Source organism: Mus caroli, unplaced genomic scaffold, assembly GCF_978045245.1.
Source record: "Mus caroli unplaced genomic scaffold, Mus_caroli_1 scaffold_17, whole genome shotgun sequence".
In the NCBI taxonomy this organism is placed as follows: Eukaryota; Metazoa; Chordata; class Mammalia; order Rodentia; family Muridae; genus Mus; species Mus caroli.
In genome coordinates this window covers 90,484,166-90,615,125 of record NW_028227272.1, presented here as the reverse complement: position 1 = coordinate 90,615,125, position 130,960 = coordinate 90,484,166, and the positions used below count along the sequence as shown (strand labels likewise).

Below are 130,960 nucleotides of genomic sequence, written 5' to 3'. Positions count from 1 at the left end.
GTGTGTGCATGTGAGTGTATGTGTGCGTGTGTGCATGAGGGTGTGTGTGTGTGTAAAGAGAGGGATTATAGAGTACAGAAGAGTCATCACATCCTTAGAAGCTGGAGTTACAGGTTCTTGTGAGACAATTGATACAGGTGCTAGGGACAGAACTCATGTCCTCTGCCATTTCAGCACCCACGGGACTGCGGAGGTGTCTTACCTGCCCCTCAGTCCCCTCTGACACCGTTGTTTCTTTTGAACAAGGATGTCAAAGAGGGTGGTGCCTTGTTCCCAACTACTTGGTTGTTTATAGCTCTGGCCAGTGTTGATTTCTATCTTTAATCAGTGGCCAGAGAACACCCCAAGGAAGACCCAGACACTTTTAGATCACTGTTGGAGTATGTGTGCCCATAAACATTTAGTGGGAAAAACAGAATGCATGTTTGAGAGAATGGGGGGAGATGGAGGAACTGGACCTGCTTTTATTGTAGTGGAAGGGAAGAAGATAGCTGTTTGTGTAGTTGTAGGAAGACTTGGTAACCTTTTGATATGATATATATATATATATATATATATACATATATTTGCTTTTTTGTTTATTGTTACATCGTTTATATGAACATTTTTCTCTTAACGTGAGTATTTTTCTGCATGTGTGTATGTTCACCACTTTTGTGAAGTGCCTGCATTGCTAGCCAGGGTGTTGGAAACCATGGAACTAGAGATCTCTGTGTGTGTGTGTGTGTGTGTGTATGGTCTATGTGTGTGTGTTTATGTCTCTGTGTGTGTGTGTTTATGTCTGTGTGTGTGTGTGTGTATGGTCTATGTGTGTGTGTGTGTGTGTGTGTGTAAGTCTGTTTGTGTATATGTCTGCTTGTATTCATGTGCACCATGCATAAGCCTACAAAGTTCAAAGGAAAGATGAAGTCTTCAGTCAGAGAGACTGCTTTAGGAAATCTGAGGAAGTGACTTCATGAGGTAGTTAGCACTAGAGAGCAGGCCAATTAGGACTCAAAGTGTCCACTCCCACAAACCTCCTCCTGGTCTCCCTGGGCATGATGGCTCCTCATCAAGCTCCTTCAAGAGTGGTGACTGTTTTCCAGGAAGATCTCAGCACTGCACTTTGGCCGCATGCACAGTGCTTACAACTTGTGAATTGTAAGGTCTGACAGACACATAAATGCTGGGATTTAAGTGAGTCCCCTACACCATGGATGCACTGGATTTCGTCTGTGTTCATCCTTTAACTCAGTGTGCCTTTTCCATGTAACCTTGAACCTTTAATCTTTATTTTTGGACTCACATCTGTCTCAATCCTTCTTATAATACAAATAATCATACATGTGTTTAATAGAAGCTTAATCTTTTTTTAAAAGATTTATTTATTTATTTTATGTATGTGAGTACACTGTAGCTGTACAGATGGTTGTGAGCCTTCATGTGGTTGTTGGGAATTGAATTTTTAGGACCTCTGCATGCCCTGGTCGGCCCCGCTTGCTCAGTCCCTGCTTGTTCTGGCCCAAAGATTCATTTATTATTATACATAAGTACACTGTAGCTGACTTCAGATGCACCAGAAGAGGGCATCGGATCTCATTAGGGGTGGTTGTGAGCCACCATGTGGTTGCTGGGATTTGAACTCAGGACCTTCAAAAGAGCAGTCAATGCTCTTACCTGCTGAGCCATCTTGCCAGCTCAGAAGCTTAATCTTGTATCCGTGACAGTCATACTTTTACCCTTTTCTAAAACTCTTTTTTTTAGCACTGTGTTATATATAATGTTAAAACATTATTTTAGCATCTTTGGCCTAAGAAACAGACCATAATAAATATTGAAAAATTATACTCCCAGATGCCATGATTAATCAACGATTTTGACCTGGAGTGCATTCTTTAAAACCTCTGCAATGCTAGCTGGTATTAAGATATTGTCATGGTTTGTATATTCTTGGACCAGGGAGTGGCACCATTTGGAGGTGTGGCCTTGTTGGAATAGGTGTGACCTGGTTGGAGTAGGTGTGTCACAGTGGGTGTGGGCTTAAGACCCTCACCCTAGTTGCCTGGAAGTCAGTCTTCCACTAGCAACCTTTTGGTGAAGACATAGACCTCTCAGCTCTGCCTGTGCCATGCCTGCCTGGATACTGCCATGCTCTCACCTTGATAATAATGGACTGAACCTCTGAGACTGTAAGCCAGCTCCAATTAATGTTTTTTTTTTTTTGTTTTTTTTTTTTTGTTTTTTTTGTTTTTTTTTTTTTTTATAAGATGTGCCTTGGTCATGGTGTCTGTTCACAGCAGTAAAATCCTAACTAAGACAGAAGTTGGTACCAGGGACTGGGTATTGCTGTGATAGGCCTGACCATGCTTTTATTTGAAAGAATGTGGATTTTGGGACTTTGGATTTGGAAAGCAGTGGAATGCTTTAAATGGGGCTTAATGGGTCATCCTAGTAGCACTATGGAAGACTTTGTTGCTGGGAGTAATTTGAACTGTGTTGACCTGGCCCAAGAGATTTCAAAGGAGAAGAATTTCAGAATGTGGCATAAAGACTGTTTTTGTCATATTTTGGTGACTAATGTGGCTACTTTTTGCCCTGGTCTGAAAAGTCTGCCTGAGGCTAAGGTGAAGAGACTCAGATTAATTGCATTGACAAAGGAAGTTTCAAAAAAGCTCAGCAGAGACTTTATTCTCTGGTTAAGTCTTATGAAGAGAAGTTTGAACAAGCATAGCAAGCTTAGAAATATATGGTTATATGAATATAAAATATATGGTTCGTGTATTAAAGGGGTACCAGGAAGTGAAATGGAGCAAAATCCTGTGTTCTAGGAGATAACAGATTAAGGGAGTGGGACCTTGGGGCAAGATCCTACCCAGCTAAATCTAGATCCAGGCATGGTGGTACACACCTTTAATCCCAGGAGACTGGCACGCTGACCTCTGCATTCAAGGTCAATCTACAGAGCAAGACCCAGGATAGCCAAGCTTAGGCAGTGAAGGATTTGGAAAACAGCAAGCCAGTGACGATGTAATAGTACAAGCAGGTCATGTTCTAATTCCTGCAAGCAGCAGAACTCTGTAGCTTCAGCCATGTGGCTCTGGCTCTAGAGTCAAGAATGGAAGGAACTACTGGGACAATTGATGCTGGTTATCTGGAGCTAAGAATTTAGCAGTGATTAAGGAGAGACAGCATCACTGAGGTAAAATCTCCTGGGTAGTGTTTTCTAGGAGCACAAAGAAGCTGTGTTCCAGAGATAGCCAAGATTGTACCTCATGCTGTGGCTGGACTTGGTAATGTGTAAGAGTCACCCAGGTGGTACTGGTTTTGAAGGCATGAAGGTGTCATGAAGAACAGCTGAGTCATGGCACTGTGAGAAGTCATGGAAGGCCATTGGAGAAGGTATAGCCTCAGCTGTAGTTGATGGCCCAGGACTGAAGGGATCATGCAAAGGATTTGATGCTTGGCACCATGAAGAGAGCCTATGAGAGGCTATTGGTGAAGCCTACTTGGAGCGGAACACCCCGGTGTATTGGAGATGTCAGTACCATGGGATGATCACCAAGAACAGCAGCAGTAGTGGAGTGGATCAACCTGAGCTTAGCGTGCTACAGAGGGCAGAGCTGGAAAAGTGACACCAGCCCTTAGGAGGAGCTCAAAAGATCAAGTGGAATCCCAGACACTGAAACAAGAAGCTGTAACATTGAAATTGCCTTGGAGACTCAAAGATGTTAAAGATGTCAGAGCCATGGGATACATGTTGAGAAAAGTTGCTAACAGGGATGGAACCAGCCCAGAAGAAAGCAGTTGTTGCAGTCAACCAAGATGAGAAAGGAGTGGAGATCTGAAGACCGCTTTGACATCAGTCATGGAGATGCAGAGTTTGGAGCTTGCCCAGCTGGTTTCCTGTCTTTTTTGGGGATTACAGTTAAGTGATTGGATGAATCTCAGAAGAGATCTTGAACTTTGGACTTTTAATATTGTTGAGACTGCTATAGACTATGAGGACTTTGTTTGCACTTTTTATTATGCTGTGTTTAAATATGAGCCTATAGACTCATGTTTTTGAACAAGTCTATGGGGGCCAGGGAGTGGAATGTCATGGTTTATGTATTCTTGGACCAGGGAGTGGCACCATTTGGAGGTGTGGCCTTGTTGGAATAGGTGTGACCTGGTTGGAATGGGTGTGTCACTGTGGGTGTGGGCTTAAGACCCTCACCCTAGTTGCCTGGAAGTCAGTCTTCTACTATCAGCCTTTGGATGAAGACATAGAACTCAGCTCTGCCTGTGCCATGCCTGCCTGGGTAGTGCCATGCTTTCACCTTGAAGATAATGGACTGAACCTCCTAGACTGTAAGCCAGCCCCAATTAAATGTTCTTTGTTTTTTTTTTTTTTTTTTTTTTAATAAGACGTGCCTTGGTCATGGTGTCTGTTCACAGCAGTAAAATCCTAACTAAGACAAGTATTAAGGACAAATGTCTCTGGATTGGAGTATACATTTTCACACTATCACTTGGAACTCTGTGGCTGTGATATTTGATCTTGATGTTCTGGAGTTTGTTCACAAAAATACAAAATAAGCAAGAGGAAGTGAACAGCCCGGTTGGGAGAGGAGCCTTGTGCAGCGAATGCCTATGAAAGGCCTTGCTTTGTGTTCAGGGGTGACTATCCCTCTTCAACCTGGGAATCACTGGTCCACAGTGAGACTGTCAGAGGCCTTGAGGAATGTGCAGGGTCCTGACAGAGGGCAGCTTCTGGGTAGTTCTTGATGCTCACTGAAGCTTCCTTGGGTCATAGTAAATATGTGCTTTCCTTAATTCTGGGGATTGTGTCATCCCCAATGGCAGTGTGGCATGACAGCATATCCTATGCATGTCCACACACCTGGTGAGGTTTGCACACCTAAATGGCAACATGTATCCTGATGTTATCTCCCTGACTTGATAGTCAATATGATAAAGGCACAGTGACACTTAGCCATCCTGTGTCAGCTCATCCATGAAGTAGGTAAAGCCGAGAATATCTTCCTTCCCATCCTTGTTCTGAGGATCCAAACCCAGGGCCTCAGGTGAGCTGGCATACATTCTGTGGCTAAGCAGGATCCTAGTCTTTGGCCATGGTTGGAAATCTTTCAACAGATAAAAAGGTGAACAAAAAAATTATCTTGGGTATTCTAAGTTCCTGGGCTAATATCCACTTATCAATGAATGTATATCATGTGAGTTCTTTTGTGATTGGGTTACCTCACTAAGGATGATATCCTCCAGATCCATCCATTTGTCCAAGAATTTCATAAATTCATTGTTTTTAATAGCTGAGTAGTACTCCATTGTGTAAATGTACCACATTTTCTGTATCCATTCTTCTGTTGAGGGACACCTGGGTTCTTTCCAGCTTCTGGCTATTATAAATAAGGCTTCTGTGTGAATACTTCATTCCTCCTTAGAATAGGGAACAAAATACCCATGGAAGTAGTTACAGAGACAAAGTTTGGAGCTGAGATGAAAGGATGGACCATCCAGAGACTGCCCCACCTGGGGATCCATTCCATAATCAGCCACCAAACACAGACACTATGGCATATGCCAGCATGATTTTGCTGAAAGGACCCTGATATAGCCGTCTCTTCTGAGGCTAGGCCAGTGCCTGGCAAATACAGAAGTGGATGCTCACATTCATCTATTGGATGGAACACAGGGCCCTCAATTGAGGAGCTAGAGAAAGTACCCAAGGAGCTGAAGGTGTCTGCAACCTTCTAGGTGGAACAATAGTATGAACTAACCAGTACCCCCAGAGCTCGTGTCTCTAGCTGCATATGTAGCAGAAGTCGGCCATCATTGGGAAGAGAGGCCCCTTGGTCTTGCAAACTTTATATGCCCCAGTACAGCGGAATGCCAAGGCCAAGAAGTGGGAGTGGGTGGATTGGGGAGCAGGGCAGGGGGAGATGAGAGGGGAGTTTTGGGATAGCATTTGAAATGTAGATGAAGGAACTATCTAATAAAAAAATTGAAAAAAAGAAGAAAAAATTAGTAAGTACCTCCTAGCCTCTCCCATGGTTAGAGAGATTTCAGCAGATTTAAAAGTGAAAGAAAAAAATAGTCTAGAAGTCATCGTGCGGGCTGAGGTGTGAGTTAGGTCAGCCAGGGAAGTGCTTGCCTTACAATCTTGAGTCAGAGCCCAGGACCCATGGCATAGACTTTATCCCCCACACTAAGCAGGCAGAGACAGCAGATCCCTGGAGCTGGTTGGCCTGCTAGTCTAGCAAGTAACTTAACTTTGAAATGAAATGAAGAACCAAAATGGATCAGAGCAGGGTCAAGCACCTAAGGAATGACCCCTGAGGCTGTCATGTATGTGTGTATGAAAGCACACATACACATCACGTATGTGGACATGAAAACACATACACATCATGTATGTGCCCATGAAAAAAACACGTAGACATCTGTATGTGCACATGACAGCACACATACACAGCACACAAAAGAAGAAAGTTCCCACACTCTTTGTTTGCTTCCTGTACATGCTCACTTACTTTACAATCTTTGTGTGACTGTTCTTTGTGAACACAAACTCTTGAAAAAAAGCTGTGTCTGGCTGTGAACCAGACTCCTGGAAGGAGTTCTGTGCCTGAAGAGACTGAAGGACAGATTGCTATGGAGAGACTATGTTCATTACAATTTCTTAAATATTTTTATAATTTGATGTTCAATTCCATCTTGTATTCTAAATGATAAAAGAAATGCTAGTCTTGGTTTTGATGAAGTTACAGATGAACACAGAGTGCACTTTCATTGGCCCTGCCTCTTTGTTATGACGATTTGCTTCAAACTAATGCTTGAAAGATTCAAGTTTTTTACATTGTCTTTACAAACACGTACATATATTTCACTATTCAATATAATTTGAGTAAAACAAAGTTTTTAAGTTACACTTTAACTCTATGGGAAGCCTATTGTTGGTAGTTAACTTGACTGCATCCGGAATCAAGTAAAACCCTCAAATGGATAGGCACACCTGTGAGAGGATTCTACTTGAATCATCTGAAGTGAGATGATCCATGTCTAGTCCAGGTCCTTGTGGTGGGAAGACCACCTCTAGCCTGGGCCAAGCTTTCTGAGGCTGGAGGCCTTCATAAAGACATGGAAGAAGAAGAGGGAAGAGGGAGGTTCCCTCTGCTGCTTGCTTCCTCCCAACTTCATGAGGAAGTGCATTTCTTTACTGGCATTTTAGCCTCCTTCCTTGGGATTCCAGAATATATATATACTGAAGGTCAGCTGGGAGACTAGCCTCATGGACTGAACAGCTACTGGATTCTTGGAACATTGGAACACACACAGGCACATACACATAGAGGCAGACACACACACAAACATTCTATAAATTCTGTTATTTAGAGAACCCTGACTAAACTACTCCATTTACTCTGAGATACCCCAAAATTATGGTTAATTCTTAGTAACTAAATTACACAAAAGACATCAGTGTCTGATAACAACATCTTTGCATTGTTGACATTTTATACTTCAAATACTGATGTTTTTGCTTTAATTACTGTTTAAAATGTTCTAAAGTACAATTAACTGGAATTAAAAAAAAAATCAATGAACCAATACTTTGGCGGAAAAAGGTCAACATTAGAGTAACTGCATTGACAGTTCCATTTCTAACCATTTAAAAAATGAGTAAAATTCATCAACCATAAACAACTGTAAGCCGGGCGTGGTGGTGCACGCCTTTAATCCCAGCACTAGGGAGGCAGAGGCAGGCAAGTTTCTGAGTTCGAGGCCAGCCTGGTCTACAAAGTGAGTTCCAGGACAGCCGGAGCTATACAGAGAAATCCTGTCTCGAAAAACCAAAAAACAAAAAACCGAAAACCAAAAAAACAAACAAACAAAAAAACAACCAACTGTAAACATGGGGGATATGTAATGGACCTCATAAACTTTGCTTATTTTAGACATCTATTTCTTCTGTAATTTTCACTCCATTAGGACAAGTTGTGTTCTTGGTTATTTAATTTTTGTAACTATGTCCTATATAAATGTAATGTTAGATACAGAGTGTAAATGTAATATGTCAGATGTGGTTCACAATGGCCTTTATCAGTATTTCTCTCCTGAAGTCTCCTGTCCTGTGCACTACTCAAGCCTCCTCAGCATCAGATCCTAGGAATGAGTCCTAACTATGAGACTGTGGCCTCTGCCTGCACAGATTGTGACGCTTGCCCAACAGGGAAAAGCGTGAATGAAAATTCCTGAAGAGCAGCTGTGTCTGGCTGTCTATAAGACTCCTGGAAGGAGTTCTGTGCCTGAAGAGACTGAAGGACAGGTTGCTGTGGAGAGACTGGGATCCTGCAGGGTCAGAGGTTAAGTATCTTGGACTAGGTTTAGCTTCTGGAACAACTTCCCCTTGCCAAATCTGAGCCAACATCTCATGATAAAAATAAAAACCTCTTAGATGCTACTGACCTGGTGGAACACTAGCTTCCAGCAATCCGAGAGCTAAGAATGTCCTGCGGTAGCATCTTGGGCCTACAGAACAGCTCCATCTCACTGTCCCTGCCTCTCTGCTGTGCCATCCATGGACTTCAAAGTTGTCTTCATTGATAATGTCCTCTAGGAAACGATAAAACCCTCGGGAAAGTGCTTCTGAGCTGGAACATAAATTGGGGGTCCTAATTCTGTGTTCCCAGGCCGTGGTCACTCACAATGCAGGATAAATGATCTCCTTTTGAGTGCTTTGTTTTTTGTTTTTGTTTTTAAAAGGATTTATTTATTTGTTTGTTTGTTTATTATGTACACAGCAGTCTCCTGCATGTGTGCCTGAAGACCAGGAGAGGGCACCAGAGTTCACTAAACCACATGGTTATGAGCTACCATGTGGTTGCTGGGAATTGAACTCAAGACCTCTGGAAGAGCAGCCAGTGCTCTTATCCTCTGAACCATCTCTCCAGCCCCTGAGTGCTTTGTTTTGTGTCTGAATTGTCATGACTCAGGATTTCCACACACAGTGTCTATCAAGGACACCCCAAGCTGAGAGCACAGATCATAGGGACCGTAATCATCTGCAATCTGACGTGGTGTTTTAGATATTCACTGACTGATGTAATCCTGTGCCTTCCTTTGGCCCGAATTTTGCTATAATTAAACTACTAGGTGAAGTCAATGTTGCATAAAAGGCATCTGTAGAAATGAGGACTGAAGACATGGCTCAGCAGGGAAGCTCCCTTGCTGCTCTTGTAGAGGCCAGGGTTCCCTTTCCAGCACACATGAGAGGGTTACAACCAACTTTATCTCCAAGAGACTCTATGGGTGTATCACCCTTCCAGACATGTATGAAAGACACTCAGATGCACAAAATTAAGGAAAGTTTTAGAAAAATGTGCAAAAATCTGAGTGCTTAAGGAGTTAATCATGTTTATTTTTCAGAAGCGTTATTAGATTATAAATGCCCTTGGCCTTCAGCAAGTCAGAATACAAGAAGGTGGGAGGGGAGAATTGGGTTCACCATGGTTCAACTGTTTTATCTTGAACAAACTGCCTGTGAGGCCCCTCTGCATCTGGAGGCAAAAGGGCCAAGTATACAGGAGTCTCTGCTCCTTCTTCTGGGCTTTTGGTGGCTTGTGGTCCTGTCATGTCAGTTCTGACCCACCCAGGGCAGCAGGCATTCAGAAGGATCTTGTCCCCTCTCCTCTGCTCATTGAGTTTCCTGGCAAGGATTCTGGACAGGACTGTCACTCCAATCTTGGTGACCCCATATGTACTATTAGGCCAGCCTTCTTTCGCATGGACTCCTTTCTTCGTATCCTCCACAAACTTGTTCATGAGCCCCATCAGCTCCTCCTCTGTGATGGTCTCGCTTTGAAACTTCTGCTGCAGCTCCGGGCTGCAGTCTTTCAGGGCACTGAGACTCACCATGCTGGACACATTCACCACTCTGCCTAAAAACACATCACCATGTAGAGATGCACATACAAGAGCAGGAATTTACATCTGGTGAGACATTGGATCAGAAAGATTTCATGTGAGACAGGGACGCACAGAACAGCATTTAAGTAGCATAGAAAATGTTTTTTTTTTTTTTTTTTTTTTTTGCCTTTCAGGTTTGTTTGAGCAAAGAGCAAAGAAGCCAGATAACCATGAGGTCTGGTCTAGAGAGGAAGACACAAGAGAGGACAAGAGTTCTGAGAGAGCCATACTTAGTCAACTCTATACCAGAGACTCACATTTCCAAAGCGGCTCCCTCATCATTACTGGTGTGTATTTAATGACTGGTTATTCACCTGCTATCCAACGACTTGGGGTATGAGAGCAGTTCATGAGAAATGTAATGTGATGGTTTGTTTTGCAGAAAGGTGACGCATGTTGATAAGGAGCTAACATCAGCCAGGAGGAAGGAAGGGTCAGATCACAGTGTTCTGTGAGCCAATCTAAAGGTTTGTTCTCCTTCCTGAAGGATTTTTGGGAGGGGAGGTTTCTATAGAGAGGCATAGAAGCCCTGGAAAGATCCTGTTCCAGAAAGGAGGCCTCCTCAGAGGGTTTGCCGGGTACATCTTGACAGCTGAGACCTGCTGTGGAGCTGGGCTGAGGGTGGTACTTGGGTACAATCTGAGGACTTGTGGGGACAGGACATTGTGATCAGTGGAATGTCAGTGTGTGTGCAAAATGTTTCAGACATTATTGGAATCCTAAAATCCCTTAATGAGTGAGGACGTGGAAGAAATGGATCCTGGAATTTTATTTGGAGATTAAAGAAGAGTTGGATAGGCAAAGAGAGAGTCAATGGCCACAAAAGATTGACATCAAAGAGCAGAGCCAGGCCTCCAAGTGGCAGAGAGGCTATGCTGAGAGGGAGAGGAACTGAGCCTGGAAGTCACCTGGCAGACTCACCTTGGGGTTTTATTAGAGGGAGCAGCTCCTTGCAGACATCTTGGGTACCAAAAAAGTTCGTTTTCATTGTCACCTCTCCTTTAATGTGGAAGGGGGTGGGGTCATCAACTTTCAGGGTGAAAGAAACCGAGTTAGCTGAGTGAAAATGTCAAGACCTAAGCCAGAGCTTTCGAGACCCACTTCCAAGTACAGTCGTGTTTACATTCAGCTCTGCGTCACTGTCCATCTGACAATGTTCTGTTGTTTTTGGAAGACTCCAACCCTGGGTGAGGCTGGGGAAATTTGTATATATCAGGATCTTAATGCAACACCTTTCCCCTGGTCTCTTTTCTCCTCTAAACCTCTTCTTTATGTCATTATCAGATAAGTATCTGTAAGCCAGAGTAGTCAAGCACTGCTTGAGGCAAACCTGGAAGAGATGGCAACTAGAACTATTTAGGTAAACACATTGAGGCTCTTCTTTCCTGTATCCCTGCAGCCTGAACCTGTCCTGTTTCTCCCAGAGGATCTGTTTCAGAGTCCCACCACATAGTTGCGCTGGTCCTAGAAATGCTGCCAGAGAAGCACAGCCCACCATTGTACCAGGCTTGGAGAAGCCACCTTCCTTCTCTACATCCCATGTCTTACCCTTGAAGGCTATACCCGCATTGTTGACCAGCACATTAAGTCCCCTGTACTCCTTGAGCAGAAAGTCGAGCAGCTCGCGGATGCTCTGAGGATCATTAATGTCCATCTGGTGGAAGCGTGGGTTCAGGCCCTCAGCCTGCATCTTCTGCACTGCTGAGTGGCCCCGTGCCCCGACCCATGCAGTGAGCACTACGTCCCCGGAGAATTTCTGACACAGGTCAGGAGTGATCTCAAAGCCGATGCCCTTGTTACCTCCAGTTACTAGGGCCACTTGGCTGCAGGGCGACATGGCTGCCTGTGCCTAGGGAGGCAGACAAAGAGCAATGAACTTGGGGCAAACTGTCAAGCTGGAAGCAGCTGTATAGTCTCTCTAGAAGTGCTTTTCTGGGCGTCTGGAGGTGGGCAGGGGTATGGGTGGGGGAAACTGTGGGCCCAGCAATCATGTGCAATCTAAGCCAAGCCAACATGTGGGCCAGTTGCCACTCACTGGCGACTGTCCTTGCAAGCTATTCTGAAAATTGGTGTGAATTTACCGGGGGGTACCTCACTCCACCAACAGGGAGGCCCCACAGAACTCAGGCTGTTTGGATAAAAGTTTGCTATGAAAAGAAAGGTGTCAGGTTGTCTGTTAACTCAGGGTATTCAGGGTGATGTTGGGGGTTAAAAACCAGCCAGGAAAAGGACGAGGTCAATGACTGGCATCTTGGACTTTTTCCTTAAGGAGTTTTGTGTTTAGAAGAAGGCTGGCAGGAAGGTGCTCAGCTGTCTATCTGGCAGTCATGCATTCAGCTTGCCCATGCATCTCGGTCTTCTTCTGCCTTTCTATACATTTTTCGTTGTTTACCCAGTCGTACATGTTGTTTTTGGTGTTCATATAAAATAACGTTGCCCCTTAACTCGTAGGAACTTGAATTGTAGGAGGACCTGGCAGAAAGTGAGGAGGAATTGAAACTTGGGTTGAATTTCCCACTTAGGACACTAACACAACTTCATCGGATAATCCTTGGGCAGGGAAGTTCTTTGCTAGGATAGAGCATCCCTTTGGATACTTCTAACAGCTTTGCTCAGTCCCAGGTCATCAAGCCAGCTCCCTTCCATCTCACCGACTTCCTACTGAGAACTCTTGACACTCTGAATTTGAAGTCGCATGGGTAATGGAGCCAGATGTTATTTCTAAAACAGGGAAGATATTTTCGTGTAAGATCTGTCAATTCTCTCTCCATCCCTCCTTCCCCAATTCTCTTGGCATGCTTTCTTTTCCTTTGTTCTTCTGTTTCTCTCTTCTCTGGTTCAGGACTCAAAAGCCCTGAGCTCTAACCCCTGGCATCTTTTGGGAACACAGAGTACTGCTGTGTTCTTGGGTTGGGGTGAGGGCTCTCCTGGCTTTCCTACCCCACTGCTGTCCAGGAGGTGGCAGAGCTAGGCTTTGCTCTGATCTGGGATCTCTCTCTTTCCTCCCCTAAGTTCTGTAATCCCTGAGGAGATTTAAATCTCATTCCTCTTGGCAATGCAAGTGTTCAGAATAGGGTCTGACACACAATTTGTATTTGATACATATTTACTGATGGACATATCATAGAGCATTTATGGAAAAAAGAGCTTGGACAATGGTTAAACAATCCTACCTTGGGAGACAGACAGACAGACAGACAGCCTTTCCTGGAGTGGTTTGTACAGGAGAGTGTATTTGCAGGGTAGGTTACTGGGTAGGACTCCTTTGGAGAGCAGAAAAACATTCATTGGTCACCTGGTATTGAAGCCCATTGAGGGTATGCAATGAAGGGGACACAGTTAGAATCTGGGCCTCTGCTGCCACACCTGCCTCTGCATGGAATGGCATCTTGGGAATATGGAGGCTTCCATGTTAGCTCACAGGATGCTGAGAGGTGAGCCTCAGGCAGCCTTGCTGTTTCATCTGTGGTTGAGGTCATCCCTTGCTCCTCTCCGTGTGTGTGTGCGTGTGTGTGTGTGTGTGTGTGTGTGTGTGTGTGTGTCTGTCTGTCTGTCTGTCTGTCACCAGTGTTTCTTTGTATAGTACCTATTATCCTGGAACTTATTCAGACCAGGTTTGTCTCCAAGTCAGAGCTCTGCCTGCCTCTGCCTCTGCCTCTGCCTCTGCCTCTGCCTCTGCCTCTGCCTCTGCCTCTGCCTCTGCCTCTGCCTCTGCCTCTGCCTCTGCCTCTGCCTCTGCCTCTGCCTCTGCCTCTGCCTCTGCCTCTGCCTCTGCCTCTGCCTCTGCCTCTGCCTCTGCCTCTGCCTCTGCCTCTGCCTCGAGTGCTGTGATTACAAGCATGCACCCCCACCACCGAAGTCATCTAATACTCCTATAAAGAGATGGGTTTACCCCAGTATAAGGTTGGAGAGCCAGCCCAGCATTAGCTGAGAGGGTCTGTGGTTGAGGCTGGTGAACAATGCCAGGCATGTTTAGGGCAATAGTGGGCAGCAGGACACTGTTGGCTCTCACTGGGCTCATGTCTATTGGTGCTTCTGTGCATCAGGAGGAAAAACAGTGGCTGTGTAGACTTCTGCAAGAAGAGTATAAACACAGTTGGCATAGGACACAAGGGCCTTGAACTAAGAACGTGTTTTTGTTATTGTTCCTTTTAGAGGTTTTATTTATTATTTATTTTATATAGGAGTGCTCAATCTGCATATATGTCTGCATGTCAAAAATCCCATTACACATGGTTGTGCACCACCATGTTGTTGCGGGGAACTGAACTCAGGACTTCTTTAAGAGCAAACTGTGCTCTTAAAAATGGAGCCATCCTCTCTGAAGAAAGAAGTCAAAGAAGATCTCAGAAGATGGAAAGATCTCCCATGCTCATGGATTGGCAGGATTAACATAGTCAAAATGGCTATCTTGCCAAAAGCAATCTACAGATTCAATGTAATCCCCATCAAAATTCCAATTCAATTCTTCCCTGAGTTATGAAGGGCAATTTGCAAATTCCTCTGGAATAACAAAAAACCTAGGATAGCAAAAAGTATTCTCAACAATAAAAGAACATCTGGTGAAATCACCATGCCTGACCTCAAGCTGTAATACAGAGCAATTGTGATTAAAAAAACTGCATGGTACTGGTACATTGACAGACAGGTAGATCAATGGAATAGAATTGAAGACCCAGAAATAAACTGACACACCTATGGTCACTTGATCTTTGACAAGGGAGCTAAAACCATCCAGTGGAAAAAAGGACAGCCTTTTCAACAAATGGTGCTGGCACAACTGGTGGTTATCATGTAGAAGAATGCGAATTGATCCATTCTTATCTCCTTGTACAAAGCTCAAGTCTAAATGGATCAAGGAGCTCCACATAAACCAGAGACACTGAAATGTATAGAGGAGAAATTGGAGAAAAGCCTAGAAGAAATGGGCACAGGGGAAAAAATTCCTGAACAGAATAGCAATGGCTTGTGCTGTAAGATCAAGAATCGACAAATGGGACCTCATAAAACTGCAAAGCTTCTGTAAGGCAAAAGACACTGTCAATAAGATAAAAAGGCCACCAACAGATTGGGACAGGACCTTTACCAATCCTAAATCAGATAGGAGAGTAGTATCCAATATATATAACGAACTCAAGAAGATGGACTTCAGAAAATAAAATAACCCTATTAAAAAATGGGGCTCAGAGCTGAACAAAGAATTCTCACCTGAGGAATACCGAATGGCTGAGAAGCACCTGAAAAAATGTTCAACATCCTTAATCATCAGCAAAATGCAAATCAAAACAACCCTGAGATTCCACCTCACACCAGCCAGAATGGCTAAGATCAAAAATTCAGGTGACAGCAGTTGCTAGCCGGGATGTGGAGAAAGAGGAACACTCCTCCATTGTTGGTGGGATTGCAAGCTTGTACAACCACTCTGGATATCAGTCTGGCTGTTCCTCAGAAAATTGGACATAGTACTACCAGAAAATCCAGCAATACCTCTCCTGGGCATATACCTAGAAGATGCTCCAACTTGTAATAAGGACACATGCTCCACTATGTTCATAGTAGCCCTATTTATAATAGCAGAGGGTGGAAAGAACCCAGATGTCCTTCAACAGAGGAATGGATACAGAAAATGTGGTACATTTACACAATGGAGTACTTACTACTCAGCAAATAAAACAATGAATTTATGAAATTCTTAGGCAAATGAATGGATCTGGAGGATATCATCCTGAATGAGGTAACCCAATCACAAAAGATCACACATGATATATACTCTCTGATAAGTGGATATTAGCCCAGAAACTTAGAATACCCAAGATACAATTTGCAAAACACATGAAATCGAGAGAAATGATCCTATCTATTGTTCTTTCAGTCTTCATTAGGTAATCTCTGCTGAAGTAAGCTTTTATTTAATGCTATTGTTGCTTTTGTGTTTGTATTGTTCTTGTCTTTGTAGGGTCTCATGGCACACCATTAGGTTATTCATTTGACATCTTTCGAAATTTAGTGTATATATATATCTCCTCTTAGATCTCCCTTAGCTGTTTGTAAAGGCGTTCACACGTTCTGATTTCATTTTTCTTTGATTCTGTGAATTTAAAGATTTCCTCTGTCATTTATTCTAAGACTCATTGTTGTTCAGTTACCATACAATTTGGTGTTTCGCTAGTTTTTCTTTAAAAGCTTATATATATATATAATATATAATATAATATATATATAATATATTATACACACACACACACACACACATGTTTGTATTTTATCTGCATTTATGTAAGTGTTCCTTCCACGTGTGTTTCTGGTACCTAGGAGACCAGAAGAGGGGTTGGATCCCCTGGAATTAGTGTTAGAGTTGCTGGCTGGGCAGGCAATGGTGGCACACACCTTTAGAGACAGGGATTTCTCTGAGGGTTTGAGGCTTTCCATCGAGTTTCTGAATAGCCAGAGCTACCAGAGAGACGGGGTCTCAAAAGTTAGATAAGAAGGATTTATGTCACATCCAGCTTGTCTTCTCTCTCACTCTCTCTCTCCTCTTTTTTTCCTTGAAGTGTATCTTTCTTCCTCCCCACCTCAAATCTGATCTCCCTCTTTAGCGCTCTCTTCTTTGTAAAAATAAAAAACAAAAAAACTATAGAATTACATTTGGTTCTGAGACACCATGGGGGTGCTGGGTACTGAACCTGGGTCCTCTGCAAGAGCTGACATTGCTAATGGCCTCTAAGACTGCACAGTGAGCTGACTGGACACAGGAAAATATTTAATTTAGCTTTTGTTAGTATTACTTTATGGTCCCACGTGTAGTTTGGTTCTGTTTGTTTGTTTTCTTTGTTTTAACATGTATGAGTGTTTGCTTGCATGGAATATCTGTGCACAATGACCCTGCCTGGAACCAACAGAGTCCAAAAGAAGGAGTCATCTCTCACAGCATGAGGACCTGAACTGAGTTCTTATGCAAGAGCAGCCAGTGCTCTTAGCTCCTGAACCATCTCTCCAGTCCTGGTGGGTGGGTTTCGAGAGGTTCCATTCATGATGAGAGGAGTATACTCCTTTGGGTTGGCATATTCCTTTTATAAAATATTTTACACCTTTTTTTTCCTTTGAGAATTTTATACTCATGCATCCCCGTGCCTCTCTCTACGTTATCCCAATTTCCAGCCCTCTAATCTCCCTCCTAGTATCAAGGTCTTGTTTTTCTTCTTCCCCCTCCTTTCTCTCTTTCCCTTCCTCCCTTATCATTGAGTTAGTAATCCCCATATAGGCATGTATATGGCGCCATACACTGGAGCATGATCAACCTATCAGGGTCATCAGAACTCTAAAGAATCCCGACTCCCCTCCCTTAGCAGTTCTCACCCCTCAGCAGCTCCTTGGCTAGGGGTAGGGTTTCTGTCTCTGGATGGCAGATTTTACATATCTGTGAAGTCCCTTTGATCAGTCCTATAGTTTAACTCTGTAGTCTTTTGGTTGATTTTTAGTTTAGATGTCCTATATAGAGTGTGGGCTTTAATCTTATCTTCTGTGATGGGATCAGGACCTGACTACCCTGTATGTGCACTAGTTTTGTTTCATTAAATTTGGAGACCCAACACGTTATGCACATATGTTTCTAATCATTATATTATCTCGATGAAGAGCTTCCTTGATCAATATGTAGTGGTCTGTATCTCCTCTGACTAGTTTGGTTTGAAGTCTAGGTCATTAGATGAAAAGATAGCTGAAGCCATTTACATTAAAGGATGTTATTGAGTGCTGTTCATTCAACAGGTAGAAGTGTTTGCTACCAAGGCTGAAGAGCGGAGTTTCCTTCCGTAGAACCACATGGTAGAAGGAGAAAACCAACTCTTGCAAGTAGACCTCTGATTTCTCTTTGCAGGGCATACATGTGCATATGCAGACACAATAAAGTAAATGTCATTTAGAAACTGTTTATAAGAAACAATAGGAAAGATTCCCAGCTGAAAAAAATTAACAAAATTAGAAGCGGAATAACAAGTAAAAATGTAAAAAAAAAAAAACACTAGAGTTAAAAAATATTGCCAAGAACAAAATAAGGTAGATGTAAATGGAAAAAAAAAGAGACTTGAAGGCAAAAAAATAAGTAAGTAAATTTAAAAAAAAAGGCCTTGGAGCAATGTGTGCACAGACAGGGTCAGGTAGAGTGCTTTAGGACTCCTATTGGTGAGTCTGTTTCCTTCCTTCCCAGCACCCTCTGCTGGCCACCCTTAGCATTGTATCTGTGCCTGGCCAGGTTCTCTCCCCCTTCTGAGGAGAGTTGCAGCCCTCTCCCCCTTGAGTAGCTGATGGTTCATGTCACCCAGAAGCACTGAGAGTGGGGAAGCGACCTCCACTCTGGGATCTGCAGAATCAAACAGTGTTTCTACAAGTTAGGCTACAGTGCATGAGCAGGACAGAGTTCTTGGGCTGATTGCCAGCCTGCCTCTCCCTGGAGAGTGTGTTACCAAGTTTTATCTGTGTTAAGGCATTCACTGGACTGTGGTGGACATTTGTGTTTGCCCAAGTTCACTTAATAAGTTATATATGGAGTTCTCCAATGCATTGTGTGCCTACCAATCAAATCTGTACTGGATGAGACCTCCCAAAGATGTGTCCAGGAGTCCATGTGCAATTTGACACCTCCTCCCACTCTGAGGTATAAGCCACGTGTGTGTCCAAGGATAAGTTCGATCTCACGGTGACTCAGGCTTTTCCAAGCAGAACTTGGCCACCTGCCTCTGCTTCTGTTATCCTGTAAAATCAAGTCAAAGGTGAGATAAAGAAGGCAGGCATAGGTGTGAGCCTGCTTTATGTCCTGGCCAATATTCTTGGTTTTGTACTTAGAGATCATTTGAAGCTTATATTTAAAATTTATTATTTTTGAGAATGTCATATATGAGTACTGTGTTTGCATCATTTCTGCTTCTCCCCCTCCCTAATTCCACCTGCTGCCCCTTTCTCTCTCGAGTTTATCATCCCTCCTTCTGTAATTATCATGTTATACATACACTCAAACAGACCACACACACAGACATCACATGCAGAGATACATACACACAGACATTACAAACACAGACACACCACACTCACACACACACACACATACACACACACACACACACACAGAGGTTTCAAGTCATCAGTGTTGTGTATGTGCACACAAGTTTAGGGCTGACCACTTTGGATTGCATCATCTCTCATGGGCTTGGCTCTAAAGAAGACTAGCCTGTATCTCTTCATTGACTGGCTGTAGCTCTTTATCTAGACGTTGGACCTCATGGAATTTCCTCATCCATGTTGACTTGACAACTGGTGCTTACCTTAGGCAGGTGTTATGTAGGCAAGCCTACTGCTGAGATTTCACAGGTTCTGTATCTGTGTCCTGGTCTAGATGTTACCATGTAGCATCAGGCAGTGTGGACCTCTCACTTGAACCGTCTTTCTCCCAAGCCCTAGGAGTAGAGATGGTGCTGTAGGTTTATTAGTTGGGGCTGGCGCCACATGGCCACCTACTCTTTGCAATGTGACCATCTGTGGCTCCCTGGGTCACTTTGATTCAGTGGAGGAGGAGGAGGAGGAGGAGGAGGAAGAAGAAGAAGAAGAAGAAGAAGAAGAAGAAGAAGAAGAAGAAGAAGAAGAAGAAGAAGAAGAAGAAGAAGAAGAAGAGAGGAGGAGAAGGAGGAGGAGGAGGAGGAGGAGAAGGAGGAGGAGGACCTAAGGTAAGCACCAGTTGTCGAGTCTACATGGATGAGGAAATTTTACGAGGTCCAATGTCTAGATAAAGAGCTACAGGCAGCAGCAGCAGCTTTATTTTACAGGAGAATCCTTATGCTTCTAACTTTTCTTGAGTGTTGTTCAGACTTTTGGATGTTTCCCTTAGTTGCTTGTTCTGTGATGTGAAGTTGCTCACACCATGACTCCCTTGTTCTCCATGAGTTGTAGAGCTGACATTGAGAATCACTGCCTTTCCTGTATTTCCTGACAAAATGGCTGCAGGTCACGGATGTGTTTGCAGTGGATTGGGTCTTGGTGTCATAGGTGGTCTCTCTGTGCTCTCCCGTGGGTCTTTTGGGTTCTTCTCTGGGCATGGTGATGCCCTTTCTCCTGTGTGTCTTCTCTCCTGTTCTTACATTCTGAGAGCTCACCTGGATTTGAGACTGTTCTCTTTCCTCATAAAGGCATTGGGTGGGGTAAGTTTGCAATGACTTCTGCAGTGGCATCCTTGATTTTCTGTGAAATGATGTAATTAAAAAAATACTTCACTTTGCCTTGCTTATTATAGATTTATTTCAAGAGGTGTGTCTGTGCGCCTGTGTGTATGAGGGTGTGTGTGTGTGTGCATGTGAGTGTATATGTGCGTGTGTGCATGAGGGTGTGTGTGTGTGTAAAGAGAGGGATTATAGAGTACAGAAGAGTCATCACATCCTTAGAAGCTGGAGTTACAGGTTCTTGTGAGACAATTGATACAGGTACTAGGGACAGAACTCATGTCCTCTGCCATTTCAGCACCCACGGGACTGCGGAGGTGTCTTACCTGCCCCTCAGTCCCCTCTGACACCGTTGTTTCTTTTGAACAAGGATGTCAAAGAGGGTGGTGCCTTGTTCCCAACTACTTGGTTGTTTATAGCTCTGGCCAGTGTTGATTTCTATCTTTAATCAGTGGCCAGAGAACACCCCAAGGAAGACCCAGACACTTTTAGATCACTGTTGGAGTATGTGTGCCCATAAACATTTAGTGGGAAAAACAGAATGCATGTTTGAGAGAATGGGGGGAGATGGAGGAACTGGACCTGCTTTTATTGTAGTGGAAGGGAAGAAGATAGCTGTTTGTGTAGTTGTAGGAAAACTTGGTAACCTTTTGATATGATATATATATATATGTATATATATATATATACATATATTTGCTTTTTTGTTTATTGTTACATCGTTTATATGAACATTTTTCTCTTAACATGAGTATTTTTCTGCATGTGTGTATGTTCACCACTTTTGTGAAGTGCCTGCATTGCTAGCCAGGGTGTTGGAAACCATGGAACTAGAGATCTCTCTGTGTGTGTGTGTATGGTCTATGTGTGTGTGTTTATGTCTCTGTGTGTGTGTGTTTATGTCTGTGTGTGTGTGTGTATGGTCTATGTGTGTGTGTGTGTGTGTGTGTGTGTGAGTCTGTTTGTGTATATGTCTGCTTGTATTCATGTGCACCATGCATAAGCCTACAAAGTTCAAAGGAAAGATGAAGTCTTCAGTCAGAGAGACTGCTTTAGGAAATCTGAGGAAGTGACTTCATGAGGTAGTTAGCACTAGAGAGCAGGCCAATTAGGACTCAAATTGTCCACTCCCACAAACCTCCTCCTGGTCTCCCTGGGCATGATGGCTCCTCATCAAGCTCCTTCAAGAGTGGTGACTGTTTTCCAGGAAGATCTCAGCACTGCACTTTGGCCGCATGCACAGTGCTTACAACTTGTGAATTGTAAGGCCTGACAGACACTTAAATGCTGGGATTTAAGTGAGTCCCCTACACCATGGATGCACTGGATTTCGTCTGTGTTCATCCTTTAACTCAGTGTGCCTTTTCCATGTAACCTTGAACCTTTAATCTTTATTTTTGGACTCACATCTGTCTCAATCCTTCTTATAATACAAATAATCATACATGTGTTTAATAGAAGCTTAATCTTTTTAAAAAAGATTTATTTATTTATTTTATGTATGTGAGTACACTGTAGCTGTACAGATGGTTGTGAGCCTTCATGTGGTTGTTGGGAATTGAATTTTTAGGACCTCTGCATGCCCTGGTCGGCCCCGCTTGCTCAGTCCCTGCTTGTTCTGGCCCAAAGATTCATTTATTATTATACATAAGTACACTGTAGCTGACTTCAGATGCACCAGAAGAGGGCATCGGATCTCATTAGGGGTGGTTGTGAGCCACCATGTGGTTGCTGGGATTTGAACTCAGGACCTTCAAAAGAGCAGTCAATGCTCTTACCTGCTGAGCCATCTTGCCAGCTCAGAAGCTTAATCTTGTATCCGTGACAGTCATACTTTTACCCTTTTCTAAAACTCTTTTTTTTAGCACTGTGTTATATATAATGTTAAAACATTATTTTAGCATCTTTGGCCTAAGAAACAGACCATAATAAATATTGAAAAATTATACTCCCAGATGCCATGATTAATCAACGATTTTGACCTGGAGTGCATTCTTTAAAACCTCTGCAATGCTAGCTGGTATTAAGATATTGTCATGGTTTGTATATTCTTGGACCAGGGAGTGGCACCATTTGGAGGTGTGGCCTTGTTGGAATAGGTGTGACCTGGTTGGAGTAGGTGTGTCACAGTGGGTGTGGGCTTAAGACCCTCACCCTAGTTGCCTGGAAGTCAGTCTTCCACTAGCAACCTTTTGGTGAAGACATAGACCTCTCAGCTCTGCCTGTGCCATGCCTGCCTGGATACTGCCATGCTCTCACCTTGATAATAATGGACTGAACCTCTGAGACTGTAAGCCAGCTCCAATTAATGTTTTTTTTGTTTTGTTTTGTTTTTTTTATAAGATGTGCCTTGGTCATGGTGTCTGTTCACAGCAGTAAAATCCTAACTAAGACAGAAGTTGGTACCAGGGACTGGGTATTGCTGTGATAGGCCTGACCATGCTTTTATTTGAAAGAATGTGGATTTTGGGACTTTGGATTTGGAAAGCAGTGGAATGCTTTAAATGGGGCTTAATGGGTCATCCTAGTAGCACTATGGAAGACTTTGTTGCTGGGAGTAATTTGAACTGTGTTGACCTGGCCCAAGAGATTTCAAAGGAGAAGAATTTCAGAATGTGGCATAAAGACTGTTTTTGTCATATTTTGGTGAATAATGTGGCTACTTTTTGCCCTGGTCTGAAAAGTCTGCCTGAGGCTAAGGTGAAGAGACTCAGATTAATTGCATTGACAAAGGAAGTTTCAAAAAAGCTCAGCAGAGACTTTATTCTCTGGTTAAGTCTTATGAAGAGAAGTTTGAACAAGCGTAGCAAGCTTAGAAATATATGGTTATATGAATATAAAATATATGGTTCGTGTATTAAAGGGGTACCAGGAAGTGAAATGGAGCAAAATCCTGTGTTCTAGGAGATAACAGATTAAGGGAGTGGGACCTTGGGGCAAGATCCTACCCAGCTAACTCTAGATCCAGGCATGGTGGTACACACCTTTAATCCCAGGAGACTGGCACGCTGACCTCTGCATTCAAGGTCAATCTACAGAGCAAGACCCAGGATAGCCAAGCTTAGGCAGTGAAGGATTTGGAAAACAGCAAGCCAGTGACGATGTAATAGTACAAGCAGGTCATGTTCTAATTCCTGCAAGCAGCAGAACTCTGTAGCTTCAGCCATGTGGCTCTGGCTCTAGAGTCAAGAATGGAAGGAACTACTGGGACAATTGATGCTGGTTATCTGGAGCTAAGAATTTAGCAGTGATTAAGAAGAGACAGCATCACTGAGGTAAAATCTCCTGGGTAGTGTTTTCTGGGAGCACAAAGAAGCTGTGTTCCAGAGATAGCCAAGATTGTACCTCATGCTGTGGCTGGACTTGGTAATGTGTAAGAGTCACCCAGGTGGTACTGGTTTTGAAGGCAAGAAGGTGTCATGAAGAACAGCTGAGTCATGGCACTGTGAGAAGTCATGGAAGGCCATTGGAGAAGGTATAGCCTCAGCTGTAGTTGATGGCCCAGGACTGAAGGGATCATGCAAAGGATTTGATGCTTGGCACCATGAAGAGAGCCTATGAGAGGCTATTGGTGAAGCCTACTTGGAGCGGAACACCCCGGTGTATTGGAGATGTCAGTACCATGGGATGATCACCAAGAACAGCAGCAGTAGTGGAGTGGATCAACCTGAGCTTAGCGTGCTACAGAGGGCAGAGCTGGAAAAGTGACACCAGCCCTTAGGAGGAGCTCAAAAGATCAAGTGGAATCCCAGACACTGAAACAAGAAGCTGTAACATTGAAATTGCCTTGGAGACTCAAAGATGTTAAAGATGTCAGAGCCATGGGATACATGTTGAGAAAAGTTGCTAACAGGGATGGAACCAGCCCAGAAGAAAGCAGTTGTTGCAGTCAACCAAGATGAGAAAGGAGTGGAGATCTGAAGACCGCTTTGACATCAGTCATGGAGATGCAGAGTTTGGAGCTTGCCCAGCTGGTTTCCTGTCTTTTTTGGGGATTACAGTTAAGTGATTGGATGAATCTCAGAAGAGATCTTGAACTTTGGACTTTTAACATTGTTGAGACTGCTATAGACTATGAGGACTTTGTTTGCACTTTTTATTATGCTGTGTTTAAATATGAGCCTATAGACTCATGTTTTTGAACAAGTCTATGGGGGCCAGGGAGTGGAATGTCATGGTTTATGTATTCTTGGACCAGGGAGTGGCACCATTTGGAGGTGTGGCCTTGTTGGAATAGGTGTGACCTGGTTGGAATGGGTGTGTCACTGTGGGTGTGGGCTTAAGACCCTCACCCTAGTTGCCTGGAAGTCAGTCTTCTACTATCAGCCTTTGGATGAAGACATAGAACTCAGCTCTGCCTGTGCCATGCCTGCCTGGGTAGTGCCATGCTTTCACCTTGAAGATAATGGACTGAACCTCCTAGACTGTAAGCCAGCCCCAATTAAATGTTCTTTGTTTTTTTTTTTTTTTTTTTTTTTTTTTAATAAGACGTGCCTTGGTCATGGTGTCTGTTCACAGCAGTAAAATCCTAACTAAGACAAGTATTAAGGACAAATGTCTCTGGATTGGAGTATACATTTTCACACTATCACTTGGAACTCTGTGGCTGTGATATTTGATCTTGATGTTCTGGAGTTTGTTCACAAAAATACAAAATAAGCAAGAGGAAGTGAACAGCCCTGTTGGGAGAGGAGCCTTGTGCAGCGAATGCCTATGAAAGGCCTTGCTTTGTGTTCAGGGGTGACTATCCCTCTCCAACCTGGAATCACTGGTCCACAGTGAGACTGTCAGAGGCCTTGAGGAATGTGCAGGGTCCTGACAGAGGGCAGCTTCTGGGTAGTTCTTGACGCTCACTGAAGCTTCCTTGGGTGATAGTAAATATGTGCTTTCCTTAATTCACATGGCTGTGAGCCACCATGTGGTTGTTGGGAAGCAAACTCAGTACCTCTGGGAAGAGCAAACAGTGCTCTTAAAAATTGAGCCAGCTCTGCAGACCTGTGTTGTTGTTGTTTTTGTTTTTGTTTTCTTTTTCTTTTTGGAAGGCATATCTTCAAATAGAACTTCTGGCTGAGATTACATGGGGAAGTGGTTTTGTTTTTCTCCACACACTCAAAAAACTTGTGTAAGAATTCCCATGTGGGTGAATTTAAATGGACTTAGTTACACAACATCAGCCTGCAGAATTTCCTCAAGCAAAATTGTAAAGCAAAACAGAGCCACCTATGGCCTCCTGAAAATAAGCTTGAGCTGGGCAGAGCCAACTGGAGTGCCAGCACTCTGTCCAGGGGATGGAAGGTTTAAGGGCAGCTTTGATGATATGGTCAGTTTAAGGTTGACCTCACCTGTATAGTGAGACCTTCTTGAAAAACAAAAAAGACACTGTTTTGTGACCCCCTAGTTAGAGAATTTCCTTAACTTTTTAATATTAATGGGAATGTGAGAGTCAACCTTGAAAGGTGCCTCTGCTCAACGCAGCCCTATGCTCACACCAGTTGTGTGCTCACACCAGCCCTGTGCTCACACCAGCCCTGTGCTCACACCAGCCCTGTGCTCACACCAGCCCTGTGCCTGTGGATGTGTGTTCTCATGCTAGTCCATGTCTACCATGTAGTTAGGTGGGATGGCACTGGGCTATTGCAGGCTAGACCATCCTCTAGCAGAACCTGTCAGCACAAATCATGGTCTAGGTCAGGGGTGGTGGGCTAGACAAGACTGAGAACTCACCCTTCTACAGTTTCATTTTTGGATAAAATCAGATTTTATATTGGGCAGCAAGACTGTGAGGCCACATCAGCTGTGGTAGCTGGATTTTGTTTCTTTTTTTCATTTTTATGTTTGTTTTTGAGTTGTCCAGGATGATCAGAGACATCCTTGTTCATTTTTACCCTAATCTTTGTGGTTTCTCGAATGGTTTGGAGAATTCAGCTTTGAATCCATGTGGTCTTGGGCCTTGCCTTGTTGGAGGTATTTGTAAAAAGTTAATTCCTTTTCTTGTCAATGGTTTAAACTGCTTCAATCATTTTGACTCAACGTTGGCAGGTCTTGGGTGTGAACGCCCAGGTAACTCTTACTTGGTTAGCCTGCCATTATAAAGAAGATTTCTCACAGGTTTCTGCTGTCAGGAGGAACCTTACTAATGCCAGGATTGATTACATATTCTGTTCTGTCTGTGCCCATGGGAACCAATCACGACAGAATCAGTGGGACTGCTCTGCATAGTTACCCACAACAAGACTGGACCAGAAGCCACCACCACCAGCACTTCCTGTACCTGTGTACAAGATTTCATGATACAAACTGCCCCTGGGACAGACCCCAACATCAGAGAGACACAAACCATTTGGAATAAGACTTCCATTTTGAGTAGTGCTCTTGTAAAGATTAGGTTCCCAAGACCTTCCTGGGAACTGACACCTACTTGGCAGAAAGAGACATGTGTGTGTGTAACTGACATCCTAGTTGGCAAGTTAAGACATGAATGTTAGACAAGTCCTGTTCAGTTAGATAAGTGAGGACAAGAATGTTATTAGAGAAGGTAAGTCCCCTGCCTCCTTTGAATACTCCCACCAATGGGAGCAGGACAAGTATCCAACAAAGACATATTCCTATGGAAATCCCCTACCCCTAAATCCTTATTGGTGGAATAACTTGTCACAGATGTTTGTGGATTTGGGACTTAAAACTTTTATAGAATCTTAACTCAGGATCATGGCTCAGATTCTGCATCTGGACCATGGCCATGGCTCAATAAACTCTCCCTGTCTCATTGAGATCAGCGTCCATGTGGTTTGTGAATCAACTCCCGAACCCTAATAATGGGTCTTGGAGCTGGGCGTGGTGGCACATGCCTTTAATCCCAGCACTCGGGAGGCAGAGGCAGGCAGATTTCTGAGTTCGAGGCCAGCCTGGTCTACCAAGTGAGTTCCAGGACAGCCAGGGCTATACAGAGAAACCCTGACTCAAAAAGAAAAATAAATAAAAATAATGGGTCTTGGAATTTACCTATTTCACCAGGATTTTCTCGTGTTTGTAGTAGGACTTGTTATAGCATTTCATAATAAGTCTCTGTATTTAATTGGAATCTATAAGAGCTCCTCTTCTTTCATCTATAATCTTTAAAAAGTTGTTTGAGATTAACTTATTTATGTGTGGGTGTTTTGCCTACATGCATGTCTGTGCATCATGTGCCTGCCATGCCCAACTGCTGTGAGCCATCATGTGGTGCAGGGGACAGAACCCAGGTCCTCTGGAAGGCACTCAGTGCTCTTGTCTCCTGAGCTCTCTCCAGCCCCTCACCTCTAATCTTACTGTGTCATCTCTCCTTCTTGGCTAGTTGGCTTGAGTTTTCTCAATTGTTTATTTTCTTCATGAACCAAACCTTTTATTGATCCTATCTATTGTTCATTTAGTCTTCATTAATTACTGCTGAAGCAAGTTTTTATTTATTGCTATTGCTGCTTTGGGTTTATATTGTCCTTGTCTTTGTAGAGTCCTGTGGCACACCAATAGGTTATTCACTTGACATCTGTCTAATTTTAAAGTAAAGAATTATAACTATATGTATTTCTTTTAAACCGCCCATAGCTGTATTTCAAAGGTTTTTTTCTTTACAAGTTGTGATTTCATTTTCACTTGATTCTGTAAATTTAAAAATTCCCTCCCTCTTTCTTCCTTCTCTTCATCCTCTTCCTCTTCTCCTTCCTTCCTTTCTTTCTCTTCCTCTTTCTTCCTTACTGTCTTTATTGATGAGTTTGTACTGCCCATATGGACAGGAATATGGCACCATACACTGGAGCATGATCAACCTATCAGGGTCAACTCTCTAAAGAACCCTGACTCCTCTTTCTTAGCAGCTCTCACCTGTCAGCAGCTCCTTGGCTAGGGGTACGGTTTCTGTCTCTGGATGGCAGATTCTTACATATCTGTGAAGTCAATTTGATCAGTGCTATAGTTTAACTCTGCAGGCTTTTGGTTGGTTTTTAGTTTAGATGTCTTATGTAGAGTATGGGCTTTATTCTTATCTTCTGTGATGGGATCAGGACCTCTCTGTCCTTGTATGTGCACTAGTTTTGTTTCATTAAATTGGGAACCCCAACATGGTATGCACATATGTTTCTAATCATTATATTATCTCGATGAAGAGTTTCCTTGATCAATATGTAGTGGTCTATATCTCTTCTGACTAGTTTGGTTTGAAGTCTAGGTTATTCAATGGAAAGATAGCTATGGTGTCTTGTTCTTAGCTTCCAGTTACAGGTCCCTTGTTCTCCATTCTTTGACTCTCGGTTTGTGTCTTTCACAGGGATGTGTACTTCTTGGAGTCAATGCACAGTTAAGCCTTGTGTGTTTTGTTTGTTTGTTTTGTTTTTCTATCGTATCATTCAGTCTGCATCCTTTTATCGATGAGCTGAAGCCGTTTACATTAAGGGCTGTTGGTGAGTGATGTTCACTCAATTGGCTGAAGTGCTTGCTACTAAGACTAAGGAGCTGAGTCTCATTCCTGGGACCCACATGATGGAAGGAGAAAACCAATACATGCACGTGTGCACATGCAGACAAAATAAAGTAAATGTCACTGAGAAACTTTGTGAAGAAAGAAAAGGAAAGAATCCCAGCTGAAAAAATTCTCACAAAAGTAGAAGTGGAACAAAATAAAAAGTGCAAAAAAAAACCATACTAAAGGTAAAAAAAAAATACTGCTGAGAACAAAGTAAGGAAGAAGTAAATGGGAAAAAAGAGACTCGAAGGGAATAATAAGTAAGTAAATTTTAAAAAGGCCTGGAAGCAATGTGTGCACAGACAGGGCCAGGTGGAGTGCTTTAGGACTCCTATTGGTGAGTCTGTTTCCTTCCTTCCCAGCACCCTCTGCTGGCCACCCTTAGCATTGTATCTGTGCCTGGCCAGGTTCTCTCCCCCTTCTGAGGAGAGTTGCAGCCCTCTCCCCCTTGAGTAGCTGATGGTTCATGTCACCCAGAAGCACTGAGAGTGGGGAAGCGACCTCCACTCTGGGATCTGCAGAATCAAACAGTGTTTCTACAAGTTAGGCTACAGTGCATGAGCAGGACAGAGTTCTTGGGCTGATTGCCAGCCTGCCTCTCCCTGGAGAGTGTGTTACCAAGTTTTATCTGTGTTAAGGCATTCACTGGACTGTGGTGGACATTTGTGTTTGCCCAAGTTCACTTAATAAGTTATATATGGAGTTCTCCAATGCATTGTGTGCCTACCAATCAAATCTGTACTGGATGAGACCTCCCAAAGATGTGTCCAGGAGTCCATGTGCAATTTGACACCTCCTCCCACTCTGAGGTATAAGCCACGTGTGTGTCCAAGGATAAGTTCGATCTCACGGTGACTCAGGCTTTTCCAAGCAGAACTTGGCCACCTGCCTCTGCTTCTGTTATCCTGTAAATTCAAGTCAAAGGTGAGACAAAGAAGGCAGGCATAGGTGTGAGCCTGCTTTATGTCCTGGCCAATATTCTTGGTTTTGTACTTAGAGATCATTTGAAGCTTATATTTAAAATTTATTATTTTTGAGAATGTCATATATGAGTACTGTGTTTGCATCATTTCTGCTTCTCCCCCTCCCTAATTCCACCTGCTGCCCCTTTCTCTCTCGAGTTTATCATCCCTCCTTCTGTAATTATCATGTTATACATACACTCAAACAGACCACACACACAGACATCACATGCAGAGATACATACACACAGACATTACAAACACAGACACACCACACTCACACACACACAAACACACACACACACACACACACACACACACACACACACACACACACACACACACACAGAGGTTTCAAGTCTTCAGTGTTGTGTATGTGCATACAAGTTTAGGGCTGGCCGGGCGTGGTGGCGCACGCCTTTAATCCCAGCACTCGGGAGGCAGAGGCAGGCGGATTTCTGAGTTCGAGGCCAGCCTGGTCTACAGAGTGAGTTCCAGGACAGCCAAGGCTACACAGAGAAACCCTGCCTGGAAAAACCAAAAAAAAAAAAAACCAAAAAAACAAAAAAACAAGTTTAGGGTAGGGCTGACCACTCTGGATTGGATCACCTCTCATGGGCTTGGCTCTAAAGAAGACTAGCCTGTATCTCTTCATTGACTGCCTGTAGCTCTTTATCTAGACGTTGGACCTCATGAAATTTCCTCATCCATGTTGACTAGACAACTGGTGCTTACCTTAGGCAGGTGTTATGTAGGCAAGCCTACTGCTGAGATTTCACAGGTTCTGTATCTGTGTCCTGGTCTAGATGTCACCATGTAGCATCAGGCAGTGTGGACCTCTCACTTGAACAGTCTTTCTCCCAAGCTCTAGGAGTAGAGATGGTGCTGTAGGTTTATCAGTTGGGGCTGGCACCACATGCCCACCTACTCTTTGCAATGTGACCATCTGTGGCTCCCTGGGTCACCTTGATTCAGTGGAGGAGGAGGAGGACCTAAGGTAAGCACCAGTTGTCGAGTCAACATGGATGAGGAAATTTTACGAGGTCCAATGTCTAGATAAAGAGCTACAGGCAGCAGCAGCAGCTTTATTTTACAGGAGAATCCTTATGTTTCTAACTTTTCTTGAGTGTTGTTCAGACTTTTGGATGTCTCCCTTAGTTGCTTGTCCTGTGACGTGAAGTTGCTCACACCATGACTTCCTTGTTCTCCATGAGTTGTAGAGCTGACATTGAGAATCACTGCCTTTCCTGTATTTCCTGACAAAATGGCTGCAGGTCACGGATGTGTTTGCAGTGGATTGGGTCTTGGTGTCATAGGTGGTCTCTCTGTGCTCTCCCGTGGTTCTTTTGGGTTCTTCTCTGGGCATGGTGATGCCCTTTCTCCTGTGTGTCTTCTCTCCTGTTCTTACATTTTGAGAGATCACCTTGATTTGAGACTGTTCTCTTTCCTCATAAAGGGGTCTGGTGGGGTAAGTTTGCAATGACTTCTGCAGTGGCATCCTTGATTTTCTGTGAAATGATGTAATTAAAAAAATACTTCTCTTTGCCCTTCTAATTATACATTTATTTTAAGAGGTGCATGTGGTATGTGGTGTGTGTGTCTGTGTTTGGCTATGTGTATGTGTGTGAGTCTGTCTGTGTGTATGTCTGCATGTATTCATGTGCACCATGCATAAGCCTACAAAGTTCAAAGGTTAGATGAAGTCTTCAGTTAGAGGGACTGCTTTAGGAAATCTGAGGAAGTGACTCCATGAGGTAGTTAGCACTGGAGAGCAGGCCAACTCAAATTGTCCACTCCCACAAACCTCCTCCTGGTCTCCCCTAGGCATGATGGCTCCTCATCAAGCTCCTTCAAGAGTGGTGACTGTTTTCCAGGACGATCTCAGCACTGCACTTTCGCCGCATGCACACTGCTTACAACTTGTGAATTGTAAGGCCTGACAGACACATAAATGCTGGGATTTAAGTGAGTTCCCTACACCATGGATGCACTGGATTTCGTCTGTGTTCATCCTTTAACTCAGTGTTCCTTTTCCATGTAACCTTGAACCTTTAATCTTTATTTTTGGACTCACATCTGTCTCAATCCCTCTTATCATACAAATAATCATACATGTGTTTAATAGAAGCTTAATATTATATCTGTGTCAGTCATAATTTTACCCTTTTCTAAAACTCTCATTTTAGCCTTGTGTATCTTACCCTTCAGCCTAAGAAACGATTAAACCCTAAAAAATATTGAATAATCATACTCCCTGATGCCATGGTTAATCAAGGATTTTGACTGGAGTGCATTCCTTAAAACCTCTGCAATGCTAGGTGGTGTTAAGGTATTAAGGACAAATGTCTCTGGACTGGAGTATACATTCTCAGACTATCACTTGGAACTCTGTGGCTGTGATATTTGATCTTGATGTTCTGGCATTTGTTCACAAAAATACAAAATAAGCAAGAGGAAGTGAACAGCCCTGTTGGGAGAGAAGCCTTGTGCAGCGAACGCCTATGAAAGGCCTTGCTTTGTGTTCAGGGGTGACTATCCCTCTTCAACCTGGAATCACTGGTCCACAGTAAGACTGTCAGAGGCCTTGAGGAATATGAAGAGTTCCTGACAGAGCCAGGGTCATGGGCAGGTCCACATCATGCAAGGTCCCTTGTGACAGAAAGTGAGCATGTGCAATTCTTCACTTTTGAGGATTGTGTCATCCCCAATGGCAGTGTGGCATGACACCATATCCTATGCATGCCTGCATGCCTGATGGTGCTTGCACACATAAACGGTGATGTGTATCCTGTTGTTATCATCCTGACTTGATAGTCAATGTGATAGAGGCACGCTGACAAGTAGTCATCCTGGGTCAGCTCATGCATTAAGTAGGTAAAGCCGATGGTCTCTTCTTGCTCCTCTTTGTTCTAAAGACTCAACCCATTGCCTCAGGCAAGCTGGCATATACTTTATGGCTGAGTAGGACCCTAGTCTTTGGCCAAGGTTGGAAATCTTTCAACAGATAAAGAGGTGAACAAAAAATTAGTATGTGCCTCCTAGCCTCTCCCATGGTTGGAGAGATTTCAGCAGATTTAAAAGTGAAAGAAAAAAAATAGTCTAGAAGTCATCCTGCAGGCTGAGGAGTGAGTTAGGCCAGTCAGCGAAGTGCTTGCCTTACAAACTTGAGTCAGAGCCCAGGACCCATGGCATAGACTTTATCCCCCACACTAAGCAGGCAGAGACAGCAGATCCTGGAGCTGTTGGCCTGCTAGTCTAGCAAGTAACCTAACTTTGAAAGGAAATGAAGAACCAAAATGGATCAGAGCAGGGTCAGGCACCTGAGGAATGACCCCTGAGGCTGTCATGTATGTGTACATGAAAGCACACATTCACGTCATGAATGTGAACATGAAAGGACACATATACATTATGTGTTTGAACAGGAAAGCACACATACAGAGCCTGTATGTGCATATAAACAGACATACACCTCTGCACATAAAATCACCCAGAGATCACAAATGTGCACATGAAAACACATACATACATCATGTATGTATACATGAACAGATACATACACATCTGTATATGCACATGACAGCACACATACACATCATGTACGTGAACATGACAGCACACATACAATCACACAAATGAAAAAAGCCTGTACACCATGTGTTTGCTTCCTGTACATGCCCACTCACTTTTCAATCCTTGTGTTGCGGTTCGTTGTGAACAAAAATTCTTGAAAAGAAGCTGTGTCTGGCTGTGAACCAGACTCCTAGAAGGAGTCTGAAGAGACTGAAGGACTGTTTGCTGTGGAGAGACTGGAATTTTGCAGGTTCAGAGGTTCATGACTTTCTATTGTACTAGGCCAAGCATTTAGAACAGCACGTCATTGCCCAACTCTGAACTAACCCCTGATATTAATGAATAAAAACCTCTTAGAAGCTCCTGACCTGGTAGAACGCAGGCTCCCAGCAATCCAAGTACCAAGAATGTCCTCAGGTAGCCTCTTGGGCCTACAGAAGACAACACTGTATGTGCCTCACTGCTGTGCCCATCAAATGATTTCAACGTGGCCTTAGTCAATCGCTTTCTTAGTCTGTAAACTATGAAACCCTCCTGGAAGTGCTTCCAAGGTGCACCACGTTGTTGGGTGACCTCATGGTCACTCAAAACGCCCCCAGGGGAAATGATCTCTTTTCCTTTTGAGCACCTTGTTTTGTGTCAGCATTGTCATGACTCAGGCTTTCGACACACAGTGTCTATTAAGGACGCCCCTGAGCTGATAGCACACACTGTGGGGTGCACAAGCATCCCCAATCTGCTTTGGCTCCTGAGATGTTCATTGTCTGCAGTCACACCGTGCCATCCCTTGGCCTGAGTTCTGTTTTAATTAAACACGTGGGATGGAGACAGTTTTGCCTGAAAGGCATCTGTAGAAATGAGGACTGAAGACATGGCTCAGCAGGGAAGCTTCCTTGATGCTCTTGTAGAGGCCAGAGCTCCTTTTCTAGCACACATGAGCAGGCTTACAACATCTTTATGCCCAGTTCCTGGCATCCACTGCCTCTCCTGGCACTCAAGAGCACTCTATGGGTGTAGCACCCTTCCTGATATACACCAAAGACAAGTGAACAAAATAAAGAACAATTTAAAAACATTTGTAAAAATGTGTGCGTTTAAAGAATGTTATATTTATTTTTCAGAAGTGTTATTAGATTATAAATGTCCTTGGCCTTCACCAAGTCTCGATACAAGGGGTGGGAGGGGAGAGTTGGGTTCACCATGGTTCAACTGTTTTATCTTGAACAAACTGCCCATGAGGCCCCTCTGCATCTGGAGGCAAAAGGGCCAAGTATACAGGGGTCTCTGCTCCTTCTTCTGGGCTTTTGGTGGCTTTTGGTCCTGCCATGTCAGTTCTGACCCACCCAGGGCAGCAGGCATTCAAAAGGATCTTGTCCCCTCTCCTCTGCTCATTGAGTTTCCTGGCAAGGATTCTGGACAGGACTGTCACCCCAATCTTGGTGACCCCATATGCACTATTAGGCCAGCCTTCTTTCGCATGGACTCCTTTCTTCGTATCTTCCACAAACTTGTTCATGAGCCCCACCAGCTCCTCCTCTGTGATGGTCTCACTTCGAAACTTCTCCTGCAGCTCCAGCCTGCAGTTTTTCAGGGCCCTGAGACTCACCATGCTGGACACATTCACCACTCTGCCTAAAAACACATCACCATGTAGAGATGTACATACAAGAGCAGGAATTTACATCTGGTGAGACATTGGACCAGAAAGATTTCATGTGAGACAGGGATGCACAGAACAGGAGTTAAGTAGCAGAGAATCTGTTTTTTTGCCTTTTAGGTTTGTGTGAGCAGAGAGGCCAGATGACCATGAGGTCTGGTCCAGAGGGGAAGACAGGAGAGAGGACAGGAGTTCTGAGAGAGCCATACTTAGTCAACTTTATACCAGAGACTCACATTTCCAAAGCGACTCCCTCATCATTGCTGGTGTGTATTTAATGACTGGTCATTCACGTGCTATTCAAAGACTTGGGGTATGAGAACAGTTCATGAGAAATGTAATGTGATAGTTTGTTTTTTCCAGAAAGGTTTCTCATGTTGAAGGAGCGCTAACATGAGCTCGGAAGAAGGAAGGGTGAGATTATAGAGTCTTGTGAGCCCTGCTAAAGGCCTGATCTCCTTCCTGAAGGACTTTTGGGAGGGGCGAAGTGCTGTAGAGAGGCACAGAAATCCTGGAAAGGAGCCTGCTCCAGAAAGGCGGCTTCCTCAGAGGGTTTGCAGGGTGCATCTTGACAGCTGAGAGCTGCTGTGGAGCTGGGCTGAGGGATGTAGTTGGGTACAATCTGAGGACTTGTGGGGACACGCCATTGTGGCCAGTGGGATGTCAGTATGTATGCAAAATATTTCAGACATTATCGGAGTCCTAAAGCCCCTAATGGGCGAGGATGTGGAAGAAGTGGATACTGGAATCTTATTTGAAGATTAAGAAGAGCTGCGTATGCAAAGAGAGAGTCAATGGCCACAAAAGAATTGAGATCAAAGGTCTGAGCAGTGCCTCACAGTGGCAGAGAGGCTGTGCAGTAGGGAGAGGAGCTGAGCCTGGAAGTCACCTGGCTGACTCACCTTGGGGTTTTATTAGAGGAAGCAGCTCCTTGCAGACATCTCGGGTACCAAAAAAGTTCGTTTTCATTGTCACCTCTGCTTGTATGTGGAAGGGGGTGGGGTCATTGACTTTCAGAGGGAAAGAAAACCGAGTTAGCAGAGTGAAAATGTCAAGACCTAAGCCAGAGCTTTCGAGACCCACTTCCAAGTTCATTCTTGTTTACATTCAGCTCTGCGTCACTGTCCATCTGACAATTTTCTATTGTGCTTGAAAGACACCACCACTGGGGGAGGCTAGGTGAAGTTTGTATATATCAGGATCTTAATGAAACACCGTTTCCCTCTGTCTCTTTCTCTCTCCTCAATCTCTTGTTTATTTCACTATCAGATAGAGTTCCACTTCAGTATCGCCAAATCCAATTCAATTACTCAACATTTGGGTGAGGGAAACCTAGAAATGATGGCGAACATTGAGGCTCTGCTTTCCTGCATCCCTGCAGCGCCTACTATTCCGTCCTGTTTCTCCCTGGGCATCTGTTTCAGAGCCCTACAGCATAGTGCTCCTGGTTCTAGTAATTCTGCCAGAGAGGCATAGCCCACCCTGCCACCAGGCTCTGGGGAAGCTACCTTCTGTCTCCACACCCAATGCAATGGCTTACCCTTGAAGGCGATGCCTGCGTTGTTGACCAGCACGTCCAGGCCTCCGTACTCCTTGAGCAGAAAGTCGCGCAGTGCGCGGATGCTCTGCGGGTTGTCGATGTCCAGCTGGTGGAAGCGTGGGTTCAGGCCCTCCGCCTGCAGCTTCTGCACTGCCGTGTGGCCCCGCGCCTCGTCCCGCGCCGCGAGCACCACGTCCCCGGAGAATTTCCGACACAGGTCACGAGTGATCGCGAATCCGATTCCTTTGTTAGCACCGGTCACCAGCGCCACGGGTCTGCTGGAAGACATGGCTGGCGTGAGTAGGGAGGCCGTCGGAGACCAAGGAACCTGGCGCAAACTCTGCCTCTCGGAGGCTGCTGGAGAGTGGTTCAAGACCGGCTCACTGGCGGACTGAAATTGGCCTCAACGTCGGACCCAGCACGCATGCGCAGTTTAAGCCCCTCCCTACGGGGGCGTGGCTGGTGGTGGTGGTGGAGTGTGGTTGTTGTTTAGTGCTTATGTTTAACTTGCCTCTTGTCAAATTGCTGTGTATTTAGGAAATGGCTCACCTTAGCTGAACTTCTTTTTTTTTTTTTTAATAAAAGTTTACCATGCAACGAAAGGTGTCAGGTTGTCTGTTATCTCAGATGATGCATCATGCAGTTGGGGGTTACACACCAGCCAGGAAAAAAACCGGCCAGGTCAAATGACTGACATCTCAGGCTTTTTTCTAAAGGCCTGTTGAAGCCAGCAGCTATGCAAGACTGCAGGAGAAGGCGCGCGCGCGCGTGCGAGAGAGAGACAGAGAGAAAGAGAGAGAGAGACAGAGAGAGAGAGAGACAGAGAGAGAAAGACAGAGAGAGAGACAGACAGAGAGAGAGACAGAGAGAGAGAGACAGAGAGAGAGAGAGAGAGAGACGCAGCTGTGCACCTGGAAATCATGCATTCAGCTTGCCCACTGGTCTAGGTCTTCCTCATTGCATGTATGAATTTTTCACTCTTGCCCCCAACTTGCAAGTTGGACCTCTGTACGTTTTCTTTCTGGTGATTAAAAAAAATAACATAAACCTGCCACTTAAGTAGTAGGAACCTGAATTGTAGGACAAACTGGGAGAGAATGAGGAGGAATCGCAATTTGTGTTGAATTCACCTCTTAGGACACCAAAGCAAAGCTCTTGGGGTAATCTCTGGGCAGGAAACATTCCTTACTAGCCTGTGGTATCCCTTTAGAGACTGCTAACTGCTTTGTCTTACCTGGATGTTTGTATTGAGTGTACAGACGTGTGGGCCTTCAGGGGATGCTGCTCTTCTGTGCACCACAATGCACCCTTTTAGTTCCTTTTTAAGACGACATGATGCCGTATGCTGGCAAAATGAAATTTGGTTCAGTCGTGGGAGGCAGATGTTGTCACTGGTTCCTAACGCCCTGGCTATCGGGATCTGCAGGTCAGGTTTCATTTCCTCCCCGTTCAGTAGGTTGCTATTAGAAACAAGTGGCCGTTTAGATTAAAGTCAGACATTTTAGTTATACTGACCCCACAGGAAGACCTCCCTTTGTGTGTACGAAGGTCATTGTATTAGGAATACAGTAAAATAAAGGAGACAGGTATAAGATTTCCATTTCAAAAGATTCTACTGCCTCATATACATTGCTTGTAAATTGCCATTCAAAGTAAGCTCCTAGTCAGTCCATTGCTTCAGAAACCTGAAAAATCCAAAAAAAAAAAAAATGCTGCCCAGGGTGGGATGGCTCAGCAAGCGAGGGCAAGGACCTTGATCACCCAGCAGCCTGAGTTCAATCCTTGGGACCCATGTAACCACGGGAAGCAAAAACGGTATATGTGTGTTCTGATGCAATGCCCAGAGGCCAAAAGAGGGCACCGGGCATCAGATGCCGCAGACTGGAGTCACACGAGGATGTGAGCTGCCGAAACTATAGTAAAACACCATGTATCAACAGGAAGACAAGCTTCCAATTCTATTCAGACTCCTCTTTTGTGATCTCAGGTAAATTTATTCATTCTGTACGAATTTCATTGGCATTTTAGGTTTTGTGTCCATCACAGTCAAGGCACAAAAGGATCCTTCTTGTTGGTCTTGCTTGAGCAAACACCCCTCCGGTGTCCTCGGCGCTCAGTAGTGTCACGTAGGTGTGGTCACACCTTGCATGGTCTGGATACCTGCTCTGTCATCCAGGATAACTTAGCTGATTGTGGTTTGCTCTTTTATACCAGTGAGTATTTGGTCTGCAATCTCCATACCCCCAGGGACTTTCTTCTGTTGCTGGAGTGAGACAGATGTTCATTGAATTATTTCAGTAGAACAGCCACTCAGGGGTAGTTCGTGGTGTATAAGGAACCTTGAGGGCAGTGCAGATCCTGCTGTCTTAATAAAGTTTCAGAAGAGCATAATGAATGACAATTAGGACCACGGGGGTGGGGGAGGTTTTGGGAGACAAGCTAGGCTCCTCTTGATCATTATTAGTTTATTATTTGCACTTTGCTTTAGAAACCGCCTCAATCTGTTAAAGATGTTTCAAGACAGATCAAAGCCATTCAAGATGAACTTGGCTCTTTGCCACCATGGTGGGGACTGACCTCTTCAGTGCATCCCACGGAGTGATGTACACTCTCCTCAAGGGACAATGCTGTCTTTACAGCAACCAATCAAAGGTGGCTTGTAGGAGGCCCAGAGGCTCAGGGACCAGATACTGAAAATCCATTGTCCTTCTTGCATCCTGGCTCCTCCCCATTCTCCTGCCTTTCCTCTGTATCCTCCTTATCCTGACCTTTTTGCCTTTTAACCCCCCCCCCCCACTTCATCTTCTCTGGAGACAGGGTTTCTCTGTGGAGCCCTCACTGTCTTGGGATTTGCTAGGTAGAGCAGGCTAGCATAGATCCACCTGCCTCTGCCTCCAGAGTGCTGGGGTTAAAGGCATGTGCCATCATACCGAGCCCTAACTTTTTTGTTTGTTTGTTTTTTTAACAGAAGTTTCTCTTGGATCTTTTCACTGACATTACTCAGTTATTCATACAAATCAAAGCCAAAACAGTACTTCTTTTAGAGTCATGCCAGATCAAACCCCTAGAAAATGATGCCCCCTGCCAGCAGGAACTACGTAGACAGAAACAGTCGCCCCTATCCTTTGCATATAAAGGATCTGGAACAAACGCCGCCCCGCCCCCCGTCCCCCCCCCCAAAATGAAGACCCTGAAATTGAATTCAAACGTAGCGATTCAGAGATTGCAGAAATAAAAAGTAGCTGATATTGTCAGCATCAGGACCTCCCAAACCTATGACATCGCATAGGCGACAGTGAGACCTGCAGCATATTCCCAGCATCCACTTGGCTCACCTCCCACCTTTACCTTCATTACGTCATTTTCCATATAAATAAGGAGAACGCCCCTCTGTCACTCCCTCTTTTCTCTTTCCGCCGCCACCTTGTCCCTCTCTCCCAATAAAAACCTCTTCCACGTGGAACTGTTTTGGCCTAGTATGCTATTAAGAGGCGACCTGACATTCTAACACATCAGATATCTATCTCAGTGGTTGCAAAAACGGACAACAGGCGCTGTAGTGTCAGAACCCAGCTAACTTTCTCATTCTGTCCCTAGCTAGCTCCCTTTCTCCCTTCCACATCCTTAGCTACAAAAAAACCTCCAGCTTAAAGCACGAAATGTGCCTTTTCCTGACCTCTGGTCTTTATGTGACAGAGTCCTGTGCTTGGATCGCGACATGCAGAGCTAGAACTAGAAAATCCACTTCTTTGAATAAAGCTTGCTCCTCGCTGTTTGAGGACGTCTAAATTCTCTCTCTCTTATTTCTTCCCATAAGCCAATTCTTACTTTTACTCTGACCCTAACAATTCCAGTAACAGTTTTGGGACAAGACAGAAATGCCTTCACTGTGGATAAGAGGAAAGGCGGGGACAGGCTGTCTAGGATAATGGACCGCCTGGGTCCTGGCAGCTGGAGGGGCAGGGCAAGGTGGGGATCAGGTAAGCCAGTCTGGTGGAGGGGGCAGGAAGTCGGAGGAAGAAAGGACACGGTGAGGAAAGACTTCCCGTTGGCTCTTTGGAGCATGGGTCAACAGCTATGCTCATCGCGTTATGGCATAGCAGTGGAGGCTTGGGAGTTGCGCATGCGCGCGGCAGAGGCGTAGGCTCGCCGCACCGCAGCCGCATTCTTCGTAGCTGGGGGAGCCGTCTGCGTCCGTACACCGGCTTCGCCGCGGTTCCTAAGGTAAGCAGGAGCACTTCCGGTGGGCCTAGCGTTGCCTGGGTAACGGGAGCGGGGTTCCGTTGGCTTTTCTGAGTTCTGTGTGGCTCCAGACCCCAATTTCCAGTGCGCGCGTGGAACCTCTCCCGGACCGGAAGTCAGGACCAGAGCGACTACTGCGCAGGCGTGGTGTGCGGTCAGCCGGCCTGGGTTGGTTAGCTGGTGCGGGTGGCATGGGTTGATTGATGTCCGGTCGGTCCAGGGCTGCGAGCCAGGACGGCGCTGTGGCGTGTGGCCATCACTGGGGTCCCGGTGGCAAGCAGGGGACAGGGCTGCGGTGTAACTGCGCGTCCTTGTGCACCACACGTGGGCTCCAGGACGGACCTGGTGTCTGGCTCCAGACTGACTCGTAAAGCAAGTCTTCCTGCCGAGGTAGATTAAACTGCCTGGGCGGTCCTTTCCTGCCCTCCTTTATTTTTAGAGTAGATTTTAAAATCATTTCCACTGGTTTGGCACATGTTAGATGGATGTCACTTTAGTATTCGTCTGTACGGTACAGGGCAGGATGGAAGTAGTAAAAGGCTGTTAAGAATACTGGACGTGGTGGCGCACGCCTTAAATCCCAGCACTTGGGAGGCAGAGGCAGGCAGATTTCTGAGTTCGAGGTCAGCCTGGTCTACAGAGTGAGTTCCAGGACAGCCAGGGCTACACAGAGAAACCCTGTCTCGAAAACAAACAAAACAAAACAAAACAAAACAAAAAAAACAAACAAAAAGAATGCTTTCAAATAATGTTCTCTAGGGCGTTTTGTTACAGAGTCCTGCCATTCTTTTTACCCAGAGGCAGGACCCAAAGGGGTTTATCTTATCTTATGTATGTTGCCTACAGGTATGTCTGAGCACCACACGCTTGCAGTGTATAGGGAGGCTAGAAGAGGACATTGGATCCCCAGGCAGTGGAGTTACACATATGGGTGCTAGGAACTGAACCCTGATCTGCAGGAGCCCCGTGCACTCTTAACCACAGAGCCATCTCTCCAGCTGCCCCCCCCCCCCATCTTTTAAATTTGAATTTTCTTCAACTTTAGTTTTACTCAGTATTTCTTGTATCGTTTTTTAAATGTTAGCATGTATCTTCCAAGGACGCTTGCCTGTGTTTCTGTTGTTAGTTTCTACAGTTGGTCTACACTCTTGTCTGTTCCTGGATCTTTCCTTTTTGGCCTCTGAGATGTGGAATGGAGTAGTCATTTTATGTCTTCTGGTCATCTCTGTCTTGTGCTCTCTTTAGTCAACTGCGAATGCCCATTTTAATCATTCTGACCTTTAGAGCTAAAACTCCACTCTACACTGAGTGGGGCTTATTTATTTTTTCTAAGACTTCTGAACTGATGGGTGCTTCATAATGACCGTGTATTTTTTGTATTATTATTTTATGTGCATAGATGTTTTGCCTTCATTTTCTTCTGTGCACTGAGCTGTGTCTCCAGTCCCTGTGTGTTCTTAAGCACAGCTACGTAACACTATACTAAATGTTCACTAGCATTGAGCTGTGAAAGTCACCAGAGGATATGTCTAGAAAATCAGCTGTGAGATTTTAGTCGGTAGGGCCTCCAGATGTTTTTTTTTTTGCTCCTTTTAGAGCAGTGGTTCTCAACCTTCCTGATGCTGCTATCCTTAAATACAATTCCTGATGATATAGTGACCCCAGCCATAAAATAATTTTGCTGCTATTTCATAACTGTATTTTTGCTACATTATGAATTATAGTGTGCATATCCGATATGAAGCATATTTAATAGAGGACCCCAAAGGGGTTGTGAATCACAGGTTGAGAACTACTCCCCCTCATAACTGGGACTTGTTACTTCAGGGATCCCAATTGAGCACTAGATAAAATGGTTTGGTGTTCAAAGCTTTTAAGAAAAGGATTTTTTTTTTTTTCCCTTAAAGAATGAAAACATAGGGCTGGAGAGATGGCTTGGCATTTAAGAACACTGACTGCTCTTCCAGAGATCCTGAGTTCAATTCCCAGCAACCCACATAGTGGCTCACAACCATCTGTAATGGGATCCGATGCCCTCTTCTGGTGTGTCTGAAGACAGCGACAGTGTACTCATATATATGTAAAATAAATATTAAAAAAAAATCCCGAAGACATTCACCAAAATAAGTATTTGTATATTCAAAGGTGCCCAGGTCTGTGGTTCTCATCCAGCTGGAAGGGAGGGCTGAGCCTCTCGTTATTCTCAGCTGAACACGACACAGGCTCCAGGGTTAGCATGCAGAGACGAAGAGGAAGAACAGAGAGGGCCAGGAAGAGACGGCGAAGCTCTGGCTCAAGAGCAGGTACAGGCTGCTGCTCCTGGGAGGAAGCCCTGTGTGGAGGAGGGTCTGCTTGCCGTGCTCCTCAGAGCGCTGTTGTTCCTGAGGAACACTTGTTAATGGCGTCCCTGCGTGCTGTGAGAGGTGAAATGTGCCTTACGCACTGCTTCTGCTTTCTTCTCTGTGGCTCTGCTTCTGTCTGTCCATCCCTTTGCCTCCTCCTGTCTGTCTATCCCTTTGCTCTGCTCTCTCTCTCTCTCTGAAGATGATCAGATGTGTGTCTGATCAATGGTGTGAAATACTTTGGTCTCGTCCTCGGCCTGGTGGATGCTGCCTTTTCATGGATTTTTTGCATCTGCCCTCTTTTGTCTTGTTTTCTCTGTGTTGAATATCTGCTTTTTGTTTCTCTGTTTCTCCTTTAGTGTTTTATATTAGATTGGTATATTAATTTCTAATTGCTTTTTTACTACATACTTTTTACATAAATTTATTTTCATTTTATGTACGTTGGTGTTTTACCTGCGTGTATGCCTGTGGGAGGGTGTTGGGTCCCCTAGAATTGTACTTACAGGCAGTTGTGAGCTGCCATGTGGTTGCTGGGGATTGAATTTGGGGGGGTCTCTGGAAGGGCAGTCAGTGCTCTCAACCAGTGAGCCATCTCTCCATCCCATGTGTGTGTGTATATATACGTATGTGTGTGTGTATGTGTGTATGTATGTATATGTATATATGTATATGTGTGTATATATATGTGTGTGTGTATATATAGGGATCTGTGAAGAATTTTGTATTAATAGCACTTTTGGAATTTGAATTTTTGGTTATTACTAGTATGTGGAAATAAAATTATTTTTTAATGTATTGTTTATATCTTATTTGCTAAACTCATTTGTTGCTTAGTAGCTGTTTTCATGGTCTTCTCAGATAGTCCATGATTGTACTTACATCTTCTGAAAATAATTTTGCTTTTCTTCCTATTTGATGTTTTGTATTATTTCCGCTATTATGCTGGTTAATTATCTCCGATACCTTGCCCTGCTTCTGATCTTAGGAGCAGGTCACTTAGCTTTCACTGCTGCTGTGGTAGTCCTATGGTAGTGCTGGGTCGCCCTGGGCTGTTCCCCAGCCCCTGCCCTGCCCCACCCACTCCACCCTGCCCTACCCTGCTTTTGTCCTGACATCACCCTGTGTTTTCTGTTACATGACTCTGGGTTTGGAAGTTAGGAAACTGTCTTCATTTGCTGGTAATGTTTACCAGACCGAAAATAGATTGTATCAAATGTTTTTGTGTGTGCATTGAAGTAATGGTTTTGTGAATGGCTTCTCTGTTTAGCTTGTATCGTTTTCATTTTTAGTGAGACTTGTTCCCCCTGTGTTTTCCTGTCTGCTCTGCCTCATCAGGTTTATACCCTTGAAGTGCTGGCCCTGCTGATCCAGTGGTGGTAATTGTGCTGTGTTCTTTTCTCTCCTGGTCAGTGAATGAGAGCTACAGATCAGAATTTATAGAGCTAAGAAAATGGCTGAAAGAAAGGAAGTTTGAAGACACAGACTTAGTACCCGCCAGCTTTCCAGGTGAGGGTCAAGGGGAAGGCGGGTGTGTCATTCCTGGAAACACATCTGTTGCTGTATATTGGGCTTCCTATGTCACTATTGGTGTGTGTATTTTATCTGTCCAAAGAGAGGTGGTGTATGGAAAGAAATGACAACGAGAAAAAAAAAAGATGTAAAGAAGGAGAAAGATAAAATAAGATGAAGCTATGGACCGGGTGTGTAGGTAAGCCAGGGCTATGTAAGGAGACCTTGTCTCATAAATAAATAAAACAATAAAAAGGGAAAATAATGAGGGAAAGACAAAGTCGTAAGCACCCAGGGCATGGGATGGGGAGGGGAGGGGCATCCTTTGAGCCATCTGTAAAGAGCCCACACGACTGGCAGGACCAGCGACCCCAACCCAAGCATCGTAAACAAACCTTCAAAAGTGCTCATCTTCATCGGCGGAACAGCAAGTTGAGAACATTGTTGAGATTTCATCTCATCCCAGTCAGATGGCCACTGTCAGCAAAGCACCTGGCCAGGGCTGCTGGTGACCTTGAGGAGAAGCAGGCTCCCCTGTGTACTGCTGGTGGGAGTGCAGCCCAGTCGGCCTCTCTGGAGAGCAGCACAGAGAACCCTCAGAAAGCTAAAAACGAATCCACCACACAACTGCACTGTAGCACTTGGCATATGTCCGAAGGACTCAACAGAACAGGACTCAGCCATCTTCACTCCTGCTCTGTCACGGTAGCCAGGGAACGGAAACAACCTAATGTCCTTCAGCAGTGAAGTGTGGATGTGTGCACAGAGGGATTCTACTCAGCTTTGAAGGGAAATGAGAGCATGAGCTTTGCAGGTAAATGGATGAGCCTGAAAAGACCCTGTTGTGTGAGGTAACCCGGACCCAGAAAGATAAACAGTGTTCTTCTCATCTGAGGTGCCCAGCTTCAAATCCTCAGATGTAAGTGTACTGCCGCCTTCATGGAAGAGGCCACTCCTCACAGCAAACCACCACAGAGCACCGCAGCTGGACACAGTGTAGAGATTGACAGATCATGGCAGCCTAATCCCAACAGGGACATCTATCTACATCGGAGTGTCGGTGTCCCTGAAGAAGAAGAAGGCGGCAAGTAGGAACAGTAGACCAGGGTGTCTGCGGGAAAAGTCTCTCCTAGACTAGGGTAGGGTTAGGGTTAGGGTTAGGGTTAGGGTTAGGGTTAGGGTTAGGGTTAGGGAAAGACTAGTCTTTCCTAGTCTAACAAGACTGGAACAACAGCGATGGCAATGTACATGTTAAAACGGAACAGGCAAAACGTTGTGGGTCCCACCCCTGGACAAGAGCTACAGGCAGCTGAAGGCTGCTGGGAGGAGACTGTGTCTCTCCCAGGGATGAGTCCCAAGTGGTCAGCCTTGAAGTTAACACAGCCTGCGTTAGTTATCAGCTTAGCAGAAGTTTGGGTCTCCTGGAACCCCGGCCTGAGGGAAAGACCTCGCCCAAGTCCTCACATGCACAGTGCTGCATGCTAGCTGCGTGCTGATCGTATGCTCCATCGGATGGATGCTCCACCCCGTCCCTGGAGGCTGTAGGGTTTGGGGGATCATGGCCATAGATGGGCTTGTCTCAGGCCCAGTGCGTAAGTAGATTTCTGAGGGTGAGGCAGGTTCCAGCTAACCACTGGAGTGACTTTTTCTGTAGCTTGTGTGGCTCCAGGACAGGAACCCTTGCTGGGGGCCTCAGCAAATGCTGTCTTGTCCCTTAGGTCATTTGGGTTTCTCTCAGGGAGCTGCAGCTTTGTGGGCTTCCAGTCATCCGAACTGAGGCAGGTTTACATTTTCCTCTGGAATTTGATAGCCTCTCGTGGGGGAAGACATTAACATAATTTGACATTAGTTGGGAACCAGTTTCTTAGAGCTTGGGCAAGGCCACAGGTGGGTTGAGGTAACTACAGAACACACCAAGGTATCACAACAGGGCATGCTGCATAGACTCATAGCTTTAAAAACATATGCTGTTGGCTCATCCCTCTGGCCACTAGGGAGCTTCATTTGGAATAGATTAACTTCTTAAAGCTCCCAAGGTAAATGACTTCCCGAGCGTGTCTCTGGCATGCACCAGAGAATGGCCATGTGAGTGAGTCACACGAGGTGACTGAGCCACCAGGCTGAACATCAAGAGGGTATGATAGGGGCAGAGTGTCTGGCAGAGTGAAGTATGGATGCGGTTAGGGAGGCAGAGCTTTTAAAGGTGATGTGGAAGGTGACGTGGAAGGCGTGCACCATTGCTCTGGTGCTGTCCCCAGGACAAGAGGATGAGCCTGAGTCTGGTGCTGGGCAGGCATCCTCTCGTGAGTGTGTCTGTGTAAAGTGCTGGTTCCTGTTGGAAGACAGTTAATATGAAGAGTCTCCCCTCCCCTGGCTCCGTTTGTCAGGACCAGCACCCGTTTCATTTCTGACGCCATTCACAGGAAGGTCGAGGTCTCTGCTGGTTTGTGAGAGTGACCTGCATTGCCAGCCAAGGACAGGACCTTTCACTTTGTGTTTTCTTGTGCCAAAGGATGGGCACTAAGTTCCGTTCCTAGGTTAGCACATGGAGTTCTCCAGAAGCCACCGGGAGAGCAGTATAAGCATCGCCCTGTGTCAAGGCCCTTAGGGCATGGCCGAGCCCAGAGTCACAGAGAGGCCGGGTCATTCTCCAGAATAGCTTTTTAGCTCCCTTCTTCCCTGGGAGGGAGAGGCTGAGAGACACTGTTGAGTGTGTAAGGGCTCTCCAGGATCTGCAAGGTGTAGTAGGATTTACTCCATGTTTTCTTTCTAGGAACAGGAAGAGGGCTGATGAGCAAAGTGTCATTGCAGGTGAGGACTTTGTCTTTATCCTTGAGGCCCAAGATGGATGCTGGGCTTGGTGTGTGTGTGTGTGTGTGTGTGTGTGCGCGCGCGCGCGCGCGCGCGCGCATGCGTGCGTACGTGCATACGGAGTTCGCTCACATCAACTAAATCAAATCTGTAGCCATTTCTCACTTACCAACTGGGTGTATTTGGTTAGGATTATGACCTGGAAACTTGAGTTTGCTGTGTAGCAGACATTGGAGCCTAGATTGTATGAGGGATGTCAGCAGTAGCTGCTCTTGTCAGAGTGGAAACACGATGTCAGGAGGCCCTGGAGCCTGGACCAGAGCCTGGCTCCAGTCCTCCAGCTGGTTTCCCTCCTGGAGAGTGGCGTCCGTGATAGAGGTCATCTCCGTGGATCCGTTTTTGTTTTTTTCTGTGCTATTTTAAAACATTAACCAGTATACAATGTTCTTAAAAGTTACAAATTAATTTCTTTATTTTAAAATCACATACAATTAATTTTCAACAAAGTTTTTATTCTGATGTTTGTACCCAAGGTCTTACCCACAGGCAGCACACATTGCACCACAGAGCTACAGCCTAGCCCCTAAGTTGATTTTTAAATTCCTTAACTTAATTTGTTTAAACTTAGTCTTGTATGTATGCTTAGCCAAAAGAATGCATTTCTGTGCTGTGATTTTATAATGCTACTTGGTTTTTATTTATCATATTTACTACTTGGAAGTATTCAGTACTAGTGAGCGGTGTCATGCTAGTGTGTGGTATTTCTACTTTTTATTAGGTGAATCATCTTTAAAGTAAACTATTAGCGTGTGGTTTTGTGACGTGCCACTGCATATGTGCAGGTCAGAGGGCAACTGGGTGTTGTTGGTTCTCTCCTTCCACGCTCACGTGAGTTCTGGGGACTCCAGGATCTGAACTCAGGACTCCAGGCTTGTAAGGCAAGCTCTCTAACTGACTTTGCTCCAAAGCAGTGCATGGGAGGTGAATTACAGCTGTCCTGCACACAGCATGTGTGCCAATGTGCTTAGAGCATGAAGTGGACATTGACCATGGCTTGGCTCTTTCCTCTCCTCCCATCACCTTTTTTTTTTTTTTTTTTTTTTTGAGACAGGGTTTTATTTTTGTATGTAGCCCAGACTGGCCTGGAATTCAGTATGTAGCTCAGGCTAGCCTCAAGCTCTCAGTCTTCCTTCCTTCACCTTTGGGGTGCTGTTGCATGTCGTGTCACCTACCACGTGTACTTTGAAATATGTGTTTTTATGAAACTGTTTGAAAGTAGAGATGTGTGCTGTATGTGGAGAGATGTATGTAGGTCTTTAATGTATAGTTTGATATATATTATAGTTATAGATACTATAATGAGCCTGTTCAAGTCTTTTCTCTGTTGTGCTAGAAGACTTGTCAAAAGCAGCTTGAGGAGGGGTGAGTTATGGCCCATCACATAGGGAAGTCAGGGCAGCAGCGATTGGCTGGAACCTGACGGCAGGAACTGAATCAGACACCATGGAAGAATGCTGTTCCCTAGGGTCTTGGTTTTCATGACTTGCTCAGCCTGCTTTCTGGTACAAGCTGTCCAGGGTGGCATCACCCACAGTAGGATGTGTCCCACCCATATGCCCACAAGTCAGTCAGATGGAGGCAGTCTCTCAATTCAGGCCTCCTTGGCCCGTGTAACTCTTGTTTGTTTTAAGCTGACAAAAATTAACCAGTATAGTTGAACCCTTTATCAGCCTTACACAAAAATATGTCACGATTAAACCATAACTCTCCTTGCCTGTTTACCTCCAAGATCTCATGGTAATGCCACGGTATAAACTGTAGTGCCACATTCCCAGCCTTGAAGAAGTTCAGACACTTTACAAGTTTGAGGTCTGCTTAAGATGCCACCTCCATGTGAGTGCTCCTGTTCCTGGCTGCCTCTTGGCCTTACCTGCTCTTCCCCTTGAGTGCAGGGCTCTGGCCTTGGTGTTCAGCCTCACAGTGGGTACCAGAGCGCCACAGCAGGTGAGATGACCACAAGCTCCCGGTCCAGCCAAGGTTCCACAGGGTGAGGGCTGCGGTCCCTTGTGGTCACCTCATGGTCCTGGCATCTCCAGGATACTGGGATCTCCTCTGCAGTTGAGGCTGTACATTCACCAGTGTCCTCTCCTGGTCTCTGACAGTGCCAAACCTGTTTCTTTCCATGGCCCTTCAACCCTGGCATTTCCATTGCAACAGAGGCTGCACCTTCACCAGCGGCCTCTTCTGGGTCTCAGTGCCAAGTTAGCTGTTCCTTCAGACACTTAGGTAAACGTTGCTTACCCTGTTGATGTGCAGCCTCGGCTCCCCCACTGGACCCCAGCCTCTGTGTGCTGACCCCGAGGAAGTGCCCCCAGAAGATCTGATCTCCACGATGCTGGTCTTTTGTTAACCAGAGCTGATCTTGAAGCCCATGCTCATCCTCACTGCTTGTCCTGGTAAAGCAGAGGTTTTACTTCCCCAGTGTTCTTCCTAAACTCTACTTTCTCTTTGGCAAGGAGGGCCGGGTGATGATCTCACTGCCTGAGAGCTGCCTGCTCACCACGGACACTGTGATTCGAAGCTCCGTAGGGCCCTACATTAAGAAGTAAGTGACCATACCTTGCAGCTGGTGTCTGCCAGTGCTGCTCACAGCCCGCCCGCCGGCAGTGCAGGGCGTGAGGACCCAGCTCTCGGCTAGCCGAGAAATACTCAGTACGATTGAAAGTCTATTCTCTTCCAGGGTTGCTCTTAGTTCAATGTGAACTGTGTTTCTAAGGTTTTCTAGGCTGCCTAGGATGTGGTGCGAATCCTGTCCCCTATTTACTAGAAAGTGAGCATGGGGTGGGATGGTGTACGTGACAACGGTGTGGCTGTTTCCTTCTACCCTAGAAAGCTTGGCAGCCGCTAGGCCACTGTCCCAGGTTCACCCTGTTCTACCAGCTTGGCGTCTTCACCTTTGAACAGATTTGACATTAGGGCAGAGCTTTAGTTAGGAACAGAGGAGGGTAGGTGCTGTAGGTTGAGAGCCACGTCCTGGGCATGTGATGGTGAGCCTTGCTTTCAGAGCATCCCTGAAGTCAGAGGAGGGAGAGCCTCAGCAGAAATTATTTCTACGTTGGGTTCAAAGATGGTGCTGACCTTTAACCCAAGTGGATACCCCTCCACCTGCTCTCTATGAACCCCGTTACCCCCGGCTCTCTATAGGCCCCTTCCCCGGCTCTCTATATGCCTGTGCAAAGTGAAGATGCTCTCTGGCCCTTATTCTCTGAGTCACTCAGATCGCAGCACAATGTGTGGTAACATGGGAATTTGGGCTTTGAAGAGTAACGGTAATGTTTCGGAGTCTGTTTGTGCCTTAGGGACTGAATTATGAGTAATTATTCAGCAGCTACATGATTTGTATTAGAACCTGGGAGTTTCGGATTCCACAGTTCTGTCTTGGTGGTGCCGTCCAGTAGAACCCCCAGCAAAGGTGGGGATGCTTTGTTCTGTACTGTCCAGGAGCCACAGATGCCTGTGGAGTGACTGGAGTGTGAGTGTGCCTTGTGTTACTAAAGAATCATTTTTTTTTTTTGGCTTTTCGAGACAGGGTTTCTCTGTATAGCCCTGGCTGTGCTGGAACTCACTCTGTAGACCAGGCTGGCCTCGAACTCAGAAATCCGCCTGCCTCTGCCTCCTGAGTGCTGGGATTAAAGGCGTGCACCACCATACCCGGCAAAGAATGAGTCTTAAGCACTACTTAACTATAAGTAGTTTAAATTGAAATAGTTGCTTGAGCCAGCATTCACTGTGTTGGATGTCGTGGCTCTCTATCCTTCTACCCTCTGTACCCCTGTGTTATTTATCTTTACACGGTGAAACTCAGAAGCCTTCAGCAGGAGAACCAGGCTGGAAACAAGGTGTTGTTTTTCTAAACCGGAGTGAATCTTACCTACTAGTCACGGCAGTGGCGGCTCTGGAGAGGCACGGCCCTAGGAAAGATGCCCGTGTCTTGGAGAGTTGACAGTTTGAACACAGCCCCTCTGAGTCAGACGACACTGTGTGAGTCCACACTTTAACTCCTTCCATCTGTCTCCTCGTTTCACCAGGTGGAAGCCTCCTGTGTCTCCTCTGCTGGCCTTGTGTACTTTCTTAGTCTCGGAAAAGCATGCCGGCCGTCAGTCCCTCTGGAAGTCTTACCTGGATATTTTACCCAAGTCATACACCTGCCCGGTGTGTTTGGAGCCGGAAGTGGTAGATCTTCTTCCCAGCCCTTTAAAGGAGAAGGCGGAAGAGCAGAGAGCCCGAGTGCAGGACCTGTTTGCCTCTGCTAGAGGCTTCTTCTCTACCCTGCAGCCTCTGTTTGCAGAGCCCGTGGATAGCGTTTTCAGCTACCGAGCCTTCCTGTGGGCCTGGTGCACGGTGAACACCAGGGCTGTGTACCTGAGGTCCAGGAGGCAGGAGTGCCTTTCCGCAGAGCCGGACACGTGTGCGCTTGCTCCGTTCCTGGACTTGCTGAATCACAGCCCACATGTCCAGGTGAGAGACCGGCATGGAGACGGGTCCTGCGGTTACAGAAACCTGCCATGTAGGGACAAGGGTTCTGAGTCAAGGATGGAATGGTAGTGGAGGTGTAGCCTGCTTCAGGTGGATGTGCCGGGCCACCACCTTCATGCTGCCCTGACGTCATTCTAGCAAATGTCTGCTGAGCTTCTGCAGCACTGCGCTGCCCTCCAGGCCTGCGGGCCCTGTGCTGAGCACGGCCTTTCCCTGATCCCAGGCAGTGACACTGGGCACACAGAGCATGTGAGGCTGGACACAGGGACTCAGTCATTCTCCAGCAGCCTCACTTGGATTTTATTGTTATTTGTGGACATTTGTGGACTTTGGTGATTCTATAGATGACCATAGAAAGCCTCAGCTATAGTTGGTGGGAGCCTGAGGGTCCTGAGCTACAAAAGACCTTTCTTACCTTAAAGAACTATAAACAAATTACAACCAATGATCAAGACCACAGTTGGTGAAGCCGTTGCAACTGCTAGCAACAGTCTTAGTACTGCCATAGTTTCTTCCCTTAGGCAGCTCTCATCAGATGTCACGCTTGGCCATTTTCAGAGTCCATGCCTGGAGTTCCTCCCTCACCTGGGTACCGGTGAGATGGAGGAGGGAACAGGCTGAAGTGCAGGAGTCCGATTCTCTGTCCGTGGGAGTCTCACTGCCGAGTGCACCACACTGCCTCGTACTGAAATCACCATGGTGGCTTGGTGAGCCTTTCGACCTGTGTTAAAAAGAGGACTCTCACACCTTTCTCCTGTAGGTAAGAGCAGCGTTCAACGAGAAAACCAGGTGCTATGAGATAAGAACAGCCTCGCGCTGTAGGAAGCACCAGGAGGTGTTCATCTGCTACGGCCCCCATGACAACCAGAGGCTGCTCCTGGAGTATGGCTTTGTCTCCGTCCGCAATCCTCACGCCTGCGTTCCTGTCTCGGCAGGTTGGACTGGCTGATAATGGTTATTTCCTGTTCTAATGGAAAGAGCTGTCCTAGGCAACATTCAGTTTTCTCAGGCAGAGCCCGCCTGCTCTTCCTGATTGGAATTTCTTTGTTGAAGTAAAATTAGCACGACTGATTGATACTGATTGATCGGTTCATCCGGGTGATGAACCAGGACAGTGGAGTGGGAAGAGAGTTGCTTAGCTGATGAGTGTGACTGTCACGGCTGGGAGGAAACAGGCATCTTTGTTCTGAGGCGTCATTGTTGCTGCAGAGGGAGTAAGCCTGTCATGAGTGGAAACTTACTCAGCACTCATGTAGAAGCAGCTAAGCCCTGAGCAAGCCGCCAGAGGCTTCACTGCCTGGCTTATGTTCATTTGTGTAGGCTGGGGCGAGTATAGTAACTCTCAGGGGAGACTGTCTGCCTTCGTAAGGCAGAATATCAAGTATGCTTCTTAGATTAGAGACACAAGAGCCAGAGCTGGGGCAGCGAGATGGGACGGGCCAGTGGGTGGAGGGGCTTGCCATAAAGCTTGGTGACCCGAGTTCAGGCCTCAGGACGTCCAGGGTGGAAGGAGAGAACTGGGTCTGGTAATTTGCCCTCTGGCCTTCCGTATGTATGTGGTATACTGACAACACATGATAAATGCATGCAGTGATTTCTCTGTAAAGAAAAGTGTGAGTGGGGACTTGTCCAGTGAGTTAGGAAGCCGGCCGGCTTTGAGATTGGCCTGTTCTGAGTCCTTGTAGTTGCCTTGCAGTGGCTCTGACTGTAAGCAGCTGCTGTGTGTCTTAGTCAGGGTTTCTATTCCTGCACAAACATCATGACCAAGAAGCAAGTTGGGGAGGAAAGGGTTTATTCAGCTTACACTTCCACACTGCTGTTCATCACCAAAGGAAGTCGGGACTGGAACTCAAGCAGGTCAGGAAGCAGGAGCTGGTGCAGAGGCCATGGAGGGATGTTACTTACTGGCTTGCTTCTCCTGGCTTGCTCAGCCTGCTGTCTTATAGAACCAAGACTACCAGCCCAGGGATGGTCCCACTCACAAGGGGCCTTTCCCCCTTGATCACTAATTGAGAAAATGCCTTACAGCTGGATCTCATGGAGGCATCTCCTCAACTGGAGCTCCCTTCTCTGTGATGACTCCAGCTGTGTCAAGTTGACACACACCAGCCAGTGCACCGTGTAAACACATGGAACAAGCATTATGTTTAACATGGAGTAGGGCTCAGGGGTTGGCTCAGTGGCCTAACTGGTCTGGCATGTGCAGGCCCTCTCTGAAGGAAAGGGAAGGCTTGCTTCTGTCAGAGTTAACCCCCAAATCCCTGCTTTTCTTTCTTTTTAAAACACAGAATGGAAGTCTTCTATCACCTCAAAAAACAAAAGAGCCATTGCTTTCTCTCTCCTTCAAAACGTCCTCCAGTCTTCACAGTTCAGGCTGAGGCTGTGGTCACTGCTGTGTGGACTGCTTTGAATCAGGTGTAAGGCAGTATTGCCATCCTGCGTGTGCTGAGGCAGCCTGTTCCTGGCTGGTCCCCAGCAGGGCTAACCCTCTGGCGGCTTCCTCTTAGGCTGTTGTGTGCTTAGGGGCAGCCTGAGCCTCGCTTCTGTGCTTCTGTCCTCCGCCTTGGAAAGCTCACAGCTCTTCAGGGAGCCGGGCTCTCAGCGAGCTGTCCTAAAGAGGACACTTGGTGTGACTTGGCAGACACTCTTGTGGGTGGCTGATGGGAGGGAGAGGGACACGTGCTTTATCTGAATCACATCCTAAGTCTCTGATGCTCCTCTCTAATGTAGAGATGCTGGTTAAGTTCCTCCCTGCAGCAGATAAGCACGTCCACAGGAAGACAGCCATTTTGAAGGATCATGGCTTTACAGGGTAAGTGCTTTTCTGTCTGGAAATTATCCCTTCAGGGAGTTCCCATGGGAATACTCCTGGCTCTGGTTTCTGTAAGTGTGACCCTCCTGCCTCTGTGTTGGCTGTCAGGTGGGTGTTTATTAAGCTCTTAGACTGTAGTAAGTTGGGCTTGTTGTCTTAGGCACTCAAGGGGTGAGAGTCAAGCTTGAAACAATCCTGTCCGTGACCCAGGGTCAGGTGGGGTGGAGCTGCGCTATCACAGGCTATGCTGGTCCCTAGCAGAACATCAGGGACGGTGACCTACACCAGATCCCCAGCTCTTTCACGTCTTCTTTTCTGGATAAAATCAGGTTTTTTGGGTACACAGCGACAGTGGCTGTTTGCTCTCCGAGATGACCAGGGTCTCTGTGTTCATCTCACTGTAAATGTGTGATGTAGTTACCAGGCCTCTTGCTGTGGTCCCGTGACCAAGTTCAGTGTCTGGCTGAAATTGATTGGAAATGGCTTTTAGCCTTGTCTTAGCTAGGGTTACTAGTGCGTGATGACACACTGTACTGGCTATTTTTGTGTCAACTTGACACAGCTGGAGTTATCACAGAGACAGGCGCTTCAGTTGAGGAAATGCCTCCGTGAGATCCAACTGTAAGGCATTTTCTCCATTAGTGATCAAGGGGGAAAGGCCCCTTGTGGGTGGGACCATCCCTGGGCTGGTAGTCTTGGGTTCTATAAGAGAGTAGGCTGAGGAAGCCAGGCGAGGCAAGCCAGTAAAGAACATCCCTCCATGGCCTCTGCATCAGCTCCTGCTTTCTGACCTGCTTGAGTTCCAGTCCTGACTTCCTTGGGTGATGAACAGCAGTATGGAAGTGTAAGCTGAATAAACCCTTTCCTCCCCAACTTGCTTCTTGGTCATGATGTTTGTGCAGGAATAGAAACCCTGACTAAGACACACACCATGACCAAAAGCAAGTCTGGGAGGAAAGGGTTCATTTGGCTTACACTTCCACATCGCAGGAACTCAAGCACGGCAGAAGCCTGGAGGCAGGAGCTGATGCAGAGGCCATGGAGGGTGCTGCTGCACTGGCTGGGTGTGTGTCAACTTGACACAGCTGGAGTTATCACAGAGAAAGGAGCTTCAGTTGAGGAAATGCCTCCATGAGATCCAGCTGTAAGGCATTTTCTCCATTAGTGAGCAAGGGGGAAAGGCCCCTTGTGGGTGGGACCATCTCTGGGCTGGTAGTCTTGGGTTCTATAAGAGAGTAGGCTGAGCAAGCCAGGGGAGGCAAGCCAGTAAGGAACATCCCTCCATGGCCTCTGTATCAGCTCCTGCTTCCTGACCTGCTTGAGTTCCAGTCCTGACTTCCTTTGGTGATGAACAGCAATGTGGAAGTGTAAGCTGAATAAACCCTTTCCTCCCCAACTTGCTTCTTGGTCATGATGTTAGTGCAGAAGTAGAAATCCTGACTAAGACAGCTACTTACTGTTTTGTTCCTCACGGCTTGCTCCTCCTGCTTGCTTATAGAGCCCAGGACCACCTGCCCAGGGATGACTCCACCCACAGTGGGCAGGGCCCTGCGCCATTGTTCACTAGTTAAGAAGATGCTCTGCAGCTGGATCTTAGGGAGGCAGTTCCTCAGCTGAGGCTCTCTTCTTTCTGGTGACTCTAGCTTGTGTAAAGATGACAGCAACTACCAGCACAGCTCAGAACAGTCAGAGCAGATTCCGTTTGTGTGGAGTGAACCACACAGAGACTGGTGTTACCCAGCTTCATTCGTAGTAGCCGCAGCCTGATTTTCTCGCCTCTGTGTGGAGGTGACCTAGCATTGTACTTGTTCAAAGCCACTGCTAGCTTCCTTAGGTGCTTGCCACGGAGTCGTTTCTACGTGACACATTTGGTGTTGCCTGCTTCTCTTTTGTAGAAATCTGACGTTTGGATGGGATGGGCCGTCCTGGAGGCTACTCACGGCTCTCAAGTTGCTGTGTCTGGAAGCCGAGCGCTTGTAAGTCTCCCCTGCATTACGTACAAGCTGTGCCTACTTCTGGTGAAATGGAGGGGTTTGGGAGGCTTGAGTTTAGAGGGAAGGAGTGGACTGTGCTCCGCTGCTTTGAGTGGCCTTAGCCTTCCAGAGTGCGTGGCTCTGAGAACTTGCCCCTCTGTCCAGGTGACCTCTGGTGACCTGTGCTTACTATTCTGAGTGACTGAGTACTGTCAGCGCTGACGCTGTTCAGGGGCACATCTGCGAGTGGGTGGCTTTTCCTGTGGTAAGCAAGCTCCTAACCACCACCCTCTCTAACTGTGTCCTAACCAGCCCCGCTGAAGGCCTTTTTCGTGAAAGGAGCCAGGTAGAAGAACCCAGTGTAGACGTTCATCTTGCTCAGGCTCCTCACCCTTTCTAAGGGGTTAGGGCTGCCAGCCACACCCCAGAGCTGCCTGTCGCTCGGCACAGGGACTTCTCCAGGCGCAGGGCTGGTTAGGACAGCAGCTTCCACCCTGCTGCTGCTCGGATGCTGGGCAAGTGTCCAGCCGTGTGTATGGACAGCCCCGGCACCACGGCACTCACTCGTGATGCCTGCTGTCCTTACAGCATCTCTCACCATTGCCTCTGGGGAGTTAGAAGCAAAGTTTCTCCACGGTCTTAATACCAGTAGCTGACTCTTGGACAGCACAGATTTGCACCAGGCAGGGTCACTTACAAGGAAATTAGAGTTTTAAAAAAGATTTGCCCATGACAGAAGAGCATACTGTGCCTCCTTCCTTGAGTCATTCCCTAGAGAGCCCAGGAAGGTCTGTGGTCAGCCTGTCGCACAGCACAAGGGCAGGGAGGGCGTGGCTCCTCACAGTTCTTGTCTTCCTCTTCCCTTTGTCCGGCTCTCCCAGTCACTCACTGTTCACTTCTCGTGCTCCGTATGGACCCTGTGGGAAAGAGGTGTGTGCGCATCCTTTTCAGGCTACAGCAGCCACTGCTTGCAGAGGTCCCCCCAGATTAATTTTCCCTTAGGTTCACTCATGTGAGTGACACGGCGGGCTCTAGCTGATGGCAGTGTGTCGCCATCTTTGCCTCTCTGCGTTGCCTTGTGACTAGGACCTTACCTTCCGGTTTCGTTGTCTTTGAAAGGAATGGTTGGTTTTATTTGTAGGGAATTATGAAGATTAAATTAGATATGCATTATAGATGACACACTGAAGAACACTGTGACCCTTGGCTTTCTTGGGTGATAAGTCACACCCTGACTTTTGAGCTATGGGCTTTCAAGTGGATTGTTCGCCTGTTACCTGAAGGGACCTGTTGCGGGTGTCTGTCTGCCTGTGCACTCTCGATTTGCATATTCAGCAGCCGTCCAACCTCCTGCTTCTAAGCCACTTCGTGCACAGCCAGATTTCCTGCCTCCAGTGGCTCCTCCATCCTTTCTTCCAAGTAGAGGGTCTTAGCATTGATCCCCTTCTTGCTTCGAAATCTTTTGCTCCCTGGCTGCTGTCTTGACAGCCCTGTGGTCGTTAGACTGCAGAGCATGGATGGGCTTTGTCTTCTCTCAAAGCCTTCACCTCTGCAAGCCAAGGCACCGTGAGTGACTGACTCACCTGGGTGTAGAGAATGGCCTGGCTGCAGACTCCTTCCATTTGGAGGGCGTGTGGCAGTGAGCTGTGTTCTTGGCTGTCACCTTTTAGGAAAAACTTTCCCTTAAAGGAGAACACAGTGCCGCAGCTGCTGAGTCTTGTGGCCATTTGCCAGAGCCTGGCCTTCTGGTTCTGTGTTTCTGCCTCTTGAGCCCCTGTGGCTGGTGGGTGTGACTTCAGTGACTTGTCCACCAGACCCAGGATTGCTGTGAAAATAGAATCCAGTCTCTGCTGGCCAGGAGCCGACAGACTAGCTGGCCCTTGATTTACTCTCGGCTCCTCTTTCTTCCTCTGTGCTGGTGGCTTCCACTCAGGAGCTGAATGATGTTCACGGGTTAGGAGCCGAGCTTCACTGTGCTCAGGAAGAACGGGCTTGCTGTGTGTCATCTTGCAGAGTGAGTGCTGAAATGACTTTATTGAACATTTCTGCTCTAGCACATCCTGGAAAAAGGTGCTCCTTGGCGAAGTCATCTCCGATACAAACGAGAAGACAAGCTTGGGCGTGGCCCAGAAAATATGCTCTGACATCATCGAGGAGACGCAGGCTGTGCTGCGCAAGGTGTGGGCCCAAGGTTTCAGTCCTGAGGTTGCTTATCATGCATGCTGTTAGGGAAGTCCTGAGAGTCCCTGATGAACAAATGTGGCTGTGTTAACAGGTTTACATTTTACAAGTTAAGTAAATGGGGCTGGGAAGCTGGCCTGATGGTGACGCGCTTGCTGTGCAATGGGGGGACCCCAGCACCGGCATGCAAGCTGGGATGGTAGCCTGTTTTCCTTGGGCCTGGGGTGGGGATAGGCAGAGACCGATGGATGTAGGTAGAACCAGGAGAATTAAGAAGGCACGCTGGCCATCTGGCCTGGTCCAAGCGGTGAGTTCCAGGTTAAGTGAGAGACCTCGACTCACAGCAATAGGAGCTGGTGCCCAGCATCTTCCTCTGGCCTCTGCGTGTGCATGCGTGGCCAGTACATCCCACTGCAAGTTTTATATGTAGTGTACAGTGCACAGCAGTGCTTGATACACGCATACCTGTGGAATGGCTTCACCAAGCACAGCATTGTCCACCTGGCTTTCTGTGCTGAGAGCTCTCATCGTCTGTGTGATGAACATGGTGCCTTGTTCCTAACTCTGCTCACGTGTTGCTGTCCAGAGAGCTCGCTCCCCTCTGTGTGTTTATGGACATCTCCACAGTCTCGCCTCCATTCACGTGCTGTCGGCCATTCTTTTTGCTGTCCTAAGTAGAACACAGAGGCTCTGGCCTATTTCATTTAACTTTGTGTCCTCCTGGCTTGTTCCTAATGTCACACATAGGGTCTCCTGATCCCCGCCCCGTTTTTATGACATTGGCATTGGAACCCAGGGCCTGACACCTAGGCTTGTGCCCCCGACCCGAGTTCGGTCACTAGGCCTTGGTTCTGCTTTGGACTGTACCCATTTCTTTATCCAGTGATCATCACTTGGGTTGAGTCTTAACTCTTAACCTCATGCTTTAGTAGGTAGAAATCATTGCCTAGTCTCTTAGTAATAGCATTTCAACTATTTTTTTCTCTGTGTGTTTTAATTTAATTTATTTTATTTTATTTTGGTTTTTCTTTTTTTTTTTTTTTTTTTTTTGAGACAGGGTTTCTCTGTATAGCCCTGGCTGTCCTGGCACTCACTTTGTAGACCAGGCTGGCCTTGAACTCAGAAATCCTCCTGCCTCTGCCTCCCAAGTGCTGGGATTAAAGGCGTGCACCACCACCCGGCCCTTGGTTTTTCAAGACAGGGTTTCTCTGTATAGCCCTGGCTGTCCGGGAACTCACTTTGTAGACCAGGCTGGCCTTGAACTCAGAAATCCGCCTGCCTCTGCCTCCTGAGTGCTGGGATTAAAGGCGTGCACCACCACACCCGGCAATTTTTTTTTGTTTTAATAAATTATAAGAAATGTGATTGTTAAAATTAAAAATTTTAGTGCACTTTTATGCTAAGTGAAAATAAAAATACAAAAGGTGCTGTCCACACAGGGGTTCCCCAGAGCAGGTGATTCCCTACACGGTCATCCTTGGAGTGTTTCTGTTTTGACGGAACAAGTAACCTGGAGTGAATTGTAGCTGTGGTTACACCACGTGGGGGAGGGGGTGGGGACTCAAAGCAGTTTTACATGGTAAATTTTCTCGTACATTTCTATTATAATAAAAATTTAAAAATAACTTTCAGGTTTCTGACATGAAGGAAGGGACAGTGTCACTGAGAAGCCAGCTCTCCTTGGTGGAAGCCTTGCGGATGGAGGAGCTGAGGATCCTCCAGGCTTCTGCTGAGATCCTGAGTAGCTTGCTAGCCCCCTTTTCCTGACCTCCCGGGGTCACATGGTTCCCTCCTATGGAGGGTGTACCGGCTGTGTCTTTACTGAGGTTGGAATAAACAGACTTTTATATGAAATCATTTGCAGGCTTTGGACTGTTTCCATTAAACGGTGACGTGTCTCGTGTTTCTTCTCCTGCTGTCCTTCCACTAGTGAGCTGTGACGAGCATCTCCTTGTTCCCAGCTCAGCACAGGGAGCAGAGGTGGCTTCTAGGTGGTGAGGAGCCATGGACAGACACGCAGTCTTGAGTGACACCTGTCATTGGGTGTCAGTGACAGACTGCAGAGCGGGAAGCTCTAGGGGTTTCCTGCTGTCTTCCATTTCAGTGCACTCCGTGGTTGACAAGATGTGACTCTAAGCCTCACAGGCACTGTTGGCTAAAGGGATGAGTTGGGGCCAGGTAGCTGTGGTGACAGTGTGGCAGAGGTTGGCAGTGTTGGGTCACAGCTGGATTGCTCAGGCCTTCCCGTGTAGTCTCTGAGGGAAGTGTTGAGCCTCTCTGGGAGGGGAGTCTTGGAGGTCACCATGCTGGTGGCCTTTTGCAGCCAGAGGCAGGGAAGGACCGTGAGCCACACAGGTCCTTTCCTGGGTGGCCATTTCATATGGGGCTGCAGACTCTGTTTACAATTTCATGATTCTAAGCAGGGTTGCAGCAGGTTTCCTGATGGTGGCCCCTTGTTCCCAGAGACTCTGGGAGGAGAAACGGCAGGAAGGCACAGGGGCAGGTATTAGGATCCATAGTGGAAGGATGAGGATCCAAGGCCTATAAAATACCCAAGCCAGCATCCATTTAGGGAACTTCCGGCCTCAGGCTCCTCTCATCCCCAGGGTATAAGTGGTTCAGATCTTTGTTCACTCCAGGGAGGGAACTTGGCAATCCTCTAGGCAACTGCTGACACCTCCAGTACAGTTACAGCTGGGTCTAGGACAACTAAAGCCACATTTTGCCCCGTGTCTCAGTTTTGTCTTTTCTCCCTTAAGACTTAGGGTTCAGGAAAAGGGGCAGAGATTTTGAGCAGCCCGTGACCTTCGGGAACCCCCCAACTGAGTAATGGAATTAAAACTTAACAGAGGCTTGGGGTTCCTCAGGCAGTCAGTGCTGCTGCCCAGAGTCCTCACTTCCCTCGACGTCTCCCTAGGGCTTGAGTTCTCTCTCCACAGAGCCCAGTGAAATAGTGCGTGCAGAAGCCGGTGGAGTTCAAGCAAGCATTTCAGCTTTATTTTGAACATCTTTCCTTGTACGTCATACATAGAAGCAAACACGCAAATATACTTTGTGTTGGCCTGCCTTTTAAATACATTTGGGTGTGCACATGTGCAAGAATGTGAATGTGTGTGTTCCTATGTGTATGTGTGTGCATGCCTGTGCATGCCTGTGTGTATGTGTGTGTGCATGCCTGCATGCGTGCATGTGTATGTGTGTATGTGTGCATGCCTGTGTGTGTGTGTGTGCATGTACATGCCTGTGTGTATGTGTGTCTGCATGCCTGCATGTGTGCATGTGTATGTGTGTGTGTGTATGCCTGTGTGTATGTGCCTCTGTGTGTGTGTGTGCATGCCTGTGTCTGAATGTCCCATGTGTGCTTACGGTGTTCAGAGGATAGATAACTCATGGGAATTGGGTCTGTCCTTCCACCATGTGATCCCGGAGATTGAGCTCAGGATGGCAGGTGTGGTGGCAGGTGCCCACCTCCAGTGAGCCATCTCATCAGCTCAATTCTTGTTCTCTTTTTAAGAATGTATTCACCTGTGGTATGTGCATGACATTGGTAAGCATGTCACCTAGCTGTGTTTCGATAAAGCTTTGTTTTCAAGGCCACATTTGCCTCTGTGCTGTCTGAGAATTTCTTCTTCTGCTACCTTAGTAAATCTTTTTCACACCATTCAAAATGAAAGCCCCTTGAACTTCAAGACTTTCACAGATACCACGTGGTTCTACTTGTTTTATTTTTACTTGTATTGTTATTTTTAACCCCTGATTGAGGGTAGGGCCGCCTTGCTGACTGGGTCTATAAGTGTACTCTTGCTCAGGGTGGACAATCGCTTGTCTCGTGATTAGAAAGAAGCCCGCGAGGCCACAGCTACCCCACTGCAGTTCCACAGACACAGTTACATACGTGATGCTTCGTGTCCACAAGCAGTCGGAGTTTATTTGAAGGGCAGTTGTGTAGTTCTAGCTTGCAGACGGTGCTTGGCACACGTAGACACAGGAATGAATGAGAAGCCACAGGCTCCTGGCAGGAAGTCTGGAAGTCTGACTTCTGACAGGGCCTACTGTGGCCTCCAGGTAAGGCCAGCTTTTCTAGGCTATCCCATCTTGATGTGTTCTTAAAAAACAACACAACACAATACAACGATGGTCAGAGCTGCCCCACCTTGGGAAGGCCCAGCCTTGGTACTGTCTCTTTGTTTTTGAGTACTGAGCACCCTGCTCCTGTATCCTTTACCTTGTACAGGACCTGTGGTTCTGAGTCTGTAAGTGGCCAGACTCAGGCTAGAAGGTCTCAAGTTGGCCAGCAGCGATTCTGTCCTACATGGTAGGTTAATGTTTGGCCATTTTGTCCCAAGAGAGAAAGTAGAACAAGCTCACGCTGGTTTCTGAGCTGGAAGCTGCACCTGGGACCTTTGTCAGGAATTCGACAAGTTGGATCACCCAGGAACAAACTTGCTTTTATAGAACAAGAAAGTCAAGTGTGAACAGAAGGGAGCATGGCCCATAGGAGGGAAGAAGTGGCCCAGTGAGTGTGTTTGTGTCTCCTCATGTGGTCGGGTGTGTGTCTATGTTTTTGTGTATTGTATGTGTGGGGGTACGTGTGTATCCAGGAGTGCAGAGATCAGAGGAGCTGCCAGGTGATCTCTGCCTATGCTGACTTTGAAGATGAGTGATACGGGATTCTGAAGGAGGAGACCTGGATGCTACCGAGTCCTTTCCTGAACTCTTGACAAAGACATTCAGCACACTTGACTTCAGATCAGTGGCAATTTGCCTTGAGAGTGATTTGAAGCAAGTCTTCATGGATTCAGCATATGAGGATCGGGGCTAAATGGGACCTTGGGATTATCTTTCAGAGCCCCCATTTTGTGGTGGAAGCCTCAAGAGTTTGAGAAACACTCTGAGAAGCCACAGGACCAGAATCCATGCCTCTGCCCATTTTGATGGGTTTTCCCCTTCCTGCATCCACCTCTCAGACTGCGTGGTCGAGATGCCCTTCTTCAGGGGTCCCTGAAACCATCTGGAGCCAGGAAACTGGATCAGGGCTGTGGGAGGAGAAAGGAAAGTGGTACCCTACACCCAAGAAAAAAAGACTGTCGGCATGTCTGTCTGTGTCCATCTTTCTCAGCTATCACATTGAGACACAAGTGACCTGGTTCACATCATATGCTGAGATCAAAACAAGAAGTGTCTAGTGTGTGTTCTTTGTGTGTGTGTGTGTTTGTGATACAATGGGACACACAGAGCCTACCTCATAATTACTGGGACAGTAAACAATTTCAGTCCAACTCTGGGAGACTCTCAACTACGTTAAGATCAAAAGGTGTTCAGAATGTGGCTGCAGACTCAACCCTAAAGGAGAGGGCGTGGGGGGTGTTCTGACTGCAGAGGTCTCTTTGGCCAGTCTCTGAAACCGGTTTTGTTATTTTGCCTCCCAGGTCTGGTCTGTACATTGGATCCCCACTGCCATCCCCTAAGATGCTGTGCACCCCTGAATAGGTTCTGACTTGGAGTGTGCCATGGTATGGGGGCCATTAAAGACCCCAGTGTTCAGCTGTCTGCAGTTTCTCTCTGAGACTCTGGGATACAGGAGCAAGCTGCTACAACTTTCCCAGCTGGAACATTCCTGTTTCAAAGACTTTCAGTTATGAAGGGAGAAGAGAGAGTGGTAATTGTTACACAGTCTCTTAACTAGTAGCATTTGGTGTTAAGTAAAGAGGCAGCCAATGCTTTATTTATTGTTTAGCTCAAAATCAGAGTTAAATATAGGTATCCAGTGTACGACAAGTAATATACTTGATATTTTCTCAGGAGGCTCCCTTAAACACATACACAACTTCACGGACTTTGCAGTCTTGAGTCATTACACATTTGTCCACCAGGTGGCACCAGAGGACTGTTGCACTAAGGATGCTGAGTTGGGCTTTTGGGCTCCATCAATTCAAGTCACCAAAGGTGTCCCTCCCAGTGCTCCCCATATTAGCAGGAGCCAAATAAGGCAAAACAACTCCCTGATTTGCTTTTGGGACAAAAAAGTCAGACAGTTGCTTTCTTTTTGGGAAGCAGTAACTGTTCAACCAGCGAGCACAGAGCAGATGAAGGGATATGAAGCAGGGACGAGGCTTGGCCAGTATGTATGAGGAGTAAGTTCAGGGCAGAGGAGGGGCCAACCGTGTTGCACTACAGATGAGCCCTAAGTAAATGAATAATGTCTTCCGCACTGCAGAGAAAGACCAGGCAGACGCCAACTTCTGTCTTAATTGAGAATTTAGACACTACCCGAAGGACAGGCAAACACAAGAGCTGCCTTTAAGGAGCTGACTGGACCACCCACGCAAAGTCCTCAGGGCCTCAGAGTGCCTCATCTGGTAGATGTTTCTAGGAGGGTGCGTTTTGTGGAGTGCTGGGAAGAATCTTTTTCTGCGGACAGATGGCTCAGCCTGAGAGGGGTGCGCTAGATCTGAGGGCAGAGCTTCGAGGCGCTCTTGGCTCTTTTGTCCACAGGCAGCTGACAGACTGCAGATCACTGCGGACTGACTTAGTCCTACCACCCACCAACTTCACAGTGGTGGTCTCAGAAAAAAACAAAAAACAAAAAACAAAAACAAAAACAAAAAACCAAGCAAACCCCATGGCCGGCCAAGTTTCCTGAGCTTCTGTAGTGACCTGCTCTTATGCCCTGGATTTACTGTGCAGAACAGGAAGCTACTGTCAGGGTTGTCCCTCTTGGTCCTCTCCCTTCCCTGTCTCCCACTCATTTTGGTCCTTGGGCTTTTGGTATGGTTTTTTTTTTTTAAAGGCATATTGATCTGGGTGAGGCCCTTTCCACAACATTGGGATTTTACAAAAACAAACAAACAATCTAACTAGAAAAGTATAGATTACCGCTTCCTGACTGGAGCCGTCCTGCTGGTTGTATCTGGGACTCAGCTGATACCTTAATGGCACTCAGTTGCTGAAGACAGAGATTTAGATTGCTTTTGTTCTAGCACCGTTTAACCTGGGCTGGGGGCCTTGGCTCACCCGCACACGGTTGGTGGATAGTTTTAAAGAGAGCTCTCTGAAAGAAGGCAGCATTTTTGATACTGGTAGGAGCAACACACTCCAGTCAGTGGACACTGCTGGCTCTTGTCTTCTTCCTTTGAGTGTACCTCGGAAGGCTTCTGTGTCAATACAACCTGCCGTGCACAGGAGAGGTAAAACGTCTGAGCTACCGGAGAGTGACTGGCCCCGGGGATGGAGTCGATTTGTGTGTATCGTATGCAGTACTGTCCGCATTTGCGGTTTCTGCATCTGAGATTCAATCAGCCTTGCGTTGAAAATCGTCTTGGTTTGCTTTCTGTTGCTGCGATAGAAACACTAACCAAAAGCAACTTGTGGGAGGCAAGGGTTATACCTCATCTACTGTCAGGTCACTGCCGACCCCAGAGGGACATCAGGGCTGAACTGCTTGCTATTCACAAAGCCTTGCCTCCAAACTGGAAGCTCACTGACACCCAAGGACACACAGCAGGACACAGGGAGGCAAGCTGTTTGCTGGCTTATGCTCTGCTAACTTCCCTGCACACATAGAACTACCTGCCTAGGGACAGTACAGCCCATGGTGGCCTGGACCTTTCTACACCAATTAATAATCATGACAGTCTGCACAGGTCAGTCTGATCTAGGCAGTGTCTCGGTCCTCGCTTTCCTCTCAGATGACTGTAAGCTGTGTCAAGTCAGCAGTGAATGATAACTAAGTCAACAGCACACCTATTGGTGCAATGTTTACGTTGGACTAAGCTTTAAATAGTACAGATTTAAAGCACACACATGTGTGGGCGATTTGCAAATTGTCTGCCATTTTGTGAGAGGACCTTGGTATCCGCAAGGGAATCCAAGGATGCTGGGTACTTTGTCTTTTGGGTTGGTCTGTGTGACCATCAGTAATCCATTCATACTGTGGCGCCCCTAAAGGGGGTAGCTCTGCTTAGAGGACTCCGGGTGGTGACAGTTTTGTCTCTTCACTTGGGAGCATAACTGATCTCAAATATCAAATACGGCTTCTGGACCACCCTACTGTATGGGAAGTTGGGCTGCAGCTTCACGGACTGCCTAACACAACACTTGGAGTTTTACCTCCATTTGCTCACAGGGAAGGCCGTTCTTTGCCCAAAGCCACTGACTGGGAGGAGACAACACAGGCTTCTTCTTGTTCATCCAGCCATTTCCCTGGCTGCCCTCTGATGCCCCTCAGCGATTGTGGTCAAGTCTTTGAGAGTGAGAGGCAGGGACGATGGTGAGAACATCGGGTGTGTGGCTGGCTTTGTCTTTGTTCTGTCTGTCTGTAGGTACCGGGGCTTCTGGGAAGGAGGGAGCAGGGGAGGGAGGGACAGACGAACTCACCCTGAACACTGTTGGGCCTTTTCTTTCTCTGGGCTTTGGTTCACTCTTCGAGTCCTGACATGCCCATGGCTTGTGTACAGTGGCAAGGGGAGCTGGCAGCAGCTGCAGGCGTGCTGGCTGGCCAACCTCATGGTATTGTTTTCGACTATTATCGCATGTGCAGAATGACAGCGACCAGGGCTTGGTGGCCCTCTTTGTTTATGTACATCTTTTTGCTTTGGGAAAGGGGAAGAAAGAGCTGGCTCCCTTTAAGAGACATGAACACCGTCAAACAAAAGTCAGCTCAGAAGCCCAGATCACACGGGGCCTGTCCCGGGCAGGAAGTGGGGCCTCAGCGCGAACGTGTAAGTTACAGTAAGTTTTCAGCAGACTGAAAACCCTTTCATCACGTTCTGTTCCCCCACCCCCACCCCCCACGATTTGACTTCATCAGCGACATCACTCAAGCACAAATGGTATTCGTCAGGGGTAATCGGCCAACCCCGGAGGCTGTGTTCAAGGCTGCTCGGATGGGACATCTCACAGCAGTTGTCTGCGTTGAAAGAAAGCATTACATTTGATCTCCCTTGAATATGATTTCTGCAGACACTGTGTGCTTCTGCCTTCTTTAGCCCTCTCACCCCTCTCTACCTGGGGTGGGGGTGGGGCTGCAGGAAATAGCAGTTCACAGTTAATTTTACAGTATGTCTGCAGAAACCAGGGCAATGAACAGCCATCCGAGACGTGACCAAGGTTTATTTTCATTAGCCGGCTAATGAACCCGGACAGGTGTGCAGGTTGTTAAATGTTGAGTGACGATCTCTCGCTTCACACATGTCTACGAGGATATTTGTTCTCCTGGATGAGATGTGTATAAGGACTGTGGCAGCCATTCATGAGATGGGGTAATGCCTGCACACGGTTTCCTCTGTAGTCTCCTCACTTCTCGGATGCAGGGCATCCAGGATACAGACAGCCCGGGAGACTCATCCAATGTAACGGAGAAAAATGTGACTCTGCTGGTTGTGTGTGTGTGTGTGTTTCCGAGTTGAAACAGGGTAGAATCATCTTGGAAGAGTAACCTTCATTGAAGAGTTGGCTCCATCAGATTGACCTATAGGCAAGTTTGTGGAGTGTTTTCTCAATAAATGATAGATGTGGGAGCCCAGCCCACTGTGAGTAGTGCCACTCCTGAGTAAGCCAGGGGAGTAGGCCAGTAGTTAGCGTTCCTCTGTGGCTTCTGCTTCAGCTTCTGCGTGAGTTCATGCCCACCGCCCATTGACCATGGCTGTCGGCTGGAAGGTGAAATGAGCCCTTTCCTTCTCAAGTTGCCTGTGTTCGCAGACAGGGACTGAGGCTACTAGGTGAGCGGGGACTTGGCCCTTGAAACCTGTGGTCACATGATTGAAACCTGTGGTCACATGATTGAAACCTGTGGTCACATGATCCATTGGATGGAGAATTTCTTCTGCCCAGGCCCAGAGTACGGTTCAAGTCACAGAGGTGGAAGTTCACACAAGCAGTGTAAATGTGTCTTCCTCCATATCCTAGGCTTGCGTGTGGGTGCTTATGTGCACATGTGCTTATGTGCATGTGTGTTTATGTGTATGAGTGTTTATGTGTATGGGTATTTGTGTGTGTGTTTATATGCATGGGTGTTCATGTGTTTGGATGTTTATGTGTATGTGTGTGTGTGTGTGTATTTATGTGCATGGGTGTTTGTATGTGGAGGGGTGTTTATGTGGGTGTTTATATGCAAGGGTATTTGTGTGTGTGTTTATGTGCATGGGTGTTCATGTGTATGGGTGTTTGTGTGTGTGTTTATGTGTATGGGTGTGTGTGTGTGTGTTTATGTGCATGGGTGTTCATGTGTATGGGTGTTTGTGTATGTGTTTATGTGCATGGGTGTTTGTGTGTGTTAATGTGTATGGGTATTTGTGTCTGTTTATGTGCATGGGTGTTCATGTGTATGGGTGTTTGTGTGTGTGTGTTTATGTGCATGGGTGTTTGCTTGAAGTTGAAATAGTCTACTGGCCATAGTGTTCCATCACAGCAATAGAAGCCCTAACTAAGACAGAGGCATCTCACATTCACAACCCAGGTGACAGGTTGTGGCTCACTCCTCCACCGAGGACAGCCTTGTCCTTCCCCACCCTCCCCTATCAATTACTAGTCAAGTAAATGCCCTACAGGCTTGCCTACAGCCTGATCTTATGGAGGCTTTTTTTTTTTTCAAATGAGGTTCCCGCCTCTCAGATGACTTCAGCTTGAGTCAAGTTGACATAAAGGCAGCCAGCACAGACCTGCACAGGATCCTGTGTTTGAACATTTGGTCCTCAGAGGGTGGCAGTGTCATGGAAGGTTGTGGAACCTTTGGGAGGTGGAGCTTCCTTGAAGGAGGCGGGTCATAGGGATGGGTGCGGTGGTTGTACAGCGTGCCCTGCCTTCCTGTCTTTTCTTTGCTTCTTGACTGCAGGTCCAACGTGCTCAAAGCTCACTGTCCAGCAGCTGTGCCTTCCCCACCACAAAGGCTGCACCCCCTCAGCTGTAGCCGGGATGAGCCCTCCCTCCCTTCAGTTGCTTCTTCTGGGGTGGCTCCTCCCTACAAGACAGGAAACTAATACGAACCCCAAAGTCAACCACATCAAATTTCAAAATGTGTTTCCTCACATTCTATCTTAAAATGAAATGAAACGAAACCAAACAAAACATGCAATCTGAACGGGAAGGAAGGAAGTGAGGGAACATGTTTGAGAAGTGAGATTTTTATTATTTTATAACTTCAGCCTCAAAGTTCTCTGCTGCCTTTTGGCCATGTCTTCTTTTCTCTTCTCTTCCTTTTCCTTTTCCTTTTCCTTTTCCTTTTCCTTTTCCTTTTCCTTTTCCTTTTCCTTTTCCTTTTCCTTTTCCTTTTCCTCTTTTCTTTTCTCTTCTCTTCTCTTCTCTTCTCTTCTCTTCTCTTCTCTTCTCTTCTCTTCTCTTCTCTTCTCTTCTCTTCTCTCCTCTCCTCTCCTCTCCTCTCCTCTCCTCTCCTCTCCTCTCCTCTCCTCTCCTCCTCTTCTCTTTCCTCTCCTCTCCTTTCTCTCTCTCTCTCTTTCTTTCTTTCTTTCTTTCTTTCTTTCTTTCTTTCTTTCTTTCTTTCTTTCTTTCTTTCTTTCTTTCTTTCTTTCATGGGGCACAACCCCAGAGATGCTTAGGGATGGGTGTATATTTGTGTCTCATTAAAATGGGCCATTTCCATTTGCCGGTGTACAAGAGAAAAGGAAAGAGATGATTCATCATAATATATGTCTGACAAATATTAAACCCATCTATGACAAAAGGCACAGAGGTGTAATGTGTCAGCCGAGCTGTGGGGATTCTGGGACCTATGCAGACAAGATGAACTGACCTCATGGGCTGGGTCTAGCCTGATGCCTTTCCTTGTTAATGAAGTTTGATGGGAATAGAGCTACACTTACTCATCGTTCATTGTCTGCTTGCTTCTACAAAGGTAGCATCGAGCGTTCACTACAGAGGTCACCGACCTTCCACATACCTGGCTAAGGGATGGATATTTTTACAAAACATATTTTGATGAAAAGAAATTAAAAAAAAAAAGAATTAACCCCCTTCTCAAAAGAAACTCAGAAAAAACTCAATGGGTCTAATTAAAGAGTTAGATGAAGCCTGGCTTGGTGATACAAGCTTGTAATCTCCGCTGCTTTGAACACTGAGGCAGAGGGACCACAAGTTCAAGACCTGGTGGGGTACAGACTGTGTTTGAGGCCAGTCTAGTCAACATAATGAGGCCCTATTTCAGATACTGATGAGTCCAAAGAGTGCCAGGAATATAGTTTACAACAGAGCACTTGCCTAGCTTGACCATGGCCTCAGTGCCCATAAAAAGAGATGGAAGCGAAACATAAACCATGAACTATGGACACACTTGTGTAAACACAGTGTAAACATGGTCTTATGTAACAGTAGAGGGTATTGCATTCCCCATCCCCACTTTACCTTCTAGGTGACAGTGAGAGCTAACTGGTCAACCTGACAGTGAGAGCTAACTGGTCAACCTGCCCAAAGCACACGGTAGTGAGTAGATGGGGCACAGCTTTGGCTTACTGTATTCTTTCTCAGCAGGATGTCATCACGTTTGAGGTCACACGCCATATTTCTCTTTGCTCCCCAAGCACCGATTCACTTTAATCTGACCCTAAAATGTTGATAAATACTGACTAATGGATGTTTCCCACAGTCACAATGTTTTTGAAAAGCAATCAGTGACACGTAATAATGAAGTCATGCATCAATTATGAAAGGCCACACTGCACACAAATCTTGTGAGTTCTCTTCGTAGATTCCATGACTATAAAATAATGCCATACTCACATCTTAACAACGTGGAGCTTGTATTTTGACCACAGAAAAAAGTTCAACCTCTTGTATCACCTTTAAATCCTGTTGAACAAGAAGGCCTGTGAATGTTTTAGAATGCCCAGGAGTCACAGCCAATACTTTACTCAGCAAATACAAACAAGAGTTTCTGATCTCTCTGTCTATCTCTGTCTGTCTCTCTCGTCCTTCTCTCTATCTCTCCGCCTCTATGTGTATGTCTGTGTACATCTGTGTAGATGTGTTCAGGTGCCTACACAGAAGAGGATGTCACATATCCTGGAGCTGGACTTACAGGTAGAAGTGTGTGCTGGGAACTGAATTCCTGTTCTCCAAAAGAGCAATGACTGCTCTTAACCATCAGGCCCTCCCCTGTCCATTTACTGTGCAGTATTAAAGAAATTGTAGACCATCACACATTGTATTTATGATTTAGTAGATTCATATTCATTCAGCCTGTCAGGAACTTTTGTCCCCCTGCCTCCTGTTCCCCTCAAAGTACTGTGGTTGGAACCCAGGACCTGGCACATGGTAGGCAAATGCTGTCCCACCTAGTCACAGCCCTCAGCTCTCATGTGTGTGTGTGTGTAGTGGGAGACACCTGATATGTCCTGTAAGCAAATGCAAACCTCTCATCCACAATGACTTAGGCATAGAAGGTTCCTGGGGGCGCATAGTTCTCTCATCTCTAATGCAAGGTGGGACACTCTGGAGCAATGTGCTGGTTCAGAGGCACAGCCTACATGGTCTTTCGATCTTTGCTTGAATTGGTTTTCTCTGTTAACAATTTAACCCATGGCCTTGTGTATGCTAGGCAAGTGTCTTGCCACTGGACCACACTCTTGCCCACAGAAGTTTTTGAAATAAAGTAATTGAACTCAGGACTATAAAGTCATGTATAACATCAGGACCTTTCTATCAACATCAAATCACGTATAGCCCTTAGATCCATATGATAGTATTGAGGGCTGGGGTTGTAGCTCAGTAGTAGAGCATTCACACAGCATGCAGGGCCCTGGAGCCTGTCCTTACATCATCTAGTGACACTGTAGTCTGTTTTTTTTTCAAAGATTTATTTATTTATTTTATGTATATGAGTATACTGTAGCTGTGCAGATGGTTGTGAGTCACCATGTGGTTGCTGGGATTTGAACTTAGGACCTCTGGAAGAGCAGTCAGTGCTCTTAACCACTGAGCCATCTCTCCAGCCCTGACACTGTAGTCTTGTGTAAATGTGATCTTCAGACAATGACTTAATTGTGTTTGTCAGAACATGCCACCGTGAGCAAGTGACATAAAGTACTTCATGGTGGCAGCCATACTTTTGCCCTGAAAGAGCGCTCTCCTAAGACATGCCTTTCTATCTGACTTGTGTCTCTTGGCCCACAACATCTCCACATGTCCTTCTCCCTCTGAGGAGTCACAGGCTCTCTCCGCTATAAATTTCTTATTTCTGTTAAATTCCACTCCTCTATTTCTTGAGGTTACCCTTCTCTACTCATCCTTTGCCCACATCTTTTCTTTTCCTTGATTTTCCCTGCCCATCCCACCTCCAAATTCTCAGTCTTTACTTCACAAAACTACAGAGTTGGAAGGAAGTTCAGAGGTCTATAGGTGGTAGAGAGGCAGAGGTGGGAATCAGTCCAGTCAATGCCATGCTTGCAGCACAGGCATGAGGACCCAAGTGTTGGGTGCCAAGCATCCATGTCCATGGCCCAGGAGGCCTGTGCAGGTCATCTGTAATTCCAGTTCTGTGGAAGCAGAGACTGGAGGAGCTCTGGGGCTCACTGGATACTCATCCCACAAAGTCAGTGAGCTCCAGGTTACTGAGACACCTTGTCACAAAAAATAAAGCAGGGAATGATAGAAGAAGAAGACACCTGGAGTCCACAGGGAGGTGTACCCCACACCTGCACACATACCCATGAGCATGCGCACAAACATCTACCACATGCATACACATTAAAAAGTTTTCCACACTGCCAACATCACTAGTAGACTGTGGTGGTTTGAATAGGTTTGGCCCTCATGGACTAGTGTATTTGAATGTTTGGCCACAGGGAGTGAATGGCACTGTTAGGAGGTGCAGCCTTGTTGGAGTGGGTGTGGCCTTGTTGGAGTAGGTGTGGCCTTGTTAGGGTAGGTGTGGCCTTGTTGGGGTAGGTGTGGCCTTGTTGGAGTAGGTGTGTCCTTGTTAGGGTAGGTGTGGCCTTGTTGGAGTAGGTGTGGCCTTGTTGGAATAGGTGTGGCCTTGTTGGAGGAAATGTGTCACTGTGTGGGTTGGCTTTGAGATGATTATATATATATATATATATATATGCTCTAGCTCTGTCCAAGGAAGAAGATAGTCTTCTCCTGGCTGCCTGCTTATCCAGATATAGAACTCTCTGCTTCTCCAGCACCATGCCTGCCTGCACACTGCCATGCTTCCTGCCATGATGATAATGGACTGAACCTCTGAACTGTAAGCCAGCCCAATGAAATGTTTTCCATATAAGAGTTGTCTTGGTATTGGTGTCTCTTCACAGCAATTAAGACATGTCCTAATTAAGACATAGACCGTTAGTGTCACTTCAGTGTCACTAAGAGACCATGCCTTTCTTCTCCTTACATGTGATGACTAAGGGCTCCCTGCTGCCCTTTGGCTTAGCATATGAGTCACAGAGCCTCTTCCACACAGCCTGAAGGTACATTATCTAGTTCTGGCTTCAACCCATAAGTCTGTGCTCCATACATCTCCTACTTGTTTCTCCTCACAATATTAATTGAGAATATCCTTGGGAACTCCAGATCCTCAAAGGTTGAGATACAACCCACATCTCATAAAAATTACCATTTAAAAATATGTAGTTACTCTGGGCAGCGGTGGTGCAAGCCTTTAATCTCAACCCTCGGGAAGCAGAGGCAGGCAGATCTCTGTGAGTTCAAGGCCAGCATAGTCTGCAGAGTTCCAGGACAACCAGAGCTACAGTGAGAAATCCTGCTTCAACCCGCCCCACCCCCCCTAGTGTTTTTAGTATCCATATGAGGATGTGGACTAACTGGCTGCGTTGGCTTGCCCCAGTGATGGACTGCGACCTGGGATTGTAAACCATGTTAAGTCCTCTCCTCCTTTATGTTGCTTTAAAATTCATATATTTTTATTTTCTGCATAAGTCTGTGTACCTTGTGTGTACCTGGTACCTACAGAGGCCAGAAGAGGGCATTAGGTCTCTTTCAGCTGGAGTTACAGATAGTTGTGAGCCACCTGGGTGCTGGGACTCAAACCCAGTTCTCTGCACAAACAGCCAGTGCTCTCAGCATCTGAGCCTGTCTCTAGCTCCCCTCATGTGCAGCAGCAGCCGCCAGTGTTCTCAGCAGCCGAGCCTGTCTCTAGCTCCCCTCATGTGTGGGAGCAGTCATGGCTCTCAGCAACTGAGCCTGTCTCTAACTGCTGTTTGTCATAGAAGCAGAAATGAAACCAGAACACCCACACCCACAGAAACTTCCTATTAGGAATAATGACCCACTGCACCATCCCCTCAGCGCCCCATGATGGGTGATCTTGTTGTCCAGTGGCCTTTTCTGTTCTGGATAGTTCATATGAACAGAAGCCTGTACCAAGGGTCCTTCGTGACTGCCTCTTGCACTTGATGTGAAGATTTCAAGTTCATCCACAGTTTGGTCTGTTTCAGTGCTTCCTTTGTTTCTGTGTGCTACAGTTTTTCATTATACACATACCATATTTTCTTCAGCTCATGAACTGATGGTCCCTCGTGTTGTTTTTTACTTTATGAACAGTGCTGAACATTTCTACACAGCTTTGTGCACAGACTTTCAGTTCTCTTGGGAACACAGCCAGGGTGGTGTGTTGAGGAACCACTAGGTTGCATTAAAGAGTGGCTGCATGTGGCCCGAATGCACGTCCCCTCACTGGTGCACAGGGGTTCTGGTTTCTCCACAGATCACTAATGTGGCTCTTGACTCTGGACATGATATGACTAGGTGTTTGAACTTCCCGCCTGTCTTCTCAGCGTTGTACTCTGACCTGGAATTGCTAGCTTACTTTTTGGGATAAGATCTCCTCTGAACCTGGAGAGCACTTATTTGGCTGGGAATCCTGTTTCTGTTTCCCTAGCTCCAGGATTATAGGTACGCGTTGCCAAAACCTTCTTTTTGATGTCGGTGCTGGGAATTGAACTAAGACCTTTGTACTTGCACGGTAAGCACATGACTGACCAAACCATCTTCCAGACTCCTGTATGCATGTATGTATGTGTGTATGTATGTATGCACATATGTGTGTATGTATGTATGCATGTGTGTGCATGTATGTATGTGCATGTATGTGTGTATGTATGTGTGTGCATGTGTGTATGTGTATATGTGTGCATGTATGTATGTGTATATGCATGCATGTGTGTATGCATGTATGTGTGTATGTATGTATGTGTATATGTATGTGTGTATGTGTGCATGCATGTATGTGTATATATATATGTATGTATGTGTGTATGCATGTATGTGTGTGTATGTATGTATGTGTGTATGTGTATATGTGTGCATATATGTATGTATGTGTGTATGTATGTGTATATGTATGTATGTGTGTATGTGTATATGTGTGCATATATGTATGTATGTATGTATGTATGTGTGTATGTATGTGTATATGTATGTATGTGTGTGTTAGTTTATTTATTTTTATTAAGTTAGTATACAAAATAGCAGGTTTCATTTTGGCATTTTCATACATATTTGCCATTTTGCTTTGTTCTTTCTCAAGCCAGGATTACTACTTAATGTTATGGGTCTTCATAGAACCATTTTCATTCTTTGGCTTTAATGGGATCCAGTTGCTGTGAATTTCCCACTTACGAGACAAGGAAGAACAAGAGGTAGAGAAACACCATCTCTGGTTATTGATGCACTGACAATGAACATGAGAACCAGATGGGTTTTTTTCCCTGCAAATTTGAAAAAATGTCCAGTCACTTCTACAAATGGCTTAAAAGCCTCAAGATTTTAAGAATATGTATTTGTAATTACTCTTCTTTAATAATTAATTACTAATACGTATTAATCACTGAGAACACGGTTTTGATCATTAAGAATTTACAATGTAAAGATTATTTCAAGGTCAAACTCCAACTGTTAATCATCTTAACCTAATGCATGCAGGTCTCTGCTGAATTCAGTTTAAAAATAAAAAGTAAATCACGAGTCGGCCAGGCTGTACTTACTGGAAGCCATCTTTGATCATTCCAGTTCAAGGGCATGTCTTTAATCAAACTTCACAGTGGATACAGAGGCATCAGAGAAGAGCATTTCGCATCCTTCTTTGTTTCTCCAAACGTACATCTCTCACAGGAGCCTCTCTGCCTGGCCTTCCCCCTTCCTCATTCCCACCTCATCTTTATTTACTGCTTTATCCTTTTCCTTTGTTTTGAGGGGAGATTGTGTAAACAAGCCTATGATACTTAGAATCATGTATTCTGTTTACTGGTGAGAGACACCTGTGTGTATCCGAACACACCAGAGGGTATCTTCATCTTGGTGAACTGGGCACCTCAGTGGCTCAAGTATTTTAAGTCTTAGCTGTGTTCTGCTCAAATATGAGATGACTATAAGCCCCAATGGTCTGAGTACCCTTGGTACTAGCTCTGTTGGATGTTTCTATCCCATGTCCCTTCCTTCTGTGTAAATGGGGACCCACAGAGCTCCCATTGCCAGAGCCCTGCCGTAGGAATGACAGGGCCTGGGCCAATACTGTGTAGAATCATTAGCTGAACTCACACCAGAGAGATGATGTAATCCCTTAATTCCAGTTTCTGTGTCTATCCTCCCAGGCTCCTGGGTGATAGATGACTCCTGTCCCATCCAGTTTAAAGCGTTGTTCCATCCAGTTTATATTAAAAACCTCTGCTTAACTAAAAAAATGCCTGTAGGCCACTGTCTAAGGAGAAGTAGGCTTCAGTAGCCTTCCAGTGTATCTTTCCCTACACTGGTTCTGGGTGTGAGAAGGATGTTGGTATCCACTGAGTCTTACTTCCTACACTGGCTTCCCTGCCTCCAGCTGTTCCCCCTTCGCCACTTATCTGTTCCAGTGTCTTCGGAACAGTCCTGGAATTATGCATGCTTCCCAACTCCATATACACTATCTTGTGTCTTACATCCATACCTAAGATAAAATTTAATTTGCAAATTAAGCACAGTAAGAATAACAGCAGAGACTAACAGAAAGAGAGGACAGTTATGGTACACACTGTTATAGAAATTATGGTAATGTGGTTTCTCTCAAAATAAAACCAATTAGTACATCATCAGAAAAGTTTTTGTGTGTGTGTGTGTACAAGTCTACATATGCACAGATGCAGGTGTGCATGCATATGTGTGTATACATGCAGGTGTATGCACAAGTGTGGATATGTGTGCATATGTGTGTGCATGTGTAGGTATGTGTGCATATATGTGCACATGTGTAAGTGTGTGTATTTATGTGTGCATATGCAGGTATTGACATATGTGTGCACACATGCAGGTGTGTATGCATATGTGTGCACATGTGCATGTGTGTACATGTGCAAGTGTGTGGACTTGTGTGTGGAAGCTAGAAGTTGGTGTTGGTGATTTCTTCAACTGCTTCTCTACTTTACCTTTTGAGATGGATTCTCTCTCTGAACCTGGAACTCAAGAGTCCAGCTACATCGGCTGGTAACCCCCTGGGATCCCCATCTCCACCTCCTCAGCACCCAGATTATAGGCATGTGCAGCCACTTTTAGGTGAGTCTTGGAGATCCAGACTCAGGTCTCCGTGGTGGTATGAGAAGTACTCTACCATCTGCCCTTGCCCGGTACTTCATGGTTCCCCCTGGCACTCCCAATGCCAGCGTCAGTCCTCTTTACTGTGGGGCCTTTAGGAAGTAAGATGGGGTTGCTTGGATATCTGCATTGCTGTAGCTGCTACAGCTGATCTGATAACTGAACCCGGAACTAAATGACTGATGGACAGCTACTATGCACCGTGTGGATATACTAGACAATTCATGGGTGGGTCAGAGTGGGATGTCAGACTTATTCATGCTACTCCCAATTCATGTGCGGCATAACACGTATGAACTATCTATTTCTGACATGTTTCATTTAATATCCTCGGGCTCTGATTGACCACAGGGGACTGAATGCATAAATCAAAATCATGGATGAGGAGGGACCACTGAAGTCTTGTCTTGCCTCTCTCTCTCTCTCTCCCCCCCTCTCTCTTCTCTCTCTCTCTTCCTTCCTTTCTTCCTTTCTTTCTTTCTTTCTTTCTTTCTTTCTTTCTTTCTTTCTTTCTTTCTTTCTTTCTTTCTTTCTTTCTTTCTTTCTTTCTTTCTCCTCTGTCTCTCTCTCTGTCTCTCCTCCCTCCCTCCCTCTCCCTCTCTCTCTAAGTTTAGATAGTAATGACCTCCAGGGTACCTGTGCTACCTCTCCTTTGTTAGTACTTTGTTGCCTGAAGACCTGTGAGACCGTCTCTTACCAACCCCAGGCTGGGAACCCACACTGATGGAGAGTTACTTGTCTGCTGGCTCTCAGCCCCACGGGAGCTGAAGTGACCCCTGATGCAGCTGAATTTTAAGGTGTTCCATTAGGATGGTCATGTTTGGGGAGCTGTCAAATATCAGCAGCACACAGCCCTGCTTGGATGGGCATGTCTGTCTGGATGTCCCAATTTGAAAGTGTAATGACCATTGGCTTCTCTTGACCTCCTGGCTCTGTGTTTTCTTCTCACCACACTTCACTCAGGGACAGAAAGGGGTGGGTCTTCCCTTCCAAGTGTTGCACAGATTATTCCTCTATGCCTGGCTCTTTCTATGCTACAGAGGATGAGCAAGGGCGGTCTTTCCCAGGTCAGCAGCCCAGTACAACAAAGTCTGCAGAGTGCTGGGGCTGGTCTGGTGCTGCTATCTGTTCAAACGCTCATTACTATTTCCCAGGACCTGATTTCCCCAAGACCCATCCATTCTCTTGTACACACCAGCTTTTGTTGTATAACACATTGTTCCTCAAGTTATCCCTGATTGGTTAATAAAGATGCTTACAGCCTGGGCTGGGCATAAGAGAGGGCTTCCTTGGCTTAGGGTCTGAGGTAGGGACCATGACAGTGAGAGAGAAGAAGGGAGTATCATGGGGTCTGTGGGTTGTGACCTCATTCATAGCCGTAAGGGCTGACCCGATGGGATAGGCACTGCCCAGGTGGAACACAGCGAGTGATATTTCGGGGATCACCACAGGGAAGTAGCAAAATAGCCCAGAGGGTTGAGATCTGCCCAGATCTGGTGCTTTTATCAAAATAGCAAAATAAACCTAAGGGTTTCTCTGTCTTTTATCTGGGAACAATATGGTCTGGAGTTGGGTAGAAACCCCTACCAGATATTTAAAGATAACAAGGGGGTGCAGCAACCCCAAGAATAATAACACTACATCAGATACCATGTTTCGATGTAAAGAGGTGGATGTGCCCCCCCCCCCCCCCATTAACTCCTGTGTATCCCTGTCATCTTCCTTGTCCTAGGCAAGGGCAAACCTCTAAGATCAAGCCAACAAAGGCTAAGGCAGAAAGCACACCAATAGCCTTCAAACTTCTCTCTTGGTAATCTTGTAATCTACCCTGACACTCAGAACAGCTTCTGGTCAAAATACAGTGTCTTAATTAGGGGTTCTGCTGCTGTGATGAGACACTGTGGCCATGACTACTCTTACAAAAGACAACATTGAATCAGGGGTTGGCTCATAGTTCAGAGGTGTAGTCCATTGTCATCATGGCAGGGAGCATGGTGGCAGCTTGCAGGCAGACATGGTGCTGGAGAGGGAGCTGAGAGAGTTCTATATCCAAATCCAAAGGCAGCAGGGAGGGAGAGGAGAGAGGAGGGAGGGAGAGAGGAGAGAGGAGAGAGAAGAGAGAGAAGAGAGGAGAGAAGAGAGCAGAGGAGAGAGAAGAGAGGAGAGAAGAGAGCAGAGGAGAGGAGAGGAGAGGAAGAGAGAGAGAGAGAGAGAGAGAGAGAGAGAGAGAGAGAGAGAGAGAGAGAGAGAGAGAGAGAGGAGAGAGGAGAGACAGAGAGACAGAGACTGGGCTTGACTTGAGCATCTGAAACCTCAAGGCCCACCCCAACAAGTTCACACCCTTATGAGACCATGGAGGCCATTTTCATTCAAACCACTACCTGGAGAGTATTTGTTGAGTGCATGAATGGGCAATAAGGACGAGTAGTTCTCTACACAAACTTGTATAGATCTATAACCTCCCTGGCAGTTCTGGAGACAGATATTTACATAGTCCATTTTGGCTCAGACTCTTGAAATAAGAAACAATGGCTCCCAAGAAGTTGGACTTCATCTAAGAATTCTTACAGAAATAAGGAGCAGGCTGAGCCTTGATCCCCTGGAAGAGATTTTACACCATTCCAGTAACTCACTGGACCATCTTGCAGGACAGACCAGAAATGAAGCAGAGAGTCAGTGATGGACAGGTCCGTGCTGTGACCCAGACCTCTTAGGCATGTGTGCTTCTTGCCCTCTGATTAAACCTGAACTTCATGCCAGCGTCCCAGTGATAAACCTGGGGTCACTAGACCTCTTTATGGGTCCTCGTCCCAAAGTGGCCATGTGGGATAAGTCTCCTTTCTCTTCTCTTCACAAGATTCCACCACCGGATGACACGGCAGTCTTCAGTTTGTCTAAGCTGACTCTGTCATGTTCACGTGATAGTGAAGTTGTTAAGATCATGGCTCTCACACCCAACATCACCGAGTCACCTTTCACCGTTTCCCAAAGGGCTTGCTGGTGGCTCATAACAGGGTACAGGCACTTTGCCATGAAGAGATGAAGAATTCTGTATTCTCAGAGAAATAGCTCCTTGGAGCAGCAAGGGAAAAGCTTTCCCCTTTCTCCATGAAATACAATGTCATTCATAGGAGTAATGACCTCCTGTTAAAGCAAATACAGGTACTGAACAAAACTAAGCATATAAGGGAGACTTGATTCAGGGTGCCTTAGTGATGGAGAAGGGCCAGTGGTTGAGGCCAATGCCCACAGTGTTGGGTCCCATGTTTTCAAATGATTTTGGCTGTGATTAGGCTTTCTGATGCCTGTCCAAACAGGCTGCTACTTTCAAAGAGACACTTGGAGAGGCAGCGTGGTCTTAATGATTCTATGTCAAAGGGATGGCTCCTAGGTCCTTCAGAAAGACATCTGTGAGTTGTCAAACTAGAAAGAGACTTAAACATTTTTATACATTTCATATAATCATTTTTTTTCATTTATTGAAGTAAGTTTTTGCTATGTAGCCCAGGCTGGCCTTAAACTCACGTTCCTGCTGCCTCTGCCTCCCCAATGCTTGACTACAGACCTATATACCAATATGCTAGACATACATTTATGTATTTTTGAAGTGACTGAGATGGAAATGTTGTAAGAAACAAAGATAGGCACCTAGAGTCAGGTATAATATGATTTTAAGCTGAGTCCAGCTGGGGAAACCATGAAGCAAGCAGCAGGCAGTTTCCTCAGGAATTCAGTGAGAACATCGTGTTTCCTGAAGTTCACAGGACAGTGTAAAGCTATTTCTGAGCCAGCAATAGGAGAACATAGTTAAATTCATTTCATTTGGTAGATTGGCCATCTTGGTCAGTCACCAGGAAAGAGGATGCCATGGCTCTTGTCACTCACTGGGGTCTTGGTGTTGGTGACAGGAAATCCTTGAGTATGGTCTTACCTACTGAAGAGGTTAGCTGCGAGCGCCTTCCCAACACAGAGGCTGTTATCTGACACACATATGTAAAATACACCGCGAGCACACGTGTGATATCTCTAAAGACAGCAAGCACACCCGTAGGCTCTTCTTTTTATATTCTCCTGCAGCTGTTTCTTTACCTCCCTTGTGTCTTTGGCCCTATAACTGCTGGTAGATCTGATCACCATGAGGTAAGAGAATTTTAAAGAGGGTATTTCCATGGAATGGAAGCACACATTGAGTATTGTCTTAGTTAGGGCCTTATTGCTGTGAAGAGACACCAGGACCACATAGCGACTCTCATAAAGAACAGTGTGTAATTGGGGCTGGCTTACAGTTCAGAGGATCAGTCCATGATCGATCATCATGTCAGGAAGCATGGTGACATGCAGGCACACCCGGGACTGGAGGGCAAGCTGAGAATTCTACATCCAGGTCAGTAGTCAGCAGGAAGTAGCAGTGACACACTGGCCAGGCGTGAGCATCTGAGGCCTCAAAGCCCTAGTGATGCACTTCCTCTGACAAAACCCCACCCACTCCCACAAGGCCACACCCCCTAGTAGCGCCACTTCCTTTGGGCATGTGGTAGCCATTTTTATTCAAACCACCACAGTAGTTAGCATGCTAAACTATAGATTCAAAAATAGCCCAGTACCAGAAGCAAGGAGAAAATAAACAAGATTGGAAAGATACGTGGGAACCCAAACTTAAGGGACTGGTTAAGTCAAGAAGGCACAGGTGCATTCTTACCGAAGAGTGCATGGGGCGGGTGACGGGTACTGCGAGTGCCTAAGCAAAGCTCCGAGATTTAGAAAAATCTATCTAGGGGGCTGGTGAGATGGCTCAGTGGGTAAGAGCACCCGACTGCTCTTCCAAAGGTCCAGAGTTCAAATCCCAGCAACCACATGGTGGCTAACAACCATCTGTAATGGGATCTGGCGCCCTCTTCTGGAGTGTCTGAAGACAGCTACAGTGTACTTACATATAATAAATAAATAAATCTTTAAAAAAAAAAAAAAGAAAAATCTATCTAACGAAGCCTTTCTAACATGCCATGTTCCTGAGACTTAACGCAGTCAGGGCTGTTTCAGGACCTTTGCTATCGGGCTGCTGCAAGACTCCATGGTTTTAGTGAGAAAACAGATATTTGGCGATTCTAATGGAGACTTATAGTCATGCTTTATTTTTCTTTCTCAAATGCCAGAGAACAGATGCTGAACTGCATCTCGACACTGCTTGAAGGTAGCATGCGGCTTGGTACTCTAGCACACAGCATACTTCGATGCATGCATTCAATTACCCTGCAAATGACTGCTCTCAAGCTGTGTTCTCAACCTCCCTAATGCTGCTTTTGATCCTGTTCCTCCTGGTGTGGTGACCCCGGCTGTAAAATTATTTAGTTACCACTCCATAACTGTAATTTTGTTACTGTTATGGATTGTAATGTAAATATCTGTCCTTTCCAATGGTCCTAAGCGACCCCTGTGAAAAGGCTGGTTGACCCCCTCCCCCAAAAGGTCACGGCCCTCAGGTTAAGAACTACTGCTTTAGATTTTCACGTTGGGGAATCCTTAAAAGTCGTATACATTTTAACGACCCCTGTTAAACTTAATTGGCAACAAAAAGGAGTTACTTCAGACACCTTAGTATAAAGGAGACCCCAGCTCTTAAGACTGGAATTTTTATTTTTTTTTTGGAATCGCTGTATTCATTTTTCTGTGGCAGAGCTGGAAAAACTTAGTCCTTTTACTTAGGGTGGAGTTGGATGAGACTTCGGGGCAAGGAAGTTACTCGTTGAGAAGATTATTCTGAATTAATATTGTGATTTTAACCACAGGGGCCTCCGACTAAGCCGCGCATCTCAAGTGGCGGGAGAGAGGAGCGGACACAGAGAAAGTAGCGAATCCGAGCAAGCCCTAGTGAAAGTCTGACCTCCCGCTGAGCCCTCTGCAGTAAGGGCTTAGGAAGGAGTGGAGGTCATTCTCACTGCCTCTGCTGCCCTTCTCCACCAGCTCTGCTGTGCTTAGCGGTTTGCTGGGTGCTGGGCTCCTACTTTATGCTCTCTGCATCCAGCAGGACCTTTCCGCTGTGAAGCGTCTACCAGACCTGACAGTTCCCCGCCGTTCTGCTTACCTGTGGCCCTGCACAGCCCTTCCTAGCCTCCAGACAATATCCCTTGATATTTAAGAAGCAATAAGATTCTGGGCTATTTTCGCTTGGAATCTTTAGCTTTCTCTCCCCAAATCCCCTCGGGCTATAAATTAATTTGAGCCAGAGCATGCCTTTAAGACAAGGGGACTCTAGTACGGGACAAGGGTTTGCTCTTTTTGAAATTGCATATAATTTAACACGGTATAACCTTGGAAGACGAAATGTGACCTGCTCAGAGAGGCGCAGCGGGATTTACGGAGGCTGGGTGTCTGAGAGCCCTGTCTCAAAGCCGGCAGGTATTCGGTTTCAAATTATCAAAACAGCCTTGTACTCTTCTTGGAGTTATTTTGACATCTAAATAATAGTTCTGGCATTTCTCTCAACGTGTAAATCAATAACATCGACTCGGTGCGTTCTTTCCCCTTATTTCCATTCCTCATTCGTCTATAACCTTACATCAGGCATTAATGATTGCTTTAAACCTTGGCTTAGGTTTGGTACTTTGGCACTTGGTGTTGCTAGAGACTCCTCTTGCTTCCTCTATGGTTGCTCAACTCTTCCAGAATGTTCTCTTCCTGAGACAAAGACTCTTCAAAAGCAGAGAAGTGGGTGGAGCAGTTGGATGGGATCCTTCATTTCAGCCTCCGCCTGCCTGTGTTGCAGTCTAAACTTCCGGTTCCTCTCCACATCCTCCCACTGTCCGTGTCCTGTTTTCCCACCGTGGTTTCTGGACAGCTGCCCCAGACCTGGTGCCTGTTGAAGCCTTGACTCTGGGGTCTTACCCCAGACCCAAAGACTTGGCCTCTCTGGAGAAGGTGCAGTTTTGACTAGAGAGGCTAACAGTGTCAGTGTGAGAAGCAGTTGAGTAGCGTCTCCTCAGATAACCGTTCGTTTACCCCCAGATACTCCTCTTTAAAATGATATCAGCATGTTGAGACTTTTAATTTAATTATTTTATTTAGTTACATTCCAAATGTTGCCCTCTTCCAAGTCCCCTCCCCCACTCAGAGTTCTTCATCCCATTCTCCCTCCCCTATGCCTCTGAGAGGGTGCTCTCCCCTCCCCCTCCCCTGGGCGTCCCCCTTCCCTGGGGTATCAAGTCTACAGGATTAGGTGCATCCTCTTCCACTGAGGCCAGACAAGGCAGTCCTCTGCTCCATATGGCTGGGGGCCTTGGGCTAGCCCGTGTATGTTCTGTGGTTGGTAACTCAGTCTCTGGGAGCTCTCGGGGTCCAGGTTAATGTACACGGTTGGTCTTCCTATGAGAGCTCTTGTCCTTTTCAGGTTGACTGTCTGGATCCCTCAACTGAGTGTCTGTGGTCAGTGTCTGTTGCTTTGGCATTTGGGACTGGCCTGTGAGCATAACAGACTTTAATGATTCAGGTATCCATATGGTGCCATACAGATATGGTACCACATCCTTCTCAGGAGTCATGTTGCCCCCTGGAAGCTGTCATGTAGCAAAAATAAAGCCAGTTAGTGATTTTCTAGTTTCCCACATTTGAATATAAAGCCAGAGCTGGCCTTGGCTTCAGGAGCGCCAAGTCTTGCAGGCTTTAGGACTTGCTATCTGCTCTGGGCCTGGGTTTGGGAGTGTCTAGCTTCTCCAGGTCTCCATCCCAGGACGGCATGGTGTACTCTCTGTTCTTATAAGCTGCACACACAGTCAGCATGTTTTCGTCGTCGGGGGGAGGCACAACGTATAAAGATAATAATTTGACTTTTACTATTTTTTCCATCTCCCTCAAAGAATGTCAATATTTAATATTTGAAAAATAAAACAGGCAGAGAAACAACTCATAACAAAATCAACTTGACTGAAGACAGAGTTCTAGCCTAGCATGCATGATGCCCTGGTTGGGTTCACTCCCTGGAGAAGTCTTAAAGGTGGTTACAGAACCGCTAACTTAAAAAATGTGGAAAATAACCATGGTTTCCACAGATTAGTTTACTTTGTAGAGAAACAGTACATCTCCAGGAATATAGGCATAAGATGGACCCCAGCCTCTCCTGGATCCTGGGAGAAATGTGACTGTGAGACCCTTCTGCTTTAGAAAACATGGAACAATGTACCATGATGCTCAGCCTTAGGCATGAACACACCACACGCAGGTGCCCATGAAGTCTGGGAAACAGACAAGCGGGCCCATCCAAGGGACCTCCTCAATCTGGAAATTAATATCAGCGTCTTTTCGTTTTGCAGACACTCAATTATATTTTGCGTTAGATGCTAGATGGCCCTTTTATTTCTTAAACTTACATTTTGCCCTTATCCCTTTGGTTAATATCACTGTCCACAGCATGGTTCCTTTCCCCAGTCCTGTCTCTGCCTGCTCTCTTATGCATCGTGGCTGCTGTGGTCATCTTACACAAATGTGGCCAGTCCTGTCCCATGGGCGTTGGGACCTTTGGGAGATGAGCTTGGAGCTCCGTCTCAGGAATTCTGAGTTTGAGGGGCTTGTGAATGGCCTCATGTTTCTTGGAGATGCTAAGAGGATGTTGCTCTTTTGCTCTGTGAACACAGAAGCAGAGGCTAATGTTCTGAAGATCTGGGCGAATCAGACAATTAGACAGAGACACAGACACGAGGGGTGGAGAAACTGGTAGGTCCCAGGCTCTCCAGTCTCCTCATCCATGAATTCCACCAGGGACAACAACAATCGTCTTACAAATTTCCTTTTGTGACTAAGGCAGCATAGATTAATTTCTAGTATTTTTTATATGATGAACCTTGACTAAGACAATCTCTAGTTTCACAACTAGAATCCAGAGTTAGCCTGGGGCTGGGACAAATGCTTGTGCTAAGAAGTATAATACCTTCCCCCAAATCTGGTTGTTAATCAGCTTTTGATTGCTGTGACAAAATATCTGAAGCAGACACTTAAAAGGAGGAAAGGTTTATTTGTCTCTGTCCATGGTCACGTGACTGTTGTTTCTGGGCCTGAGGCGAAGCAGAACTGTAATGCCGAGCTAAGAGGTTCTCTTTACCATGGCCAAGGAACAGAGAGAAAGGTGCCTGTGTCCCAACAAACACTTCTATGTCATGTCCGCAGTGACCTGTTTCCTCTAAGTAGCCCCTGCCCCCCCCCCAGTGTCCCCACCCCCTCCTGTAGCACCAGCAACTGTGGACAAAGGCTGTAGACACTGCCTTTGTGGGGAGCATTTGAGATCTAAACTGTGACAGTTACAAACATTTATAGAGAGGAAAGGGCCAATAAACCAATATATCTTAGGAATGCTTGCAGTGGAAATGGAATGTTTGCTTGTTCCGTTTCAGGGACGTCTAAGTAGATCCCACCAGTAGTGAGGAAAATGGATGACCAAGATGAGCTCAAGGCCATCAGACAGCTTCTCTTGGAAGGGTTTCTGTCATCCAATTCAATGCTGTGATAATTACAATCGCAATGTCACCCACTCCCTGTGGAACAACAGCACTGACTGACGTGGTCCTTGAGTCTCATAACAGACCAGTCAGGTGCTTATTGCTTGTGTAAACCTATAGAAAGTCCTCAGAGAGCCACAGAATAAAACTTCAGTTCTGGACTCTCTTCAGACCCTCCCTCTTTACTCCCCTCTTTCCCTCTGCTGAGGCAGAGTCTTGCCGTGGAGCCTACAGTAGCTTCACACTCATGAGTTTCCTTTTCCCCCCAAGCACTGGTATTGCAGGAATGTACCATCACTTGTGGCTTTTCTTAGCTCACTAGTTTCTCAATCCCTGGGGAGTATTGGTGCCAAGACACACCAATGGTTACCAAAATCTGCTGACTTTCCAGACTCTTATATAAGGCAACATCGGTTTTTGCATATAAGCTACCTTTTGCAGGACTCAATTCAATGTCAATTGGATGCAAACAGTTGTTACATTGTATCATTGTGCTGGTTAGTTTTAAATGTCAACTGGACACAACTTAGAATCACCTGGGGAGAGAGTCTTACTGGAGAATGATTTAGGTCAGGCTGGCCTATGGGCATATCAGTGGGGCACTGTCTTTGTTATTTATTATTGTTATTATTATTATTTATTTATTATTGTTATTGTAGGAAGATGCAGCCCATTGTGGGTGGCACCATTCTCTAAGCAGAGCGTCCTAGACAGTTCCAGAGAGGGGGAAGGTTAGTTGAGATCAAGCAAGCAGGTAAGCCTTTGTGCATTTACTTCTCTCCTCTCTTGACTTTGGATGTGATGTGAGTATCTGAGTCCCGCCTCATTTCCCTTCAGATATAGACTGTAATGTGGAATTGTAAGTCAATTAACCCCCTTCTCTCTTAAGTTGCTTTTCCTCAGGATATTTTATCATAGTGACAGAAATGAAACTAGAACACGTGTTTTGGAAATAATGACAAAAAGAAATAACCTGTTAGTATATACTCTAGATCCAAGTTATGGAAATGTTTTCAGTTCTCAGTCAATCTGACTTGTGGATATAATTCCACAAATGGGAAGCCACAACAATGTATCCACTAGTTATCTACAGGTAGCTTAGGGACACAGAATAATGAACACGTGTAAATACAGCATGATATATATCATATAATATATAATAGGAGTTATTGGCTTGGCTTACACAACCTCAAAATAGACATCCCTGCACCACAAAGGCCCAGAGCTCTTTAGCCATCCAGTTAAATAAATAGGCCACTGCAGTAGCTCTAGTCTAGTTGGGGCCAAAAAACTGGCTGATCCTTTCCTGTCCACACTGGAAATCTGATAATGTTGCAGCCTGACCTTCGTGGATAAGGGCAGCAGCCATGCACATGCTCAGAGGGGGCATGCAGCTGCCTGCTGGCTCCCTCCTGCTGTTCCCTTCCCCTCTGGGCCTCAGTCCACAGGATAGCACTGCTCACATTGAGGCAGGTCTCTCTCTCCCTCCCCACCGTTCCTCAGGCCAGCTTCCTGTGGAAGGGAACACTCCTACTTAGAAGCTTCACTGCTCTTAGACACTTCTAAATCCAGACAAGCCGACCACCAAGACCACACATTTCATAGCCCAAGGCCAAGGCTAGGAACAAACACCCGGGAGTCATCCATCCTGGCTTACAAGAGGAGCTGTCTGTGATGACAGAGCATTTTTAGAACTTCTGTTTCCAATATGGCACCCACAGGCCACATGCCATGAGGCAGCACCCAGAATGTACGCCTTGCCTGACCGAACAGCTGAAACAGTTTAAGCTTTGAACCCTTTTGATGACTTAAAATTTAAGTATAAGTTGGTACACATGGCTGCTGACTACTGAATCTGACAGCCAGAAGCAGACTATAAATACACCACAATTTTTGATGCTGGCATTGTTAAGATGCCATTTGTGATCTGTGGTGACTTTTACGGTGGCTTGAGTTACTGCTCACTTATCCCTAATTCTGACATTTCCCACATCATAAAGGCCACTGGTTGACAGGTTGGCTGTCTCTCTTTTAATTGAATTCCTCCTTGTTCTTTTGGTTGGGAAACTCTTCTCCAGTGTTGTCTTCTGGTAGCTGGGGCTCTGTGGTTGAGGTGGCTGGGCTGTGGCTTTCTCTTCTGCTGCTCACAGGCTGGTGCGGAGGGAGGGAGGGCAGGCAGGCAAATGAGCCCTGCTTCTCTTTCAGCTTGTGTGAGGACCAAACCACAGCCACATTGGGAGGGCGTAGCCCAGCAGAGCAGCACCAGCTCCAGGGAGACCTCACCCTGGCTTACCACAAAACCCTTGGTGCTGACAGGCTTTTCTTTGTGAACCTTAATGACACTTCCCCAGTCTTGGATGCTGTGGAACGATGTCTGGGAGAGAGGAGCAGTGTGCGTGCGTGCTGCTTGTCAGTATTTCTGTAGTTGCTATACTGAGTGTGTGTGGTGTGTATGCACGGGTACGTGTGTGTGGTGTGTGTGTGTGTGTGTGTGTGTGTGTGTGTGTGTGCGCACGCGCGCACGTGCAAGTACTTGTACAGGCTAGATATCAAGTTTGGGTAATGTTTGTCAGGTATTGTACATCTTAGTCTTATGACTGTCTCTCGTAGGCCCAGAATTCACTTCATTGGCTTGTCCAGCTGTCTGGCGAGTCCCAGGGTTCCTGCTGTCTTGGCCTCCTCAGTTCTGGGATTACAGGTGTAACACCATCACTTCTAGATTTTTATCTGGGTTGTGAGAATTGAAGTTAGGTCTTCATACTGGTGTGGCAAGTGCTTTACTGGCTGAGACATCTCCTCAGCCCAGTGGCTAGACTTTACTGGAGTAGATAACAGTTGATAACTGTTATCAACTGGAGTTGATAACAACCTTTCCGACAGGGGGACAGGGAGTACGTCAACAGCCTCAAGCACCATGTGGGTAAGCTTTGGTTTGTGGTACATGGTCTTCAGTCTATGGCCTCAAGTCCACGCGACTAGAAGACAGTGGAGTTGCAGTTGCCCACACGGGTGCAGAAATGCAGGCCTGCCACAGAAGAAGCCATGGTTGGTTGATTTAGTGGAGGCATGATCTATTGAGTCGTCACAGAATGACTTTCTCCACGAGAAGCCGGATTTGACTGGTCTGCAGATTTCCTTCCTCAGAGGCTAGGAAGCATGCAGACCTCTGAAGGCTGGTCTGTTTTGTTTCATGCCCCTTGTGTGTGTGGTCTGTGACCACTCGCAAGCTTGGCAAAGCTGGTCCACGTGTGTATGTCCTGGGCCTAAGGACTTCTCTTCTCTGACTTGGGCCTAATTTCCTCCGGTGCTTACTTCAGGTACTCAGGCCAGGGGATCAAGGTGAACCCGCTCCTCTGTAGTCGTCCTCCTTGCTGTGGTCCTCCCATATGGTCAGTGCCTAGAGAAGGTAGTGACTCCAGAGACCCCTGGAGTCAGAGGAAGCTGAATCTCAGCATCTTCTGCCTGAAGGTGTTCTCCTCATTCTTCACTTTGAGGAGAACCAGTAGGCAATGTCCCCCCGGAGTCACCAATACCAGATTTTTCTAGGGTCTCCCTGCCTTGAGCTTGTCCTGGCTGATTTATGGCACAGCCAGGCATGTAATGAGATGGAAGGACCCCTGTTCTTTCCCTTCATCTTTCTGATCTTGTCCCTCACTCTCTACTCCTTCAGCTATGGCTTCCTCCACTCTGCAGGCATCCTGTAGACAAACTCCCTTCCCTTCATATTCACTCTGTCCTCCTTATTATTCAAGAACTTGTGATCTGAGGAGGATGTGTAAGTATGTTTTAAACGGATTCCTCCTTTTGAGGAAACAAAGTGAACATGATGTAGTAAAACTGGGACCCCGTCCCTAAAAGCAGGACTTAGAGCAAGCAATACATTTTACGGTGCAGGATAAGTTTTGAGTCACCCCCTCCCTATTTCCCATGTCAGGGAAGAACAGACTCTGTGTTCAGAAGGCTTAGTGCTTCCCTTGCTTGCATGGCAGAGTCAGGAAGCATTTTATTTTCAAGAGCGTATAGAGGCAGGGAACAGGAATGGGGTGATGGCATCCCTTAGGTCCTGCCCGGAGACTGGGGAGTGGCTGTGAGTTCTTGTATGAGGCATGGGAGCTGCTCTGTAGAGGAATCCTCAGACATGGTAGGGGCTTGACTGGCAGAGCCTCATGGGATGTGTGTGAGCTGGCATGTTAGCATAGAAGCTGGAGTGTGTGAGAGTAGAAGTGTTTAGGAGCTGGGGTACCAGGCACAGGTGAAGTTGTATGTGAGCATGTTGAGGGGTGAGAGTTGGGTTGTGTGAACATCGGAGGTTGGAGAGCTGTGGGGTCCACACGAATTGGGGTGTGTGTTATGAGTGTTAGGGTGTATGTGAGTTTTGGTGTGTGCTGTGTATGAGTGCTTGGGTATTTTGATGGGGTCTGAGTGTTGCGGGTGTGTGCGAGGTGTACTCTTCGATGGATTGTATTTTCAGTTTTGCAAAACAGAAAGAGCCCTGGGTCTGTAGTGTGCTAATGGTTGTACGATGATGGGATGTACTCAACACTACTGAAGGGCACACTGAAAATGGTTAGATAGCTTGTCCCAAAGATCTACTTAAATATTTTTATTATTTTAAAATAGGTGTAGGTGTGTGTCTGCTTGTGAGTGCCTATGACCGCAAGTGCCTGTGGCCAGAGGCCTCAGATCCATGGGAGCTGGAGCCGTAGGTAGGCTGTGAGCCACCGGAGCTGGGTGCTGGGAAGGCACCATGTGCTCCGAAATGTAGAGCTGCCTTTCCCAGTCTCAAGGTACACATTTGTCATCTCGCCTCTCAAGAGGCTGAAGCAGGAGGACCGAGAGTTCAAGGCCGACCTAGGCTAGGTAAGCCAGACCTTAGACTCTTAAAACAAGAGCAAGAGAAACAGATTAGGATGTAAATGCCACAACCGCTGTAAAACAAGACCCCTCGAGAACCAAAGGGCAGGCTGAGTTGAATGACAGGCTCTTTTTTCTCTGGGGCTGCAGACTCAGTTTGCCTTTCTGTGTTTTAGGAGTCACAGTGGAACCTGGATTTGCATAGTGGCTCCCTGAGGCAGCGAGGCCACCTGACTTTATTCCCAATGAAGAGATGCAGAGATAGGAAAGCATCAGGCAGAGCCCTGACTCACCACCCATGGCCCTGGCTTGTCCCACCCACTGTGTCCCCTAAGGCCAAAGTTGGTATTGCAGAAATCCCCTCTGCCTCTGCCTCTCCCCACCTCTCTGTCTGCCCTTCCCCCATTTCTCCGTGTAGAGTGAGCGCTTTCGGAAGTATGAGCACTGGTAACTTCCTTTTTAGCAATGGAGGTATGCCTCTTTTCCTTCTCTATGGCTGAAGTTTGAGGGAGCGAAGAGATGCCTTCGCTGAGCTTTCTCCAGTGGACTTGCCTCCAGCTGCTGTGGGACCCAGTTCTGACACCCGCCCATCTCCCTCTGGGACTCAGGTCACATCCACAGCCACTTCAAGGTGAACTGCTTGCTTTAAAGTCCTTTGATATTTTGACTAAATCCTATGCCCCATTTGAGGCACTGGCCCATTCAAGTGCCAGCTGGGCCCTTTGTTTATGATTGGCTCACGTTTCCGAGCGAATTTCTTTCTGGAGACAGTGTTCTATGAGTCACCTTTGAAATGAGAACTTATCAGCTTAGGGTCAGGCTAAGTGTAGCCGTCTGAGGGCCTGTTTCTGTAGTCTGAGTCTGTGTTAAACATGGAGGCGTGTCCTCCCACCCACTCAGTCCCGGAACTCTGTTGTCTTTCTCCAAAAGGACATCTCTCACCTGCTTCTTTTATCTCTGTCCAGCTGCAGACCTGTCTTACTGTTACCCAATTACTTGGCTGGGAGTGTAAGTCTGAGTTTGATTGGAAAATGCTCTGCCAACACACACGTCTTTCTGCTAAGAAAAAAAAAAAAAAAACCAAACCAAACCAAACCAAACCAAACCAAACCAAACTAAAACAAGAAATGGAGATAGGATGAAATGTCTCTCTCTGTCTCCTGTGTCTTCCCCAGCTGCCCAGTGACCAGACAGAGTCTGGCCGTGTCATATTTAAGACAAATAATGTGAATTCTCTCTCCTTCCCTCTCTTGCACACTCGTGTTTAGAAGGCAGTGAAAACTGGTTTCTACTTCTCTTCTTCCTGGCAGTTGGGTGTATTGGGCGAGGCCCCTCGGGTTGTTCCCCCTGAATTTCTGCCCCTCATTTGTCTTTACAGTACTCATTGAAAGTGCTAAGTGTGGAGTTGCGGGAATCTGAGGGTTCCTCTTTTTAAACATTTCTTTAAGATTTTCTTTCTCTGTGGGGAATGGTATCAGCAAGCAGGATGCAGAGCACAGGGTCGGATGGACCAGGGTAGGAGCACACACCCCATACCACCATGTTCCACGGTCCTGACTCAACTCCACCTCTGCACTGGTGCACTGGTGCAGAGCCTCTTCTTGCTCCACAGTGGTGTCTGCCATCCACTCAGACTCTCAAGCAGCTGGATAGTTGCTTGCTGGTCTGTTTGAAAATCTGAATCTGGTTGTTTAACTCCAACCAGTCCTGTCAGACATTCTCTGGGGGGTGGGGATAGTGTAGAGGGATGAGAAATTATCCCAGTGTTATAACACGAAGATACTTTCTGTTGATTAAGTGCACTTTGTACAGTTCTGGCCGTGTGGTGGTGACAGTATGGTGGTATCAGGAGTGTGGTGGTGGCAGTGGTGTGGTGGCTTGCTTCTTTGTCTAACAGGAAGATACTTTGGATGTGGTGAAAGAAAATGTTGGCTTGTGGTTCTTTGCCTGTGGTCTTGGGTGCGCATGCCCTGGGCTTTACTGCTGACCAGAAGTCTTGAGCGGACAACTGGCCTGTCAACAAAGCCTTTCCTCCTGGCCCATGATCCAGCTTAGTGTAGTGACAGCTTGGGGTTAGGGAGGCCTGTGTGTGGGAGACAGGGAGAAACTGTGCAAGCTGCTACAATATTCGTTCTGACCAGCTGTCTCTGGAGAGGACGCACGGTGATCTGGCTTGTGAATGGTTAGAAGGGAGCCAAGAGGAACATCTAATCATAATTAGATTCCTGAAGTGGCTCTGGGTAGACAGTAGCGAGGTCAGAAAGTTGGGTATGACCAAGAATGTAAGCGCCCGTCCTCACTACCTCGGTGAAGTTACAAAGCAGGTTACATGAAACTCATCCTATTTTGTCTTTAACCTCATGCTTGGAAATAATCATAGGCTCATAAAAAATTACAAAAAAAGTATACAGCGGTGTGTGGGCTTTTCTCTTCTGCTACCGATGCGCAGTCTGGGTTCCTTTGCTCCTCTTAGGCTAAAATTGTAAGTAAGCAAACAGTGGTGGTGGGACTTCTGGGTCTCTTTGTCCCAGATGTAGGCTGGACTAACAGACCCGGAGGCATATAGCTCTGAGTCCCAGATCTGGTCCCCACGACTGGGCATATAGTCCCAAGCTCCCCACAAGAGGCTCATGTTGGGAGGCTTCCTGTCCTGGGCCCAGACAGTGGGCCCACCCTTGTGTATGGATCATAGCAGCAGGATTCCGTGGGTCAGGTCATATCTCTTAAGCTCTGGATGTTGGGACCCTTAGCTCATAGCAGCAGCTGGCATCAACTTTTGCTGCTGCCTCTTTAACTTTAACTCTTTGCAGCCTTCTCTCATCCAAGACCTGACTCTGCATTGTCTCAGCTTCCCCTTTCAGCCCAGCTGCCTCTGCTCCCTGCAGTTCCTGCCTCTGGTTGCTCTCTGCTGCTGAGCTTGCTACCAGTCATCGGTTGCAGCCGCCTCTTCTTCTTACCATCTCCACCCACTCTACCCAGGAGCAGAATTAGGCAACAGCAGATCATTCTAGATACACGCACAGGTGCCCATGTATGCACATGCATGCCTGCATATTCGCATACACACATGCATGCACATACAGGCACATGCATGTACACACACACACACACACACTCACACACACTTTTTCTCATGGTTTTTGGTAGTATTTTAAGGTTTCTCAGTAGAGACAACTGTAAAGTTTTATCTCTATTATGGAATGTACAGCCATGCCCCTTTCTAGGCTGATTTTTTTCCCCAAATTCCCTCTCTGTTTTTGGTTTATGGAAGCCAAACATATCTTAGAATTAATGGGTCCTGATGGCCAACCACAAATGGAACTTACGAGGATGTTATTAACATGTGCCAGCAATTTAGCTACAGAAAGGGAATTAGCAATCAACTCCTTTATATCGCCAGCAATTAGAAGTGATGGACCTCAAACCGAGGTCTGAGAAGGGAGGAAGTCTTGAAAGCTGCCCATGTATGATGAGACTCTAAGACATCTTTTTAATTGTGATGCTTCCTGCCTTTGGTTGCAGAGGGCAGCTTGGGTAAGCCACACGGAGAGTTAGAATGCATAGGGCTTGCTCACGTGGCCTGGTGATCTGATCTAATCTGGAATTCCTATGGCTGAAGTGAAGAGAGGCACAATTACATTTATGTTCCCTGTTGAGCCCAAGACATGGTATCCAGGCAACTCAAGTTGAACGCACACAAGATAGCGACCCTACCCCGCCTACTTGGTAAACTCCATGCAGGTGGTGGAAATAATACCTTGATAAATACGCTGGTCACCTAGGACATTTTCCTTATATCAACATTTACCATAGGAGGTTCTCATGTCTTTGGATTTCACCAAGCAAACAATGCATCTCAGACCAGAAAGAGAAGCAGAGCTTTGCTAGGAAATGCTTGGCAGTAGCTGGCCTAACCACTGACTTGCACTGCTCGGTATCCATGATCACTGGTCAGGGTGTTTGTAAGAGATAGCCTTGGATTGGGGAGCACAGGCAATCTTGGGTTGGGGAGCACTGGCAGTCTTGGGTTGGGGAGCACTGGCAGTCTTGGGTTGGGGAGCACTGGCAGTCTTGGGTTGGGGAGCACAGGCATCTTGGGTTGGGGAGCACAGGCAGTCTTGGGCTGGGGAGCACTGGCAGTCTTGAGTTGGGGAGCACAGGCATCTTGGATTGGGGAGCACGGGAAGGCAATCTTGGGTTGGGGAACACTGGCAGTCTTGGGTTGGGGAGCACAGGCATCTTGGGTTGGGGAGCACTGGCATCTTGGATTGGGGAGCACAGGCAGTCTTGGGCTGGGGAGCACAGGCATCTTGGGTTGGGGAGCACAGGCAGTCTTGAGTTGGGGAGCACTGGCAGTCTTGGGTTGGGGAGCACTGGCAGTCTTGAGTTGGGGAGCACAGGCATCTTGGGTTGGGGAGCACAGGCAGTCTTGGGTTGGGGAGCACAGGCAGTCTTGGGTTGGGGAGCACTGGCAGTCTTGAGTTGGGGAGCACAGGCAGTCTTGGGTTGGGGAGCACTGGCATCTTGGATTGGGGAGCACAGGCAGTCTTGGGCTGGGGAGCACAGGCATCTTGGGTTGGGGAGCACAGGCAGTCTTGGGTTGGGGAGCATGGGTTCCTCAGAAGCTCTGCCTTTCAATTTGCTGCAGTGTTATGTCTCTTGTTAGCATTCATAACGCAGTGTTCCGCAGCACTGAGCCTCTCAGCACAGAGGCAACGGTTCCACTTCAGTTGCTGTTTGATGACCTGAAAATCCTAGCAATTGGCTCCATTATGGCTCTAAATAAAATGGGAGAAAACCCCTACAGAATACAAATTGACCCTAACTTAATCTTTCTTTTGTACAAGTAAACCACAGAATCAATAGATAACTTTCTTTGACAAATTAAACTTATTCTTTTAAAAAATACTTATTTTTTGTGTGTGCATGTGCCTAAGTATACGCATGTATATCACATGTGTGCAATGTGTATCATATGTGTGCAGGAAGCCACAGGGGCCAGAAGAGAGTGTTGGATTTCTTGTAACCGGAGTTACAGATGATTCTGGGCTGTCATGAGGGTGCTGGGAACCAGATGTTGGTCCCCTGGAAGAGCAGCAGGTGCTCCAAACCACCGAGCCACGTCTCCAGCCTCCAAACTAGACTCTTATTAAAAGTTTAGAGTTAGTATTCTCCCAGTACGTTGTAGCTGAATTTGAATAAACTCTGGCAAGTGTGCTCTTGGGCACTTTACAACTGCATGATCCAATTGGAGCAGGCTGCCTCTGTTGGTGGAGGTAGGACCTGACTCCTATCAGCACCTCCAGGGCCTGGCATTATCCCCTCCCCATACCTGGCCACAAGTGTGTGCTGGCTACATTAACTGTAGAAAGGTTACAGGAAAATGTGTGGGTGTCGTTAGGGTGGGACCTGGAGAAGTCAGATCTGACTTTGGGTCCCATCACTGTTCTTAGGCTGAGCTTTCATCCCCTCTGTGATGGAATAAGACACATCGCACAGTGCTCAGGGAATCAGGTGAGACAATGGTCTGCCCTGTGGAGAGCACATGTGACATATTTGCTTTGGGGCCACCTGTCCTCCCAGTTACAGGATGCCCATCAGAACAGGGCACTTTCCAGACCCCGTGGCGTTCCAATGCCTGGCATGTAGGAGCCGTTTGGCAAGGGTGTGTCAGATTAACAAGTGAAACTGGGCATTTCCCATGACATTACTATGGAAAGGAAGAGAACAGCTAAAGTGCTTGAGAAATAGAGACGCAAGACAATTATACAGGAAAAAGAAAGGTATTGGAGAAAGGTCAGGCCTGGTGGCACAGACCCACACCTTTAATCCATCCCAGCACTCAGGAGCAGACACATCTCTTGTGAGCTCCTGGTTGGCATAGAGAGTTCTAGGCCAGCCAGGGTTACACAGTGACATTGTCTTTAAAAAAAAATGTGATTGAAAAAATATTTCTAAAAGATGTATTTGTATTTATATGTACGGTGTCTTGCCTGCACATATGTATGTGCCCCAAGTATGTGCAGTGACTGCAACATCTAGAGGAGGGCGTTTGATCCCTGGAACTAGCTGACGTCATCCTACAGGCTGAGCAACACATTCCACTTCTCTGCAGGAGCAGCGAGCACTTGGAGCCCCGTCTCTGGGTACTAAAGAGAGATGTGTTTTATCAACACAATTACCTAGCTATATCTGAGTTTGGTGCATCCAGTCTATTTTTAGATGAATTTAACATTTTATCTCAGGTAATATTTTTCAGGGGAAACACTTTTAATCTTAGATTGAGTGTATATATTTCTTATACATGTACATGTATATTTTCAATATAATTATGTAATCCTGCTTTCTGGCTCACATGAGATGTGACAGTGACCTTTGCATCCTTCTGTTCCCTTCTTTGACCCTTGACTTCGGTTTCCTGCTGTGCTCTGTCTCCGAGATGAGACACTATGACACACTTAAAAATATTTCTGAGAATTAGTGACATTTACTTGTCTGGGAATATTTTAAAGATGAAAATATTGATTTGGTTTATTTTTGTTTAGAAGTCTCTCAGCTTTTAAATGATATACTAGTTTTCCTTCCTTCAAAATTACAAAAATCTGGCACCAGCTGAGCATCAGTTTGGAGGTCTCTTAAGTTCACAGTGGATTTGCATTTTGGAGACAACTCTCAAAGCTACCACTAGATGGCGAAAATGCTCTATCAAAGTTAATAGGGCCCTGGGTGTTGAAATGGGCTCTGCCTCAGGTCTACATTCTTCTGGGTGTAGAAAAGAGACACGTAGGTGGGCTGTGTTCTCACATTTTACATAGGAATTAGCACATGTAGTATTACAGTGCCTACTATTATTTGTGTGCTTCAGACGCTTAAAGGGGTGTGTGGTGTGGTGTGTGTGTATGTATGTGTTTGTGTTTGTGTGTGTTTGTGTGTGTGTTTTGGGACACATCCATGTTGGGTATCTTCCTCAATTGTTCCCAACTTTATTTTTAACTCTTATTTGTTGATTTAACTCAAGTCATTAGGCTTGATGGCAAGCATTCTGACCTTCTAGGTCATCTCACCAGACTTATTTTTTGAGACACTGATCCTAGAGCTTACTGATTCAGCTAGACTGACCAGCTAGCAAGCTGCCAGAGCCCTCCTGTCTTGTCCTCCTGAGCACTGGGATTATAAGTGCACTCCGCCATGTTGGGCTTTTTACGTGGCTTCTGGGATTAGAACTCGGGTCTTGTTGCTTGTGAGGCAAACTTCACTAGCAGGCTCCTCGCCAGCCCTCTGGAGGGTTTTAGTGTGACACGTACATTTGGCTTTTCCCTTTAAGGTGAACTTCAGTTTCCTACATAACAGCTTCCCTGCCTTTTCCAACTCACCCCACTCATGAGTAAATTAATAATGAAGATGGAGTGTATCAGAGACTGTCTGGTGCCCAGGCACAGGCTATCCCGTGTTATGTCTTTACATGTGAAATTCTGTGGTGTGAAGATGCTCACATCACAGGATGGCTGAGGCATGGGTAAGGCAGTGAGGCTGCTGCTCCTGTCTGGAATCTATGGCTCTCACACAAACACACTCACAGTCAACAGCCATGCAGGGCTCTCACAGGAACACATTCACAGTCAAAAGCTGTGCATGGCTCTCACATGAAAACACTTACAGTCAACAGCCACACATGGCTCTCACACAAACACATTCACAGTCAACAGCCATGCATGGCACTCGTCTTACACTGCCTTGGTTGAAACGTGAGTCCAGTACTTCATCTCTCTCTAACATATCAGCATCTGAAGCTACGGTAGAGGATAGTGCATGGCCCTGTTTGCCTGCTTTCCCTGTTCCTGTCTGATCCTTTGCATGCGCTTGAGTCATTGTTTTTCGTGTGTGTGTGTGTGTGTGTGTGTGTGTGTGTGTATGTTGATGTTGACTCCCTACAGAGTATTTGATGATGCTTGGTGCTGGCGTCAGTTTTTATTGGTGCAATTGAGGCAGAACATGACTAAAATTCACAGTGCAATATTGGTGCTATGAAATAGTGCAATGCACAGGCAGGCAGAGACTCACCTGCTCCAGATGTTAGTGGGGCCAGATGGAGAAACCCTGGACAAGTTGCACTTCATAGAGGGAAAAAATCCTTTGTCTTTGGTCTTGTCCATTCAACTTGATTAAGTTGCAGACATTGTCTAATCAGGGCCTGTGACCTGTGGATGCAGAGATGTATATTCTATCTGGGATCTATGAAGGCTCTGGATTTTACCCTAAATTAGTTCGTTACTATGCAATGGACGCTGCAGAAAACACAAGACTGCTGGGTCAGAGATGAAGCAGATTGAGCAAGCTGTGGGAGCATGACGTCATCATCTTTTCCCCTGACCTCCTCCTCCCCCAAAAGCTCCGACTGGAGCAATTTGGAGAGGCATAGGTGGTTAAGTAGGCAGTAAATTCACAACCTCACCGAACACCAGTGAGTGTGGGATCCCCATTGCTCTCGCAGGAGGCAGTAAACCCATCCTTTTCTGGGATGGAGACTTCCCCTCCCCCACCTAAGGTGTAACCATTAAACCATTAGCTACAGAATGCAGAAGACACAGGCCCAGATACTTGAGAGTTGGGGCGGGGGGTCTGGTCTTCTCAGAGGTAGAGTATATTAACTGGACTCAGAGGATGAGTTGGGTGGGAAGATCTTTCCAGAAGCAAAAAGAGAATGTGGTAAAGATGTGAAAACATGACACAGAGGAGACAACATGTGGTGACATCAAAGAGCAAGGGAGCGGACAGAGAGGGACTGCATCTTCGTTCAGCAGAGTGGTCACCGCTAGACTGTAAATGAGTTTGACCACAATTGAAAAAAAAATTCAATTTATGTGGTGTGTGTATGAGAGTGAGCAAGCGAGCGAGCAAGAGAGCAAGAGCGAGCGAGAGAGAGAGAGAGAGAGAGAGAGAGAGATTCCCCTTACGAGGTGCCACCATCTGAGCGTCCCTCACACACTGCGAGCCCATCAGATGCAACTGCACCACTGAAGAACTTAACCACTGAGGTGAGAATCTTCCTGACTGGAACAAACCCCATGCGGAACGCACTCGAAACAAGCATAAAAGAACATCTATGAAGAACATCTGAGAGCTGTTTGACTGGAGAGATCAAGGTGAATGAACGCCCCTGAAGGGAAGTGACAACCCAGAGTTGACCCCTCATAACAGAAGTGATGTAGAGGAAGACGCCCCCTCAGAAGTCCAGAGCAGAAGTTGGGCTTCTCATCTGAATCTGTTTCTCAGCGACTAGGGAGGATTGTGCAGGGCAAAGCAGAACCAATATCGTTTCAGCCCGGGGGCAATGAGGCACCATAAGGACCATGCACATCAGCATTTCACCCTGCAGCAGATGTTTTTCCCTGCAAACACCCAAGGGGAGGCTTAGCAAGCATGGTAAGTGTGGAGGGAGGCTAGGGAACTGGCTTCGTGGAGGTCTCCTTGGAGACTCAGGCCTCCAGTCCACTGGCAGCATGAGTGATGCCTGCTAGTTTCCTCAGAATGAGCGCTATCCCGAGGCTGCTAGTGTTTGTAGGATGGTCATCCATCTATCCATCCATTTATCAATCTATTCATCCATTTTACCATCCATCCATTTATCTATCTGTCCATCTCTCTATCCATCCTGATTCCTTTTCTGAGAGCCGAGCAGGCAGGTTTGAGGCCTGAAGCAGACAGCAGTAGGCTGTCCCAAAGTCTAGGCTTCCTCCAACACTGTCATCCCTACTACAGAAGGGTAGGAATAGCTCTGCTCCATACATCTGTCTGTCGGTCTGTCTGTCCATCTTTCCATCCATATATCAATCCATCTATCTCATAATCTACCCATTTGTCCATCTGTCCATCTATCTATCCATCAACACCCATCCATCTCACCATCCATTGATTCATCTACTCATCATTCTTTCCATTCATCCATTCGTCCAGCTATCATCCATCCATCCATCCACCCACCCACCCATCCGCTGTTTTCATGCTTGTCCTGCATGAAACAGTTATATGGAGTGAGGCTGCTCTCCCTCAGAGACAGAGGGCCCAGAATGTCCTCTCAGATGCTGAGGACTGTGTCACTTGTGTTGAGGACTGCAAAGTACATTGGCTTCTTTCTGTACAAGAGTTAGAGGCAGACACAGTGGAAGTCTTTACCTCTGTGTGAAGACTAGCACAGCCTGAAGGTGGGATGGGAAAGGCTGCTCTAGAGGGCTTAGGGAGACGCATTCTGTCTGACCCACGGCTCTGTGTCACTGCTGTCTGTACAGTGCTCAGAGGCCCCGGGACAGGTCCAGGACTGGAGGGAAAACACTCAGATTCTGTAGCACATTTATCAAAGCTGAATTCAGCAATGGCTCGGGGGGCGGGGGGGGGGGGCATCCAGTTGGAGCTGGAGGGAGCGTCTGTAACTATCTGAGACTTGGCTGGTAGAAGCTCCTTGGCTTCCATGGGCTGCAGGTGTGGTTGGTCTTATCACATTGGCCCCAAGTCTGCACTGTTTGCCCAGCTGGGGTTTAATTAGAGAGGGTTGGGTTTTCCTCCAGAGAGGCCTGGAGATAAGGGGAAGCCCTATGATGACTAATGAGGATGAAATCAATGCCTTCTTTTGGGTATTGTAAGTGAAGAGGGTTGTAGCTGACAGCTTTTAGTAGGAGTGAGGGTGCGACCCAGGAGTGGGGTCAGTTGGGAAAAGGAGAGAAACATTCCTGATGCGATTAGGTGCCTGGGAGTCTGAGCAGAGCTATTCCTACCCTTCTGGAGTAGGGATGACAGTGTTGGAGGAAGCCTAGACTTTGGGACAGCCTACTGCTGTCTGCTTCAGGCCTCAAACCTGCCTGCTCGGCTCTCAGAAAAGGAATCAGGTTTCGAAGGACTCGGGCGTTGTACCCAAGCAAAGCACATTGGAGAACCTGTGATATGTGAAGTATGTGAAGTAGATAGAATAATGTATATAAATGTATATAGCACATGATTTATGATTACTGATTTCATCCAGACAGGGTCTTCTGTAACCCATGCTAGCCTAGAACTCACAACAAAGCCAAGGAGGACCTTGACCTCTGATCCTCCTGCCTCAGCCTCCTGAGAACCACAGGTCACTGTAGCCAGTTTACGCAGTGCTGAGGACTGAACACAGGGCGTCAGGCATGTTAGGCAGGCACTCTTCTGCCTGAACTGTCTCCAGCCTAACTTAAAGATACTTAATCCACAAAATTATACTTAGTGTGGGAAAATTCACCATAGTTTCTTTAAAGGATATTTGCCTGATTCTGATAAAAATGTGATTTGAAAGATAATGGTCACAAGTTAACGTGTGCCTATGTGAGTTTATGTGCACTGTGTTCATGTAGAAGTGGAGGTTAGAAGAGAGCGTTGGATCTCCTGGAACTGGAGTCGCAGGTGGTTGTGAGTCACCACGTAGGTGCTGAGAACTGAACCCAGGTCCTCTCCGTAAAAGCAGCAAATGTTATTAACCACTGAGCCATCTCTCCAGCCTCAGATACAGTTTTACACAAACGTCAGAGCATAACCTGTCGGGCACCACATCTAATACTTCTCACATGATAAGAACCCAAGCCCCTCCATTCCAACATGGCTCCTGGTGAATACGGATGGGCTTCTCTTACCTCTTCCCGCCCTTCCTCCTGGTCTCTCAGTTTTTATCAAGTTGTAGTTTTAGACATCTCGACTCCTGCCCTGAGCACACACCATTGCCCTACAGCCAAGTGCGTCTCTCAGAGGGAGGTTATAAGAAACTGAGCAAGAATAAAAGTGCAGAATGTATACTATTAGGCTGGTTAATTAGAGCAACTCAGGAGGAGGGACGGGCAGGGTGAGCTGTAGGAAGGCTCCTGGTTGGATAGAATTTACCATTCCACTTAACTGGTTGCCTTTATTAGTTTTACTGGTTCAACAGGCATAGCTTTTGAGACTCTAAGGTTAATCTCAGGTTCAGTTATTGTAATAAGGGTTTGTAAACATTTTGGCTGCTGTGTAACTTTCTTATTAAACATATACATTGTGTAACTTTCTCTCTCTCTCTCTCTTTCTTTCTTTCTTTCTTTCTCTCTTTTCTCTCTCTCTCTCTCTCTCTCTCTCTCTCTCTTTCTTTCTTTTTTTTCTGAGACAGTGTTTCTCTGTGCAGTCCTGGAACTCATTTTGTAGACCAGGCTGACCTCAAACTCAGAAATCTGCCTGCCTCTGCCTCCTGAGTGCTGGGATTAAAGGCATGTGCCACCAAGCCCGGCCTACATTGTGTAACTTTCTTATTAAACATATCCATTGTGTAACTTTCTTATTAAACATATCCATTGTGTAACTTTCTTATTAAACATATACATTGTGTAACTTTCTTATTAAACATATCCATTGTGTAACTTTCTTATTAAACATATCCATGGCAGGGCTCTGGAAAGGCTGAGGAAGGATTGAGATTGCATATGGCTTCTTGGGTTTCATCTTTCTCTTGACAGGACTTATTGCCACCACTGCATGGTGGCACTGGCGTCTCAGCTTTGTACCATGTCTACCTCCTTACTTTCTGGATAATAAGTAGAATCAGGTCTGAGCTCAGCTTCTGGGAGAAGTGTCTGCTTCAAGAGAAACCACTGTGACAGAGGACGGGGAAGCGTATCAGCACAAAGCATGTGGGAGTGGACACTGAGGGGGTTAGAATGTCACAGTCCCCTGGAGCCCGCTCTAGTGAGTTTGATGATGCCTCCCTGATATTTAGATTGGACGGTGATCTGCAGTTGATAGGGGGAGGTGTTGGTAGGTATGCAGTATAGCTTAGAAGACTGGATGAAGGCTTAAGAGGCTTGGAACGTCACAGTGAATTCACTATGTGAGCTCTGAGAACCCGCTGCCTACGTGTACTGGTCGGCAGAACCTTTCTTCACAAGGCACCAAGGTGCGATTAGTGCCTTTTCCTTCTACGTGAGGCAGATGGTGCCACAGCAGCACCATGGACTTCCGTGTTGACAGAGAGGAGAGTCCAGAATTATAAGCTAGGTGGCAGTTCTCAACCCCCAGAGGGAAGATCTTCATACTGTTGCCCTCGGCAGAGTGCTTCAGGCTAGACTCCTAGCCTGCAATGAGTTACACCGCCAACTGTAGACCGCTGTGCTAGAGAAGACAGGTGGACAGCTGCTTATGGCATCATTAAAATTGTTTAATAATAAAAACCCAGGAAGCTAAAGGAGAGAGTTGACTTAGGCACTGAAATGGAACGTCTTGACTTAAAACTAGTCCTCAAGTGCAAGTGGTTAATCCATCTAAAAGAAGGGAACGCAGTCTGGAGCAGGGTGGGGCGGGGAGAAGAGTCCTCTCATTTCCATGTATATACATGGACATTGATTCTTCTACCTCTCTTGTTTGGAGTTACAGCCATTTTGTAAAGGAGCTAACACTAGAGGTTGGGGGTTAACCAATGGTCTCAGGTTGTGACATTAATTTGGGAACTGGTCCTGATGCCCACCTATGATATGAATTCATAAATCTCTTTCATTAGGTAGACAGCTTTGGACACCAGGTTGAAAACGAAGTTTTCTGAGTCCTTTGAGTCCTCTAGGCTCACAAACTCCCCCACACCTGTGATTATTTCTCAGGTTCTAGTTTATACAACTGGGGCAGACACACAGAGATGCAGGTAGATGCCCAGTGCTCCTCTCCTCTCCTCTCCTCTCCTCTCCTCTCCTCTCCTCTCCTCTCCTCTCCTCTCCTCTCCTCTCCTCTCCTCTCCTCTCCTCTCCTCTCCTCTCCTCTCCTCTCCTCTCCTCTCCTCTCCTCTCCCCTCCCCTCCCCTCCCCTCCCCTCCCCTCCCCTCCCCTCCCCTCCCCTCCCCTCCCCTCCCCTCCCCTCCCCTCCCCTCCCCTCCCCTCCCCTCCCCTCCCCTCCCCTCCCCTCCCCTCTCCTCTCCTCTCCTCTCCTCTCCTCTCCCCTCCCCTCCCCTCCCCTCCCCTCCCCTCCCCTCCCCTCCCCTCCCCTCCCCTCTCCTCTCCTCTCCTCTCCTCTCCTCTCCTCTCCTCTCCTCTCCCCTCCCCTCCCCTCCCCTCCCCTCCCCTCCCCTCCCCCTCCTTTCCTCTCCCCTTCTCTTTCCCCTCTCCTCTCCACTCCTCTCCTTCCCCTCCCCTCTTCTTCCTTCTTTCCTTCCTTCCTTCCTTCCTTCCTTCCTTCCTTCCTCCCTCCCTCCCTCCCTCCTTCCCCCTTCCTTCCTTCCTTCCTTCCTTCCTTCCTTCCTTCCTTCCTTCCTTCCTCCCTCCCTCCCTCCCTCCCTTCCTCCCTCCCTTCTTCCTTCCTTCCTTCCTCCCTCCCTTCCTCCCTCCCTTCCTTCCTTCCTTCCTTCCTTCCTTCCTTCCTTCCTTCCTTCCTTCCTTCTTTCCTTCTTGATTTGATGCTAGTGACCTTTTTATTTTATCCTTTAGAACCTTCCAGAGAATTTGTTTTAGGGAAGGTTAGTGGTAGAAAGCTTCTTCAGCTAATTCTCTCTCTCTCTCTCTCTCTCTCTCTCTCTCTCTCTCTCTCTCTTGGTCAAGGTTAGGGTTAGGCCTCCTCTCTTTCCCCTTCCTCTCCCCCTCCCTTTCTCTGACAGGTAGGCTCAGTCACTGTTCTTGCCACTTTCAAGAGCTCGCTTTCTTTATAAAGTTTGATTAGCATGTGTCTCAGTGACGGCCTCTTTGGGTTCATTTTACCTAAAGTTCCAATGCTTTTGTTGCTGTGCAGAGTGAGGGACATCATGGCAAGGAGGACAGACAACCCCTGAAGCCACCTAACCCATTATCAAGGAACACAAATCAGAAGTAATGGCCTTTGAATAATTTCAGGGATTATTGCCACCTTCAAGGACACAAAAGGCTCCCAATGTTGGTTCTTATATCTCTATTCTATTTATAGCTCTATTGTCCCTGTAGAAACCTGACGATTGTGGCAGACACTAGGACACTGTGAACTCATTTAGGATACAGTGTCCTATGAAGCTGTCTTAGTGGGTGTGTCAAACTTATGGGCTCAGACTCTGTGTGGCCAATAATCTGTCAAATGCTTCCTCCATCACCGGGGTGGGTGGTATTAGTCACTGGTCTTTACATGGCAAGGGCAGCCATGCACACTCACTCTCTGCAGGCCCGCAACAACCTAGGTCATCTGGAAGGTCTACAGAGCCATGTTCTTGTCTAGCTAGTAGTAGTGACGGAACGTTGATCACAGAGTGGGGTGTGTAACCAATGCCCTGTTATAGTAACTCCCAACCTGGAGTGACTTAAACCTAGAAGAAATTTGAGAGTATTTGAAGACAGTTGTTGGCTGACATATTGTAGGACTGAAAGCAAGTGGCATGAGGTAGTAGAATCTTGAGGTGCTACCACACATCCTAGAGGCCAAAGGGTGGCTCTCCACCCTAATAAATGACTCAAAATGTGACTAATGCCAAGGCTAAGAAACACTTCCCTGAAAGACAGCTGTGTACCACAGGTGGGAGATTTGTCTTGTGACATTCATGTGAAGGGAATTTCTGAGAATGTCTAAGGTTTGGGGCATCCAGAACATCCTCTCTGGTTAAATAATAAATCACACATATTAAGCACTTGCTGAATAACTGAGTGAATAAGAAGCATACGGGATATTTCCTGGTGCCAACGGAAGGCTGCCTGAGAGCCAGCCTCCCAGGGGAAGGCAGGCTTTTGCTGTGGCCAGAGGCCAGGAGAGGCTGGAGGCGCGCCTTCGAGAAGGCTGTAGCTTGCATGGTTTATGTTCTATTCATTTAACACTCAGCCACAGGAGGTAAGAGGGCAAACAAGTGGCTTTTACCACAAGAGAAACAAGGCTGGTCTGTGTTCTAGAGTGTCACTGGAGGGCTGGTTAGGGAGGTGTCTCTGAAGGATGAGGAACCAGGGTCAGTTAAACAAGTTTGCCTTCTTTCTGCAATGGTCATTTGAGAAGAGATGGAACTCTACTGAAGAGAGTAAAGGCGGAAACTTCCCAGGTTCTGGGAAGATTTGGGGACACCTCCCAGTAACTGGTGACAGAACAGGGATGTGAGCAGAGAGGGGCAGGGGTGACCCAGGGCCTCGGGTCTGCAGGTCTTCAGTGACTGTAGAGTTCAGGAGGAGAATGCAGATTTAAGCAACATCTTGGGGGCGAGTTTATGGATATCATACTAGATATTAAAGATGTGAGATTACAAGATGTCCAGAAGGTAGGAAAACGGCAGAGTCTTCTGAGGATGGGACCCCTGGGAGACTTCACTTTGAAGCAAACATCTTGAAGCAAAGATGTCAAATTATGCATGACCATTTTACCTTTCCTTGGAATCAGTTTGGCCAGGAGTAGAATTTCATAAACAAGCAATGGAGAGGGAGGGGTCCTTGAACTCCTCACTCCTGCCTGAGGAGCTGTGGGTAGCTGACGAGGCCGGGGGAGTCAGCTTCCTTTAAGGTGAACTGAACTGAGTGCCTGTGGATGGCTCCACACCCATACTTGGGAATCACAAGTCAGATTTGGTGGCTTTATTAAAAGAAGGCGTGAGGATTTGGGAGGATTGGGGGATAATGAGTGACTCTGTTCAGAATATATTGTATACATATGTAAATCATCAAAGAATTAAAATGTTGCATTTTACAAAGGAGAAAAAGGCTCCTGTTGATATAGCTGAACACTTCTGGAACTAACAGTCAAACTCAGTCATTTCTGCATCTCAGGCTAGCCCACCCATTGACAAACTTACTTTTTGGTCATGTTTTAGATTTTCAAAATGAATTTTTTACATTACATCTGTGAATGGTGAAATTATCAAAATCGCCAATGTATCTACACGTTGTCATAGTCATCTCTTTTTTCTTTCATTCTAATAATTATTATATTCTTTGTGTGTGTGTATGTGTGTGTGTGAGTATGTGTGTGTGTGTGTGCGCGCGCACGCACACGTGCGGAGATGTGTGTGTCACAGCATGTGATAGTCTTTTACCACAGGTTCAGAGAATCAAACTCAGGTTGTACAAGTACTTTCTTTCGTCCACTGAGCAAACTTTTCCGCCCCTATCTTGAACAAATGACACATGTATGGCGTCATTTCTTGCAGCCTCATTTGCAATAGCAGGAGACAGAAACCAGGAGAGGAAGGGTTAAATAAACGGTAGTGTGGACACACAGCGGGTGACCCTGTAGCTGTGGAATCCAGCCATCTCTCAGTTGGTGGGTGACTCTGAGGGTTTCTAGGCATGATGTTGAGTTAAACAACATCAACAACAGATGCTGTCAGACATGGTGCACAGTCTGTGACATTTTGTACAGGTGTGGAAGTTGAGTTCACTTTTGGTGAGTGGAGCCAAGAGCTGAGTGAAGAGTACCAGTTGGGCGGGTGTTGTAAAGAGCAAGCAAAACCTTCGATTGGATCAGGTGGAGACTCCATGTAAGGGACATGGATGGCTCAAGGAAGAAACTAACTAGATAGATGATGGTTTGCCTAGGGACCAGGGGAACAAGCCATCCAGAATGGTGCACTAGACGGGCTAACATTTCTTGCCAACACGGGTGGAGTGCACCATGGGGACGTGCTCTGAGGACTTGGGGCTCCCTATAGGTGTTCTTTTCTCTACTGGGCCCCCTGCAAAGGCTTGGCTGTTGATATCTCTCAGGTGTCATATTTCCTTTGTGCTCTGAGAGGCTGCCCTGCCGCTGAGCTCCTCTTGGGTTCTGTATTTACAAGAATCCTCCTTTGTTTACTTTCTGCCTTCCACAGAACCAGCTCTGTAACTTGAGAGTCCCCCGGAAAATTCACCTGTTGTAATTCTAGCCTGGCAGCATTGCCGCGCAGCCAGCCGCTGCCCAGGTGCTCGAAGGTCCTGGGTTTGGTGATATAGACACAAAGTGACATTGTACCCATCTGTGGAGGGGACCTGCTTCCTAAAGGGTAGGAGATCCCTTTGTGGTGCTGAAGTTTTGTGCAACTGGTTAGTTCAAAATTAGTTAATAGTTGCTGTCCTTGCTTAGCTCATCTGGTTGCAGAATCAAATTCATCCAAATGCTGCCCGTGCTGGGACACGAGCAACTGGGTGTGGCACCCAAACGTTGTAGTCAGTCTGGTGATTGATTTCTAACACAAGGATGAGGTCAGGCTGTCTGGGGAATGTGTCTCCCTCCAGCAGGGCAAGGGACCTACTGTGTGCACATGACTTGTCTCTCAGTGGGTCCACAGTGACATATAGCTGTATGGAGACCACAGTGGCTGGGGAAAGAGAGATGGAGAGAAAATGAAGAGTCCCAGCATGAGCCAGGGCTCAGGCAGAAGCTGAAATTGTTTCTGAATAACAAAACAGTTTCCCAGCCTCTCTCATTACTGTTTCCGGCAAGTACTTTTATAAAGTCATTTCTTTCCTCCACCGAAGCAACGTTGCTCTCCTTAATTTCAGCTTTAATTGAGTCAGAGCGTCGCTGAGTGTTCCTTGCTCATCCGAAAGACATCCACATCTCCATCAGGTTGGAAGAATAGAACCACAAGACAGAATGGACTTGCCTCTATCTTAGGAAGTTCCCATCGGCCTTTGGGAAGAACATGGACAGGTACATCTAAGACCAGCTCTATAGCATGAGGCTGTTCGTTGTAAAGGCACCACCAGGAGGAAGAGGACGAATGAAGTATACCACACATGTGAAATGCTGTGTCCAGACCTTACGTGGTATGCTAACACCAACACTAACTGTTAATAGAGAAGCATGTGCTCTGCCTCGGTTGGTAGAGCCCTTTAGAGCACACCGGAAGCCCTGCCCCTCCCCGGCACCCCACACAGCATCCTGTAACATCAGCACTCAGGAGGTAGACACAGAAGGATCTCAAGTTTAAGGTTATCCTCAGCTACGTGGTGAGATCGAGTCCAGCCTGGGCTACATGTGACCTTGTCTTAAACCAACATGGAAGCATGCTGGTAAAGATACGAAACGACAGTCAATTCTCCTCATTGAATGGAGCTCTTCTGCGTGTACGTGTGTGCTACCACCTCAGTGGACTTACAAAAACACAAATTCAAGGAAAAAAATTATTAGAAATTTTCAGACAGTGGTAGCGGTATGTGAGACCAGGCATGGGACCTTCTGAATGCAGGCCCCATGCAAGTACACAGATTGTTCGTGTAGCAGGCTCTGGGCCTGACTCACTGGCAATTTATAAGTAGCTGGTAACCAAGGCAGTGTTTTTCCCACTCACGTCTAGAGTTCAGGTTGTGGACAAGATCATGGTCCCTGAGCTCAGCTTCTGGGCTTCACATCTAATACACATGGCTGAATCCATCTAGCTCCTGTGCTTTCTTCAAGGCTCCCCTGGAAAATGGCATCCCCGCTGTCTACCTTCTTGACCAAGTGAGGCCTTTCCTCCACACAGCTCACACCTGCGTCCTGAGATCCAACACTTTAGATATACAGAAAGTCCTTCTGAGAGGACACTTCATAGTCCCAGCTGCCTTCAGAGTGAACTTTTAAAAAAAACTCCAGTCGATTTCCCATCTAGTACATTTTGTTTCGAAAAAGATTTTATGCCAGTGATTGCAGAATGCAGGTGCCAATAGTAAAGTAATTGACTTATAATTGGGAAGGTAATCAGACAGTCTCCTTTGCGCCTCCTCCCCAAGGTCAGGGCACAACTGAGATGCAGAAGAGATGCATGGCCATTGGACAGGTTCTCATGGGGGGTAGGGGTGGGGGGAGGGGGACTGACCTTCAGGTCCTTGGAGGAAGTGTTGATACAAAGGGCTTGATGAGTTTCAAAGAAACGGGACACAACTGTGCCAGGGATGGAGGAATGGCGACTCCGGTTGGGATGAAGATTATGGAAGACCAAGAAGCCTCGGGTTTCAGATCCCAAGTGGGGCTCTGTCCCAGCGTTCTCCAGGTGAGTTCCTAGGAAGAGTTATATTTCTGGCTGTGCATAGGCCACCACCTTTAGGGGTTACCAGTAGAGTCTTTGGTTTCAGCCAAGCAGTTTTCAGCTCTCCTGACACGTCAGGGCAGTCGTTGGAAGCAAGGGTCGGAGTGGATTTGACCTGTTGGAAGCATGCGCTCCATGCCCTCATTTCAACAAAACAACAGGCAGAAATGCTAATACCTGTTTCCTGGAATTCCTTGTGTTTACTTGTTGATAACGAATTTCTTCACCATGTTGACCCAGATGGAGTCACATCTTGCCTGGTGACGGAGGCCACTCTACTGATTGGCCGCCTTGTCATTAATGAGCTCTGGTCATTGAACATAGACTGAGACGGTTCTCTTGTGACCTGCGCTGAGATTCAGATACAACACTCAGGAGACTATACTCTGGGGTTTTGCTTTGATTGTTGGTGAAAACAACCCATTGAACCTTTGACAAAAGAAAAAAAAATTCCCATGTAGGGACAAGTGAGAAGGGTTTAGGAAACTGTCTTGTGAGGTTAGGCTGAAAACTCCTTCAATGTAACACTGAGGAAGTCACTGGCTTACATGAGACACCCTGAAACCCTGGATGGCATTTGGAGGGGTCTCTGTGGCCTAAGAATGCTGACATCCATGGGCATCTCAGTCAGTGATGTTTCTGTTCTCATGCTGGGTAGATGTTTGGAGTCTTTGGAGAAGGAAGAAGAATGCGTACTCAACTCTGGTGGTTTGGCTAGCAGGACATCATCTTTCCTCCTCCTCCTCCTCCTCCTCCTCCTCCTCCTCCCCCTCCTCCTCCTCCTTCCTCACAAGATGGGCCACCTTATGGCTCTCGCTGGTTCTTCCCGAGGTGACATTCCTAGCTCTGGTCTTTGGATCATTCTCCCCAAGGACACTTAGGTAAGGGTGGCCTCACTCATGCTTCTCGGGGTATTTCACTCTTTGCCGCGTTGGTGGTTGGTGGTTGGTGGTTGTGGAAACAGAACTCACATGTATGCAGAACTTGGCCCCTTCCTACCAGTGAGCTGTTTCTTCCCTCCAGAAATGACAACTAACTTTGGGCAACCTATTGTTGATTTTGATCATAGTGAGGACTGGGAAGAAACTGAGTTTATAACATGTTGGAACTCCTCGCCTGTGCATTTCCACTTTAGGGATAAAAATTGGCGAGGTACTGGGTGAGACACAAAGAGAAACCAGGCAAGGCATTTCATGTGGATCCTTGCATGCTGTACATAAGGAAAAAAAATGCATCTTGGTTAAAGTACGTTATACACATGCATTAAAAACGTCACAAGACCCATTATTTTATGTAGTTAATATACGATAGTAAAATTTTTATGTAGAAAACAAGAGGAAAATACAGTTTCCACTCACCAGCTCTGGCTCCCAAAGTTTGTTACCTCTTTGGTCCATTTGTAGAGGCTCTTCCCTCTTCCCAGCCTGCCATGCTGACCAGGAGCACCTCTCCACTGTGAGAATGTACAGTTGCCCGGTGCATAGGCTCCTGGGAACCTGACACATGAAAGTGTCTGGAAACCACTGAGGTGACTTTCTGAGGACACACACTATAAAGGTCATAGATGATGCTTCTGTTTGGACAGTGCTCACTGTGACACCATGTTAAGGGTAAGGATGTCTGCTAGAGCACTGCAATGTCTGTTAAAATCCTTTTCAACCTCTTCTGCATCTTGACTGGTTCCATTTCTCATTCTCTGGAAGACAGGTTCTGGGGAATGTTTCACGATGCGCCCTAGCATGGCGGCAAAGTGGAAGACTGGGCAGGTGTGTGAAGGAAGATAGAACCTCATAAACTCTTGTTACAGAAACCAGTCCAGCTCTGAAAGACTGAGAATCCAGTCAGGTAAGAAGTAATAGTTCCAAGACAGCAGTACTGTTATTTGCTGACCGCTTTTCATGACCTACATATTTTTTCTATTTGAAAAATTCATTCATGATAAAGTGTATCTTGATTATATTCACCTATCCCTCTCCTCCTCCCTTCAGCTTTCCTCAGAATCCCCCATTGTATCTCCTCAGCTTCATGTGCCCTCTCTATACACACATGCACACACACACACACGATATTTACACACTTTATTTTAATTAATTAATTAAACACAGTTGTAATCTTCCTGTCTTGGCTGCCTGATTGCTAGAATCACAGACATGACCCACATTTCCTCCCACATGTAAGGCAGAAATGAGAAAAAGGTAGTAAGGTGTGCCAACAAGTGACATGGGCTGTTAGGATCTCTTTAAGAATGACTTTCATAGCCAGGCAGTGGTGTACTGCCTTAGTCCCAGCACTTGGGAGGCAGAGGCTAGCCTGGTCTACAGAGTGAATCCTAGGACAGCCAGGACTACACATAGAAACCCTGTCTCAAGAAAAAAAAGTTCATTGTCTTGGATAAACCAGAACAATCCTCCTCTTCACAAGAGGTACCTTGGGAGTAGGAACAAGAAGGATGGGTAAGGATGAGGTCTTAGGGCTTCATTGCTGTGAACAGACACCATGACCAAGGCAACTTATAAAGGACAACATTGAATTGGGGCTGGCTTACAGGTTCAGAGGTTCAGTCCATTACCCTCAAGGTGGGAAACATGGCAGTGCCTAGGTAGACATGGCACTAGAGAAGGAGCTGAGAGTTCTAGATCTTGTTCCATAGAGAACCAGAAGACTGAATCTCTCAGGCAGCTAGGAGGAGGGTCTCAAAACTCACTCCCACAGTGACACACTTGCTCCAGCAAGGCCACACCTCCCAATAGTGCCACTCCCTGGGCCAATCATATTCAAACCCCCACAATGGGTCAGGCCACACCCAGAAGAAAAACACAGTCAACTAATGGGATAGAAGTGGACTCACTCTTCCAGGGACCTGGGAACAGCTTAACTCACTTCACTGTACCCAGCACATTGGATGCTTACTAAACTAAAAGTCATAAATGCTGGGAGTCCACGGAACCTTGAGGATCTGTTTTCCCTCTTTTAGGATGTAGTTTATTTTCCTGTCTAATATCATACAACTGGAATTATTCAAGTTGAATCAAGCTACCTGTACATAGATTTCTTTTTGAAATATTAACACAATGAGAGGAACATTCCACCCGTAGTGCCTGGCTGTCTCTGCTCAGGACTTAGTTCTCTGTGCCCTTGAAATACAGGCTTAATTCTAAGCTTGGAGCTTCTTTTGGGTTTTCCCTTTGTTCGTTGAAATTAGGAAGTGGAATGCTGAATGCTGAGTGTGTAGCAATGCCCCCTGAGCTCCAGGGATCTCTGTGAAGGTAACCATGACCTCCAGCCACTCACACAATATTGGTAATTTGACCTCCACTTGATTTCCATATACGTTGTCACTTTATCCACCCAGCTGAAAGCAGTGGAGAACACAAATGGAGAGGTTATATTTCTAGTGGCAGATGGAAACAGAACCGGGTGCCAAAGACCATTCTTGCTCAGGTAATAAGTATACAGTGTTTAGTCCTGCCATCAGGGAGATAGTCCAAGCTTTTGTGGATTCTACTATAGAACTTGCAGTGACTTTAATATGTGACCATAAATTTTTATCAAATAGATGAACAGCTTTGTATGCAGAGATATTTAAATATTCATATACTCACAGTGTCAGTATTTTTAATAATTGGTTAGGACACAATAGATAAGCTTTCTCTGAAGAAAAGGCAAGGTAATTTTAGGAAACTTGGAGAACTCTAATGGTGCAGAAATCACTGCCATTATTTGATGTATTTTTAGTTTTCGGTGGATGGTCAGAGTCGCTGTGAGCGACTAAAGCTCACGGTATAGTGTGTAACTCCTATCCCCAATTTCCCCTCCTGAGCATTGATGCACAGGTCTTTCCCATGTTGCTGAAATTTCTCCGACCTCAGTAGAATGCCTGGGAAGGGGAAGTGCTCACCAGATCAAGAGCAGGCTGTGTGAGGAGAGGAACAGGGTTTGTATCCTATGTACTTATGAGAAACGCAGTGCGGGTAGTGGTCCTCCTGTAAGCCTGGCTCGGCTCTGGGTTGAAGTGAGAGGCCCTGGCTTGGTATCCATGGTGGAAAGCGACTGAGGAAGACACTTGACATCAACTGCTGGCCTCTGATTGCCCATGCACACACGAGCACATGCAAACCCCCTACTCATACCTCACACATGAGCATGCCCCCCAACATGCCCTGGTTAAGACCTTAACTGACTAATTTGTTTGCCTGGCGCTTGGCCGAGGAGCTGATGCCTGTAAAGGAGCGCTTGATAAAGGGACCTTTTCTCATTGTATATTGCAAATAAGAACATCCACATTTCAGCCATAGGATGGGGGCTGATGAAGGCAATTAGGATCTATGTGTTTCTAACTAAGAAAACCACCACCAGGTGTCTGGTGCCGCCTCTTCTCAAGGGCACTTTTTGTTTCAGTTTAGTCGACCATGGGCATAGAAGCCACTGGGCCTCTGTGGGGACAGCAGCTCCACAGATGTGGATGGTTTAGTGTGGGATGTGGCCTCCTTGTCTCTGTTTACTGTCTGACCAGCACCAGCTAGTGTGTATCTCTTGGATGTTCTCAGTTCTTGGCCAGCTAGGTTTCCTGGTTTAGCTTAGTTATTCCACTTTTGGTACCAAACTCTACATTAACTATCTAGGGATACTGTAACAATCCCAGGGGGGTGACTTGAGCATCAGAAACTCCCTCTCTCTTGGTTCTGGAGATTGGGAGACTCCAGACTTTGCATGGTTGAATTCATTTCTTCCCAATAGTTTGTAGCAGAAGGTACTGTAATGAGCAGTGTGCAGGGCGCAGGTGTCAGGGGAAAGGTTACAATTGGTAAGTACTGCAAGGAGCAGCGTGCAGGGGTGCAGGGAGCAGGTGTGTGTGTGTGTGTGTGTAAAGTTACAATTGGTAAGTACTGCAAGGAGCAGCGTGCAGGGGTGCAGGGAGCAGGTGTGTGTGTGTGTGTGTGTGTAAAGTTACAATTGGTAAGTACTGCAAGGAGCAGCGTGCAGGGGTGCAGGGAGCAGGTGTGTGTGTGTGTGTGTGTGTGTGTGTAAAGTTACAATTGTTAAGTACTGTAAGGAGCAGTGTGCAGGGAGCAGGTGTGTGTGTGTGTGTAAAGTTACAATTGTTAAGTACTGTAAGGAGCAGTGTGCAGGGAGCAGGTGTGTGTGTGTGTGTGTGTGTAAAGTTACAATTGTTAAGTACTGTAAGGAGCAGTGTGCAGGGGTGCAGGGAGCAGGTGTGTGTGTGTGTGGGGAGGTTACAATTGGTAAGTACTGTAAGGAGCAGTGTGCAGGGGTGCAGAGAGCAGGTGTGTGTGTGTGTGTGAGGTTACAATTGGTAAATACTGTAAGGAGCAGTGTGCAGGGAGCAGGTGTGTGTGTGTGTGTGTGTGTGTGTGTGTGTGTGTAAAGTTACAATTGTTAAGTACTGTAAGGAGCAGTGTGCAGGGGTGCAGGGAGCAGGTGTGTGTGTGTGTGGGGAGGTTACAATTGGTAAGTACTGTAAGGAGCAGTGTGCAGGGGTGCAGAGAGCAGGTGTGTGTGTGTGTGTGTGAGGTTACAATTGGTAAATACTGTAAGGAGCAGTGTGCAGGGAATAGGTGTCAGGGGAAAACCACAATTGGTAAGTGCCATGAGATTTGTTCCCTACACCAAAGCTCTTCTCAGAAGAAAACAGGGTTTTAAGACCAATGTTGGGGGGTAATGGGATCGGATGAAGCAATCTGGGCTAACTGGGCAGGCTCCAGCAAGGCTGTGACTTGGCAGCACTCTGATCCTCAGTGGCTTTGAGGGGAGGACAAGAAGGAGCTGTCTCCGTGGAGGTTTTTCTGGGTCACTGATGTGTACTGAGGAAGACATCCTCATGCGATTGTGACTAGAAGTATAATAATTGCTTGAATAAAAATAAAAACCCACCAAACTGGTTAGTCACCATTTTCTCTCTTTGTAGTTTATCAGAGTTTTTCATTTGGAAGCATAAGCCTCTCCTCTGTGTAGCTGACACTTTCCAGCTCAGGGACAAGCAGCTTGGTTTAATGATGCGGTCAACAGTTGTTTGTCTTATACAATCATTATTATCAGAGATAGTGTGTCCAGTGATGGAACTGTCAACAGGTGTGCCTGGAAGGCAGGTGGCTGCCTCTGAGTGCCTCTGTCCCCCGCCCACCCCCAGACTTCTCCAAGTTCTCGGTTCATAGATATGAAAGAATTTCCTCAAGTAGGGATGGTGGACTGCTTCGCCCTTAGTGAATGTTCATACCACTCAGTGGAAGGCTCAGAGACCAACACAGGAGATGGGGCAGGAAGAATTCAGAGCTTGGGGAGAAGAGCCGTGACTTTGTGCTCTTGTGGGCACAACACAACCAGTGTAATTGTGAGCTCATAGAAGCAGTGGCTGCCAGCACTGGGCGTGTCAACAGTCTCAGATCAGGGAGGGAGGGCCCGTGTGGCTCTGAGGAACTGTGAGCTACTGATGGATTCTGGGGGAGGAGCAGACATCATCTTCAGTGCTGTGCTCACTGTGTTCCTGTGCAGTCACAAAACCACGGATATGTGGGTGGCTCTGGTTCAACTCAGTGGGTCACAAAACAAAACAGAAACACATGAGCATGGAAAAGAGGGAAAGGAGTCTCTGGGTGTGTGAGTGTGTGTGTGTGTATGTATGTGAATGTATGTATGTGTGCAGATGTGTATATGAATGTGTGTGCATGTGTGAGAGTGTGTAAGTATGTGAGTGTATGTATATGTCTATGAATGTATATGTGTGCATGTGTGTGTGAGAGTGTATATGAGTGTGTGTATGTATATGTGTGAATGTGTGTTTGCATGTGTGAGAGTGTGTGAGTGTGAGAGTGTGTAAATATATGAGTGTGTATATGTCAGTAAATGTATATGTGGATGAGACTGTGTGTGTATGTGTGTGTGTGTAAGTATATGAGTGTATTTGTATGTGTGAGAGTGTGTGAGTGTGAGAGTGTGTAAATGTCTGTGTGAGACTGTGTGTGTGTAAGTATATGAGTGTGTGTTTAAGTATATGAGTGTGTGTATGTGTGTTTGTGTGTGTGTGAGAGTGGGGTGAGGACAGAGAGATGGAGAAAGAGATAGAGATAGAGAGATAGATAGTGGTTAAACGGAATAAGAGTGAGTGTGGCAGTAACCAGGATGTCATGTATATACATGAAATTGTCAAAGGGCAAAAATAATAATTAAAATCTTTTGAACTATTTTTCTTTCCTAATAACAGAGAAGGGATGTATGCTGGTGTGACTCGCTATGTGCTACTTCACATATGCAGTGCATCAGGATGCAGTTCAAAATAAAATATGCCTTGGCAGTTTCATATCGGTACTGCCGATGGTGGGCAACATAAGGATTAACCATGCACGCTCACACGCATACACACATGCACACATACAGAGATTTCTTCCCATTTTTCATAGAGAAGAGGCCATCAGGACTTCAGGGTGGTTGGTGGACTTTCAGTCTTGCTTCAAGATGCTCTGTGTTCAGCATTGGTTGATTGGTGAGCCTATTGATCAAACTGATTGACTCAAGGGGAATTAAATCAATTTCTAAAATGTTCAGGAGTACTTGTTTTAATCACACAGCTCGACACATTGTAGAGACCAATGGATTGTGAGGAGTCGAGCGTCAACTGATATTTCTGTATCACAGCTCCTGTATGTATGGCTTAGAGAGCATGAAGGAAGAGGGGTGGAGAGACTGTTCGAGCCAGAGCACTGAGAAGTCTGCTGTGAAACAGCCTCTCCTAGAAACGACTGCATAAACAATGCAGAACAAAATGAAGAACAACAACAATATCACTGACATGCAACTGCAGAAAGGGAAAAACTTCGCAGGGTCCCACTCCTAAGATAGCTGCAGGTGACCAAGGACAGTTGGGAGAAGGAGAATTACTCTCTCTGAGATGAGCCCCCTTACTGGTTATCCAACAAGTGAACAGCCCTAAAACTATATACATACAAACAACAAAAATGGACTCATCAGACTGTATCTATCTGTGCATACTTATATGTACACATATGTGTTTGACAATAATAAAGAAAAGGTGGCTATTAATTCGAGAGTAGGAGGATAGAAGGGGTTTGAGGGAGGAGTTCTGGGAGGGGCTTGAAATGGGTAAAATAATACAGTAATTGCATTTTAATTAAAAATATAAAAATGGTACATGTAAAGAATAGAATATTATTTACCCATTAAGAAAAATAAAGTTAGGAAATTTGCAGATAAATAGGTGGATATGGAAATAATCATTCTGATTATTTAATAATAATTAATAACCCAGAAGAATTTGCACACTGTTTTCTTTTGTCACTCAGCCTATTGGTGGCTATGAAAATCAGGAAAGGAAGCAACCTGATGTCCAAGTGCTGTGACTTGCAGTAACTGACACATAATCCTCTTTCTGTTCTAGAATTTTAGAAGGTTATTGTCTTAAATAGGAAAGGAAATAACTTGATTTTCTTTTGAAGAATATTCTTTTTGAAATGCGAGGTTCTCCCCCCTATAAATACAAACAATACAACACTTTAGATGTTTGGTTATTGATCAAATAAAATCACTTTGTCACGTTGTCCAAGCTGCTGTGGTTTACTGGACTGGTCACTAGATGTCTCTCCAAATCCATTGTAACCTTCCACTAACCTGGAGGTCACAGTGTTCAGGTGGAATCCTTCAGGCTTTTGTTCTCTTTGCACTTGGCAGCAATTTTAAATACCCTGGTCTACCCAGAGGTCTGGACTACTGGTCTACCCAGAGGTCTGGACTACTGGTCTACCCAGAGGTCTGGACTACTGGTCTACCCAGAAGACTGGGGCAAAGCTGATGATTTTACAGGCAGAAACAGAAACAGATGGGCTCATCTCCTTTAGTTGGAGTTAGAGAGGGATTTCTCCCTGTGTGGAAATTCTCAGGAGAATTCTAGTCAGGGAGAATTTAGATCAGCCAGTGCAGATGCCAGTAATTTGCATAGATGCCCATCCTGTAGAGTCCAGGACCCTTCTAAGGGCTGTTGAACTGACCATGGATCTGCCTCTGTGGACCTGTGATCATGTTGAGTAGACAGAGCCCACTGTGCTAATGCTGCTTAGTGCCAAACTTTACTGCGCCTGTACTGAGGCTCTGTAGCCTCCTCAGCAAGTGGTTCTGGGAACAGAATGCCCACATGTGGAAGAATAAAACCAGATTCCTCTCTCTCAACCATCAAAAAGCAACCCAGGATGGATCAAAAACCTTAATATGAGAACTGAATTTGAGAATAAGGGAACACTTCAACATGTAGGTACAGACAGTGGTTTTCTGTCTGTACTGAGGTGGAGACTAATAGTTTAGGGATCATGGCAAGAATCAAATAGGAGTGCCTTAAATTCTACAGCATCAGCATAGTAGAGGAAACTGAACAGAAGAAACAGCCTGCAGGGTAGGAGAACAAGATTTCCAGCTATCCATCTAACTGGAGATAAATAACCAGAATATTAAAAACCCCTAAGATCCCAAAGCATGGACAATTCAGTTAACAAATAGGAAAAAGAACTGAGCAGACACTTTTCAAGGAAGATAGATAACCCAGCAAATGTGCAGAAAAAATGCAAATCAAACCATGTCATGCTTTGATGGTAGCGGTTCATAGTACTCTTCCCTATCATCCAGAAAAGCTCTTAAAATATTTAAGTGGCTGAGTGTTTAGAATTATATGATGATTATATTAGTTGGGAAAAGTGTCAATAGTAGGTTTTCCTCTACGTCCCCAGCCTCACCAATCATGGGTAGTTGGCTCTACAGTACCAGGCATAAATTCCCTCCTGTTGAGTAGGCTCTACGCCAGCAGTCATGCTAACTCGGATGGGGGAATATCCTGAGGCCTCCACCCCTAGATGAAGAGCTACAGACATTTAACAGCTGCTGGGAGAGGGAGAATCAGTCTTCCCCAGGGATGCCCCCCCCCAAACTGGCTATTTAGTCGGGAATGGTCAACCTTAAAAACATGTATATGTGAGCAATATTAAATAGATTCAGAAAGTTGGGTATGTATGTATGTATGTATGTATGTATGTATGTAACAAAATAAAAAATGATGAATTTGGGGGCAGGGACAACATAGGAGTTGGAGAGAGAAGAGGAAGGGAGGAATAATATAAATGCAGTATGCAGACTCTCAGCGCCTTTCTTTAAGTGGTTGGCATTGAATTAAAAGGGAGCTAATTGAACTTTAAATGTTTGTTTGAAGTGAGAACGAATTCACTTCTAGATGTAAGCTTTTGATGTGGATGAGAACTAACGCTAATGTTTCAAATGGAGTGAAATATGAGTTTCCTACGCTCTAGGCAGCCTCCAGTTTGGGTGTTTCCTGACAGACATTCTGGACCTGTGTCCAGAATCAGCCTTTTAATATTCTTGACTGCCTTGGCATTCACAAGAGTATGGAAGTCACAGCTGAGAAAAGGCACAAAGAAGAAACAGAGATGCTTTCTGTCTCTTCTTGTCCCTCTGGTTTGTGTCTAGAATGTTAGCACTTATATTTTCCTGAGTTCTTTGGTGTGTCTAACTGCCCCCAAGACAGTTGTGTAGTGGTCCTGGCACCAGCCCTGTCCTGGGCCTCAGGCACACTCAGGGGGTTGGTCTGTAAGGCTGTCTAGTCATCTCCAGAGGATGTTGTTCCCCAGGCCTTAGCCCTCAGCTCTGGGATGTCTGCTGCAGGTTTTCTTCAAGTCGATCCCTTCTGAGTCCCACATCCTGATTCCCAACCTCCCCTGAAGCTTCACCACATTCATGAGGAAAAGAAAAAGAGCAAAGTATTTGTTTAGATTATTTAAGAGCAAATGTGGGGGTATCTGTACTGAGTGGGGATCCCCAGAAGAATACAGACAAGATGGCAAATTCAGTGCCTGCTCATCTCTGGGAGGCATTATGTCCCAACAAGTAGTTCAGCAGTTGGGTCAAAGGGAGAACTGACAATTGGATGGGTGAACAATTAAACTTACCCAGCAGTGGGCAGCTATCCCCACCCCTAGCATGCTTTGTACATTTCTGGCTTGCAGAAATGTATATTGTGTGTGTGTGGGCGGAGGGGATAGGGGTTGTTTATCTCACTCAAGGCCCTTCTAGGAGTCAGGAATGGCAAGTTGGCTTGAATGGAGGGCACAGCAGATGATGACACAGCCTTGCCACCTCTCAGATCCAGGCTGGGCTCAGAAACAGGTGACATGAGATGACCCCACCCAGCGGGGAGATGACATAGAATGAGGAGGCAGTATGGCTCATGGAGAATGAATGTGAGTTATTGAGAGCTAAGTTAGACAGTGCTTCCCTCATGACATGGAATACAACATTGCTCTTTCGAGGAAATGATTTCATAAAAACATTTGGATTATTGCTCTATTATACCTGACTATGTTTTTCATTCTTTTGGCTGTTGAATTCCAAGATCAATCACTATTTGCTTAAAACAGATGGTTTTGGGCTTTCAGAGATCCTACCCCCACACTATAAAAGGTTTTATTATAGAGTTTGAAGTTCTGAGTCAAAGTTTTCCAGAAGGATGTGCACGGTACCTAAAGGAGCAAGGGTAGGAAATCAACAAGATGCAAGGATGAGGTACAGCTGTTAAATATTTGGAAGCTTTATCAGTGCAGATGATACAGGACAAGGTAATTGAGAAAACTGTACAACAGCCTAAAATCAGAAGGCATGCTGCATGGGGCAGAGATGTACACGGAACCTATAAGGTTATTGAAGAGAATCACGGCGTTGGAGTGGTATACCACAGGGGCTCTTATGGCTACAGGCTGTAACTGTGACACAAGATTATATTGCTAGGGACACTGTGAATTCATGACACGGAGACACCAAGCTGGGAAAAGCCATGACTGAGCTAGAAGCTCCCTCCATGCTGGCTAGTGTTCATAAGATCAGAAGGTACTGTGCAAGCTCTTAGGCGAGTATGATTGCCAATGATTCTGCCTCCTTATGGGCCCTCAATGCTAACACCATAAGCATGGCATGCAGCTCTATGACTGCTCCAGGTGAAAGCAGTTAGTTTACATTTGAATTTAAGGTCCTCTCCACAGGAAGAGACCTAGGTTTGAGAGTGAAAGCAAGAAGAAACATTGTGGCTGGGTGCTCAGAAGGTCTAAGGGGAAGCCACTATTGCTCTGTAAAATAGGTACAATGTGTCTGTCAAGTTGCGTTTTAAACATTTGTTTGTGCTGTAGTTTGTTGCCTTTGGCCCGAGTGGAAGGAAACATCATTTCCTAGTGGGTGAGTGCTATTGAGAAGACTCGTAACCAGTCAAACTGTTAAGAATAAGTGATTTGTGGTATTTTGGCTCAATGATCAGCCCTTGTAAGGAATAAAGAGTCATTTATCTGTATAAGCCCTGAGATTTAGGGAATGCAGAAGAAAGAGTGGAAAGCTTTGAAGAAGGGGTGAAGTGCCCTACAGTTGTTCCCTTGGGGTTGGATGTGGTCACTGAGTCAAACTAGCTGTGGCCACTCCTGCAAGACACTCACACGATGGAGCCCATTAACATCTTTCATGGCAGGAGCTGGGGGGCTAACCAAGTTTAAGGAGCCTATGCCTTCTTCAAAGATTGATAATCAGTTAATTGGTTGGGAGATGAGGGACTTTTTGGTAGTGTAGCTGTGAGGTTATCCTTGTGCCTGTCTGTGATTGTCACCGTGTAAGTAGCTGGAGTAATAATTGCTTTACCAAACAGGTCTCTGGATGGAAGCATTTCTTGGTCTGTTGTCCTTTCTTCATGGTGAGTACAAACAGACTCCCAAGGAAAAGCCACATCCTACTTCCTTCTAGAAAAACATCTGACTTCCTTGGTCCTCTATGGGTTGGTGCAATACTTAGCATGTGAGTGTGACATGTGAGTGTATGTTTATGACCCAGGGGTATGTGAGCGTGTTCTGTGACCCAGGGGCATTCTTCACAGGAACCAGGCTGGGGTGACCTGGGTCACTGGGTCAGCTTTTCTCCTCACACTCTGATTTAGTGGGCACAGCATCTTGTTAGCTGTTGGAGCTTCTGATTCCCTTCCTCTCACCCCCACCATTGATTATTTTATTTATTTACAATTCAAATGTTGTCCCCCTTCTGGGTATCCCAGCCTCAAACACCCCCCATCCCATCCCCCCTCCACTTTGTCTCTAAGAGAGTGCTCCTCCACCCAACAACCAACTCCTGCCTCACCCTCCTAGCATGCCCTATGCTGGGGCATGAAGCCTCCACAGGACCCAGGGCCTCCTCTCTCATTCATGTCAGATAATGCCATTCTCTGCTACATATGTAGCTGGAGCCATGGACCCATCCATGTGTACCCTTTGGTTGGTGGTTTAGTCCCTAGGAGCTCTAGGGGTGGGGTGGGTTTGGTTAGTCGATATTGCTGTTATTCCTATGGGGTTGCAATCCTTTCAACTCTTCAGTCCTTCCCCTAACTCTTCCATTGGGGTTCGCGAGCTTAGTAACAGTTGGGAAGATCACCATCCCGTCAGTGACTGTACCAATTACCATCAACTGCTCACGAATATTTACTGCTATTAATTTGACCATGCTTTTTCTGTCTTTTTTTTTCAAACTACCTAATTACTTTTTATTATCTAGCTTCTGAATGTCTCTACATTTAGCTGTATGACAATAGCTTCCTGCCTAGGTAGGTGGAGAAGCAGTCTGTCCAGTTCCTGGACACTCGGCATACATTCATGGAAGAATGGAACCTGTTATGGGGAGGGAGTAGATAGTTAGTGATAGATTCTTCAATGCAGTGCATTTAAGTCAATCTATTGATCTACCCATCTGTTTATCTGTTCTGAGTGATGGAGATAGAATATAGAGCCTCAGATGCTATGCAAATGCTGTCCCAATGAGCCCCAGCCCTCAATGCCATTTTTGATTGACTTTTTTCTCAACTCTCTCTCCTAACTTAGACCAAGCTACTTACAGACAGTCTCCGACACTGAGCCCTTCCTTAACGTTTTGTGGCATTTCATTTCTTTAGAAATAAAGCAACTGATTGTATCTCCCTGAAATTACTGAATTTACAGTGAGCAGTTATCATGGAGAAGGTACATTGTGCTGCTCTCCCCCACCGTACGTCTACAGATAAAGGGAAAACCACTACACAAAAATAGAACTTCAAGGTCTGTACATTGTGTATTTAGTCTGGCAGACACCTGTTGATTAGGGACAGTCAAAGTGCAACTGTCCCTTCTCCTGCTTTAAGCAAGAGCTGAAGTATGACTTCATACTTCATGATACCTCTGCCCATCACCCCCACTTTACGAGTTACTTCCGCGGAGACCTCTGGACATCGGATGCTTAGGTTAGTCAGAGTTCTTTCAAAATCCAGAGCTGTTTTCAGAACAAATGCCAGATTTCCTGGGGAGGGCGGTTACAGCCACGTCATCTAACACGCTCTGTCTGGATAATCTCCCTTTAGTGTTTACTTAAAGAGGAAGTGATGCTCTCCAGACCCCGGGTAGAAATGAGATCATGTCATGAGGTTTCATTGATCAGGATCAGAAGGCAGATGAATTTCTTTGATGACACTACTAGGCATCTGCCATTTCTTGTCTTCTATGACTGCCGGGAGATTACTAAAGGAAGGGAGGCTACCACAGAAGGAGACCAATCAACACGTGAGCTCTTCACAGTCATGGCAACATACAGTGGAGCTGTAATTGGTGTACACTGAGAAGACTTCATCGTTATATTTTTATGCCTATTTATTATTTATTTTACGTATGTTGTATGTAGGTGTGTGTGTGTGTGGTACTCACATGTGTTTGTGTGAATATATCTGTTTGGGTGTGCATGTATGTGTGTGTGGGTTGATTTCAGTATCTTCCTCAAATTTTTTTCCATATTTTTTGAGACAAGCTCTCTTGTCACATCCAGAGCTCATGGAGTTGTTTAGACAGGCTAGTTAGCAAGCTTCAGGAATCTGTCTGTCTCCTGTTTAGCACTGGGATTTACAGGGCATACTGCCATCTGGGGCTTTTAAAGTGGGAGCTAGGATCTGAGCTCAGGTCCCTGTTTGCACAGCAAACCCTGAATCACCTTCTCAGGCTTTCTATAGATTTTTAAAGAAACATATTCATTAATGTTTATATTGACTTTAAGGTCCTGGTGTGAAGTGCCACGATTTTAGGAAGAAAAGCGTCTTCCGCAAACGTTCCTAAGTTGTAGGTTTTCTCTGACAAGACAGAAGGGTTCCATTGCGACTCGAGTTTGGGAAGTTTTCCCAAATAATACAGTGGTGTCACCACTAGGATATTTACAGTCCTGATTTAGACTTGCATGTGTGTCTCCTTAAACTGAAATTTGTCTAATTAAAAGTAAATCTGGCTTCTGGGAAGTTGATGGAAACAAGCAGATGGGGCAGGCTCTCCATCTGCTGTTGTGGTCGGCTTTTGAGTAGCTACCACTCCCTTGAGGCCTTGATTCATTTACTTCTTTAGCTGTTCATTTAATAAGTGCCTGCTTGGTGCTATCTCTGTGCCAATATTTAGGAGACAACACCAAGGGGACCCCATCACAGGTGGTCAGTCACGTTATCCTGCCTTCAGTGAGTTCTCCAGCTTGTGACGCTGAGCAACGACTGTCCCAGATCCCTCACAGTCAAAGGTCTGGGCAGTGGGATTGGGTCCTGAGGGCCAGGTGCAAGCTGCTATTTGGCCTCTATGCATATGTTCAGAGCTGGCAACATGGCAGACATGTGGTCTGGAAGGCAGAAAACAAAAAAAGCCTCAGGCCCTGATACTGTGGGGTGCAGAGTGTGGAGTGTTGTAACAGCCAAGTGTGTGCACAATGAAACACCAAAGGAAAACCTCCAGCATCATTACATCACTGCTGCTTAAACAGTGGCCTCTCAGCCTAGAGAGGATCCAGTGATCAAGCGTGGCCAGCAGATTGGATGGGCTGGGCCTCGTGAGCTCTTCCGTAAGAGAAGCACCCAAAATGACCATCTCAGTGTGTGTAAAGGGCCCGACTATAGACACACCCTGTTAGCTTCTTAAGCATTCAAGCCAGTGTATTGGGAAATAAAAGGCCAAAAAGCCAGAACTGTTTTCAAAGAGGGTGGAGAAAGGCATACATTCTTGTCACCTTCTTCTTAACAGAGAAGAGGCATAAGGCTAATTTCCACCCAGCAGCCAGGCCCGAGCAGAGCATTGCAGGTATGTAAGATCCCAGGGTGGACTCAAAGGTCTCAAAAGAACCAGGCTCTCTTTTCTTAGCTCCATATACGTATCCCTGTAAAACAAACCCTGGCTTGGTAAATGTTCTTCCAGGGACAAGGCCACCTCTATCCACGGTGAGCACCGGTAAACACACAAGTATATATTTAGATGTGGGTTAGACACAAAGTAGCCTTTTCTTTCTAAAGGAGGCAAAGAAAAAGCAAACACAACTTCAGTTCCTTACTGAACCTGGCACTCTTAGATCTAAGTCGACAGAAAGGACCACACGAGAACGTGCTGAGCCTCCGAGTTAACAAGATGTCACTGTGGGAGAGAATTTTCATAATTAATGAACCAGTTCAATGTGTGCTGCCGTTTGACTTTGATGAATGTGTGTGGAGGCTTCCCCTCGGGACTCAGCAGTTGATATGGGAAGCCCTCCTGTCTATATCCTGTGATGGGCATGAATCACAGTCAGGGCATCCAATACTGGCCACGGGAGCTCAAGGGACAGCTATGCAAACCTGGTGATGGTGTTTGACCGACCTGCAGCTTGGACAATCTCCAAAGATGGAACACGACTTTGAAACCTAAGCTTTTTGGAGAAGGGGGACCTGGCTGCTGAATAGAGTCTTAGGAGGAGAAGTTATATTATTAAAACCCTTCTCCTAGTTGTACCTTGAGTTTTAAGACTGCAGGGAAATGACCTCAACACTGTTTTAAAATGATTTGATAAAATGCTATTTCACTGCTTATGTAGTTCATCATGCTAAGTCACTTGTGTGACGAGTCTCAGTCTCAGTCTGGTGTCTCCATGCTTGATTTTGTTGACAAATTCCACTCTTCCTTAGTTATTGAGGCATAGTCTCAACATTATCCCAGGCTAGCCGGGAACTCACCCATATAGTCTAGGCTTGCTTTGAATCAGTCTAGGGCTAGAGCAGTGGTTGGTTCTCTACGTTTCTAGTGTTGCAACCCTTGAATGCAGCTCCTCCTTAATAACTGTAATTTTGCTACTGTTACGACCTGCAGTGTAAATCTCTGTGTTTTTCTTGGACACCGGTGAAAGGGTCAGTCAACCACCAAAGTGGCTGCAACCCACAGGTTGAGAACTTCTGCTCTAGAGCAACCCTGCAATCAGCTTTATACCTGGCCATTGTGTTCTTCTAAGAAGGAATTTACTAAGGAGATCTGAAGTACAGGCCCACAAGGACATCGTGTTTGCTTAAGCTTAGTAACTGTGAGAAAGCTCTACCCCTTTAGCTTAAGGAAATTAATAAGAACATGGTGGAACCTGTTGAACTACTAAGATAGCTGGTAAACCTGGGTTGCCTAGCACATACCCATAAGTCCCACAGCCACCATTTCCATAATAGAAAGTAACCCCTTGATTACCTCTGCCTTCCAGCCAGATATAATACCTCCCATAATGGACCCTAGCAGAAAGGTGATTGCAAAGACTTCTGGGGAATGTAGTTCTCAGGCGTTTCGCTCCTGGGTCAGAGTAAAGGAGGAAGGTAAAGGCGATATCTGAGAAGCAGCCTTCTACACATACACATAAAAGAAATGGACGTTATATTTGCTGCTTGACTAAATGAGTGAGCGAATCTTTTGCAGCTTAGTCATCTCTTTAACTTTTTGAGAGATCTTTTAAAATTAAAATCTAACAGATAACATTATGCTAATGGTATAAATAAAAGCTGTTCATGGTAGTGCTTATTCAAGGTATCCAACTGGCATTATTGGTAAGTCAGGACCAAAGCCACCCTAAACTGCTCCTTCGTCATGCCAACCTTAACACAAATTTGAATAGAGGAAACTTGAACAGAATAGGTAGGGAAGAGATGGGATTTAAAGTTCATCCCAGAGCTCACAGATCTCCCATTCCAGGAAAGGGTTGAGATGAAAGGAGAAATCCTAAGACAATGTAACTGCCCAAGCACTTCAAGCTACGGGAGGATGGGCTCGCTCCCCTCGAAGAGTATTTGACAGTGAGACAAGTCACGGAAGCAGACTTGTTCCTCTTGGTGGCATAGCCACAGGACACTATTAATAAAGAGAAAGTGATCCTCTTGGCCTTTGCATAGACAGGCCCACAAGGTCTCTTTTATGAATTTGTAGCTGAGAGTCTGAGAAGCCCGCCTCTAGGGCATTTCCCTCCCTTGTTGGAGGTGACTTAGCAGGCTGACAAT

General features: G+C 46.2%; 3 protein-coding genes across 10 annotated transcripts; 1 reads left to right on the top strand and 2 right to left on the bottom strand.

Annotated features, from left to right (window-relative positions):
- Positions 1-9,483: 9,483 nt before the first annotated feature.
- On the bottom strand, positions 9,484-11,785 carry LOC110288679 (carbonyl reductase [NADPH] 1-like). Of its 4 annotated transcripts, XM_085832187.1 has the most exons (4): positions 11,470-11,785; positions 11,179-11,187; positions 10,870-11,004; positions 9,484-9,920 (listed from the first exon to the last, which is right to left on the bottom strand). In XM_085832187.1, the coding sequence occupies exons 1-4, from the start codon at positions 11,783-11,785 to the stop codon at positions 9,484-9,486; spliced, it is 897 nt and encodes a 298-aa protein (XP_085688313.1). The 4 variants fall into 4 exon arrangements, with proteins under 4 accessions (XP_085688313.1, XP_021010622.2, XP_085688314.1 ...); XM_021154963.2 differs by lacking the exon at positions 11,179-11,187 and having other exon boundaries at positions 10,870-10,977; positions 11,497-11,785; XM_085832188.1 differs by lacking the exon at positions 11,179-11,187 and having other exon boundaries at positions 10,870-10,944; positions 11,497-11,785.
- Positions 11,786-34,274: 22,489 nt separating this feature from the next.
- Positions 34,275-36,802, bottom strand: LOC110311495 (carbonyl reductase [NADPH] 1). The gene is made up of 3 exons (XM_021184832.3): positions 36,383-36,802; positions 35,745-35,852; positions 34,275-34,817 (listed from the first exon to the last, which is right to left on the bottom strand). Exons 1-3 carry the CDS (start codon positions 36,669-36,671, stop codon positions 34,381-34,383), a joined length of 834 nt encoding a protein of 277 aa, XP_021040491.1. The 5' UTR covers positions 36,672-36,802; the 3' UTR covers positions 34,275-34,380.
- Positions 36,803-40,419: 3,617 nt separating this feature from the next.
- Positions 40,420-60,648, top strand: Setd4 (SET domain containing 4). Of its 5 annotated transcripts, none has more exons than XM_085832198.1 (11): positions 40,420-40,606; positions 42,770-42,927; positions 44,380-44,475; positions 47,252-47,289; positions 49,809-49,894; positions 51,378-51,807; positions 52,586-52,760; positions 54,556-54,637; positions 56,533-56,613; positions 58,665-58,788; positions 60,424-60,648. In XM_085832198.1, exons 2-11 carry the CDS (start codon positions 42,861-42,863, stop codon positions 60,556-60,558), a joined length of 1,314 nt encoding a protein of 437 aa, XP_085688324.1. In that variant the 5' UTR covers positions 40,420-40,606; positions 42,770-42,860; the 3' UTR covers positions 60,559-60,648. The 5 variants fall into 5 exon arrangements, with proteins under 5 accessions (XP_085688324.1, XP_021040632.1, XP_021040631.1 ...); XM_021184973.3 differs by having other exon boundaries at positions 40,421-40,606; positions 49,806-49,894; XM_021184972.3 differs by lacking the exon at positions 40,420-40,606 and adding an exon at positions 40,652-41,014 and having other exon boundaries at positions 49,806-49,894.
- Positions 60,649-130,960: the final 70,312 nt, after the last annotated feature.

Coding starts and splice junctions, on each gene's coding strand:
- Setd4 (XM_021184973.3), top strand. CDS start 42,861: ATGCAGAGACGAAGAGGAAGAACAGAGAGGGCCAGGAAGAGACGGCGA. Junction 51,808..52,585: donor ATCACAGCCCACATGTCCAG/GTGAGAGACCGG, acceptor TTTCTCCTGTAG/GTAAGAGCAGCGTTCAACGA. Junction 52,761..54,555: donor CTGCGTTCCTGTCTCGGCAG/GTTGGACTGGCT, acceptor TCTCTAATGTAG/AGATGCTGGTTAAGTTCCTC.
- LOC110311495 (XM_021184832.3), bottom strand. CDS start 36,671: ATGTCTTCCAGCAGACCCGTGGCGCTGGTGACCGGTGCTAACAAAGGA. Junction 35,853..36,382: donor CGCAGGCATCGCCTTCAAGG/GTAAGCCATTGC, acceptor TCCCTCTGAAAG/TCAATGACCCCACCCCCTTC. Junction 34,818..35,744: donor TCCTCTAATAAAACCCCAAG/GTGAGTCAGCCA, acceptor ATGTGTTTTTAG/GCAGAGTGGTGAATGTGTCC.
- LOC110288679 (XM_085832187.1), bottom strand. CDS start 11,785: ATGTCGCCCTGCAGCCAAGTGGCCCTAGTAACTGGAGGTAACAAGGGC. Junction 9,921..10,869: donor CCCTCTAATAAAACCCCAAG/GTGAGTCTGCCA, acceptor ATGTGTTTTTAG/GCAGAGTGGTGAATGTGTCC.